At 48.5% G+C, this 144,179-nt stretch overlaps 1 protein-coding gene and 1 long non-coding RNA gene across 2 annotated transcripts; one reads left to right on the forward strand and one right to left on the reverse strand.

Annotated features, from left to right (window-relative positions):
• Positions 1 to 9,380: 9,380 nt before the first annotated feature.
• LOC138663180 (oocyte zinc finger protein XlCOF22-like) lies at positions 9,381 to 94,370 on the reverse strand. Its single transcript, XM_069749331.1, has 7 exons — positions 94,306 to 94,370; positions 15,488 to 15,637; positions 15,179 to 15,358; positions 14,984 to 15,095; positions 14,809 to 14,900; positions 14,520 to 14,610; positions 9,381 to 10,677 (listed from the first exon to the last, which is right to left on the reverse strand). Exons 2-7 carry the CDS (start codon positions 15,563 to 15,565, stop codon positions 9,569 to 9,571), a joined length of 1,662 nt encoding a protein of 553 aa, XP_069605432.1. The 5' UTR covers positions 15,566 to 15,637; positions 94,306 to 94,370; the 3' UTR covers positions 9,381 to 9,568.
• Positions 94,371 to 94,414: 44 nt separating this feature from the next.
• Positions 94,415 to 100,967, forward strand: LOC138663181 (uncharacterized). Its single transcript, XR_011318126.1, has 2 exons — positions 94,415 to 94,505; positions 99,788 to 100,967. It is a non-coding gene; the product is annotated as an uncharacterized lncRNA (long non-coding RNA).
• The last annotated feature ends 43,212 nt before the right edge of the window (positions 100,968 to 144,179 follow it).

The following is a 144,179-nucleotide window of genomic DNA, read 5'->3' on the forward strand; positions in this document are numbered from 1 at the left end:
GTGTGACTGGCGTCCTATGTGAGTTATATCAATGTGCATTTTTTCTGCTAGGCAGCCAACCCCTGCAATGTTTGGTTGGGGTGGTTGTTTTTATCAAGTAGTTTGCACCTGTGCCGCTCCTAGCCTTTATCAGTGGAGGCCTGCTGCATCCTGCTAAGTGTGCATTTGTCATCAGACAGGGTTTTGGGAAGGCCATATCTCGTGGTATGTATTTTTTCGGATATCGGCCGATACCATCCGATACCGATACTTTCAAATATCGGACGGTATCGCTCAACACTATTTAAGACAAATTAAATGAAGATAATACCAAAGAATTTGTGATTGCAATCATTTTCAGGAAGAAAATGAGTATTATCTGACAGAATTGCAGGGGTGTCAATACTTTTGACCATGACTGTATGTGTGCTAACAGAGCAAGAAGAAATGAATGAGCTTGTGGAAATCAAAATACAGCTTTTTGCCCAAGAATGAGGTCCCTGAGAATCTGCTCAGGGGCCTGATAAAAGGTCATTGAGGGCTGTAAATGGCCTGAGGCCTGAGGTTCCCCACCACTGATCTATACCTTTGGCCTTGGACAGCTCATAGAATCGCATTGTTTTCAGTATCATCTCTATGCCGACGACACACAGATCTACACCTCTGGACCAGATATCACCACCCTACTAAGAAGAATCCCACAATGTCTGCTATTTCATCCTTCTTCTCCGCTAGATTTCTTAAACTTAATATGGAAAAAACAGAATTCATCATCTTTCCCCCATCTCCCTTGACTCCCCCAACAGACCTATCCATTAAAGTAAATTGCTGCTCACTCACCCTAGTCCCACAAGCTCGCTGTAATCCTTGACACTGATCTCTCCTTCAAATCACATATCCAAGCCCTTTCCACTTGCTGCCGACTCCATCTCAAAAATATTTCCCGGATCTGTACATTCCTCAACCAAGAATCTGCAAAAACCCTAGTCCATGCCCTCATCATCTCTCGCCTAGTCTACTGCAACCTCCTGCTCTGTGGCCTCCCCTCTAACACTCTCGCACCCCTCAAATCTATTCTAAACTCTGCTGCCCAACTAATCCACCTGTCCCCCGCTATTCCCCAGCCTCTTCCCTCTGTCAATCCCTGTACTGACTCCCCATTACTCAATGACTCCAGTTCAAAATCCTAACCATGACATACAAAGCCATCCACAACCTGTCTCCTCCATACATCTGTAACCTCATCTCCTGGTACTTAAGTGCACGCAACCTCCAATCCTCACAAGATCTCCTTCTCTACTCTCCTCTTCCAACAATTGCATACAAGATTTCTCCCGTGCATTCCCCATACTCTGGAACTCTCTACTCCAACACGAGACGCTCGCCTACCGTAGAAACCATCAAAAAGAACCTGAAGACCTACCTTTTCGGACAAGCCTACAACCTGCAGTAACCACGATAGACCAAACCGCTGCATGACCAGCTCTATCCTCGCCAACTGTATTCTCACCCATCCCTTGTAGATTGTGAGCCCTCGTGGGAAGGGTCCACTTTCCTTATGTATCAGTTGTGACTTGTATTGATTAAGATTATTGTACTTGTCTTTTATTATGTATACCCCTCCTCACACGTAAAGCGCTATGGAGTCGGGTCACCGATGGGTTGGCATGACAACCAGAGGTCTCCAGCAGGCCTCTATGGTTGTGACTGCCAGATTGCTATGAGCACCACCCGGTGGTAGCCACCAGGTCATAACAGTACAGGTGGCACAAAGTACTAATGCATCTCAATAGAGGGATAAGAGAAGTTCTAAGACCATTTTTTTTTCTTTGCAGTGTGTTTTGTCTCTCTTTTCCCCTTTACCTCTGGGTGGTTCAGGACACAGGTGTAAACATGGACATTCAAGGTCTGTCCTCTTGGATGGATAATCTCACTACAAGGGTACAAAACATTCAAGATTTTGTGGTTCAGAATCCGATGTCAGAGCCTAGGATTCCAATTCCTGATTTGTTTTTTGGTGATAGATCTAAGTTCTTGAATTTCAAAAATAATTGTAAATTGTTTCTTGTCTTGAAACCTTGCTCCTCAGGTGACCCTGTTCAACAAGTAAAGATCATTATTTCTTTGTTACGTGGTGACCCTCAAGACTGGGCATTTTCCCTTGCGCCAGGAGATCCGGCATTGCGTGATGTTGATGCGATTTTCCTGGCGCTTGGATTGCTTTATGACGAACCTAATTCAGTGGATCAGGCAGAGAAAATCTTGCTGGCTCTGTGTCAGGGTCAGGATGAAGCGGAGATATATTGTCAGAAGTTTAGAAAGTGGTCTGTGCTCACTCAGTGGAATGAATGTGCCCTGGCAGCAATCTTCAGAAAGGGTCTCTCTGAAGCCCTTAAGGATGTCATGGTGGGATTTCCCATGCCTGCTGGTCTGAATGAGTCTATGTCCTTGGCCATTCAGATCGATCGACGCTTGCGTGAGCGTAAAGCTGTGCACCATTTGGCGGTACTATCTGAGCATGGGCCTGAGCCTATGCAATGTGATAGGACTTTGACCAGAGCTGAACGGCAAGAACACAGACGTCGGAATGGGCTATGTTTTTACTGTGGTGATTCCACTCATGCTATCTCTGATTGTCCTAAGCGCACTAAGCGGTTCGCTAGGTCTGCCACCATTGGAACGGTACAGTCTAAATTTCTATTGTCCGTTACTCTGATTTGCTCTTTGTCATCCTATTCTGTTATGGCATTTGTGGATTCAGGCGCTGCCCTGAATTTGATGGACTTGGAGTATGCTAGGCGCTGTGGTTTTTTCTTGGAGCCCTTGCAGTATCCTATTCCATTGAGAGGAATTGATGCTACGCCTTTGGCCAAGAATAAGCCTCAGTACTGGACCCAATTAAACATGTGCATGGCTCCTGCACATCAGGAGGATATCCGCTTTCTGGTGTTGCATAATCTGCATGATGTGGTCGTTTTGGGGTTGCCATGGCTACAGGTTCATAATCCAGTATTGGACTGGAAATCTATGTCTGTGTCCAGCTGGGGTTGCCAGGGGGTACATGGTGATGTTCCATTTTTGTCTATTTCGTCTTCCACTCCTTCTGAAGTTCCAGAGTTTTTGTCGGATTATCGGGATGTATTTGATGAGCCCAAAGCCAGTGCCCTACCTCTTCATAGGGATTACGATTGTGCAATTAATTTGATTCCTGGTAGTAAGTTTCCTAAGGGCCGATTGTTCAATTTATCTGTGCCAGAACACGCCGCTATGCGGAGTTATATAAAGGAATCCTTGGAGAAAGGCCATATTCGCCCGTCGTCATCACCGTTAGGAGCAGGATTCTTTTTTGTGGCCAAGAAGGATAGTTCTTTGAGACCTTGTATTGATTACCGCCTTCTTAATAAAATTACAGTCAAATTTCAGTATCCTTTGCCGTTGCTGTCTGATTTGTTTGCTCATATTAAAGGGGCTAGTTGGTTCACCAAGATAGATCTTCGAGGGGCGTATAATCTTGTGCGTATTAAACAAGGCGATGAATGGAAAACAGCATTTAATACGCCCGAGGGCCATTTTGAGTACCTGGTTATGCCATTTGGGCTTTCCAATGCTCCATCAGTATTTCAGTCCTTTATGCATGACATCTTCCGAGAGTACCTGGATAAATTCCTGATTGTGTATTTGGATGATATTTTGGTCTTTTCGGATGATTGGGAGTCTCATGTGAAGCAGGTCAGAATGGTGTTCCAGGTCCTTCGTGCGAATTCCTTGTTTGTGAAGGGGTCAAAGTGTCTCTTTGGAGTTCAGAAGGTTTCATTTTTGGGGTTCATTTTTTCCCCTTCTACTATCGAGATCGACCCTGTTAAAGTCCAGGCCATTTACGATTGGATTCAGCCGACATCTGTGAAGAGCCTGCAGAAGTTCCTGGGCTTTGCTAATTTTTATCGGCGCTTCATCGCTAATTTTTCTACTGTTGCTAAACCGTTGACTGATTTGACCAAGAAGGGTGCTGATGTGGTCAATTGGTCTTCTGCAGCTGTAGAGGCTTTTCAGGAGTTGAAGCGTCGTTTTTCTTCTGCCCCTGTGTTGTGCCAGCCAGATGTTTCGCTCCCATTTCAGGTTGATGTTGATGCTTCTGAGATTGGAGCAGGGGCTGTTTTGTCGCAAAGAAGTTCTGATGGCTCGGTGATGAAGCCATGTGCTTTCTTTTCTAGAAAGTTTTCGCCTGCTGAGCTTAATTATGATGTTGGTAATCATGAGTTGTTGGCCATGAAGTGGGCATTCGAGGAGTGGCGTCATTGGCTTGAAGGAGCCAAGCATCGCGTGGTGGTCTTGACAGATCACAAGAATTTGACTTATCTTGAGTCTGCCAAACGGTTGAATCCGAGACAGGCTCGATGGTCGTTATTTTTCTCCCGTTTTGATTTTGTGGTTTCGTACCTTCCGGGCTCTAAGAATGTGAAGGCTGATGCCCTGTCAAGGAGTTTTGTGCCTGACTCTCCGGGTGTTCCTGAGCCGGCGGGTATTCTCAAGGAGGGGGTAATTTTGTCTGCCATCTCCCCTGATTTGCGGCGGGTGCTGCAAAAATTTCAGGCTGATAGACCTGACCGTTGCCCAGCGGAGAAACTGTTTGTCCCTGATAGATGGACTAGTAGAGTTATCTCTGAGATTCATTGTTCAGTGTTGGCTGGGCATCCTGGAATCTTTGGTACCAGAGATTTGGTGGCTAGATCCTTTTGGTGGCCGTCTTTGTCATGGGATGTGCGTTCTTTTGTGCAGACCTGTGGGACTTGTGCTCGGGCTAAGCCCTGCTGTTCTCGTGCCAGTGGGTTGCTTTTGCCCTTGCCGATCCCGAAGAGGCCCTGGACGCATATTTCTATGGATTTTATTTCAGATCTCCCCGTCTCTCAAAGGATGTCGGTCATTTGGGTGGTTTGTGATCGCTTTTCTAAGATGGTCCATTTGGTACCTTTGTCTAAATTGCCTTCCTCCTCTGATTTGGTGCCATTATTTTTCCAGCATGTGGTTCGTTTACATGGTATCCCGGAGAACATCGTTTCTGACAGAGGTTCCCAGTTTGTTTTGAGTCTTTGGCAATCCTTTTGTGCAAGGATGGGCATTGATTTGTCTTTTTCCTCGGCTTTCCATCCTCAGACAAATGGCCAAACCGAACGAACTAATCAGACTTTGGAAACCTATCTGAGATGCTTTGTTTCTGCTGATCAGGATGATTGGGTGTCCTTTTTGCCGTTGGCTGAGTTCGCCCTTAATAATCGGGCCAGCTCGGCTACTTTGGTTTCGCCGTTTTTCTGCAATTCTGGTTTCCATCCTCGTTTCTCTTCAGGGCAGGTTGAGTCTTCGGACTGTCCTGGTGTGGATACTGTGGTGGATAGGTTGCAGCAGATTTGGACTCATGTGGTGGACAATTTGACATTGTCCCAGGAGAAGGCTCAACGTTTCGCTAACCGCCGGCGCCGTGTGGGTCCCCGACTTCGTGTTGGGGATTTGGTTTGGTTGTCGTCTCGTTATGTTCCTATGAAGGTTTCCTCTCCTAAGTTTAAGCCTTGTTTCATTGGTCCATATAAGATTTCTGAGGTTATCACTCCTGTGTCATTTCGTTTGGCCCTTCCTGCTTCTTTTGCCATCCATAATGTGTTCCATAGGTCGTTATTGCAGAGATACGTGGCGCCTGTGGTTCCATCCGTTGATCCTCCTGCCCCGGTGTTGGTTGAGGGGGAGTTGGAGTATGTGGTGAAGATTTTGGATTCTCGTGTTTCGAGACGGAAACTCCAGTACCTGGTCAAGTGGAAGGGTTATGGTCAGGAAGATAATTCCTGGGTTTTTGCCTCTGATGTTCATGCTGCCGATCTGGTTCGTGCCTTTCATTTGGCTCATCCTGGTCGACCTGGGGGCTCTGGTGAGGGTTCGGTGACCCCTCGTCAAGGGGGGGGGCACTGTTGTGAATTCTGTTGTCGGGCTCCCTCCTGTGGTCATGAATGGTACTTCGGCTGGTTCTATCCATGGACTTCCTCTGGTGGGTGTTTCTGAGTTTCCTTCCACAGGTGACAAGGTTAATTCGTTAGCTGGCTGCTCTATTTAACTCCACTTAGATCTTTGCTCCATGCCACCTGTCAATGTTCCAGTATTGGTCTAGTTCACTCCTGGATCGTTCTTGTGACCTGTCTTCCCAGCAGAAGCTAAGTTCCTGCTTGTATTTCTTTGGTTTGCTATTTTTCTGTCCAGCTTGCTATTTTTATTGTTGTCTTGCTTGCTGGAAGCTCTGGGACGCGGAGGGAGCGCCTCCGCACCGTGAGTCGGTGCGGAGGGTCTTTTTGCGCCCTCTGCGTGGTCTTTTTGTAGGTTTTTGTGCTGACCGCAAAGCAACCTTTCCTATCCTCGGTCTGTTCAGTAAGTCGGACCTCACTTTGCTAAATCTATTTCATCTCTGTGTTTGTATTTTCATCTTTACTCACAGTCATTATATGTGGGGGGCTGCCTTTTCCTTTGGGGAATTTCTCTGAGGCAAGGTAGGCTTTATTTTTCTATCTTCAGGGCTAGCTAGTTCCTTAGGCTGTGCCGAGTTGCATAGGGAGCGTTAGGAGCAATCCACGGCTATTTTTAGTGTGTTTGTTAGGATTAGGGATTGCGGTCAGCAGAGTTCCCACGTCCCAGAGCTCGTCCTTTATTATCAGTAACTATCAGGTCATTCCGTGTGCTCTTAACCACCAGGTCCATTATTGTCCTGACCACCAGGTCATAACAGTAACCTATTTTTAGACTTCACAAGTGTCACTCATTCAGTATTTACATAAAGGGTAAGAATGGAGATGAGATCAAGTAGCATTACTTGATTATATAAATATTTGCATAGCTTTTCCCTCTCTGATTTTGAAGTCAACAAACTGGCATGAAAACACAATGCATAATTAAATTAGTATATTAGCAAACATCACTAGTGATCAAGGATAAGCGTTCAATAAAAGTCAATATTAGCAGCTTACACAAACAAAAGTATTTTCTTGACCAACTAGAAATCAACATTTAAATATGAAAGATGTCTTCACAATCCCAAAAGTAAAAAAAGTTTTAAAAAATATTAATAAAAAAATATGTAAAAGTTCAAAGTACCCCCCTTTCGCCCCATTCAAAATAAAACAATTAAAAAAAAAATCAAACATGCACATATTTGGTATCTCCGCATTCAGAATCGCCCGATCAATAAAAATTAACCTGATCTCTAAACGGCGTAATGAGAAAAAAGTCAAAACACCAGAATTATGTTTTTTTTGGTCACCACAACATTGCAATAAAATGTAATAACAGGCAATCAAAAGATCATATCTACACCAAAATGGTATTCATTAAAAATGTCAGCTCGGGATGCAAAAAATAAGCCCTAACCCATCCCGAGATCATGAAAAACGGAGACGCTACTGGTATAGGAAAATGCCACAATTAATTTTTTTTTACTAAAATTTGAAAAAAAAATTCAGCACTTCAATAAAAAAGAATTTATACATGTTTGGTGTCTATGAACTCGTAATCACCTGGAAAATCCTAATTGCCAGTCACTTTTAGCATTTAGTGAACATGGTAAAAAAAAAATAATAACAACTGTGATTGCACCTCGATTAGAAGATTCACTGACAAGAGGATAAAACTAAACTTTATTAATTCCAAATGTAAAACTATACCCATAATTCACCCCTGAAGGTTAGTCAGAAGGTGACTAATAGAAACATATACCCCACATCTCAGTATATAGGATGAGGTGATGTATACACACTCGCTCTCCAATTCTCTCATTTCTATGGGTTTCATCATACTCACCAAGGACGACTTATCAGGAAACTATTTAATATAGACCTATATTCAAGTGAGACTAGACGAAGAAAACCCTAAAATCATGTATCATCTTATGCGAAACAGTCAGAAAACTAGACTCATATTGGTAGATCCCAGACTTCAAACTATATACTTCGTAAGTTTATAAGTCACTCCAGTGTCAGGAATAGATAGTATGTGAAAATACAGTATATACTGCTCAGGGAACACTTAACTCCCAGAGATAATTTCCATATTCATACTAAATAATTGCACAGATCTCCCACACATTATGGTTGCACATATCCCTAGTCTTTATAATGATATTGCACTCATTCCTTGACAGACTGCAGCATGGCCATTAGTTAGAAGCTGCTAATGATCTTTGAAGCAGGTAAACTTTCTCTGAGTGGTATATATTGGGCCGTCTGAAAAATAAGTTTAGTCTAGGGCAATTTGTCTGCACTACTAATTGACAGCTGTTACAATACCAAACTAGGGCAGTCCATATAGGAGGAAAAACACAATAATCATACTGTATTTTCATATACTTTCTATTCCTCACTGACAGCCACTGAAGTGGCTTATAAACTAAAGGTACCGTCACACTAAGCGACGCTGCAGCGATACCGACAACGATCCGGATCGCTGCAGCATCGCTGTTTGGTCGCTGGAGAGCTGTCACACAGACAGCTCTCCAGCGACCAACGATGCCGGTAACCAGGGTAAACATCGGGTTACTAAGCGCAGGGCCGCGCTTAGTAACCCGATGTTTACCCTGGTTACCATCGTTAAAGTAAAAAAAAACAACCACTACATACTTACCTACCGCTGTCTGTCCCCGGCGCTGTGCTTCTCTGCTCTGGCTGTGAGCGCCGGTCAGCCGGAAAGCAGAGCGGTGACGTTACCGCTCTGCTTTCCGGCCGCTGTGCTCACAGCCAGTGCAGGAGGAGTGCAGAGAAGCAGAGCGCCTGGGACAGACAGCGGTAGGTAAGTATGTAGTGGTTGTTTTCTTTACTTTAACGATGGTAACCAGGGTAAACATTGGGTTACTAAGCGTGGCTCTGCGCTTAGTAACCCGATGTTTACCCTGGTTACCAGTGAAGACATCGCTGAATCGGCGTCACACACGCCGATTCAGCAATGTCAGCGGGAGATCCAGCGACGAAACAAAGTTCTGGACTTTCTTCCCCGACCAGCGACATCACAGCAGGGGCCTGATCGCTGCTGTCTGTCACACTGGACGATATCGCTAGCCAGGACGCTGCAACGTCACGGATCGCTAGCAATATCGTCTAGTGTGACGGTACCTTTACTAAGTAGATAGTTTGAGATCTGGGATCTGCCTATATGTGGGTAGCTTTCTTTTGTCTACTCTCTCTTGAATATAGGTCAATATTAAATAAAGTCTCCTGATGAGTCGCCTTTGGTGAGGATGACGAAACCCATAAAATTAGATGCTTGGACAATTAGTGTGTATACGTCACCTCACCCTATATACTGAAACGTGGGGTATATGTTTTTTCCTTTAGTCACCTTCTGACTAACCTTCGGGGGGTGAATTTTGGGTATAGTTTTACATTTGGAATTAATAAATTTTGTTTTATCCTTTTGTCAGCAAACATGATGAATGACTCGACAACCTCTTTAAGAAGATCCAATTTTGGTTAAAACTATTTCAACATTCTGAACAAAAATGAGGCTTCTCCCCTATGTGACATCTCTGATGTTTATTATCAGTTGATTTCCAAGTAAAATATTTCCCACATTAATAAAATGAAGAAGGCTTCTCCCCTGTGTGAGTTCTCTGGTGTATTACAAGATGAGCTTTCTGGTTAAAACATTTCCCACATTCAGTACAGGAAAAAGGCTTCTCCCCTGTGTGAGTTCTCTGGTGGCAATCTAGAACTGATTTCCGGTTAAAACATTTCCCACATTCTGAACAGGAAAAAGGCTTCTCCCCTGTGTGAGTTCTCTGGTGATTAACAAGATGTGATTTCCGGTTAAAACATTTCCCACATTCTGAACAGGAAAACGGCTTCTCCTCTGTGTGAATTCTTTCATGTATAACAAGACTGCATTTCTGGATAAAACATTTCCCACATTCTGAACATGAAAAAGGTTTCTCCCCTGTGTGAGTTCTCTGATGGCGATCAAGATTTATTTTCCATTTAAAACTTTTCCCACATTCTGAACATGAAAAAGGCTTCTCCCCTGTGTGAGTTCTCTGATGGCTATCACAATTTATTTTCCATTTAAAACATTTCCCACATTCTGAACATGAAAACGGCTTCTCCTCTGTGTGAATTCTTTCATGTATAACAAGACTGCATTTCTGGATAAAACATTTCCCACATTCTGAACATGAAAAAGGCTTCTCCCCTGTGTGGGTTCTCCAGTGGCTATCAAGAATCGATTTCCGGTTAAAACATTTCCCACATTCTGAACAGGAAAAAGGCTTCTCCCTTGTGTGAATTCTCCAATGCCTATCAAAAACCGATTTCTGGTTAAAACATTTCCCACATTCTGAACAGGAAAAAGGCTTTTCTCCTGTGTGAGTTCTTATGTGGTCAACAAAATGTGAGTCCCGTGTAAAATGTTTCCCACATTCTGAACATGAAAATGACTTCTTTGCTTTAGGAGTAGTTTGTTTTTTAATGCCTCTTTTGTGACTTTGATTTTCCTTAGTAGTCGGTAATGAGTCAGAAGATGGCACCTGTTCCACAGCATCAGATGACAGATCTTTGCTGTGAAGGGATGACGGTATATCCGTGGTAATAGCATTCACTTCAGTTGTATCTTGTAGGATCTCAAGATCATCAGATTTAAAAATTGAAGATATCAGCTGTCCCTCTAATCTCCTGGTACAGTCATCTGCTAAGATAAAAAAAACAATTATTTTTTTAATAAAATATCCTTGAGTTTTAAATTTGTAAACATTTCTACTTAGCTTGCCATTTTTATGGACAGTTTATGTAAAAAAAATTTAATTAATTTCCCAAGACAATGACAGTTCACAGTCTAATAGAAAACCTTATAGGATGAACCAGTAGTGCGTGTTGTTCAACTGTTTGTTCATTCTGCCTCCCAAATATTGAATAAAGAGAAACCAATCAATGTTAATTAGGAGAAAATAATACCAATTCTCATCTCACAAAAATGTCCTCACTCAGGTCCATCATCTGTCAATGGAAAAACAGAGGCTCCCACACTATTAGTGGCTCAAAAGCTGCTGAACACCAACAAGGTTTCTATAAACCAATCCAGCAAAATCCACTCTCAATTCTGAGTCTTGCAGGGTGCTCAAAGAACATTTAGGATACTTGTATTTAGCAATATTATAGTGAGAAGAACCTACTAAATTTATGGTGTGTCTCCTGGAGCACAATCTGGGCACTAAGTGTTGGGTAATAAAATGGAAAATGTGTAATTTTCACTCACCAACATCCACTGTGTGTTAATTTCCGGAAAGTGTCCGTGGAGTCAAAATATTCACTCCTCATGTAGACTATAACTCTCAGTGAATTAATTTATAAAATGGAATCACTTTATTGGGATTTTGACTATTCTGGTTTTCTCTCAGTTATATTATGGCTTCTGCATATGGGGTGTCCAATCTCATCTGGGATCTGTTCCTGCTGTCCAGCTGGAGTAATCTGCTCCCTACTTCAGCCAATTGCAATCTACCACACCCTACTAATCCTCAAAGCACATTGCCAGAATCTACAGCTTTGTTCTCATCTGGTTCAATCCTCTGTGCTCAGCTCACATGTGGCTTGTGTATTTGTTTCATGTTGCAACCGTGGCCCATTTACTGACTACTCTTGTGTCTTCTCATTCTGTATTCTGTCCTTCTGGTTCTGATCCAGCTACCTGACTATTCTTCTTGCCATCAAACACCACAGAATAGCAGATAACGCCATGGTCCAAGCCTAGGGGTCCCAGTGTAAGTCCAGATCCATGTAAGGGTGCTAAAGAGCGATGAGCAAGGCAATCCTTGGGATATGGAAAGCAGAGAAGATAGTACCAAGCATGTTCATGGTGGATACCTGGATATCTTTTGAGCTGCAAGGTGACCCAATACATTGTGTCTGCAAACTATTCCAGCTAGATCTGCATTCAAATAGCTAAAGCTGGTTTCATATTTGCATTGGGAGAGATGCGGAGGGCTGCGTAGTTCCTCTGTTAAGCCCAACCCACTGCCGCACCTCTTCCATTCAGCTCCGCCTACGTCAGCATACGTCCTGTGCACCTATCTTTAACATTGGGAACGCAGGCCATGCGAATGAATGCAGATGCCTCCGCATGCGTCGTTATGATGCTGCGCCGAACTGCATCGAACGCAACATGTTGCATTTTGTTGTGGTCGGCACAACATCAAAATGACGCATGCGGAGGCATCCGCTTACATTCGCATGGCCTGCGTACCCAATGTTAAAGATAGGTACGCAGGACGCATGCCAAAGTAGGCAGAGCTGAATAGAAGAAGTGCGGTAGTGGACGGGTCTTAACAGAGGAACTACGCAGCCCTCCGCTGCTCTGCCCAATGCAAATGTGAAACCAGCCTAAATGGCGCTCCTTCCCTTCTTTATACTGCTGTTTGCCCAGACAGTAGCCTACAATCGTATGTAGGGTGTTGTACGAAGTTGGAAAATAATTTGTAAGATCCATTTGTTTTCTATTATCCTTTGTGAATAATTCCAAAGTTATCACCACATAAAGTGTCACACGTCAGATTTTAAAAATGGGGCCTGATTACAAACACAAAACTGGCTGCGGCAAGAGGTTAAATCAGAGCATTTTAGACACTACTGTAGTCGAATACTGTGACTATAGACAATTACACATCTACTGAAGTGATCAAACTCAACAGTCTTCATCAGTAATAAATGAGTAACTAGTGGTGATAGTGGTGAAAAGTCTCTGGTGTAATTAGAGTATGGGTCTCGGTGACTTCACAATCTAAACTATCGTAAGGTCCAATATTTTCTGTCAGATGAGTTTCAAGAAGAAATATTACACATTTAAAGAGAACTGTGGATAATAGTGCAGAGCTGAGATGTCTTAAAGGGAACCTGTCAGCAGGATTGTACACAGTAACCTACAGAATGTGACAGATTGGCGCCGTTATACTGATTACTGATTGGTTGATGAAATCTGTCTTGTGGTTATTGTTTAATCTGTATTTATAGTTTTCAGTTATTGAGATTCTCATGCTTCGGGGTGGAACTGTGGGCGGCCTGTGGGCAGGGCTTTATGTGGTGCTCTTATTACATATGGATCTGTATTAGCTTATGACAGGTTCACTTTAAATTTCGATCTTAGACATTTTGAAGAGGAGATTAAGAGCTATCTTTAAGACTATCAGGGAGTTACAGACTCACATAAGTGATGCAGGACAATCCCACCACAATCAAACTAGCATACAGAATGAACAGGTAAAAAAAGACATGTTTTTATTCTATGTTACATCCCCAACAACAATGTATGTACGAGGGGAGAACTCCAACAGTAAACCAGAGATGCACTCATTTACTGTATGGCGGACCATTGGAGCTACTATGAGTCCTGACCAGAAGATTAGAGAAAATAATATTGCTCCACATTTCAGGAGAAATTGTGCAGTAATTTGAATTACTTATGATCGAAAACAATGTAATTTATGATGTGGAGTGATTCCAAGAAACCAGGGCTCGAGCCAACACATCTCCTGCAGGCGTGAATAAATGCATATTACATCCATCAGCCGCGCACAGCTCAGCTTAGAGATATATCATGGCACAGATGTAATGGTTTTCCTGTAGTTGATCACAATCCTCCTTGAAATTAGTTTTAATACAAATTGAAAAGTCAGGATAAAAAGAAACTTTGCTGTGATTGTACAGAAATTCACACTTGGCCCTCACTGCACATTTAATGTTGTCAATCATAAAAGCAAAGTTTGGCCAGAAAGACTGAACCTGGTCTTATAGGGACCATATGAGTACATTCAGCAGCACAGAAGGGGGAGAAGGTAGACTCATCCAATAAGATATCAGGATTCTAGGAAGCCAACTGCTTAATTACCCTCCGCTTTCTCTTACAGGCCCATAATACTTTTCTTCAAGTGATTTTGTAACTTATCAGCACATTCTACGTACGCTGTCATTTGGCTTTGTAGTTTAAAGGTCTGGGCAGGTAATGGTCAGCATCTTCTAATCGCAGGGGGTAAGTGGATCCTCCAGGTGGTAAGTTCTATATATAAAAGGGATTTCAATGCCCAAAGTCATTTGAACAGTTTTGGATGGAGGAGAATGTTGTGGTCTAGAGGCAAAATGGTGATCTTGGTAATATGGCCGGACTACACCACCGATAAAGCAGCCACAGCTAGTGATGAGCGAATATACGCGTAACTCGTGATTTCCCTAGCATGCTCGGGTGACCTCTGAGTATTTTTTAGCGCTCGAAGATTTAGTTTTCATTGCCGCAGCTGAATGATTTACATCTGTTAGCCAGCATAAGTACATGTGAGGGTTGCCACATGTAATCAAGCTGGCTAAGAGATGTAAATCATTCAGCCGAGGGGAGGAAAACCAAATCTCCGAGCACTAAAAAATACTCGGAGGTCACCCGAGCATGCTTGGGAAATCACGAGTAACGAGTATATTCGCTCATCACTAGCCACAGCCGATGACTGAGAAGAATCTGTGACTTCTCTGCATTTAGTGGTTACTACTCACCTGGGTAGTCATATGTGGGAATATCCTCTTTACACCGCTCATCACCTCTCACATATGTCTCTGTAGTATTAATATGGGTCAGATCTTCACCCTGAAACAAATATTGTAAAAGTCACAGACAGATGGAGAAGTCACAGCTATGATCAGCTCTAATCCTGCCATCTCCACCGTTCTCATTACACAAGTATAAAACATATAATACTGGTGGATAAAACAAGACTGAGCACAAGACCTTCACAGCCGTCTACACATCATAGGGGAGATCTCATGACACCTTCTCTCCATCTACCTGATAATCATGAGCATTGGGATCTCCTTGTTTATAGTCCTGTGGAAGAGTACGGGGACATCTCTCTGGTGCTGTCCTCTTACTGGATAGATCTGGAGGAAACACATACAGAGACTGAATTCACTCTTTACATACAGATAATTATAGGCCGTGTGTATTTAGTCCTGTTTATTACCTGGTGATGTGAGGGGCTGGGGAACCTCCATCATGACATCTTTGTGACCTTGTAAATATTCCCACTCCTCCATGGAAAAATAGACGGCGACATCCTGACACCTTATAGGAACCTGACATATACAATGATACCATCATCCCCCCGATCCCTTCATATTGTTATTGTATAATGTCCCAGCATTCCCAGCAGTGTCACCTCTCCAGTCAGCAGCTCAATCATCTTGTAGGTGAGTTCTAGGATCTTCTGGTCATTGATGTTCTCATGTATCAGGGGGTGAGGTGGAGGCCGTGTGATTGGGCTCAGGGGTCTTCTGCATCCTTCAGACACAGGGTCCTGACAGCGCTCACTAGAGGTCTTCTTCACTACTGTGTAATCCTGGTTATGGAGAAACACATTAATAAATCTCACTACAAACATTTCCAGAGTCCTCACCTCTCCAGTTATGTCCATTTGTTATTTCCATAGATAATAATGATGTAATGTGACATCATCATAATCTCTCACCTCTCCAGTAAGACGGAAGAGGATCTCTAGGGTGAGGTGTAATATCCTCTCCGCCATCTTGTCTCTGTCCATATCCATCCTTGATGGGTAAATCAGGAAAATTCTCTTATATAGAAGATCTTCACTGAGAGGATCTGATATTGTAGAGACCTGAATGAGAAGATGAACCGAAGGAACATCATAAAAATCCTGTGTAATAATACAATTACTGGAGATAATAAGGGAAACATATGAGATTTATTATTTTACAGTATTTAGTTTTCTTCTTTATATCTACTAATAAAACCTGTATATTTTAGGCCACAGACAACAAGCAGTTTCTCCCTCGGAGTCGGCAGCTGAATACGTTCCTCATAGACTCATCTTACATAACGCTAATTCTCGTCTCATTTACCGACACAGGAATCGACATTAGCAATACTGCAGGAGATATTCATTCCACGGGACATGAGAAATAACTACTTCATGATGAGGCTTTTATAAAAGCTTTTTTATTTCCACAAACACAACGGACAGATATTATGTGATCTCAAAGTCTCCATGTACAGTGTTTTATGGGGTTTATTTCTGGTCTTACGATTTCCTATATTACAAGAAAAACACCAGAAAAAAAAGATATTAAAGGGAAGATACCGCGTTTGTAGATCATTAACAAATCAATGTAATGTAGCATAACATGCTGTTATAACCAAGTTTTTATTGCATTTGAAACATATTTTGTGTGTTATAGTTTAACCCCTTAATCCCATATGACGTACTATCCCGTCCAGGTGACCTGGGACTTAATTCCCATGGACGGGATAGTACGTCATATGCGATCGGCCGCGCTCACGGGGGGAGCGCGGCCGATCGCGGCCGGGTGTCAGCTGCCTATCGCAGCTGACATCCGGCACTATGTGCCAGGAGCGGTCACGGACCGCTCCCGGCACATTAACCCCCGGCACACCGCGATCAAACATGATCGCGGTGTGCCGGCGGTGCAGGGAAGCATCGCGCAGGGAGGGGGCTCCCTGCGGGCTTCCCTGAGACGATCGGTACACGGTGATGTGCTCACCGTGTACCGAGCGTCTTCTCCCTGCAGTCCCCGGATCCAAAATGGCCGCCGGGCTGCATCCGGGTCCTGCAGGGAGCACTTCCGGGTCAGGATCAGGCTGCAGCTCTAATCCTGCCCGGCTGTATGTCAGATCACCGATCTGATAGAGTGCTGTGCACACTGTCAGATCGGTGATCTGTGATGTCCCCCCCTGGGACAAAGTGAAAAAGTAAAAAAAAAAATTTCCACACTTGTAAAAAAAAAAATAAAAAAAAAATTCCTAAATAAAGCAGAAAAAAAAAAATATTATTCCCATAAATACATTTCTTTACATAAAAAAAAAACAAAAAAACAATAAAAGTACACATATTTAGTATCGCCGCGTCCGTAACGACCCGACCTATAAAACTGGCCCACTAGTTAACCCCTTCAGTGAACACCGTAAGAAAAAAAAAAAAAAAACGAGCCAAAAAACAACGCTTTATTATCATAACGCTGAACAAAGAGTGGAATAACACGCGATCAAAAAGACGGATATAAATAACCATGTTACCTCTGAAAACGTCATCTTGTCCCGCAAAAAACGAGCCGCCATATAGCATCATAACCAAAAAAATAAAAAAGTTATAGTCCTCTGAATAAAGCGATGCCAAAATAATTATTTTTTCTATAAAATAGCTTTTATCGTATAAAAGCGCCAAAACATAAAAAAAATGATATAAATGAGGTGTCGCTGTAATCGTACTGACCCGAAGAATAAAACTGCTTCATCAATTTTACCAAACGCGGAACGGTATAAACGCCTCCCCCAAAAGAAATTCATGAATAGCTGGTTTTTGGTCATTCTGCCTCACAAAAAAATCGGAATAAAAAGCGATCAAAAACTGTCACGTGTCCGAAAATGTAACCGATAAAAACGTCAACTCGTCCCGCAAAAAACAAGACCTCACATGACTCTGTGGACCAAAATATGGAAAAATTATAGGTCTCAAAATGTGGAGACGCAAAAACTTTTTTGCTATAAAAAGCGTCTTTTAGTGTGTGACGGCTGCCAATCATAAAAATCCGCTAAAAAACTCGCTATAAAAGTAAATCAAACCCCCCTTCATCACCTCCTTAGTTAGGCTAGGTTCACATTGCGTTAATGGGTTAACGCTAACGGACAGCGTTGCACGGCGAAAATGTCACAATTAACGCCGTGCAACGGGTCCGTTAGCACAACCATTGACAGCAATGTGATTTTCAGGTGTAGCGCATCGCTAGAGCGTGCCATTTTCGGCTCGCGCTAGCAAGGTGCCATTCTTTTGTGGCGCGCCTCAGACGCTGCTTGCAGCATCCGCGGTGCGCCCGAGGTCCGATCCCCGATCTTCCAGAGCGGGGACGTTAACGCGACCACTAAACACGACACCTAAAAAGACATTGTGTTAGCGCAATCCGCTAGTGCTAAACGGATTTCCCTAACGCAATGTGAACCTAGCCTTAAGGAAAAATAATAAAATTAAAAAAAATGTATTTATTTCCATTTTCCGGTTAGGGTTAGGGTTAGGGTTAGGGCTAGGGTTGGGGCTAGGGTTAGGGTTTGGATTACATTTACGGTTGGGATTAGGGTTGGGATTAGAATTAGGGGTGTGTCTGGGTTAGGTGTGTGGTTAGGGTTACAGTTGGGATTAGGGTTAGTGGTGCGTTTGGATTAGGGTTTCATTTATAATTGGGGGGTTTCCACTGTTTAGACACATCAGGGGCTCTCCAAACGCGACATGGCGTCCGATCTCAATTCCAGCCAATTCTGCATTGAAAAAGTAAAACAGTGCTCCTTCACTTCCGAGCTCTCCCGTGCGCCCAAACAGGGGTTTACCCCAACATATGGGGTATCAGCGTACTCGAGACAAATTGGACAACAACTTTTTGGGTCCAAGTTCTCTTGTTATCCTTGGGAAAATAAAAATTTGGGGGGCTAAAAATCATTTTTGTGGGAAAAAAAAGGATTTTTATTTTCACGGCTCTGCGTTGTAAACTGTAGTGAAACACTTGGGGGTTCAAAGTTTTCACAACACATCTAGATAAGTTCCATGGGAGGTCTAGTTTCCAATATGGGGTCACTTGTGGGTGGTTTCTACTGTTTGGGTACATCAGGGGCTCTGCAAATGCAACGTGACGCCTGCAGACCAATCCATCTAAGTCTGCATTCCAAATGGCGCTCCTTCCCTTCCGAGCTCTGCCATGAGCCCAAACAGTGGTTCCCCCCCACATATGGGGTATCAGCGTACTCAGGACAAATTGAACAACAACTTTTGGGGTCCAATTTATTCTGTTACCCTTGTAAAAATACAAAGCTGGGGGCTAAAAAATCATTTTTGTGAAAAAAAAAAGAATTTTTATTTTCACGGGTCTGCGTTATAAACTGTAGTGAAACACTTAGGGGTTCAAAGTTCTCACAACACATCTAGATAAGTTCCATGGGAGGTCTAGTTTCTAATATGGGGTCACTTGTGGGGGGTTTGTACTGTTTGGGTACATCAGGGGCTCTGCAAATGCAACGTGACTCCTGCAGACCAATCCATCTAAGTCTGCATTCCAAATGGCGCTCCTTCCCTTCCGAGCTCTGCCATGCGCCCAAACAGTGGTTCCCCCCCACATATGGGGTATCAGCGTACTCAGGACAAATTGGACAACATCTTTTGGGGTCCAATTTATTATGTTACCCTTGTGAAAATACAAAACTGGGGGCTAAAAAATTTTTGCGAAAAAAAAATAAATTTATTTTAACGGCTCTGCGTTATAAACTGTAGTGAAACACTTGGGGGTTCAAAGCTCTCAAAACACATCTAGATAAGTTCCTTAGAGGGTCTAGTTTCCAAAATGGTGTCACTTGTGGGGGTTTTTAATGTTTAGGCACATCAGGGGCTCTCCAAACCAACATGGCGTCCCATCTTAATTCCAGTCAATTTTGCATTGAAAAGTCAAATGGCGCTCCTTCCCTTCCGAGCTCTGCTATGCACCCAAAAAGTGGTTTACCCCCACATATGGGGTATCGTCGCACTCAGGACAAATTGCACAACAACTTTTGTGGTCTAATTTCTTCTCTTACCCTTGGGAAAATAAAAAATTGGGGGCGAAAAGATCATCTTTGTGAAAAAATAAGATTTTTTATTTTTACGGCTCTGCATTATAAACTTCTGTGAAGCACTTGTTGGGTCAAAGTGCTCACCACACATCTAGATAAGTTCCTTAAGGGGTCTACTTTTCAAAATGGTGTCACTTGTGAGGGGTTCCAATGTTTAGGCACATCAGGGGCTCTCCAAACGCAACATGGCGTCCCATCTCAATTCCAGTCAATTTTGCATTGAAAAGTCAAATGGCGCTCCTTTCCTTCCGAGCTCTGCCATGCGCCCAAACAGTGGTTTACCCCCACATATGGGGTATCGTCGCACTCAGGACAAATTGCACAACAACTTTTGTGGTCTAATTTCTTCTCTTACCCTTGGGAAAATAAAAAATTGGTGGCGAAAAGATTATTTTTGTGAAAAAATATGATTTTTTATTTTTACGGCTCTGCATTATAAACTTCTGTGAAGCACTTGTTGGGTCAAAGTGCTCACCACACCTCTAGATAAGTTCCTTAAGGGGTCTACTTTCCAAAATGGTGTCACTTGTGGGGATTTCAATGTTTAGGCACATCAGGGGCTCTCCAAACGCAACATGGCATCCCATCTCAATTCCAGTCAATTTTGCATTGAAAAGTAAAATGGCGCTCCTTCCCTTCCGAGCTCTGCCATACGCCCAAACAATGGTTTACACCCATATACGGGGTATCAGCGTACTCAGGACAAATTGGCCAACAATTTTTGAGGTTCAATTTCTTCTCTTACTCTTGGGAAAATAAAAAATTGGGGGCGAAAAGATCATTTTTGTGAAAAAATATGATTTTTTATTTTTACGGCTCTGCATTATAAACTTCTGTGAAGCAATTGGTGGGTCAAAGTGGTCACCACACATCTAGATAAGTTCCTTAGGGTGTCTACTTTCCAAAATGGTGTCACTTGTGGGGGGTTTCAATGTTTAGGCACATCAGTGGCTCTCCAAACGCAACATGGTGTCCCATCTCAATTCCTGTCAATTTTGCATTTAAAAGTCAAATGGCGCTCCTTCCCTTCCGAGCTCTGCCATGCGCCCAAACAGTGGTTTACCCCCACATATGGGGTATCAGCGTACTCAGTACAGATTGTACAACAATGTTTGGCATCCATTTTATCCTGTTACCCTTGGTAAAATAAAACAAATTGGAGCTGAAATAAATTTTGTGTGAAAAAAAGTTAAATATTCATTTTTATTTAAACATTCCAAAAATTCCTGTGAAACCCCTGAAGGGTTAATAAACTTCTTGAATGTGGTTTTGAGCACCTTGAGGGGTGCAGTTTTTAGAATGGTGTCACACTTGGGTATTTTCTATCATATAGACCCCTCAAAATGACATCAAATGAGATGTGGTCCCTAAAAAAAAATGGTGTTGTAAAAATGAGAAATTGCTGGTCAACTTTGAACCCTTATAACTCCCTAACAAAAAAAAATTTTGGTTCCAAAATTGTGCTGATGTAAAGGAGACATGTGGGAAATGTTACTTATTAAGTATTTTGCGTGACATATCTCTGTGATTTAAGGGCATAAAAATTTAAAGTTGGAAAATTGCGAAATTTTCAAAATTTTCGCCAAATTTCCGTTTTTTTCACAAATAAACGCAAGTTATATCGAATAAATGTTACTACTAAAATGAAGTACAATATGTCACGAGAAAACAATGTCAGAATCGCCAAGATCCGTTGAAGCGTTCCAGAGTTATAACCTCATAAAGGGACAGTGGTCAGAATTGTAAAAATTGGCCCGGTCATTAACGTGCAAACCACCCTCGGGGCTTAAGGGGTTAAAGAACACACTTGAGGATGACATCTTGCTTTCACAGTAGCAGCACGACACTTTCAGTGTATAAGTCACCCCATGGTCATAGGAGAGAACAGACTGACGCGGACCCTATCTATTGTAATAAAATTGTCACTGCTGTGAACTGGGCACGCCTCTGTGGGCTTCACAATTCACAGTAGTGGGAGTGTTCTGCTGTAGGGATGAGCGAGTATACTCGTTGCTCGGGTTTTCCCGAACACTGCTCGGGTGATCTCAGAGTATTTATTAGTGTTCGGAGATTTAGTTTTCATCACCTCAGCTGCATGATTTACGGCTGCTAGCCAGGCTGAATACATGTGAGGAAAGCCTGTTTGTTAGGGAATTCCCACATGTATTCAGCCTTGCATTAATACAATTTAATTACTATTTTAAGCTTAATTTCACACAAAAAAAACAAAGTACAAGAAAACTGGTGGCACTTTCCCTTTAAAATGTTTCTAAAGAAAATTGGTTCCAACAGTTCTTGTAAAAAGAAAAAAACATGGAAAAAGCAGAAGACACATTTTACTTTTCACACAATAAACAATTGTTTTAAAAAAAATTAACTCTTTTGGGCCCCAGAACATAGATGTACACAGCAGGGACGGCACAGGTGCGGCTGCAACAAAGACCCTGGCAGTTTAACCACTTGCAGCTGCCAAAAGCAAGAATAGCATTTAAAAACGTGTGACAGAGTTTGCCTGAATGCCCTCCTCCCCCAAGTACTCGATAGTATGAGGCGGCCTAGTTACTACGATACTTACATGCCTAATAATGGTGTCTGGGCCTGCAATGTACGAAGCTCCACTAGGCTAGGCCAGAGGCAGTGTCCAATAAGTTACCTTTTAGCACCCTCATACACATTAGACTAAAGTTACCTGAAAGCACTGATTTCGAGGGGTTTGGTTGACTGTATATTTACTCTGAGAAAGAAAGATTACACGAAGAGTGTTTGTTAAATATTAATTATTTATTGAATTATTCTTATTCTCAATTCTGTACTGAGCACATTGCTTCTTGACATTACAAAAAGCTATTTCTGTATATATAGCTCAGAGTATAAGTTAACACCATATAGATGGAACACGTGGTCTGTGGGACATATAAATAACGTCTCTGAGGAGGGTGTGGGTTTGTCACGTGGGGGCTGTCAGCTCCTGCCATCACCATCATTCTCCATGGACATCAGACAAGTCACACAAGGAAGGATCTGCTGGTAGCCATGATTCTACTCTATGAAAGGAAGATGACTTCTACTCCATCTGAGAAACGATGAGTAACAAGCGCTGATAGGAACAAATGGACAATCTGTTTGTAACTATTTCATCTACTTTTATGTTTTGCTGCAATGTGGTTGTTCTGTGGACAATTCAATAAACCACTACATATTTTATGAAAATATCATGACATTTTTTCTGTAAGAGTAACGCACCTGGTGAATAGTCTTGATTAAATAAATGTGCAAAATAAGCATATTTAACAGTGTTCAAAGAAAAATAATGTACTCATTGGTAAAATAGCCAGGATCCAGTCACAAATCAAGGATTAGAATATTAACTTGAGAGGCTGGTCTAGAAATCAGACCTCCAGGTTGACTCTATAAATTAGGCCTTTACTCATAGAAAGCTGTTCACAGTGAGGGACAGCCAAGCTGGTGTGCTCCGTTCCATATACCCCCCCCCCCCCACCTCAGGGGCAGAATACCAGACTAGAAAGTTCGATATTTCTGTAAGTTTTCTCCCTTTTAATTTATAACTGTTTACATATTTGTATGTCACTTTTTATTTCCATATTTTGATATCTTTCATTGTAAGCACTGTTCCTTTTCTATTAAAGCTTAAATCCTTAATAAGTATTGTATGCTCTAAAGAATCCATAACCTTAGAGTGTGTGACCCTGCTGATTGGAGACAGTAGCAGTAAGATTTCCAGGACTCATTGCCCGTATGTTCAGTGAGTGGTGGCAGCGTGAATGAGCGGGGTGTGTGAACTGTGTCCGGGTGTGAATTATGCTCCCATTGCAGCATAGGACAGAGGTTGAATGCTGGACTGAGGGAGAGGAGATAGATTAACAATTGCAGGCACAACCCCAAGTTATGTGCTGAGAAACGGGTACATGACACAGATGCTAATCCGTCAGATCTTCCTGTAGGTAATCCCCGCTAAAGGAGTCTGGAGCCGAATCTCTCATACAGACCGCAGGAAAGCTGGAATATTTCTGTGTATGGGGGAGTCAGGAGAGAAAGCCATCTGCCAAATGACCATTCAGCCAACACTTATCTCTTATAACAGGGTCTGTACCACAGGACTGGCGTATAGCAGATGTGGTGCCAATATTCAAAAAGGGGACAAAAACTGAACTCAGTAATTATAGGTCAGCAAGCTTAACCTCTACTGTGGGTAAAACCTGGAGGGCATTCTAAGGGATGCTATACTGGAGTATCTGAAGAGGAATAACCTCATGACCCAGTATCAGCACGGGTTTACTATGGACCGTTCATGTCAGACTAATTTGATCAGCTTCTATGAAAAGGGAAAGTTCCGGACTGGACCAAGGGAACCCAGTGGACGTAGTGTATATGGACTTTTCAAAAGCTTTTGATACGGTGCCACACAAAAGGTTGATACATAAAATGAGAATAATGGGGATAGGGGAAAATATGTGTAAGTGTGTTAAGAGCTGGCTCAGGGATAGGAAACAAAGGGTGGTTATTAATGGAGCACACTCGCTGGGTCGCAGTTAGCAGTGGGGGTATCACAGGGGTCAGTATTGGGCCCTCTTCTTTTTAACATATTTATTAATGACCTTGTAGGGGGCATTCAGAGCAGAATTTCATTATTTGCAGATGAAACTAAAACTGCAGGGTAATCAATACAGAGGAGGACAATTTTATATTACAGGATGATTTATGTAAACTAGAAGCTTGGGCTGATAAATGGCAAATGAGCTTTAATGGGGATAAATGTAAGGTCATGCATTTGGGTAGAAGTAATAAAATGTATAACTATGCGCTTAATTCTAAAACTCTGGGCAAAACCGTCAATGAAAAACACCTGGGAGTATGGGTGGATGACAAACTCATGTGGCCAGTGTCAGGCAGCTGCTACAAAGGCAAATAAAATAATGGGATGCATTAAAAGAGGCATAGATGCACATGAGGAGAACATCATTTTACCTCTATACAAGTCACTAGTTATACCACACTTAGAATACTGTGCACAGTTCTGGTCTCCGGTGTATAAGAAAGACTTAGCTGAACTAGAGCGGGTGCAGAGAAGAGCGACCAAGGTTATTAGAGGACTGGGGGGTCTGCAATACCAAGATAGGTTATTACACTTGGGGCTATTTAGTTTGGAAAAATGAAGACTAAGGGGTGATCTTATTTTAATGTATAAATATATGAGGGAACAGTACAAAGACCTTTCTGATGATCTTTTTAATCATAGTCCTAAGACAACAGAGACAAGGGGGCATCCTCTACGTCTGGAGGAAAGAAGGTTTAGGCATAATAACAGACGTGGGTTCTTTACTGTTAGAGCAGTGAGACTATGGAACTCTCTGCCGTATGATGTTGTAATGAGTGATTCATTACTTAAATTTAAGAGGGGATTGGATACTTTTCTTGAAAAGTATAATGTTGCAGGGTATATATACTAGATTCCTTGATAGGGCGTTGATCCAGGGAACTAGTCTGATTGCCATATGTGGAGTTGGGAAGGAATTTTTTTCCCCAAAGTGGAGCTTACTATTTGCCACATGGGTTTTTTTTGCCTTCCTCTGGATCAACATGTTAGGGCATGTTAGGTAAGGCTATGGGTTGAACTAGATGGACTTAAAGTCGTCCTTCAACCTTAATAACTATGTGTATTAGTATTACACTGACAAGCAGTGATGATACATGGCATTACAGTAGAACAGTACATTACCAGAGCCATCAGAGGCTTGTATGTTGTATGATCACAGTAATCAGAGGTGTTTAAAAAAGGTGTAAAGTGAAAAAAATCATAATTTTAGCAACAGAAAAAACATAGTTACTTACCGATGTCGGTATTTCTCTGAGCCCATGACGGCACCACGGAGAGAGGGGATCCGTCCCACAGGGACAGGAAACCTACAGTTAAATAGGCGGTACCTCTCTCCCGCATCAGTTGGTTTACAGAGCATTAACGGAACTTCAGACTGGCAACATGAATGCCTATACAAAATATTTAACATTAATATAAGCTTAATAGAGGCACCACGTGGTTATTTTCCAAACTAACTAACTAATTTCAGTGTGCACACCCACACGTGAAGTGAGGGAATGTATGCGTGCGTCATGGGCTCAGAGAAATACTGTTATCGGTAAGTAACTATGTTTTTCTCTTTCCCAATAACGGCACCACGGAGAGAATTTTATAGATTGTACATTAGGGAGAAACCACTGCCTCCAGAACCCTTCTCCCAAAGGTAAGATCTGAAGAAGAGGCCAGGTCTAGCCGATAATGGTTAAACAACGTAGAGGGAGAAGACTAAAGGTACCGTCACACTGGATGATATCGCTAGCGATCCGTGACGTTGCAGCGTCCTGGCTAGCGATATCGTCCAGTGTGACACGCAGCAGCGATCAGGCCCCTGCTGTGATATCGCTGGTCGGGGCAGAAAGGCCAGGACTTTATTTTGTCGCTGGATCTCCCGCTGACATAGCTGAATCAGCGTGTGTGACGCCGATTCAGCGATGTCTTCGCTGGTAACCAGGGTAAACATCAGGTTACTATGCGCAGGGCCGCGCTTAGTAACCCGATGTTTACCCTGGTTACCATCGTTAAAGTAAAAAAAACAACCACTACGTACTTACCTACCGCTGTCTGTCGGTGACGTTACCGCTCTGCTTTCTGGCCGCTGTGCTCACACAGGGCAGAGAAGCAGAGCGCCGAGGACAGACAGCGGTAGGTAAGTATGTAGTGGTTGTTTTTTTTACTTTAACGATGGTAACCAGGGTAAACATCGGGTTACTAAGCGCGGCCCTGCGCTTAGTAACCCGATGTTAACCCTGGTTACCGGCATCGTTGGTCGCTGGAGAGCGGTCTGTGTGACAGCTCTCCAGCGACCAAACAGCGACGCTGCAGCGATCCGGATCGTTGTCGGTATCGCTGCAGCGTCGTTTAGTGTGACGGTACCTTTAATAGCGTCTCTACAAATCTGTTCTATCGAGGCGCTGGCTCTCTCTGCTCAGTAAGTCGCCACTGCTCTGGTTGAACGGGCTCTTATCTCCTCCGGAATGGCTGCCCCACATGAGGAATATGATAGGGTGATATTTTCTCTTATCCACCTGGCCAGCGTGGCTTTTAATGCTTTTTGTCCTTTCCATGGACCTTGGAAGCATACAAAGAGTCTTATCCTTCCTACACTCCCTCGTAGCTACCAGATACTGAATTAGGCATCTCTTTACATCTAACGTATGTAGGACTTCCTCCCCCTTATTTTTGGGATTGCCACAGGGAAGGCAGGGATATTTCTTGCGATCTGTGAAACCGCGATGCCAGTTTTGGAAGATGGGCAGTGTCATTTTTAAGGACAACTCTATCCTCCAGTATCTGTGAGAATTGTGAGTATGCTGACAAAGCCTGGATATCGCTAACTCTCTGTGCTAACGTTAAAGCTACAAGTGTGGAAAGACCCATCTCCAAACCCTTCTGTAGGAATTCTAAGATTTTGTTTATTGGAACTTCACCACCTAGATTGGCCCCTGAGACCGAAATAATTTTTTTTCAAATCCTCCCATATGTCACGACTCCCGGGTATACTGCTGCGGGGAAAGCTGTGTGCCGCAGCAAGGGAGCTGAGGGCAAAGCGGCAGGGAACTTAACGGGTAGCAAACAGGACCTGAACCACATGACAGGGCAAGAGGTGGTCGAGGGCGGCACTAGACGCCGGGGTGCAGAGGAGACTATATACACTGGAGAGTAGTTAAACGTGCCAAGATCAAAACCAGGACATAGAGAGGTAACCAAGGGGTTAGACGGAGGGTTAGTCAGAAAGGGAGCCAGAGGTCAGAAAGCCAGCACAACAAACAAGCAGAGTAAAGCACAGAGAGCAAATAAAGCAAATGAAAACCGAGTACACACTCAAGGGGTCAGGCACACAGACTAAACGAAAGTATAGCTGACAGGGAATCCCAGTCTGGAGTGTGTATAAATACCCCTCCCAGATCGAAAGAGAGGCCAGCAATATTAACCCTGAGAGAGCAGGATATGAACCATGTCCTATACCATGACATCATACGCCTTGGTAGTTATAGGTTTCCTACTTTATTGTAGAGTGGCGACTAAATTTGGAGAACCTCTTATTCCTCAGATGTGACCTTTCAAGTTCCATGCGGTCATATGCAAGTTTTCTACCTGCGGATGAGCCACTGGCCCTTGGGACAGCAGATCCGGGATGTCTGGGAGAACCAAAGGGTGTGAGATGGACATCGTCCTCAGCCACAAAAACCACGTCCTCCTCTGCCAGAAAGGGGCTATTACGTTCACATTCGCGTTCTCCTCTCTAATTTTCCTCAGCACTAAGGGAATCAGGGCTATTGGTGGGAAGGCGTAAGCTAGATGGTAATTCCAGGGTATCGTAAAGGCGTCTACAGCAACTGGGCTCCCTCAGGGATCGATTGAGATGAAAGCCTCTACTTTCCAGTTCTGGCTGTTTGCAAACAGGTCTATTTCTCGCCAACCCCAATGTTCTGCGATCTGATTGAATACTGTCTGGTTCAGCTACTACTACCCCTGTCTCAGTTGTGTTCGACTTAGGAAATCTGCCGCCCGATTTTCTGTACCCTTTATGTGAAGTGCTGACAAAGAGCCTAAATTGGCCTCTTCTAGATGAAAGATGGCCTTTGTCATGTCCATCAGAGACGGAGATCTGGTGCCCCCCTGGTGGTTCAGATATGCTACTGACACTTGGTTGTCTGAGAACACTCTTACATGGTGGGACTGAAGGGGGCTTACAAAATGAACGAGGGCGAGTTTTACCACTAACAGCTCTTTCATGTTTGATGAAGCTCATTTTTGTTCCTCTGACCAAGGTCCCAGGGCTATCTGATCTCTCAGGTGGGCTCCCCACCCCCAGGGGCTTGCATCCATGGTTAGGATTTGGGATACTGGCCACACCCAGGGAACGCCTCTTGCTAAATTGTTTGTATCAGTCCAGCATTCTAGAGAACGGGACATTCTTGACGAGATGTTTAACCGCCCTTCTAAATTTCCACCTAGAGGTGTTCCTGCTTCTAATATTTTGCATTGTAGTTCACGGATATGGCTTTGAGCCCACTGGACCATCCGAATACAATCTGTCATTGATCCTAGCAGTGACATTGCCCTCCGTAAGGTGGTGACAGGGAAGTCTCTCATACATGACGTCAGCTGTATCATGTTCTGAATTTTTCCCTGTGGGAGATGACGTTCTTGCTTGTTTGAGTCTTGAATTATTCCCAAGTATTCTTGCACCTGACTCGGTATGATTCGGGATTTGAGTACGTTTAATAGTCAGCCTAGACTCGTCAGTGTTCTCATCACTTTGTCTAGCTGTTCTTTGCAGTGATGAGGGGAATTGCCAATTACCAGGAGGTCATCCAGATATGGAACTATCAGAGCATTTTGTTCTCGTATGTGGGCCATAACTTCCGCCATTATTTTGGTAAATACCCTCAGGGCAATGGCCAAGCCGAATGGGAGAGCTCTGAACTGGTAATGCTTTAATTCCCCCTGAATTGTGACTGCCACCCTGAGAAACTTGCGATGGTCCTTGTGGATGGGTACATGGTAGTACGCATCCTTCAAGTCTTACATAGTCATAAATCAAGCTGGAAAAGCATTCTTACAGATGATTTTATTGTTCCCATTTTGAAGGGTTGAGTTTCCAGAAATTTGTTAAACTTTTTTAAGTTTACTATTGCCCTGAATGTCCCATCCAGATTCTTCCTCAAGAAAAGAGGGGAATAAAACCCTTTGCCTCTTTCTTGGGTGGGGACCTCTTGAAGCACATTCTTCTCTACTACACCTAGAATTTCTTTTTGCAGGGCCAACTGTTCATCCTTTGCTGACCTTTGTGGATTTATTATGAAGGAAGGGGGTGAGGGAGAATGAAACTTTAGCTAGTTTTATTGTATCCAAAAAGGGGAGGAGCCTCCCAAAGTTAAAGGGGTGTTACAGATAAATTGTTGCTAGGGACAATAAAAATAATAATCTTTATATAGCGCTAACATATTCAGCAGCGCTTTACAGTTTGCACACATTATCATCACTCTCCCCGATGGGGCTCACAATCTAAAATCCCTATCAGTATGTCTTTGAAATGTGGGAGGAAACCGGAGTACCCGGAGGAAACCCACGCAAACAAGGGGAGAACATACAAACTCCTTGCAGATGTTGTCCTTGATGGGATTTGAAACCAGGACCCCAGCGCTGCAAGGCTGTAGTGCTAACCACTGAGCCACCATGCTGCCTATGCATGTCCAATCTGCCATAAGAGCTACGCTCCTGGCCAGAGGCTACGTGAATGTGTTCTGGAGTTAAACGCAGAGGTAGACCCTGGTAAGGTCTGCGGAAGATCAATTTATAAGGTCCGAAAAGATCGAGGTCACCTGCATCCATGGGGACACTAAGGTTTATTCAGTGGCCCGCGTGCTGGTCATGGGCTATACAAATCTTGAGGCCGCCAAAGTCCCAAACTTAACCTGTCCGGTGATAGTAGGCCGGGACTGTAAGTTATTCTCAGTCTTATGAGAGGAGGGCGTTCCTCTACAGCAGGAGGATGGAAGTCTCTATACTGTTGCGGGGGCATACATTAAGACAGTACTACCTCCCAAAATTGACGGGTCAGACATCGCGTTGACCAGTGGGAAGGATGCGTCTGCCCAACTTACTGACATGACATCACCTGACGTGTACCCCAAGATGACTGTTAGTGATGTGGTAAATACAACCTGTGGAGCCGACACCCGGTTAGAAAGCAACAGGAGGGTTCACCATACTGTGGGGTATAACACAGACTCCCGGGGTGACTGTGACGTGTCACTGCAAGTAGCAACCATTAGGGATGAGTACAATGTTGTGCAGACAGAAGCTCGGACACAAGGGAATGACAGTGCTTTGCAAGATGAAAACGGGGAAGCTCAAGGAGTAGGGTTCAACACTATTAGAAAGAAATGGGGACTGCTTGTTTCAGGTTGATCGATCGGGTGGTGGTGACTCCCATTCAGACGGTGACGACAGTGGAAAAGAGTGCAGTAACACTGAATCAGGTCTAAATGGCAAGTCTTCCTCCCATCGCCGGAGGTGTAAAGGCCAAAAATGGGCTGAACAAACGGCACCCTCGGAGAAGATAAAGAGGAGGTGGGGACAGGTGCCCACAGGGTTACTGTCCTTGAGAAAGCAGTTACCGATAAAACCTAGCACTGAGGTAGTTGAGGATGTGAGAAACATAAAACTGACCCAAGGTGAATGTAGGGTTTCAATAGCTAAAATAGCAGGTGGGGAACAGCTCCCAGACAAAATAGAAGCGCTTCCGGAGAAGCTGTGCAATTCGACCACTGTCACAAGACAACTAGAGGGACAAATCGACAAGCTGACAAAGGAAATGTGCATGTGGAAACAGCGGGCTGACAGTTTCCACCAGGTAGAAGCACATCTCCAAAGCTTGGACAAAGAGCAGGGAGAGGTCTGTTAACAGCTGGCGAAGGAAAGTTTAAAGGTGGCAGCTTTACAGACCGAAGTAAAGGCAATAAGAGAGCATGTCAAACAAGAAAAGGCCCCGAGACAGACGGCTGAGTGGATGAGCTGACGAAGGAAGTCTCGGAGTTCAGAGGTCACCTATCGACATGGCAAAGTGTAAATGAGGCCTTAAGGGAAGATGTAGAAGTACTCAGAGAAGCCTTATGAGGTCTTCTGCAAGAAGGGAAGTTGGTGGTCGAAGACTTACAGCAGCCGTGTCCGAGGGATAACAAGGCGGAGCTACAAATGCCCATCTTAGTGAGGGGGCCTGAAGAGTGTAAAACTAAGGAAGACTGTGTGCTGAAAAGTGACTTTGATGCCGCTCAATGAAACACTTGAGCTGCGGGCAGGTCACTTATCACAGAAGACAAACAGTGAAATGTGATTATGAGACAGAGCAGCATACTTCCATTTAAAGCACCACTCCACTTATGCAAAAAAAATGACGGAGTGGTGCTTTAACCCCTTTCCGAGATTGGATGTACATTTACACCAAAGTCGGACTCCCTCCCTTTGATGTGGGCTCCAGAGGTGAACCCACTTTTTTCCTGGGACATATCAGATGCTTTGAACAGCTGACATGTGCCCGGAATAGCCGGTGGTGGAATCGCGATCCATCCGCCGCTATTAATCCGTTAAATGCCGCTGTCACATGCTGACAGTGGCATTTAACAAGCGCTTCCGGTAATCGCACCGGAAATCCGCCCACATCAGATGATCGCAGGTCACCGGTGTGTTGGCATGACAACTTGAGGTCTCCGGGAGACCTCTATGGTTGTCATTGTCGGCTTGGTGTGAGCGCCACTCAATGGTCGGCGCTCATAGCAATTGAGTAATTCTGCGATCTGATCATCGCCTCTATGTAGCAGAGCCGATCAGGTTGCGGCAGCTTCTAGTCTCCCATGAAGACTAATGAAGCATGCCAAAAGTTAAAAAAAAAAAAGTTTTTAAAAATATAAAAAAATATATATAAAAGTTCAAATCACCCCCCTTTCACCCCATTCAAAATAAAACTCTAAAAAAATCAAACATACAAATATTTGGTATAGCCGCGTTCAGAATTGCCCGATAAATAAAAAAAGAAAATAAGTAATCTGATCGCTAAACAGTGTAGCAAGAAAAAAAAAGTCAAAACGTCAGAATTACGTTTTTTTTGTCACTGCGACATTGCATTAAAATGCAATAACGGTCGATCAATAGATCATATTTGCACCAAAATCATATCAATAAAAACTTCAGCTTGGCACGCAAAAAATAAGCCCTCACCCAACCCGAGATGTAAAAAAAATAAAGGCACTACGGGTATTGCAAAATGGCGCAACTTTTTTTGCAATAAAAACACGGGAAAACCGCGAAAAACACATACATTAAGCATCCTATTATTAGAATGCAATCCGCATTTTTTGTGCACGTTGCGTTTTTTTTCTGCAGCGGAATCGCATTTCGGAAAAAAACACAGCATGTTCATTCTTTGTGCAGAATCGCGGGGATTCCACACACATAGGAATGCATTGATCCGCTTACTTTCTGCATGGGGCTATGCCCACCATGCGGGAAGTAAGTGGGTCATGTGAGGTTGGTACTCAGAGGAGACTCTCCTCCAGGCCCTGGGAAGGGAACCAAATAATTGTTAAAAAAAAAAGAATTAAACGCGTTCCCAGTAATGCCTAGCGGCAATGACCCCAGATGACGTAGCGGTCTCGCAAGACTGCTAAGTCATCACAGGTCATTGCCGCAAAGCATCCTTGGGAACGAGAGCATCGTGAGGAGCGGGAAGACTGCCGGGGATGCCGGAAGGTGAGAATATCACGATTTTTTACTTTTTTTTATTATTTCTAACATTAGATCTTTTTACTATTGATGCTGCATAGGCAGTATCAATAGTAAAAAGTTGGTCACACTTGTCAAACACTATGTTTGACAAGTGTGATCAACCTGTCAGGCCGGTTTCACACGTCAGTGGCTCCAGTACGTGAGGTGACAGTTTCCCCATAGGGGTGGAGCCGCATATTCATTACTGTAAATGAACGGCCCCACGTGACCGCTCATACAGTAGAAGGTGCGGCCAGGACAGGAAGCAGCGCCAGCCAGCGAGGGAGCCGGGTGATAATTTTAAGAACAGCGGGGGGGGCGCACAGGGGGTGGGAGGGGGGTTGGGGACACGATTATTCATATCTTCTCTACAGCAAATGCTGCTGCAGGGAAGATATGAAAGGCGGCTTCAGCACAAGATGCAGGGGACAGCGCTAAACTTTAGCGCTGTCTCCTGCACGGTGCGTGTGGTACCCAGTGGGCACACGGGCGGCACACGTGTGCCGCAAGTGTGCCACACTGATGTGCCACAGAAACGCACGGGCACACGGACACGGATAATTCCGGTACCGATTTTTCCGGTACCGGAATTATCTGGACGTGTGGGACTGCTCTCAATCAGTTTTCCAAGCAATGCTACAGATCGCTTGGAAAACGCTAGCATTCTGCAAGCTAATTACGCTTGTAAAATGCTAGTGTTTAGCGGGAAAACGCATGCCAATTCCACATGCGTTTTTCCCGTGGCAGGGAGTTCTGGAATTGCCGCAGAAATTTCCGCGGCAATTCCGGACGTGTGTACACAGCCTTAAACAGGTTTTCCAAGATTTATTTTTGTTTGGCCATAAGAATATAAAAAACAAACCAATAATGACAATCCACAAGTGCAATGCAGCCTCTCTGACAACAGGACAGGAGAAGTGTATATATACAGAATAAGGCCCTGTTCACACGTTCAGAATTTTACCTCAGCATTTGTAAACCACAACCAGGAGTGGGTGATAAATACAGAAGCGGTGACGTGTTTCTATTAGACTTTTCCTCGCATTGTTCCTCTATAAATACTGAGGTGAAAAACTCACCAAATACTGAAAGTGTGAATGTGACCTTAATACAAATACTGCGAATTACACTCAATATACAGGACAGGACAAGTGGCACTGTGCAGAGGGTGGGTGGTGGCTCCACACTATTTACTACATGTGTGTATTGTACCAGTGCGAGGATTATGTTGTAGTACGTCCTGTGGAGCTGTAATATAGTTATTTAGTGGGCACTGTGTATATATACAGCTCTGGAAAAATGAAGAGACCACCACATCAAAACCCTGTCATGGCTAGCCCACTCTCCAGACCTGAACCCCATTGAAAACCTCTGGAATGTAATCAAGAGGATGATGGATAGTCACAAGTAGTGTTGAGCGATACCGTCCGATACTTGAAAGTATCGGAATCGGATAGTATCGGCCGATACCCGAAAAATATCGGATATCGCCGATACCGATATCCGATACCAATACAAGTCAATGGGACATCAAGTATCGGAAGGTATTCTCATGGTTCCCAGGGTCTGAAGGAGAGGAAACTCTCCTTCAGGCCCTGGGATCCATAGGGATGTGTAAAATAAAGAATTAAAATAAAAAATATTGATATGCTCACCTCTCCGGCGGCCCCTGGACATCACGCTGCTAACCGGGAGGCTTCTTTGTTTAAAATGCGCGCCTTTAGGACCTGCGAATGACGTCCCGGCTTCTGATTGGTCGCGTGCCGCCCATGTGACCGGCACGCGACCAATCAGAAGCCGCGATGTCATTCGCAGGTCCTTAATTCCTAGAATTAGGAGTTTTTGTGAATGAGAATGACGTCGCGGCTTCTGATTGGTCGCGTGCCGGTCACATGGGCGGCACGCGACCAATCAGAAGCCGGGACGTCATTCGCAGGTCCTAAAGGCATGCATTTTAAACAAAGAAGCCTCCCGGTTAGCAGTGTGATGTCCAGGGGCCGCCGGAGAGGTGAGCATATCAATATTTTTTATTTTAATTCTTTATTTTACACATCCCTATTGATCCGATACCGATACCCGATATCACAAAAGTATCGGATCTCGGTATCGGAATTCCGATACCGCAAGTATCGGCCGATACCCGATACTTGCGGTATCGGAATGCTCAACACTAGTCACAAGCCATCAAACAAAGAAGAACTGCTTACATTTTTGCTCCAGGAGCAGTGAGAAAGACTGGTGGAAAGCATGGGAAGACGCAAGAAAGCTGTGATTAAAAATCATGGTTATTCCACAAAATATTGATTTCTGAACTCTTTCTGAGTTAAAACATTATTATTGTTGTTTCTAAATGATTATGAGCTTGCTTTCTTTGCATTAGTTGAGGTCTGAAAGCACTGTTTTGTTTTTTAAATTAACCATTTTTCTTTGTCAGAAAAAAAATACTAAAATGATTGCTTGGACATTCAGAGACATTTTGTCAGAAGTTTATAGAAGAAAAGAACAATTTACATTTAACTCAAAAATATACCTATAAAGAGAAAACTCAGAAAAACTGAACATTTTGCAGCGGTCTCAATTTTTGCCAGAGCTGTAATTTGTAGTTGGGAGTCCACATCATATACAGAGCTTCACACTAGGGTTGAGCGAAACGGGTCGGTCATTTTCAGAAGTCGCCGACTTTTGGCAAAGTCGGGTTTCATGAAACCCGACCTGATCCCTGTGTGGGGTCGGCCATGCGGTACGCGCCAAAGTTGCGTTTCAATGACACGAAAAGCGCCATTTCTCAGCCAATGAACGTGGACGCAGAGTGTGGGCAGCGTGATGACATAGGTCTCAGTCCCCACCATCTTAGAGAAGGGCATTACAGTGATTGGCTTGCTTTCTGCGGCATCACAGGGGCTATAAAGGGGCGTTCCCGCTGACCGCCATCTTACTGCTGCTGATTTGAGCATAGGGAGAGGTTGCTGCCGCTTCGTCAGAAGCAGGGATAGCATTAGGCAGGGTACATTAACCCCCAAACCGCTTGTGCTGTAGCGATTTCCACTGTCCAACACCACCTTTTCTTAGCAGGGACAGTGGAGGCTACATTTTTTTTTCCTCAGCGCTGTAGCTCATTGGGCTGCCCTAGAAGGCTCCCAGATAGCTGCATTGCTGTTTGTACACCGCTGTGCAAACCAACTGCTTTTTTCAAAGTACATATCCTGTTGTTCCTTCCATTCTGCACAGCTTTCTTGTTTGTTTGTCCACACTTTTTACTTTATTTGTGCAGCAGTCTACTCCTTGTTATTGCTGCCTGCCATACATTGCTGAGATTACTGCAGGGAGATAGTAATTGTAGAACAGTCCCTTTTTATTTTTTGTTTCGTTATATCTCTTCAAGCCACTTTCTGCCACAGAAAATATACTCTCATACAGTGGCCCAGATTTATTCACTAGTCTCCCTGAAGAAGAAAAGGGTGCAGATTAAAATTGGCAAATCTGTATCAGTGGCAGTCCTGTGTGTGGCATCTGTGTCTCATTTTCTGGCACAGAAAACATACAGCCTAACAGTGGGCCTGATTTCTTGCCAATTCTCCCATGAATAAAAATAAAAATAGTGGGAGATTAAGATTGGCATTTCTGCTTCAGTGCCACTCCTGTGTGTGCCACCTGTCTCAAATTGTGTGCCACATTAAACCTAGTGTGTAATACTGGGCCAGATTTCTTTTAAATTCTCCCTGAAAAAAAAATAGTGGGAGATTAAGATTGGCATTTCTGCTTCAGTGCCACTCCTGTGTGTGCCACCTGTCTCAAATTGTGTGCCACATTAAACCTAGTGTGTAATACTGGGCCAGATTTCTTTTAAATTCTCCCTGAAAAAAAAAATAGTGGGAGATTAAGATTGGCATTTCTGCTTCAGTGCCACTCCTGTGTGTGCCACCTGTCTCAAATTTTGTGCCACATTAAACCTAGTGTGTAATACTGGGCCAGATTTCTTTTAAATTCTCCCTGGAAAAAAAATAGTGGGAGATTAAGATTGGCATTTCTGTTTCAGTGCCACTCCTGTGTGTGCCATCTGTCTCAAATTTTGTGCCACAGAACATATACTGTATGAGTGGGCCACATTTCTTCAATATTCTCCCAGAAAAAATAAAAAGGGGAGATTTGAATTGTTAGTGTCTGCATCAGCGTCAGTCCTGTTAGTGGCATATCTGTCTGCCACTGAAGCTGTGTACTGTTATACATTGGGCCTGATTTTCCCTGCAGTCTCACCCACCCATAAAGGGATATATAAATCCAACAGAAGTTTGAGTTCACCTTGTAACTGGTTTTACAGTAACAAATACCGTTAGTTTGGTTACGTTTTTCAAACAATGAGGAAGTCTGGTGGAAGAGGTCGTGGCCGTGGGCGGTCATTGCCAGCTGGTAATGATGGTAGTGGTGGTGGAGCATCAGGTGGTCGTGGGAAAAGCAATATAGCACCTAAGTCTCGAGTTGTTGAGCCAGGTTCGTCGTCTGGCTACACAAGGCCTTGAACGCTCCCTTTTCTGGGAGTAGGAAAACCGCTTTTAAAGCCAGAGCAGCAAGAACAAGTTTTGGCTTTCCTTGCTGACTCAGCCTCTAGCTCTTTCGCCTCCTCTTCTGAAACTGCTAAATGTAAAAGCAGCGCGTCGTTAGTGGATGTTCACGGTCAGGGACAAGTCGCTTCCTTGTCTTCTTCACCAAGAACAACAGAGAAGGATGCGTCAGGCGACACAACGGGTTACTCCATGGAGCTCTTTACACATACCGTTCCTGGGTTAGAAAGTGAAACAGTTAACAGGCCATGCCCATTACAAGTTGAATCGGACATGGAGTGCACAGATGCACAGCCACAGCCAGATTACTATGCTGTTCCTTTCACTCAGACCAGAACATTGCCCTCGCAGTGTACTGATACAGAATCTGGCCCTGATGAGACTATGGTGCCCCGTCATGAACGCTATACCACCGGCTTACACGGTGACACAGACGAAGTTGCACACGAGATAGAAGAGGAGGTCATAGATGACCCAGTTGTTGACCCCGATTGGGAGCCATTGGGGGAACAGGGTGCAGGCGGCAGTAGCTCTGAAGCGGAGGAGTAGGAGCCGCAGAAGGCATCAACATCGCAACAGGTTCCATTTGCCAGGCCCGTATCTGGCCAAAAATGCGTGGCAAAACCAAAACCAGTTGTAGGACAGCGTGGACATCCGGTTAAAGAAGCTCAGTCTGCAATCCGATAGTAGAAAGAGTGCAGTCTGGCATTTTTTTTAAACAACATCCAAATGATCAGCGCAAAGTCATCTGTCAAAAATGTTCAACTACCTTAAGCAGAGGTCAGAATCTTAAAAGTCTAAATAGAAGTTGCATACGTAGACATTTAACCACCATGCATTTGCAAGCCTGGACTCACTACCAAACGTCCCTTAAGGTTGTAGCACCCTCGGCCAATGAAGCTAGTCAGCAACGCTACATCCCTTCCCACACTGTAAGCCCACCATTTCCCGCACCACCTGCAGTAAATGTGCAGATTTCGTCGCCAGGCCAAAGCAGTCAGGGAATCACCAGTTTCGTAGTAGGAAACACTGCATGTAGGGCACCAGCAAGAATACCATCTCCAACCCTCTCTCAGTCTGCCATGTCCACCGGCACCCCCACTAGTTCCACGATCTGCAGCTCTCCAGTCCAGCTCACCCTACATGAGACTCTCGTTAGGAAAAGGAAGTACTCATCCTCGCATCCGCGTACACAGGGTTTGAACGCCCACATTGCTAGACTAATCTCATTAGAGATGATGCCCTACCGGTTAGTTGAAAGCAAAGCTTTCAAAGCCCTGATGGACTACGCTGAACCACGCTACGAGCTACCCAGTCGACACTTCTTTTCGAGAAAAGCCATCCCAGCCCTCCACCAGCATGTAAAAGACCGCATCGTCCATGCACTCAGGCAATCTGTGAGTACAAAGGTGCACCTGACAACAGATGCATGGACCAGTAGGCATGGCCAGGGACGTTACGTGTCCATCACAGCTCACTGGGTTAATGTGATGGATGCAGGGTCCAAAGGGGACAGCAATATTGGGACAGTTCTGCCTAGCCCACGGTCTAGGAAACAGTTGGCTGTAGGCGTTCGCCCCCCCTCCTCCTCGTCCTCCTGCAGAAGCGAGAGCTCGTCCACAGACCGCAGTCTCACGAGCACTCCATCCACAGCTGCCACTGTTGCACACGAGGTGTCCCATTATGGGACAGCTAGTGGCAAGCGCCAGCAGGCTGTATTGGCAATGAAGTGTTTGGGCGACAACAGACACACCGCGGAAGTTCTGTCCGAGTTCTTGCAGAAAGAAACTCAGTCATGGCTGGGCATTGTACATCTTGAGGCAGGCAAGGTAGTGAGTGATAACAGAAGGAATTTTATGGCTGCCATAGCCCTTTCACAACTGAAACACATTCCTTGCCTGGCTCACATCTTAAACCTGGTGGTGCAGTGCTTCCTGAAAAGTTATCCGGGGTTACCCGACCTGCTCCTCCAAGTGCGCAGACTTTGCTCGCATATCCGCCGTTCGCCCGTGCACTCCAGCCGTATGCAGAAACATCAGCGGTCTTTGAACCTTCCCCAGCATCGCCTGATTATCGACGTTGCAACAAGGTGGAACTCCACACTGCACATGCTTCAGAGACTGTGCGAACAGAGGCGTGCTGTTATGTATTTGTGGGAGGATACACATACACGGGCAGGCAGTTGGATGGCAGACATGGAGTTGTCAGGTGTAAAGTGGTCGAAGGTACAAGACGTGTGTCAAGTCCTTCAGTGTTTTGATGAATGCACACGGCTGGTTAGTGCAGACAACGCCATAATAAGCATGAGCATCCCCTTAATGCGTCTGCTGATGCAAAGTTTGACGCACATAAAGGAGCAGGCGTCTGCACCAGAGGAAGAGGGAAGCCTTGATGACAGTCAGCCATTGTCTGGTCAGGACAGTCTACAGGACGAGGTAGCGGGCGAAGAGGAGGAGGACGAGGGGGATGATGGGGATGAGTATTTTTTGAATGAGGAAGCTTCTTCGGGGCCAATAGCAACTAGTGGCGTTGCAAGGCCGGGTTCAGGTTTTTTTAGGGAGACAAGTGACGTAGATTTGCCTGAAACTGCCCCTCAACCCAGCACAACCGCAGATTTGACAACTGGAACTTTGGCCCACATGGCGGATTATGCCTTACGTATCCTCAAAAGGGACCCACGCATTATTAAAATGATGACCGATGACGATTACTGGTTGGCCTGCCTCCTTGATCCTCGCTATAAAGGCAAATTGCAAAATATCATGCCACATGAGAACCTCGAACAAATATTAGCAACCAAACAAGCAACTCTTGTAGACCGTTTGATTCAGGCATTCCCAGCACACAGCGCCGGTGATGGTTCTCACACGAGCTGCAGGGGGCAACAGGGCAGAGGTGTTAGAGTTGCACAAATCAGAAGTGGCGTTGGACAGAGGGGTTTTCTGACCAGGTTGTGGAGTGATTTCGCAATGACCGCAGACAGGACAGGTACTGCAGCATCAATTCAAAGTGACAGGAGACAACATTTGTCCAATATGGTTACTAACTAATTTTCATCCCTTATCGATGTTCTCCCTCAACCGTCATTCCCATTTGATTACTGGGCATCCAAAATAGACACCTGGCCTGAATTGGCAGAATATGCATTGCAGGAGCTTGCTTGCCCAGCAGCTAGTGTGCTATCAGAAAGAGTATTCAGTGCTGCTGGTTCAATATTGACCGAAAAAAGGACTCGTCTGGCTACCCAAAATGTTGATGATCTAACCTTCATTAAAATGAACCACTCATGGATTTCTAAATATTTTGCCCCACCTTTCCCAGCTGACACCTAGCTTTCCTATAATAAGGTCTTGCTTGTTGACTGGTCTTACTGACTGTTCCAATCTCTTAATTAGCAGCAGCTGTTTGTCCAGCATACAACATGTTTACACCTCCCTAAATGGGCTAACTCCCCCTACGGGGCCGTGGTCTCGCCACTTGGCGCAAGCACCCGTGAGGGTGCCGTTTGTATGAAGAGGTGGGTGTGCCCGCTTTTGGTCGACGGCACTGCCACTGGGTCCCTCACAGTACAATAAAGTGTCCCTGGCGGTGGTGGCGCGCAACCAACGTCAGACACACCGTTGTAACATGAGGTTCCCTGGGCCTGTACTGCCGGCCACAAGAGAGTTTCCCCCCCCCCAACTCAAACACTATTCTACCACTTGCAAAATTATCTCTCACAGCTCCACCAATGTTTAGTCTATGCGCTGACATCCTTCAATGCCTGGCACTGACAATACCAATTTGTTGACATGTATGATGCTAGTTAAAATAGTCAGGGTCAGTGTCCTATATTGACACCAGTAAATACTTAGCGCCAAATTACTATGTTTGAAACTCAGCAGAGGAGCCCACCCCTGTACCTAAGTATGCAACCCTTTTGTTTTTTGGTTTTGTTGTTTTGCGAGACATAAACATCTATTTATTTTTTGGGAGTACTAACTGTGTCAGACACTCCTTCCAATCGTCCTCCGCTGACCACACCAATGCTGCCTGTGTACCCCTGCAAGATAATTCAAACTGCTTTGAGCCTAATTTTTTTTAATTTTAGGCCTACTAAGCCTGTCTGCAGTCCCTCCTTCCAATTGTCCTCCGCTGACCACATCAATGCTGCCCGTGTACCCCTGCAAGATAATTCAAACTGCTTTTACCCTAATTTTTTTTATTTTAGACCTACTAAGTCTGTCTGCGGTCCCTCCTTCCAATTGTCCTCCGCTGAACACACCAATGCTGCCTGTGTACCCCTGCAAGATAATTGAAACTGCTTTGAGCCTATTTTTTTTTTATTTTAGGCCTACTAAGTCTGTCTGCGGTCCCTCCTTCCATTTGTCCTCCGCTGAGCACAACAATGCCGACCGTGTACCCATGTAACTTTTTGTCATCCTGCAGTGAACCTACTTTGTGGTGTAAGGCCTACTAGCAGTGTCTGTCTGCGCCACTTAATACAGCTGTCCTCCTCTGAAAAAAAAAAAAAAAAGGTGGATATTCAGCTTGTCAGAATTATAAAACTGCATTGGGGCCACAAGTTTCGTTGTGGTCTACAAACTGAGTCTTCCGCTCCAAGGTGTTCTCTCTGTTGCCTCTACCTCGCGTCTATCTTGAAGCTCTTGTTAAGTAGTTGTTGAAACAACACTGCATTAAGCCTACAAGTTGGGTATGGGTTGTAGAGACGGTGTCTGCCGCTCCAAGGTGTTCTCCAGGTTGCCGCTCCCTAGGCTCTCGTTAAATTGTTTTTAATATACCACTGCATTTGGCCTACTTGTTTTGTTGGCCCTACTAACGGTGTCTGCCGCACCTTGATGTTCTCCTCCACTGAACAAACCATTACATAGTAGAGATGTGCCTGTGTATATAATTAGTAGTGGGGAGTCCACATCATATACAGAGCTCCACACTATATACTGTGTTATAAAGCATGGTATGGAGCGGGGCATATATTATATAGTAGAGATGTGCCTGTGTATATAATTAGTAGTGGGGAGTCCACATCATATACAGAGCTCCACAATATATACTGTGTTATAAAGCATGGTATGGAGCGGGGCGTATATTATATAGTGTAGAGATGTGCCTGTGTATATAATCTGTAGTGGGGAGTCCACATCATATACAGAGCTCCACACTATATACTGTGTTATAAAGCATGGTATGGAGCGGGGCGTATATTATATAGTAGAGATGTGCCTGTGTATATAATCTGTAGTGGGGGGTCCACACCATATACAGAGCTCCACACTATATACTGTGTTATAAAGCATGGTATGGAGCGGGGCGTATATTATATAGCGTAGAGATGTGCCTGTGTATATAATTTGTAGTGGGGGGTCCACATCATATACAGAGCTCCACACTATATATTGTGTTATAAAGCATGGTATGGAGTGGGGCGTATATTATATAGTGTAGAGATGTGCCTGTGTATATAATCTGTAGTGGGGAGTCCACACCATATACAGAGCTCCACACTATATACTGTGTTATAAAGCATGGTATGGAGCGGGGCGTATATTATATAGTGTAGAGTTGTGCCTGTGTATATAATCTGTAGTGGGGAGTCCACATCATATACAGAGCTCCACACTATATACTGTATTATAAAGCATGGTATGGAGCGGGGCGTATATTATATAGTAGAGATGTGCCTGTGTATATAATTTGTAGTGGGGAGTCCACATCATATACAGAGCTCAACACTATATATTGTGTTATAAAGCATGGTATGGAGTGGGGCGTATATTATATAGTGTAGGGATGTGCCTGTGTATATAATTAGTAGTGGGGAGTCCACATCATATACAGAGCTCCACACTATATACTGTGTTATAAAGCATGGTATGGAGTGGGGCGTATATTATATTGTGTAAAGATGTGCCTGTGTATATAATTAGTAGTGGGGAGTCCACACCATATACAGAGCTCCACACTATATACTGTGTTATAAAGCATGGTATGGAGCGGGGCGTATATTATATAGTAGAGATGTGCCTGTGTATATAATTAGTAGTGGGGAGTCCACATCATATACAGAGCTCCACACTATATGCTGTGTTATAAAGCATGGTATGGAGTGGGGCGTATATTATATAGTAGAGATGTGCCTGTGTATATAATTTGTAGTGGGGAGTCCACATCATATACAGAGCTCCACACTATATACTGTGTTATAAAGCATGGTATGGAGCGGGGCATATATTATATAGTAGAGATGTGCCTGTGTATATAATCTGTAGTGGGGAGTCAACACCATATACAGAGCTCCACACTATATACTGTGTTATAAAGCATGGTATGGAGCGGGGCGTATATTATATAGTGTAGAGATGTGCCTGTGTATATAATTAGTAGTGGGGAGTCCACACCATATACAGAGCTCCACACTATATACTGTGTTATAAAGCATGGTATGGAGTGGGGCGTATATTATATAGTAGAGATGTGCCTGTGTATATAATTAGTAGTGGGGGGTCCACATCATATACAGAGCTCCACACTATATACTGTGTTATAAAGCATGGTATGGAGAGGGGCGTATATTATATAGTAGAGATGTGCCTGTGTATATAATTTGTAGTGGGGAGTCCACATCATATACAGAGCTCCACACTATATACTGTGTTATAAAGCATGGTATGGAGCGGGGCGTATATTATATAGCGCAGAGATGTGCCTGTGTATATAATTAGTAGTGGGGAGTCCACATCATATACAGAGCTCCACACTATATATGTGTTATAAAGCATGGTATGGAGCGGGGCGTATATTATATAGTAGAGATGTGCCTGTGTATATAATTAGTAGTGAGGAGTCCACATCATATACAGAGCTCCACACTATATACTGTGTTATAAAGCATGGTATGGAGCGGGGCGTATATTATATAGTGTAGAGATGTGCCTGTGTATATAATTAGTAGTGAGGAGTCCACATCATATACAGAGCTCCACACTATATACTGCGTTATAAATCAAGGTATGGAGTGGGGCGTATATTATATAGTAGAGATGTGCCTGTGTATATAATCTGTAGTGGGGAGTCCACATCATATACAGAGCTCCACACTACATACTGTGTTATGAAGCATGGTATGGAGCGGGGCGTATATTATATAGTAGAGATGTGCCTGTGTATATAATCTGTAGTGGGGAGTCCACATCATAAACAGAGCTCCACACTATATACTGTGTTATAAAGCATGGTATGGAGTGGGGCGTATATTATATAGTAGAGATGTGCCTGTGTATATAATTTGTAGTGGGGGGTCTACATCATATACAGAGCTCCACACTATATACTGTGTTATAAAGCATGGTATGGAGCGGGGCGTATATTATATAGCATAGAGATGTGCCTGTGTATATAATCTGTAGTGGGGAATCCACACCATATACAGAGCTCCACACTATATACTGTGTTATAAAGCATGGTATGGAGCGGGGCGTATATTATATAGTGTAGAGATGTGCCTGTGTATATAATTTGTAGTGGGGAGTCCACATCATATACAGAGCTCCACACTATATACTGTGTTATAAAGCATGGTATGGAGCGGGGCGTATATTATATAGCGTAGAGATGTGCCTGTGTATATAATTAGTAGTGGGGAGTCCACATCATATACAGAGCTCCACACTATATACTGTGTTATAAAGCATGGTATGGAGTGGGGCGTATATTATATAGTAGAGATGTGCCTGTGTATATAATATAGAGTCCACGCCATGAAATATACACACAGCACCATATTATATACACATATCTACACTATAAATATACACAGTACCTTACTATATGCTACAGTTGTTCTAAAATGTTTACATACCCCGGTAGAATTTCTGCTTTCTTGGCCTTTTTTTTTCAGAGAATATGAATGATAACACCAAAACCTTTTCTCCACTCACGGTTAGTGGTTGAGTGAAGCCATTTATTGTCAGAGTATTGTGTTTTTTTTCTTTTTAAATCATAATGACAACCCCAAACATCCAAATCACCTTGATCAGAAATTCACATACCCCATTTATTAATACTGTGTATTATAACATCAATGACAGCTTGAAGTCTTTTGTGGTAGTTGTGGATGAGGTTCTTTATTTTCTCAGATGGTAAAGCTGCCCACTCTTCTTGGCAAAAAGCCTCCAGGTCCTGTAAATTCCTGGGCTGTCTAGCATGAACTGCACAGTTGAGTTCTCCCCAGAGTGGCTCAATGATATTGAGGTCAGGAGACTGAGATGGCCACTCCAGAACCTTCACTTTGTTCTGCTGTAGCCGATGACAGGTCAACTCGGCCTTGTGATTTGGGTCATTGTCATGTTGGAACGTCCCATGCGCAGCTTCCAGGCTGATGATTACAAATTTGCCTCCAGTATTTGCCGATAACATGCTACATTCATCTTTCCTTCAACTTTGACCAAGTTTCCCGTGCCCTTGTATCTCACACATCCCCAAAACATTAGCAATCCACATCCATGCTTTACAGTAGGAATGGTGTTCCTTTTATCATGGGGCTTGTTGAACTCTCTCCAAATGTAATGTTTATGGTTGTGCCCAAAAAGTTAAATTCCCGTCTCATCACTCACAAATTACCTTGCTCCAGAAGTTTTGAGGCTTGTTTCTTTGCAGTTTTGCATATTGTAGGCGAGATACTTTGTGGCATTTGCACAGTAATGGCTTTCTTCTGGCGACTCGATTATGCTGCCCATTTTTCTTCAAGTGCATATTGTACATCTTGAAACAGCCATGCCGCTAGTTTTCAGAGAGTCCTGTATTTCAGTTAAAGTTATTTGTGGGCATATCTTTGCACCCTGAATAATTTTCCTGGTAGTTGTGGATGACATTTTTGTTGGTCTACCTGATCATGGTTTTGTTTTTACAGAGTCCCTGATTTTCCATTTGTTAATCACAGTTTGCACGCAGCTGACTGGCATTATCAATTGCTTGGATATCTTTTTGTATCCCTTTCCTGTTTTATACAGTTCAACTACCTTTTCCCGTAGATCCATTAACAATTCTTTTGCTTTCCTCATGACTCACAATCCAGAAACATCAGTGGCTGAAAAATGCATAAGTCTGTCTGGATCCCAGAAACCCACTTCAGTTTTTATGCACACCCACTGATTACAAGCAAACAGGTCACAGGTGAGGATGTTACTTTTAGTAGCCATTCAAACCCATTTGTGTCAACCTCTGTGCATGTTATCAGGCCAAATTCACCAGGGTATGTAAACTTTTGAACAGGGTCATTTGAATGTTTTGGGGTGTCAGTATGATTTAAAAAGAGAAAACACAGTATTTTGACAAATAGCTAGATGCCTGTACAGCTTTATAATGAGGCCCAGGCTTTATAGTGAAGGGACTGGAGCGAGGGCCTGTTCCCAGGAGCTACAGTCTGAGAAATGGCTAAAACGCCTCCACTAGACTCCTGTACAGCTGTATAATGAGGCCCAGGCTTTATAGTGAAGGGACTGGAGTGAGGGCCTGTTCCCAGGCGCTACAGTCTGAGAAATGGTTAAAAACCTCCACTAGGCACCTGTACAGCTGTATAATGAGGCCCAGGCTTTATAGTGAAGGGACTGGAGCGAGGGACTGTTCCCAGGAGCTACAGTCTGAGAAATGGCTAAAAAGCCTCCACTAGGCCCCTGTACAGCTGTATAATGAGGCCCAGGCTTTATAGTGAAGGGACTGGAGCGAGGGCCTGTTCCCAGGAGCTACAGTCTGAGAAATGGCTAAAAAGCCTCCACTAGGCTCCTGTACAGCTGAATAATGAGGCCCAGGCTTTATAGTGAAGGGACTGGAGCGAGGGCCTGTTCCCGGGAGCTACAGTCTGAGAAATGGCTAAAAAGCCTCCACTAGATGCCTGTACAGCTGTATAATGAGGCCCAGGCTTTATAGTGAAGGGACTGGAGTGAGGGCCTGTTCCCAGGCGCTACAGTCTGAGAAATGGTTAAAAACCTCCACTAGGCACCTGTACAGCTGTATAATGAGGCCCAGGCTTTATAGTGAAGGGACTGGAGCGAGGGACTGTTTCCAGGAGCTACAGTCTGAGAAATGGCTAAAAAGCCTCCACTAGGCCCCTGTACAGCTGTATAATGAGGCCCAGGCTTTATAGTGAAGGGACTGGAGCGAGGGCCTGTTCCCAGGAGCTACAGACTGAGAAATGGCTAAAAAGCCTCCACTAGGCCCCTGTACAGCTGTATAATGAGGCCCAGGCTTTTTAGTGAAGGGACTGGAGCGAGGGCCTGTTCCCAGGAGCTAGTCTGAGAAATGGCTAAAAAGCCTCCACTAGATGCCTGTACAGCTGTATAATGAGGCCCAGGCTTTATAGTGAAGGGACTGGAGCGAGGGCCTGTTCCCAGGAGCTACAGTCTGAGAAATGGCTAAAAAGCCTCCACTAGATGCCTGTACAGCTGTATAATGAGGCCCAGGCTTTATAGTGAAGGGACTGGAGCGAGGGCCTGTTCCCAGGCGCTACAGACTGAGAAATGGCTAAAAAGCCTCCACTAGGCACCTGTACAGCTGTATAATGAGGCCCAGGCTTTTTAGTGAAGGGACTGGAGCGAGGGCCTGTTCCCAGGAGCTACAGTCTGAGAAATGGCTAAAAAGCCTCCACTAGATGCCTGTATAGCTGTATAATGAGGCCCAGGCTTTATAGTGAAGGGACTGGAGTGAGGGCCTGTTCCCAGGCGCTAAAGTCTGAGAAATGGTTAAAAGCCTCCACTAGGCACCTGTACAGCTGTATAATGAGGCCCAGGCTTTATAGTGAAGGGACTGGAGCGAGGGACTGTTCCCAGGAGCTACAGTCTGAGAAATGGCTAAAAAGCCTCCACTAGGCCCCTGTACAGCTGTATAATGAGGCCCAGGCTTTATAGTGAAGGGACTGGAGCGAGGGCCTGTTCCCAGGAGCTACAGACTGAGAAATGGCTAAAAAGCCTCCACTAGGCCCCTGTACAGCTGTATAATGAGGCCCAGGCTTTTTAGTGAAGGGACTGGAGCGAGGGCCTGTTCCCAGGAGCTAGTCTGAAAAATGGCTAAAAAGCCTCCACTAGATGCCTGTACAGCTGTATAATGAGGCCCAGGCTTTATAGTGAAGGGACTGGAGCGAGGGCCTGTTCCCAGGAGCTACAGACTGAGAAATGGCTAAAAAGCCTCCACTAGGCACCTGTACAGCTGTATAATGAGGCCCAGGCTTTTTAGTGAAGGGACTGGAGCGAGGGCCTGTTCCCAGGAGCTACAGTCTGAGAAATGGCTAAAAAGCCTCCACTAGATGCCTGTATAGCTGTATAATGAGGCCCAGGCTTTATAGTGAAGGGACTGGAGTGAGGGCCTGTTCCCAGGCGCTAAAGTCTGAGAAATGGTTAAAAGCCTCCACTAGGCACCTGTACAGCTGTATAATGAGGCCCAGGCTTCATAGTGAAGGGACTGGAGTGAGGGTCTGTTCCCAGGAGCTACAGACTGAGAAATGGCTAAAAAGCCTCCACTAGACTCCTGTACAGCTGTATAATGAGGCCCAGGCTTTATAGTGAAGAGACTGGAGCGAGGGCCTGTTCCCAGGAGCTACAGACTGAGAAATGGCTAAAAAGCCTCCACTAGACTCCTGTACAGCTGTATAATGAGGCCCAGGCTTTATAGTGAAGAGACTGGAGCGAGGGCCTGTTCCCAGGAGCTACAGACTGAGAAATGGCTAAAAAGCCTCCACTAGACTCCTGTACAGCTGTATAATGAGGCCCAGGCTTTATAGTGAAGGGACTGGAGCGAGGGCCTGTTCCCGGGAGCTACAGTCTGAGAAATGGCTAAAAGCCTCCACTAGGCCCCTGTACAGCTGTATAATGAGGCTCAGGCTTTATAGTGAAGGGACTGGAGCGAGGGCCTGTTCCCGGGAGCTACAGTCTGAGAAATGGCTAAAAAGCCTCCACTAGGCCCCTGTACAGCTGTATAATGAGGCTCAGGCTTTATAGTGAAGGGACTGGAGCGAGGGCCTGTTCCCAGGAGCTACAGTCTGAGAAATGGCTAAAAAGCCTCCACTAGGCTCCTGTACAGCTGTATAATGAGGCTCAGGCTTTATAGTGAAGGGACTGGAGCGAGGGCCTGTTCCCAGGAGCTACAGTCTGAGAAATGGCTAAAAAGCCTCCACTAGGCCCCTGTACAGCTGTATAATGAGGCCAAGGCTTTATAGTGAAGGGACTGGAGCTAGGGCCTGTTCCCAGGAGCTACAGACTGAGAAATGGCTAAAAAGCCTCCACTAGGCCCCTGTACAGCTGTATAATGAGGCTCAGGCTTTATAGTGAAGGGACTGGAGCGAGGGCCTGTTCCCAGGAGCTACAGTCTGAGAAATGGCTAAAAAGCCTCCACTAGGCCCCTGTACAGCTGTATAATGAGGCTCAGGCTTTATAGTGAAGGGACTGGAGCGAGGGCCTGTTCCCAGGAGCTACAAACTGAGAAATGGCTAAAAAGCCTCCACTAGACTCCTGTACAGCTGTATAATGAGGCCCAGGCTTTATAGTGAAGGGACTGGAGCGAGGGCCTGTTCCCGGGAGCTACAGTCTGAGAAATGGCTAAAAAGCCTCCACTAGACTCCTGTACAGCTGTATAATGAGGCCCAGGCTTTATAGTGAAGGGACTGGAGCGAGGGCCTGTTCCCGGGAGCTACAGTCTGAGAAATGGCTAAAAAGCCTCCACTAGACTCCTGTACAGCTGTATAATGAGGCCCAGGCTTTATAGTGAAGGGACTGGAGTGAGGGCCTGTTCCCAGGAGCTACAGTCTGAGAAATGGCTAAAAAGCCTCCACTAGGCCCCTGTACAGCTGTATAATGAGGCCAAGGCTTTATAGTGAAGGGACTGGAGCGAGGGCCTGTTCCCAGGAGCTACAGTCTGAGAAATAGCTAAAAAGCCTCCACTAGGCCCCTGTACAGCTGTATAATGAGGCCCAGGCTTTATAGTGAAGGGACTGGAGCGAGGGCCTGTTCCCAGGAGCTACAGACTGAGAAATGGCTAAAAAGCCTCCACTAGGCCCCTGTACAGCTGTATAATGAGGCCCAGGCTTTTTAGTGAAGGGACTGGAGCGAGGGCCTGTTCCCAGGAGCTAGTCTGAGAAATGGCTAAAAAGCCTCCACTAGATGCCTGTACAGCTGTATAATGAGGCCCAGGCTTTATAGTGAAGGGACTGGAGCGAGGGCCTGTTCCCAGGAGCTACAGACTGAGAAATGGCTAAAAAGCCTCCACTAGGCACCTGTACAGCTGTATAATGAGGCCCAGGCTTTTTAGTGAAGGGACTGGAGCGAGGGCCTGTTCCCAGGAGCTACAGTCTGAGAAATGGCTAAAAAGCCTCCACTAGATGCCTGTACAGCTGTATAATGAGGCCCAGGCTTTATAGTGAAGGGACTGGAGCGAGGGCCTGTTCCCAGGCGCTACAGACTGAGAAATGGCTAAAAAGCCTCCACTAGGCACCTGTACAGCTGTATAATGAGGCCCAGGCTTTTTAGTGAAGGGACTGGAGCGAGGGCCTGTTCCCAGGAGCTACAGTCTGAGAAATGGCTAAAAAGCCTCCACTAGATGCCTGTACAGCTGTATAATGAGGCCCAGGCTTTATAGTGAAGGGACTGGAGTGAGGGCCTGTTCCCAGGCGCTAAAGTCTGAGAAATGGTTAAAAGCCTCCACTAGGCACCTGTACAGCTGTATAATGAGGCCCAGGCTTCATAGTGAAGGGACTGGAGTGAGGGTCTGTTCCCAGGAGCTACAGACTGAGAAATGGCTAAAAAGCCTCCACTAGACTCCTGTACAGCTGTATAATGAGGCCCAGGCTTTATAGTGAAGAGACTGGAGCGAGGGCCTGTTCCCAGGAGCTACAGACTGAGAAATGGCTAAAAAGCCTCCACTAGACTCCTGTACAGCTGTATAATGAGGCTCAGGCTTTATAGTGAAGGGAATAGAGCGAGGGCCTGTTCCCAGGAGCTACAGTCTGAGAAATGGCTAAAAAGCCTCCACTAGACGCCTTTACAGCTGTATAATGAGGCTCAGGCTTTATAGTGAAGAGACTGGAGCGAGGGCCTGTTCCCAGGAGCTACAGACTGAGAAATGGCTAAAAAGCCTCCACTAGACTCCTGTACAGCTGTATAATGAGGCCCAGGCTTTATAGTGAAGGGACTGGAGCGAGGGCCTGTTCCCGGGAGCTACAGTCTGAGAAATGGCTAAAAGCCTCCACTAGGCCCCTGTACAGCTGTATAATGAGGCTCAGGCTTTATAGTGAAGGGACTGGAGCGAGGGCCTGTTCCCGGGAGCTACAGTCTGAGAAATGGCTAAAAAGCCTCCACTAGGCCCCTGTACAGCTGTATAATGAGGCCCAGGCTTTATAGTGAAGGGACTGGAGCGAGGGCCTGTTCCCAGGAGCTACAGTCTTAGAAATGGCTAAAAAGCCTCCACTAGGCTCCTGTACAGCTGTATAATGAGGCTCAGGCTTTATAGTGAAGGGACTGGAGCGAGGGCCTGTTCCCAGGAGCTACAGTCTGAGAAATGGCTAAAAAGCCTCCACTAGGCCCCTGTACAGCTGTATAATGAGGCCAAGGCTTTATAGTGAAGGGACTGGAGCGAGGGCCTGTTCCCAGGAGCTACAGACTGAGAAATGGCTAAAAAGCCTCCACTAGGCCCCTGTACAGCTGTATAATGAGGCTCAGGCTTTATAGTGAAGGGACTGGAGCGAGGGCCTGTTCCCAGGAGCTACAGTCTGAGAAATGGCTAAAAAGCCTCCACTAGGCCCCTGTACAGCTGTATAATGAGGCTCAGGCTTTATAGTGAAGGGACTGGAGCGAGGGCCTGTTCCCAGGAGCTACAAACTGAGAAATGGCTAAAAAGCCTCCACTAGACTCCTGTACAGCTGTATAATGAGGCCCAGGCATTATAGTGAAGGGACTGGAGCGAGGGCCTGTTCCCGGGAGCTACAGTCTGAGAAATGGCTAAAAAGCCTCCACTAGACTCCTGTACAGCTGTATAATGAGGCCCAGGCTTTATCGTGAAGGGACTGGAGTGAGGGCCTGTTCCCAGGAGCTACAGTCTGAGAAATGGCTAAAAAGCCTCCACTAGACTCCTGTACAGCTGTATAATGAGGCCCAGGCTTTATAGTGAAGGGACTGGAGCGAGGGCCTGTTCCCGGGAGCTACAGTCTGAGAAATGGCTAAAAAGCCTCCACTAGACTCCTGTACAGCTGTATAATGAGGCCCAGGCTTTATAGTGAAGGGACTGGAGCGAGGGCCTGTTCCCGGGAGCTACAGTCTGAGAAATGGCTAAAAAGCCTCCACTAGACTCCTGTACAGCTGTATAATGAGGCCCAGGCTTTATAGTGAAGGGACTGGAGTGAGGGCCTGTTCCCAGGAGCTACAGTCTGAGAAATGGCTAAAAAGCCTCCACTAGGCCCCTGTACAGCTGTATAATGAGGCCAAGGCTTTATAGTGAAGGGACTGGAGCGAGGGCCTGTTCCCAGGAGCTACAGACTGAGAAATGGCTAAAAAGCCTCCACTAGGCCCCTGTACAGCTGTATAATGAGGCCCAGGCTTCATAGTGAAGGGACTGGAGCGAGGGCCTGTTCCCAGGAGCTACAGTCTGAGAAATGGCTAAAAAGCCTCCACTAGGCCCCTGTACAGCTGTATAATGAGGCTCAGGCTTTATAGTGAAGGGACTGGAGCGAGGGCCTGTTCCCGGGAGCTACAGTCTGAGAAATGGCTAAAAAGCCTCCACTAGACTCCTGTACAGCTGTATAATGAGGCCCAGGCTTTATAGTGAAGGGACTGGAGCGAGGGCCTGTTCCCAGGAGCTACAGTCTGAGAAATGGCTAAAAAGCCTCCACTAGGCCCCTGTACAGCTGTATAATGAGGCCCAGGCTTTATAGTGAAGGGACTGGAGCGAGGGCCTGTTCCCAGGAGCTACAGTCTGAGAAATGGCTAAAAAGCCTCCACTAGGCCCCTGTACAGCTGTATAATGAGGCTCAGGCTTTATAGTGAAGGGACTGGAGCGAGGGCCTGTTCCCGGGAGCTACAGTCTGAGAAATGGCTAAAAAGCCTCCACTAGACTCCTGTACAGCTGTATAATGAGGCTCAGGCTTTATAGTGAAGGGACTGGAGCGAGGGCCTGTTCCCAGGAGCTACAGTCTGAGAAATGGCTAAAAAGCCTCCACTAGGCCCCTGTACAGCTGTATAATGAGGCTCAGGCTTTATAGTGAAGGGACTGGAGCGAGGGCCTGTTCCCAGGAGCTACAAACTGAGAAATGGCTAAAAAGCCTCCACTAGACTCCTGTACAGCTGTATAATGAGGCCCAGGCTTTATAGTGAAGGGACTGGAGCGAGGGCCTGTTCCCGGGAGCTACAGTCTGAGAAATGGCTAAAAAGCCTCCACTAGACTCCTGTACAGCTGTATAATGAGGCCCAGGCTTTATAGTGAAGGGACTGGAGTGAGGGTCTGTTCCCAGGAGCTACAGTCTGAGAAATGGCTAAAAAGCCTCCACTAGGCCCCTGTACAGCTGTATAATGAGGCCAAGGCTTTATAGTGAAGGGACTGGAGCGAGGGCCTGTTCCCAGGAGCTACAGTCTGAGAAATGGCTAAAAAGCCTCCACTAGGCCCCTGTACAGCTGTATAATGAGGCCCAGGCTTTATAGTGAAGGGACTGAAGCGGGGGCCTGTTCCCAGGATCTACAGTCTGATAAATGGCTAAAAAGCCTCCACTAGACTCCTGTACAGCTGTATAATGAGGCCCAGGCTTTATAGTGAAGGGACCGGAGTGAGGGCCTGATCCCAGGAGCTAGTCTGAGAAATGGCTAAAAAGCCTCCACTAGGCTCCTGTACAGCTGTATAATGAGGCCCAGGCTTTATAGTGAAGGGACTGGAGCGAGGGACTGTTCCCAGGAGCTACAGTCTGAGAAATGGCTAAAAAGCCTCCACTAGGCCCCTGTACAGCTGTATAATGAGGCCCAGGCTTTATAGTGAAGGGACTGGAGCGAGGGCCTGTTCCCGGGAGCTACAGTCTGAGAAATGGCTAAAAAGCCTCCACTAGACTCCTGTACAGCTGTATAATGAGGCCCAGGCTTTATAGTGAAGGGACTGGAGTGAGGGTCTGTTCCCAGGAGCTACAGTCTGAGAAATGGCTAAAAAGCCTCCACTAGACTCCTGTACAGCTGTATAATGAGGCCCAGGCTTTATAGTGAAGGGACTGAAGCGGGGGCCTGTTCCCAGGATCTACAGTCTGATAAATGGCTAAAAAGCCTCCACTAGACTCCTGTACAGCTGTATAATGAGGCCCAGGCTTTATAGTGAAGGGACTGGAGCGAGGGCCTGTTCCCAGGAGCTACAGTCTGAGAAATGGCTAAAAAGCCTCCACTAGGCCCCTGTACAGCTGTATAATGAGGCCCAGGCTTTATAGTGAAGGGACTGGAGCGAGGGCCTGTTCCCAGGAGCTACAGTCTGAGAAATGGCTAAAAAGCCTCCACTAGGCCCCTGTACAGCTGTATAATGAGGCTCAGGCTTTATAGTGAAGGGAATAGAGCGAGGGCCTGTTCCCAGGAGCTACAGTCTGAGAAATGGCTAAAAAGCCTCCACTAGACGCCTGTACAGCTGTATAATGAGGCCCAGGCTTTATAGTGAAGGGACTGGAGCGAGGGCCTGTTCCCGGGAGCTACAGTCTGAGAAATGGCTAAAAAGCCTCCACTAGACTCCTGTACAGCTGTATAATGAGGCCCAGGCTTTATAGTGAAGGGACTGGAGTGAGGGTCTGTTCCCAGGAGCTACAGTCTGAGAAATGGCTAAAAAGCCTCCACTAGGCCCCTGTACAGCTGTATAATGAGGCCAAGGCTTTATAGTGAAGGGACTGGAGCGAGGGCCTGTTCCCAGGAGCTACAGTCTGAGAAATGGCTAAAAAGCCTCCACTAGGCCCCTGTACAGCTGTATAATGAGACCCAGGCTTTATAGTGAAGGGACTGAAGCGGGGGCCTGTTCCCAGGATCTACAGTCTGATAAATGGCTAAAAAGCCTCCACTAGACTCCTGTACAGCTGTATAATGAGGCCCAGGCTTTATAGTGAAGGGACCGGAGTGAGGGCCTGATCCCAGGAGCTAGTCTGAGAAATGGCTAAAAAGCCTCCACTAGGCTCCTGTACAGCTGTATAATGAGGCCCAGGCTTTATAGTGAAGGGACTGGAGCGAGGGACTGTTCCCAGGAGCTACAGTCTGAGAAATGGCTAAAAAGCCTCCACTAGGCCCCTGTACAGCTGTATAATGAGGCCCAGGCTTTATAGTGAAGGGACTGGAGCGAGGGCCTGTTCCCGGGAGCTACAGTCTGAGAAATGGCTAAAAAGCCTCCACTAGACTCCTGTACAGCTGTATAATGAGGCCCAGGCTTTATAGTGAAGGGACTGGAGTGAGGGTCTGTTCCCAGGAGCTACAGTCTGAGAAATGGCTAAAAAGCCTCCACTAGACTCCTGTACAGCTGTATAATGAGGCCCAGGCTTTATAGTGAAGGGACTGAAGCGGGGGCCTGTTCCCAGGATCTACAGTCTGATAAATGGCTAAAAAGCCTCCACTAGACTCCTGTACAGCTGTATAATGAGGCCCAGGCTTTATAGTGAAGGGACTGGAGCGAGGGCCTGTTCCCAGGAGCTACAGTCTGAGAAATGGCTAAAAAGCCTCCACTAGGCCCCTGTACAGCTGTATAATGAGGCCCAGGCTTTATAGTGAAGGGACTGGAGCGAGGGCCTGTTCCCAGGAGCTACAGTCTGAGAAATGGCTAAAAAGCCTCCACTAGGCCCCTGTACAGCTGTATAATGAGGCTCAGGCTTTATAGTGAAGGGACTGGAGCGAGGGCCTGTTCCCGGGAGCTACAGTCTGAGAAATGGCTAAAAAGCCTCCACTAGACTCCTGTACAGCTGTATAATGAGGCTCAGGCTTTATAGTGAAGGGACTGGAGCGAGGGCCTGTTCCCAGGAGCTACAGTCTGAGAAATGGCTAAAAAGCCTCCACTAGGCCCCTGTACAGCTGTATAATGAGGCTCAGGCTTTATAGTGAAGGGACTGGAGCGAGGGCCTGTTCCCAGGAGCTACAAACTGAGAAATGGCTAAAAAGCCTCCACTAGACTCCTGTACAGCTGTATAATGAGGCCCAGGCTTTATAGTGAAGGGACTGGAGCGAGGGCCTGTTCCCGGGAGCTACAATCTGAGAAATGGCTAAAAAGCCTCCACTAGACTCCTGTACAGCTGTATAATGAGGCCCAGGCTTTATAGTGAAGGGACTGGAGTGAGGGTCTGTTCCCAGGAGCTACAGTCTGAGAAATGGCTAAAAAGCCTCCACTAGGCCCCTGTACAGCTGTATAATGAGGCCAAGGCTTTATAGTGAAGGGACTGGAGCGAGGGCCTGTTCCCAGGAGCTACAGTCTGAGAAATGGCTAAAAAGCCTCCACTAGGCCCCTGTACAGCTGTATAATGAGGCCCAGGCTTTATAGTGAAGGGACTGAAGCGGGGGCCTGTTCCCAGGATCTACAGTCTGATAAATGGCTAAAAAGCCTCCACTAGACTCCTGTACAGCTGTATAATGAGGCCCAGGCTTTATAGTGAAGGGACCGGAGTGAGGGCCTGATCCCAGGAGCTAGTCTGAGAAATGGCTAAAAAGCCTCCACTAGGCTCCTGTACAGCTGTATAATGAGGCCCAGGCTTTATAGTGAAGGGACTGGAGCGAGGGACTGTTCCCAGGAGCTACAGTCTGAGAAATGGCTAAAAAGCCTTCACTAGGCCCCTGTACAGCTGTATAATGAGGCCCAGGCTTTATAGTGAAGGGACTGGAGCGAGGGCCTGTTCCCGGGAGCTACAGTCTGAGAAATGGCTAAAAAGCCTCCACTAGACTCCTGTACAGCTGTATAATGAGGCCCAGGCTTTATAGTGAAGGGACTGGAGTGAGGGTCTGTTCCCAGGAGCTACAGTCTGAGAAATGGCTAAAAAGCCTCCACTAGACTCCTGTACAGCTGTATAATGAGGCCCAGGCTTTATAGTGAAGGGACTGAAGCGGGGGCCTGTTCCCAGGATCTACAGTCTGATAAATGGCTAAAAAGCCTCCACTAGACTCCTGTACAGCTGTATAATGAGGCCCAGGCTTTATAGTGAAGGGACTGGAGCGAGGGCCTGTTCCCAGGAGCTACAGTCTGAGAAATGGCTAAAAAGCCTCCACTAGGCCCCTGTACAGCTGTATAATGAGGCCCAGGCTTTATAGTGAAGGGACTGGAGCGAGGGCCTGTTCCCAGGAGCTACAGTCTGAGAAATGGCTAAAAAGCCTCCACTAGGCCCCTGTACAGCTGTATAATGAGGCTCAGGCTTTATAGTGAAGGGACTGGAGCGAGGGCCTGTTCCCGGGAGCTACAGTCTGAGAAATGGCTAAAAAGCCTCCACTAGACTCCTGTACAGCTGTATAATGAGGCTCAGGCTTTATAGTGAAGGGACTGGAGCGAGGGCCTGTTCCCAGGAGCTACAGTCTGAGAAATGGCTAAAAAGCCTCCACTAGGCCCCTGTACAGCTGTATAATGAGGCTCAGGCTTTATAGTGAAGGGACTGGAGCGAGGGCCTGTTCCCAGGAGCTACAAACTGAGAAATGGCTAAAAAGCCTCCACTAGACTCCTGTACAGCTGTATAATGAGGCCCAGGCTTTATAGTGAAGGGACTGGAGCGAGGGCCTGTTCCCGGGAGCTACAGTCTGAGAAATGGCTAAAAAGCCTCCACTAGACTCCTGTACAGCTGTATAATGAGGCCCAGGCTTTATAGTGAAGGGACTGGAGTGAGGGTCTGTTCCCAGGAGCTACAGTCTGAGAAATGGCTAAAAAGCCTCCACTAGGCCCCTGTACAGCTGTATAATGAGGCCAAGGCTTTATAGTGAAGGGACTGGAGCGAGGGCCTGTTCCCAGGAGCTACAGTCTGAGAAATGGCTAAAAAGCCTCCACTAGGCCCCTGTACAGCTGTATAATGAGGCCCAGGCTTTATAGTGAAGGGACTGAAGCGGGGGCCTGTTCCCAGGATCTACAGTCTGATAAATGGCTAAAAAGCCTCCACTAGACTCCTGTACAGCTGTATAATGAGGCCCAGGCTTTATAGTGAAGGGACCGGAGTGAGGGCCTGATCCCAGGAGCTAGTCTGAGAAATGGCTAAAAAGCCTCCACTAGGCTCCTGTACAGCTGTATAATGAGGCCCAGGCTTTATAGTGAAGGGACTGGAGCGAGGGACTGTTCCCAGGAGCTACAGTCTGAGAAATGGCTAAAAAGCCTCCACTAGGCCCCTGTACAGCTGTATAATGAGGCCCAGGCTTTATAGTGAAGGGACTGGAGCGAGGGCCTGTTCCCGGGAGCTACAGTCTGAGAAATGGCTAAAAAGCCTCCACTAGACTCCTGTACAGCTGTATAATGAGGCCCAGGCTTTATAGTGAAGGGACTGGAGTGAGGGTCTGTTCCCAGGAGCTACAGTCTGAGAAATGGCTAAAAAGCCTCCACTAGACTCCTGTACAGCTGTATAATGAGGCCCAGGCTTTATAGTGAAGGGACTGAAGCGGGGGCCTGTTCCCAGGATCTACAGTCTGATAAATGGCTAAAAAGCCTCCACTAGACTCCTGTACAGCTGTATAATGAGGCCCAGGCTTTATAGTGAAGGGACTGGAGCGAGGGCCTGTTCCCAGGAGCTACAGTCTGAGAAATGGCTAAAAAGCCTCCACTAGGCCCCTGTACAGCTGTATAATGAGGCCCAGGCTTTATAGTGAAGGGACTGGAGCGAGGGCCTGTTCCCAGGAGCTACAGTCTGAGAAATGGCTAAAAAGCCTCCACTAGGCCCCTGTACAGCTGTATAATGAGGCTCAGGCTTTATAGTGAAGGGACTGGAGCGAGGGCCTGTTCCCGGGAGCTACAGTCTGAGAAATGGCTAAAAAGCCTCCACTAGACTCCTGTACAGCTGTATAATGAGGCTCAGGCATTATAGTGAAGGGACTGGAGCGAGGGCCTGTTCCCAGGAGCTACAGTCTGAGAAATGGCTAAAAAGCCTCCACTAGGCCCCTGTACAGCTGTATAATGAGGCTCAGGCTTTATAGTGAAGGGACTGGAGCGAGGGCCTGTTCCCAGGAGCTACAAACTGAGAAATGGCTAAAAAGCCTCCACTAGACTCCTGTACAGCTGTATAATGAGGCCCAGGCTTTATAGTGAAGGGACTGGAGCGAGGGCCTGTTCCCGGGAGATACAGTCTGAGAAATGGCTAAAAAGCCTCCACTAGACTCCTGTACAGCTGTATAATGAGGCCCAGGCTTTATAGTGAAGGGACTGGAGTGAGGGTCTGTTCCCAGGAGCTACAGTCTGAGAAATGGCTAAAAAGCCTCCACTAGGCCCCTGTACAGCTGTATAATGAGGCCAAGGCTTTATAGTGAAGGGACTGGAGCGAGGGCCTGTTCCCAGGAGCTACAGTCTGAGAAATGGCTAAAAAGCCTCCACTAGGCCCCTGTACAGCTGTATAATGAGGCCCAGGCTTTATAGTGAAGGGACTGAAGCGGGGGCCTGTTCCCAGGATCTACAGTCTGAGAAATGGCTAAAAAGCCTCCACTAGGCCCCTGTACAGCTGTATAATGAGGCTCAGGCTTTATAGTGAAGGGACTGGAGCGAGGGCCTGTTCCCAGGAGCTACAGTCTGAGAAATGGCTAAAAAGCCTCCACTAGGCCCCTGTACAGCTGTATAATGAGGCTCAGGCTTTATAGTGAAGGGACTGGAGCGAGGGCCTGTTCCCAGGAGCTACAAACTGAGAAATGGCTAAAAAGCCTCCACTAGACTCCTGTACAGCTGTATAATGAGGCCCAGGCATTATAGTGAAGGGACTGGAGCGAGGGCCTGTTCCCGGGAGCTACAGTCTGAGAAATGGCTAAAAAGCCTCCACTAGACTCCTGTACAGCTGTATAATGAGGCCCAGGCTTTATAGTGAAGGGACTGGAGTGAGGGCCTGTTCCCAGGAGCTACAGTCTGAGAAATGGCTAAAAAGCCTCCACTAGACTCCTGTACAGCTGTATAATGAGGCCCAGGCTTTATAGTGAAGGGACTGGAGCGAGGGCCTGTTCCCGGGAGCTACAGTCTGAGAAATGGCTAAAAAGCCTCCACTAGACTCCTGTACAGCTGTATAATGAGGCCCAGGCTTTATAGTGAAGGGACTGGAGCGAGGGCCTGTTCCCGGGAGCTACAGTCTGAGAAATGGCTAAAAAGCCTCCACTAGACTCCTGTACAGCTGTATAATGAGGCCCAGGCTTTATAGTGAAGGGACTGGAGTGAGGGCCTGTTCCCAGGAGCTACAGTCTGAGAAATGGCTAAAAAGCCTCCACTAGGCCCCTGTACAGCTGTATAATGAGGCCAAGGCTTTATAGTGAAGGGACTGGAGCGAGGGCCTGTTCCCAGGAGCTACAGACTGAGAAATGGCTAAAAAGCCTCCACTAGGCCCCTGTACAGCTGTATAATGAGGCCCAGGCTTCATAGTGAAGGGACTGGAGCGAGGGCCTGTTCCCAGGAGCTACAGTCTGAGAAATGGCTAAAAAGCCTCCACTAGGCCCCTGTACAGCTGTATAATGAGGCTCAGGCTTTATAGTGAAGGGACTGGAGCGAGGGCCTGTTCCCGAGAGCTACAGTCTGAGAAATGGCTAAAAAGCCTCCACTAGACTCCTGTACAGCTGTATAATGAGGCCCAGGCTTTATAGTGAAGGGACTGGAGCGAGGGCCTGTTCCCAGGAGCTACAGTCTGAGAAATGGCTAAAAAGCCTCCACTAGGCCCCTGTACAGCTGTATAATGAGGCCCAGGCTTTATAGTGAAGGGACTGGAGCGAGGGCCTGTTCCCAGGAGCTACAGTCTGAGAAATGGCTAAAAAGCCTCCACTAGGCCCCTGTACAGCTGTATAATGAGGCTCAGGCTTTATAGTGAAGGGACTGGAGCGAGGGCCTGTTCCCGGGAGCTACAGTCTGAGAAATGGCTAAAAAGCCTCCACTAGACTCCTGTACAGCTGTATAATGAGGCTCAGGCTTTATAGTGAAGGGACTGGAGCGAGGGCCTGTTCCCAGGAGCTACAGTCTGAGAAATGGCTAAAAAGCCTCCACTAGGCCCCTGTACAGCTGTATAATGAGGCTCAGGCTTTATAGTGAAGGGACTGGAGCGAGGGCCTGTTCCCAGGAGCTACAAACTGAGAAATGGCTAAAAAGCCTCCACTAGACTCCTGTACAGCTGTATAATGAGGCCCAGGCTTTATAGTGAAGGGACTGGAGCGAGGGCCTGTTCCCGGGAGCTACAGTCTGAGAAATGGCTAAAAAGCCTCCACTAGACTCCTGTACAGCTGTATAATGAGGCCCAGGCTTTATAGTGAAGGGACTGGAGCGAGGGCCTGTTCCCGGGAGCTACAGTCTGAGAAATGGCTAAAAAGCCTCCACTAGACTCCTGTACAGCTGTATAATGAGGCCCAGGCTTTATAGTGAAGGGACTGGAGCGAGGGCCTGTTCCCGGGAGCTACAGTCTGAGAAATGGCTAAAAAGCCTCCACTAGACTCCTGTACAGCTGTATAATGAGGCCCAGGCTTTATAGTGAAGAGACTGGAGCGAGGGCCTGTTCCCGGGAGCTACAGTCTGAGAAATGGCTAAAAAGCCTCCACTAGACTCCTGTACAGCTGTATAATGAGGCCCAGGCTTTATAGTGAAGGGACTGGAGTGAGGGTCTGTTCCCAGGAGCTACAGTCTGAGAAATGGCTAAAAAGCCTCCACTAGACTCCTGTACAGCTGTATAATGAGGCCCAGGCTTTATAGTGAAGGGACTGAAGCGGGGGCCTGTTCCCAGGATCTACAGTCTGATAAATGGCTAAAAAGCCTCCACTAGACTCCTGTACAGCTGTATAATGAGGCCCAGGCTTTATAGTGAAGGGACTGGAGCGAGGGCCTGTTCCCAGGAGCTACAGTCTGAGAAATGGCTAAAAAGCCTCCACTAGGCCCCTGTACAGCTGTATAATGAGGCCCAGGCTTTATAGTGAAGGGACTGGAGCGAGGGCCTGTTCCCAGGAGCTACAGTCTGAGAAATGGCTAAAAAGCCTCCACTAGGCCCCTGTACAGCTGTATAATGAGGCTCAGGCTTTATAGTGAAGGGACTGGAGCGAGGGCCTGTTCCCGGGAGCTACAGTCTGAGAAATGGCTAAAAAGCCTCCACTAGACTCCTGTACAGCTGTATAATGAGGCTCAGGCTTTATAGTGAAGGGACTGGAGCGAGGGCCTGTTCCCAGGAGCTACAGTCTGAGAAATGGCTAAAAAGCCTCCACTAGGCCCCTGTACAGCTGTATAATGAGGCTCAGGCTTTATAGTGAAGGGACTGGAGCGAGGGCCTGTTCCCAGGAGCTACAAACTGAGAAATGGCTAAAAAGCCTCCACTAGACTCCTGTACAGCTGTATAATGAGGCCCAGGCTTTATAGTGAAGGGACTGGAGCGAGGGCCTGTTCCCGGGAGCTACAGTCTGAGAAATGGCTAAAAAGCCTCCACTAGACTCCTGTACAGCTGTATAATGAGGCCCAGGCTTTATAGTGAAGGGACTGGAGTGAGGGTCTGTTCCCAGGAGCTACAGTCTGAGAAATGGCTAAAAAGCCTCCACTAGGCCCCTGTACAGCTGTATAATGAGGCCAAGGCTTTATAGTTAAGGGACTGGAGCGAGGGCCTGTTCCCAGGAGCTACAGTCTGAGAAATGGCTAAAAAGCCTCCACTAGGCCCCTGTACAGCTGTATAATGAGGCCCAGGCTTTATAGTGAAGGGACTGAAGCGGGGGCCTGTTCCCAGGATCTACAGTCTGAGAAATGGCTAAAAAGCCTCCACTAGGCCCCTGTACAGCTGTATAATGAGGCTCAGGCTTTATAGTGAAGGGACTGGAGCGAGGGCCTGTTCCCAGGAGCTACAGTCTGAGAAATGGCTAAAAAGCCTCCACTAGGCCCCTGTACAGCTGTATAATGAGGCTCAGGCTTTATAGTGAAGGGACTGGAGCGAGGGCCTGTTCCCAGGAGCTACAAACTGAGAAATGGCTAAAAAGCCTCCACTAGACTCCTGTACAGCTGTATAATGAGGCCCAGGCATTATAGTGAAGGGACTGGAGCGAGGGCCTGTTCCCGGGAGCTACAGTCTGAGAAATGGCTAAAAAGCCTCCACTAGACTCCTGTACAGCTGTATAATGAGGCCCAGGCTTTATAGTGAAGGGACTGGAGTAAGGGCCTGTTCCCAGGAGCTACAGTCTGAGAAATGGCTAAAAAGCCTCCACTAGACTCCTGTACAGCTGTATAATGAGGCCCAGGCTTTATAGTGAAGGGACTGGAGCGAGGGCCTGTTCCCGGGAGCTACAGTCTGAGAAATGGCTAAAAAGCCTCCACTAGACTCCTGTACAGCTGTATAATGAGGCCCAGGCTTTATAGTGAAGGGACTGGAGCGAGGGCCTGTTCCCGGGAGCTACAGTCTGAGAAATGGCTAAAAAGCCTCCACTAGACTCCTGTACAGCTGTATAATGAGGCCCAGGCTTTATAGTGAAGGGACTGGAGTGAGGGCCTGTTCCCAGGAGCTACAGTCTGAGAAATGGCTAAAAAGCCTCCACTAGGCCCCTGTACAGCTGTATAATGAGGCCAAGGCTTTATAGTGAAGGGACTGGAGCGAGGGCCTGTTCCCAGGAGCTACAGACTGAGAAATGGCTAAAAAGCCTCCACTAGGCCCCTGTACAGCTGTATAATGAGGCCCAGGCTTCATAGTGAAGGGACTGGAGCGAGGGCCTGTTCCCAGGAGCTACAGTCTGAGAAATGGCTAAAAAGCCTCCACTAGGCCCCTGTACAGCTGTATAATGAGGCTCAGGCTTTATAGTGAAGGGACTGGAGCGAGGGCCTGTTCCCGGGAGCTACAGTCTGAGAAATGGCTAAAAAGCCTCCACTAGACTCCTGTACAGCTGTATAATGAGGCCCAGGCTTTATAGTGAAGGGACTGGAGCGAGGGCCTGTTCCCAGGAGCTACAGTCTGAGAAATGGCTAAAAAGCCTCCACTAGGCCCCTGTACAGCTGTATAATGAGGCCCAGGCTTTATAGTGAAGGGACTGGAGCGAGGGCCTGTTCCCAGGAGCTACAGTCTGAGAAATGGCTAAAAAGCCTCCACTAGGCCCCTGTACAGCTGTATAATGAGGCTCAGGCTTTATAGTGAAGGGACTGGAGCGAGGGCCTGTTCCCGGGAGCTACAGTCTGAGATACAGTCTGAGAAATGGCTAAAAAGCCTCCACTAGACTCCTGTACAGCTGTATAATGAGGCTCAGGCTTTATAGTGAAGGGACTGGAGCGAGGGCCTGTTCCCAGGAGCTACAGTCTGAGAAATGGCTAAAAAGCCTCCACTAGGCCCCTGTACAGCTGTATAATGAGGCTCAGGCTTTATAGTGAAGGGACTGGAGCGAGGGCCTGTTCCCAGGAGCTACAAACTGAGAAATGGCTAAAAAGCCTCCACTAGACTCCTGTACAGCTGTATAATGAGGCCCAGGCTTTATAGTGAAGGGACTGGAGCGAGGGCCTGTTCCCGGGAGCTACAGTCTGAGAAATGGCTAAAAAGCCTCCACTAGACTCCTGTACAGCTGTATAATGAGGCCCAGGCTTTATAGTGAAGGGACTGGAGTGAGGGTCTGTTCCCAGGAGCTACAGTCTGAGAAATGGCTAAAAAGCCTCCACTAGGCCCCTGTACAGCTGTATAATGAGGCCAAGGCTTTATAGTGAAGGGACTGGAGCGAGGGCCTGTTCCCAGGAGCTACAGTCTGAGAAATGGCTAAAAAGCCTCCACTAGGCCCCTGTACAGCTGTATAATGAGGCCCAGGCTTTATAGTGAAGGGACTGAAGCGGGGGCCTGTTCCCAGGATCTACAGTCTGATAAATGGCTAAAAAGCCTCCACTAGACTCCTGTACAGCTGTATAATGAGGCCCAGGCTTTATAGTGAAGGGACCGGAGTGAGGGCCTGATCCCAGGAGCTAGTCTGAGAAATGGCTAAAAAGCCTCCACTAGGCTCCTGTACAGCTGTATAATGAGGCCCAGGCTTTATAGTGAAGGGACTGGAGCGAGGGACTGTTCCCAGGAGCTACAGTCTGAGAAATGGCTAAAAAGCCTCCACTAGGCCCCTGTACAGCTGTATAATGAGGCTCAGGCTTTATAGTGAAGGGACTGGAGCGAGGGCCTGTTCCCGGGAGCTACAGTCTGAGAAATGGCTAAAAAGTCTCCACTAGACTCCTGTACAGCTGTATAATGAGGCCCAGGCTTTATAGTGAAGGGACTGGAGTGAGGGTCTGTTCCCAGGAGCTACAGTCTGAGAAATGGCTAAAAAGCCTCCACTAGACTCCTGTACAGCTGTATAATGAGGCCCAGGCTTTATAGTGAAGGGACTGAAGCGGGGGCCTGTTCCCAGGATCTACAGTCTGATAAATGGCTAAAAAGCCTCCACTAGACTCCTGTACAGCTGTATAATGAGGCCCAGGCTTTATAGTGAAGGGACTGGAGCGAGGGCCTGTTCCCAGGAGCTACAGTCTGAGAAATGGCTAAAAAGCCTCCACTAGGCCCCTGTACAGCTGTATAATGAGGCCCAGGCTTTATAGTGAAGGGACTGGAGCGAGGGCCTGTTCCCAGGAGCTACAGTCTGAGAAATGGCTAAAAAGCCTCCACTAGGCCCCTGTACAGCTGTATAATGAGGCTCAGGCTTTATAGTGAAGGGACTGGAGCGAGGGCCTGTTCCCGGGAGCTACAGTCTGAGAAATGGCTAAAAAGCCTCCACTAGACTCCTGTACAGCTGTATAATGAGGCTCAGGCTTTATAGTGAAGGCACTGGAGCGAGGGCCTGTTCCCAGGAGCTACAGTCTGAGAAATGGCTAAAAAGCCTCCACTAGGCCCCTGTACAGCTGTATAATGAGGCTCAGGCTTTATAGTGAAGGGACTGGAGCGAGGGCCTGTTCCCAGGAGCTACAAACTGAGAAATGGCTAAAAAGCCTCCACTAGACTCCTGTACAGCTGTATAATGAGGCCCAGGCTTTATAGTGAAGGGACTGGAGCGAGGGCCTGTTCCCGGGAGCTACAGTCTGAGAAATGGCTAAAAAGCCTCCACTAGACTCCTGTACAGCTGTATAATGAGGCCCAGGCTTTATAGTGAAGGGACTGGAGTGAGGGTCTGTTCCCAGGAGCTACAGTCTGAGAAATGGCTAAAAAGCCTCCACTAGGCCCCTGTACAGCTGTATAATGAGGCCAAGGCTTTATAGTGAAGGGACTGGAGCGAGGGCCTGTTCCCAGGAGCTACAGTCTGAGAAATGGCTAAAAAGCCTCCACTAGGCCCCTGTACAGCTGTATAATGAGGCCCAGGCTTTATAGTGAAGGGACTGAAGCGGGGGCCTGTTCCCAGGATCTACAGTCTGATAAATGGCTAAAAAGCCTCCACTAGACTCCTGTACAGCTGTATAATGAGGCCCAGGCTTTATAGTGAAGGGACCGGAGTGAGGGCCTGATCCCAGGAGCTAGTCTGAGAAATGGCTAAAAAGCCTCCACTAGGCTCCTGTACAGCTGTATAATGAGGCCCAGGCTTTATAGTGAAGGGACTGGAGCGAGGGACTGTTCCCAGGAGCTACAGTCTGAGAAATGGCTAAAAAGCCTCCACTAGGCCCCTGTACAGCTGTATAATGAGGCCCAGGCTTTATAGTGAAGGGACTGGAGCGAGGGCCTGTTCCCGGGAGCTACAGTCTGAGAAATGGCTAAAAAGCCTCCACTAGACTCCTGTACAGCTGTATAATGAGGCCCAGGCTTTATAGTGAAGGGACTGGAGTGAGGGTCTGTTCCCAGGAGCTACAGTCTGAGAAATGGCTAAAAAGCCTCCACTAGACTCCTGTACAGCTGTATAATGAGGCCCAGGCTTTATAGTGAAGGGACTGAAGCGGGGGCCTGTTCCCAGGATCTACAGTCTGATAAATGGCTAAAAAGCCTCCACTAGACTCCTGTACAGCTGTATAATGAGGCCCAGGCTTTATAGTGAAGGGACTGGAGCGAGGGCCTGTTCCCAGGAGCTACAGTCTGAGAAATGGCTAAAAAGCCTCCACTAGGCCCCTGTACAGCTGTATAATGAGGCCCAGGCTTTATAGTGAAGGGACTGGAGCGAGGGCCTGTTCCCAGGAGCTACAGTCTGAGAAATGGCTAAAAAGCCTCCACTAGGCCCCTGTACAGCTGTATAATGAGGCTCAGGCTTTATAGTGAAGGGACTGGAGCGAGGGCCTGTTCCCGGGAGCTACAGTCTGAGAAATGGCTAAAAAGCCTCCACTAGACTCCTGTACAGCTGTATAATGAGGCTCAGGCTTTATAGTGAAGGGACTGGAGCGAGGGCCTGTTCCCAGGAGCTACAGTCTGAGAAATGGCTAAAAAGCCTCCACTAGGCCCCTGTACAGCTGTATAATGAGGCTCAGGCTTTATAGTGAAGGGACTGGAGCGAGGGCCTGTTCCCAGGAGCTACAAACTGAGAAATGGCTAAAAAGCCTCCACTAGACTCCTGTACAGCTGTATAATGAGGCCCAGGCTTTATAGTGAAGGGACTGGAGCGAGGGCCTGTTCCCGGGAGCTACAGTCTGAGAAATGGCTAAAAAGCCTCCACTAGACTCCTGTACAGCTGTATAATGAGGCCCAGGCTTTATAGTGAAGGGACTGGAGTGAGGGTCTGTTCCCAGGAGATACAGTCTGAGAAATGGCTAAAAAGCCTCCACTAGGCCCCTGTACAGCTGTATAATGAGGCCAAGGCTTTATAGTGAAGGGACTGGAGCGAGGGCCTGTTCCCAGGAGCTACAGTCTGAGAAATGGCTAAAAAGCCTCCACTAGGCCCCTGTACAGCTGTATAATGAGGCCCAGGCTTTATAGTGAAGGGACTGAAGCGGGGGCCTGTTCCCAGGATCTACAGTCTGATAAATGGCTAAAAAGCCTCCACTAGACTCCTGTACAGCTGTATAATGAGGCCCAGGCTTTATAGTGAAGGGACCGGAGTGAGGGCCTGATCCCAGGAGCTAGTCTGAGAAATGGCTAAAAAGCCTCCACTAGGCTCCTGTACAGCTGTATAATGAGGCCCAGGCTTTATAGTGAAGGGACTGGAGCGAGGGACTGTTCCCAGGAGCTACAGTCTGAGAAATGGCTAAAAAGCCTCCACTAGGCCCCTGTACAGCTGTATAATGAGGCCCAGGCTTTATAGTGAAGGGACTGGAGCGAGGGCCTGTTCCCGGGAGCTACAGTCTGAGAAATGGCTAAAAAGCCTCCACTAGACTCCTGTACAGCTGTATAATGAGGCCCAGGCTTTATAGTGAAGGGACTGGAGTGAGGGTCTGTTCCCAGGAGCTACAGTCTGAGAAATGGCTAAAAAGCCTCCACTAGACTCCTGTACAGCTGTATAATGAGGCCCAGGCTTTATAGTGAAGGGACTGAAGCGGGGGCCTGTTCCCAGGATCTACAGTCTGATAAATGGCTAAAAAGCCTCCACTAGACTCCTGTACAGCTGTATAATGAGGCCCAGGCTTTATAGTGAAGGGACTGGAGCGAGGGCCTGTTCCCAGGAGCTACAGTCTGAGAAATGGCTAAAAAGCCTCCACTAGGCCCCTGTACAGCTGTATAATGAGGCCCAGGCTTTATAGTGAAGGGACTGGAGCGAGGGCCTGTTCCCAGGAGCTACAGTCTGAGAAACGGGCTAAAAAGCCTCCACTAGGCCCCTGTACAGCTGTATAATGAGGCTCAGGCTTTATAGTGAAGGGACTGGAGCGAGGGCCTGTTCCCGGGAGCTACAGTCTGAGAAATGGCTAAAAAGCCTCCACTAGACTCCTGTACAGCTGTATAATGAGGCCCAGGCTTTATAGTGAAGGGACTGGAGTGAGGGTCTGTTCCCAGGAGCTACAGTCTGAGAAATGGCTAAAAAGCCTCCACTAGGCCCCTGTACAGCTGTATAATGAGGCCAAGGCTTTATAGTGAAGGGACTGGAGCGAGGGCCTGTTCCCAGGAGCTACAGTCTGAGAAATGGCTAAAAAGCCTCCACTAGGCCCCTGTACAGCTGTATAATGAGGCCCAGGCTTTATAGTGAAGGGACTGAAGCGGGGGCCTGTTCCCAGGATCTACAGTCTGAGAAATGGCTAAAAAGCCTCCACTAGGCCCCTGTACAGCTGTATAATGAGGCCCAGGCTTTATAGTGAAGGGACTGGAGCGAGGGACTGTTCCCAGGAGCTACAGTCTGAGAAATGGCTAAAAAGCCTCCACTAGGCCCCTGTACAGCTGTATAATGAGGCCCAGGCTTTATAGTGAAGGGACTGGAGCGAGGGCCTGTTCCCGGGAGCTACAGTCTGAGAAATGGCTAAAAAGCCTCCACTAGACTCCTGTACAGCTGTATAATGAGGCCCAGGCTTTATAGTGAAGGGACTGGAGTGAGGGTCTGTTCCCAGGAGCTACAGTCTGAGAAATGGCTAAAAAGCCTCCACTAGACTCCTGTACAGCTGTATAATGAGGCCCAGGCTTTATAGTGAAGGGACTGGAGCGAGGGCCTGTTCCCGGGAGCTACAGTCTGAGAAATGGCTAAAAAGCCTCCACTAGACTCCTGTACAGCTGTATAATGAGGCCCAGGCTTTATAGTGAAGGGACTGGAGTGAGGGTCTGTTCCCAGGAGCTACAGTCTGAGAAATGGCTAAAAAGCCTCCACTAGGCCCCTGTACAGCTGTATAATGAGGCCAAGGCTTTATAGTGAAGGGACTGGAGCGAGGGCCTGTTCCCAGGAGCTACAGTCTGAGAAATGGCTAAAAAGCCTCCACTAGGCCCCTGTACAGCTGTATAATGAGGCCCAGGCTTTATAGTGAAGGGACTGAAGCGGGGGCCTGTTCCCAGGATCTACAGTCTGATAAATGGCTAAAAAGCCTCCACTAGACTCCTGTACAGCTGTATAATGAGGCCCAGGCTTTATAGTGAAGGGACCGGAGTGAGGGCCTGATCCCAGGAGCTAGTCTGAGAAATGGCTAAAAAGCCTCCACTAGGCTCCTGTACAGCTGTATAATGAGGCCCAGGCTTTATAGTGAAGGGACTGGAGCGAGGGACTGTTCCCAGGAGCTACAGTCTGAGAAATGGCTAAAAAGCCTCCACTAGGCCCCTGTACAGCTGTATAATGAGGCCCAGGCTTTATAGTGAAGGGACTGGAGCGAGGGCCTGTTCCCGGGAGCTACAGTCTGAGAAATGGCTAAAAAGCCTCCACTAGACTCCTGTACAGCTGTATAATGAGGCCCAGGCTTTATAGTGAAGGGACTGGAGTGAGGGTCTGTTCCCAGGAGCTACAGTCTGAGAAATGGCTAAAAAGCCTCCACTAGACTCCTGTACAGCTGTATAATGAGGCCCAGGCTTTATAGTGAAGGGACTGAAGCGGGGGCCTGTTCCCAGGATCTACAGTCTGATAAATGGCTAAAAAGCCTCCACTAGACTCCTGTACAGCTGTATAATGAGGCCCAGGCTTTATAGTGAAGGGACTGGAGCGAGGGCCTGTTCCCAGGAGCTACAGTCTGAGAAATGGCTAAAAAGCCTCCACTAGGCCCCTGTACAGCTGTATAATGAGGCCCAGGCTTTATAGTGAAGGGACTGGAGCGAGGGCCTGTTCCCAGGAGCTACAGTCTGAGAAATGGCTAAAAAGCCTCCACTAGGCCCCTGTACAGCTGTATAATGAGGCTCAGGCTTTATAGTGAAGGGACTGGAGCGAGGGCCTGTTCCCGGGAGCTACAGTCTGAGAAATGGCTAAAAAGCCTCCACTAGACTCCTGTACAGCTGTATAATGAGGCTCAGGCTTTATAGTGAAGGGACTGGAGCGAGGGCCTGTTCCCAGGAGCTACAGTCTGAGAAATGGCTAAAAAGCCTCCACTAGGCCCCTGTACAGCTGTATAATGAGGCTCAGGCTTTATAGTGAAGGGACTGGAGCGAGGGCCTGTTCCCAGGAGCTACAAACTGAGAAATGGCTAAAAAGCCTCCACTAGACTCCTGTACAGCTGTATAATGAGGCCCAGGCTTTATAGTGAAGGGACTGGAGCGAGGGCCTGTTCCCGGGAGCTACAGTCTGAGAAATGGCTAAAAAGCCTCCACTAGACTCCTGTACAGCTGTATAATGAGGCCCAGGCTTTATAGTGAAGGGACTGGAGTGAGGGTCTGTTCCCAGGAGCTACAGTCTGAGAAATGGCTAAAAAGCCTCCACTAGGCCCCTGTACAGCTGTATAATGAGGCCAAGGCTTTATAGTGAAGGGACTGGAGCGAGGGCCTGTTCCCAGGAGCTACAGTCTGAGAAATGGCTAAAAAGCCTCCACTAGGCCCCTGTACAGCTGTATAATGAGGCCCAGGCTTTATAGTGAAGGGACTGAAGCGGGGGCCTGTTCCCAGGATCTACAGTCTGATAAATGGCTAAAAAGCCTCCACTAGACTCCTGTACAGCTGTATAATGAGGCCCAGGCTTTATAGTGAAGGGACCGGAGTGAGGGCCTGATCCCAGGAGCTAGTCTGAGAAATGGCTAAAAAGCCTCCACTAGGCTCCTGTACAGCTGTATAATGAGGCCCAGGCTTTATAGTGAAGGGACTGGAGCGAGGGACTGTTCCCAGGAGCTACAGTCTGAGAAATGGCTAAAAAGCCTCCACTAGGCCCCTGTACAGCTGTATAATGAGGCCCAGGCTTTATAGTGAAGGGACTGGAGCGAGGGCCTGTTCCCGGGAGCTACAGTCTGAGAAATGGCTAAAAAGCCTCCACTAGACTCCTGTACAGCTGTATAATGAGGCCCAGGCTTTATAGTGAAGGGACTGGAGTGAGGGTCTGTTCCCAGGAGCTACAGTCTGAGAAATGGCTAAAAAGCCTCCACTAGACTCCTGTACAGCTGTATAATGAGGCCCAGGCTTTATAGTGAAGGGACTGAAGCGGGGGCCTGTTCCCAGGATCTACAGTCTGATAAATGGCTAAAAAGCCTCCACTAGACTCCTGTACAGCTGTATAATGAGGCCCAGGCTTTATAGTGAAGGGACTGGAGCGAGGGCCTGTTCCCAGGAGCTACAGTCTGAGAAATGGCTAAAAAGCCTCCACTAGGCCCCTGTACAGCTGTATAATGAGGCCCAGGCTTTATAGTGAAGGGACTGGAGCGAGGGCCTGTTCCCAGGAGCTACAGTCTGAGAAATGGCTAAAAAGCCTCCACTAGGCCCCTGTACAGCTGTATAATGAGGCTCAGGCATTATAGTGAAGGGACTGGAGCGAGGGCCTGTTCCCGGGAGCTACAGTCTGAGAAATGGCTAAAAAGCCTCCACTAGACTCCTGTACAGCTGTATAATGAGGCTCAGGCTTTATAGTGAAGGGACTGGAGCGAGGGCCTGTTCCCAGGAGCTACAGTCTGAGAAATGGCTAAAAAGCCTCCACTAGGCCCCTGTACAGCTGTATAATGAGGCTCAGGCTTTATAGTGAAGGGACTGGAGCGAGGGCCTGTTCCCAGGAGCTACAAACTGAGAAATGGCTAAAAAGCCTCCACTAGACTCCTGTACAGCTGTATAATGAGGCCCAGGCTTTATAGTGAAGGGACTGGAGCGAGGGCCTGTTCCCGGGAGCTACAGTCTGAGAAATGGCTAAAAAGCCTCCACTAGACTCCTGTACAGCTGTATAATGAGGCCCAGGCTTTATAGTGAAGGGACTGGAGTGAGGGTCTGTTCCCAGGAGCTACAGTCTGAGAAATGGCTAAAAAGCCTCCACTAGGCCCCTGTACAGCTGTATAATGAGGCCAAGGCTTTATAGTGAAGGGACTGGAGCGAGGGCCTGTTCCCAGGAGCTACAGTCTGAGAAATGGCTAAAAAGCCTCCACTAGGCCCCTGTACAGCTGTATAATGAGGCCCAGGCTTTATAGTGAAGGGACTGAAGCGGGGGCCTGTTCCCAGGATCTACAGTCTGAGAAATGGCTAAAAAGCCTCCACTAGGCCCCTGTACAGCTGTATAATGAGGCCCAGGCTTTATAGTGAAGGGACTGGAGCGAGGGACTGTTCCCAGGAGCTACAGTCTGAGAAATGGCTAAAAAGCCTCCACTAGGCCCCTGTACAGCTGTATAATGAGGCCCAGGCTTTATAGTGAAGGGACTGGAGCGAGGGCCTGTTCCCGGGAGCTACAGTCTGAGAAATGGCTAAAAAGCCTCCACTAGACTCCTGTACAGCTGTATAATGAGGCCCAGGCTTTATAGTGAAGGGACTGGAGTGAGGGTCTGTTCCCAGGAGCTACAGTCTGAGAAATGGCTAAAAAGCCTCCACTAGACTCCTGTACAGCTGTATAATGAGGCCCAGGCTTTATAGTGAAGGGACTGGAGCGAGGGCCTGTTCCCAGGAGCTACAGTCTGAGAAATGGCTAAAAAGCCTCCACTAGGCCCCTGTACAGCTGTATAATGAGGCCCAGGCTTTATAGTGAAGGGACTGAAGCGGGGGCCTGTTCCCAGGATCTACAGTCTGATAAATGGCTAAAAAGCCTCCACTAGACTCCTGTACAGCTGTATAATGAGGCCCAGGCTTTATAGTGAAGGGACCGGAGTGAGGGCCTGATCCCAGGAGCTAGTCTGAGAAATGGCTAAAAAGCCTCCACTAGGCTCCTGTACAGCTGTATAATGAGGCCCAGGCTTTATAGTGAAGGGACTGGAGCGAGGGACTGTTCCCAGGAGCTACAGTCTGAGAAATGGCTAAAAAGCCTCCACTAGGCCCCTGTACAGCTGTATAATGAGGCCCAGGCTTTATAGTGAAGGGACTGGAGCGAGGGCCTGTTCCCGGGAGCTACAGTCTGAGAAATGGCTAAAAAGCCTCCACTAGACTCCTGTACAGCTGTATAATGAGGCCCAGGCTTTATAGTGAAGGGACTGGAGTGAGGGTCTGTTCCCAGGAGCTACAGTCTGAGAAATGGCTAAAAAGCCTCCACTAGACTCCTGTACAGCTGTATAATGAGGCCCAGGCTTTATAGTGAAGGGACTGAAGCGGGGGCCTGTTCCCAGGATCTACAGTCTGATAAATGGCTAAAAAGCCTCCACTAGACTCCTGTACAGCTGTATAATGAGGCCCAGGCTTTATAGTGAAGGGACTGGAGCGAGGGCCTGTTCCCAGGAGCTACAGTCTGAGAAATGGCTAAAAAGCCTCCACTAGGCCCCTGTACAGCTGTATAATGAGGCCCAGGCTTTATAGTGAAGGGACTGGAGCGAGGGCCTGTTCCCAGGAGCTACAGTCTGAGAAATGGCTAAAAAGCCTCCACTAGGCTCCTGTACAGCTGTATAATGAGGCCCAGGCTTTATAGTGAAGGGACTGGAGCGAGGGCCTGTTCCCGGGAGCTACAGTCTGAGAAATGGCTAAAAAGCCTCCACTAGACTCCTGTACAGCTGTATAATGAGGCCCAGGCTTTATAGTGAAGGGACTGGAGCGAGGGCCTGTTCCCAGGAGCTACAGTCTGAGAAATGGCTAAAAAGCCTCCACTAGGCCCCTGTACAGCTGTATAATGAGGCCCAGGCTTTATAGTGAAGGGACTGGAGCGAGGGCCTGTTCCCGGGAGCTACAGTCTGAGAAATGGCTAAAAAGCCTCCACTAGACTCCTGTACAGCTGTATAATGAGGCCCAGGCTTTATAGTGAAGGGACTGGAGCGAGGGCCTGTTCCCGGGAGCTACAGTCTGAGAAATGGCTAAAAAGCCTCCACTAGACTCCTGTACAGCTGTATAATGAGGCCCAGGCTTTATAGTGAAGGGACTGGAGCGAGGGCCTGTTCCCAGGAGCTACAGTCTGAGAAATGGCTAAAAAGCCTCCACTAGGCCCCTGTACAGCTGTATAATGAGGCCCAGGCTTTATAGTGAAGGGACTGGAGCGAGGGCCTGTTCCCAGGAGCTACAGTCTGAGAAATGGCTAAAAAGCCTCCACTAGGCTCCTGTACAGCTGTATAATGAGGCCCAGGCTTTATAGTGAAGGGACTGGAGCGAGGGCCTGTTCCCAGGAGCTACAGTCTGAGAAATAGCTAAAAAGCCTCCACTAGACTCCTGTACAGCTGTATAATGAGGCCCAGGCTTTATAGTGAAGGGACTGGAGCGAGGGCCTGTTCCCAGGAGCTACAGTCTGAGAAATGGCTAAAAAGCCTCCACTAGACTCCTGTACAGCTGTATAATGAGGCCCAGGCTTTATAGTGAAGGGACTGGAGCGAGGGCCTGTTCCCAGGAGCTACAGTCTGAGAAATGGCTAAAAAGCCTCCACTAGGCTCCTGTACAGCTGTATAATGAGGCCCAGGCTTTATAGTGAAGGGACTGGAGCGAGGGCCTGTTCCCAGGAGCTACAGTCTGAGAAATGGCTAAAAAGCCTCCACTAGACTCCTGTACAGCTGTATAATGAGGCCCAGGCTTTATAGTGAAGGGACTGGAGCGAGGGCCTGTTCCCAGGAGCTACAGTCTGAGAAATGGCTAAAAAGCCTCCACTAGGCCCCTGTACAGCTGTATAATGAGGCCCAGGCTTTATAGTGAAGGGACTGGAGCGAGGGCCTGTTCCCGGGAGCTACAGTCTGAGAAATGGCTAAAAAGCCTCCACTAGACTCCTGTACAGCTGTATAATGAGGCCCAGGCTTTATAGTGAAGGGACTGGAGTGAGGGTCTGTTCCCAGGAGCTACAGTCTGAGAAATGGCTAAAAAGCCTCCACTAGACTCCTGTACAGCTGTATAATGAGGCCCAGGCTTTATAGTGAAGGGACTGAAGCGGGGGCCTGTTCCCAGGATCTACAGTCTGATAAATGGCTAAAAAGCCTCCACTAGACTCCTGTACAGCTGTATAATGAGGCCCAGGCTTTATAGTGAAGGGACTGGAGCGAGGGCCTGTTCCCAGGAGCTACAGTCTGAGAAATGGCTAAAAAGCCTCCACTAGGCCCCTGTACAGCTGTATAATGAGGCCCAGGCTTTATAGTGAAGGGACTGGAGCGAGGGCCTGTTCCCAGGAGCTACAGTCTGAGAAATGGCTAAAAAGCCTCCACTAGGCCCCTGTACAGCTGTATAATGAGGCTCAGGCTTTATAGTGAAGGGACTGGAGCGAGGGCCTGTTCCCGGGAGCTACAGTCTGAGAAATGGCTAAAAAGCCTCCACTAGACTCCTGTACAGCTGTATAATGAGGCTCAGGCTTTATAGTGAAGGGACTGGAGCGAGGGCCTGTTCCCAGGAGCTACAGTCTGAGAAATGGCTAAAAAGCCTCCACTAGGCCCCTGTACAGCTGTATAATGAGGCTCAGGCTTTATAGTGAAGGGACTGGAGCGAGGGCCTGTTCCCAGGAGCTACAAACTGAGAAATGGCTAAAAAGCCTCCACTAGACTCCTGTACAGCTGTATAATGAGGCCCAGGCTTTATAGTGAAGGGACTGGAGCGAGGGCCTGTTCCCGGGAGCTACAGTCTGAGAAATGGCTAAAAAGCCTCCACTAGACTCCTGTACAGCTGTATAATGAGGCCCAGGCTTTATAGTGAAGGGACTGGAGTGAGGGTCTGTTCCCAGGAGCTACAGTCTGAGAAATGGCTAAAAAGCCTCCACTAGGCCCCTGTACAGCTGTATAATGAGGCCAAGGCTTTATAGTGAAGGGACTGGAGCGAGGGCCTGTTCCCAGGAGCTACAGTCTGAGAAATGGCTAAAAAGCCTCCACTAGGCCCCTGTACAGCTGTATAATGAGGCCCAGGCTTTATAGTGAAGGGACTGAAGCGGGGGCCTGTTCCCAGGATCTACAGTCTGAGAAATGGCTAAAAAGCCTCCACTAGGCCCCTGTACAGCTGTATAATGAGGCCCAGGCTTTATAGTGAAGGGACTGGAGCGAGGGCCTGTTCCCAGGAGCTACAGTCTGAGAAATGGCTAAAAAGCCTCCACTAGGCTCCTGTACAGCTGTATAATGAGGCCCAGGCTTTATAGTGAAGGGACTGGAGCGAGGGCCTGTTCCCGGGAGCTACAGTCTGAGAAATGGCTAAAAAGCCTCCACTAGACTCCTGTACAGCTGTATAATGAGGCCCAGGCTTTATAGTGAAGGGACTGGAGCGAGGGCCTGTTCCCAGGAGCTACAGTCTGAGAAATGGCTAAAAAGCCTCCACTAGGCCCCTGTACAGCTGTATAATGAGGCCCAGGCTTTATAGTGAAGGGACTGGAGCGAGGGCCTGTTCCCGGGAGCTACAGTCTGAGAAATGGCTAAAAAGCCTCCACTAGACTCCTGTACAGCTGTATAATGAGGCCCAGGCTTTATAGTGAAGGGACTGGAGCGAGGGCCTGTTCCCGGGAGCTACAGTCTGAGAAATGGCTAAAAAGCCTCCACTAGACTCCTGTACAGCTGTATAATGAGGCCCAGGCTTTATAGTGAAGGGACTGGAGCGAGGGCCTGTTCCCAGGAGCTACAGTCTGAGAAATGGCTAAAAAGCCTCCACTAGGCCCCTGTACAGCTGTATAATGAGGCCCAGGCTTTATAGTGAAGGGACTGGAGCGAGGGCCTGTTCCCAGGAGCTACAGTCTGAGAAATGGCTAAAAAGCCTCCACTAGGCTCCTGTACAGCTGTATAATGAGGCCCAGGCTTTATAGTGAAGGGACTGGAGCGAGGGCCTGTTCCCAGGAGCTACAGTCTGAGAAATAGCTAAAAAGCCTCCACTAGACTCCTGTACAGCTGTATAATGAGGCCCAGGCTTTATAGTGAAGGGACTGGAGCGAGGGCCTGTTCCCAGGAGCTACAGTCTGAGAAATGGCTAAAAAGCCTCCACTAGACTCCTGTACAGCTGTATAATGAGGCCCAGGCTTTATAGTGAAGGGACTGGAGCGAGGGCCTGTTCCCAGGAGCTACAGTCTGAGAAATGGCTAAAAAGCCTCCACTAGGCTCCTGTACAGCTGTATAATGAGGCCCAGGCTTTATAGTGAAGGGACTGGAGCGAGGGCCTGTTCCCAGGAGCTACAGTCTGAGAAATGGCTAAAAAGCCTCCACTAGACTCCTGTACAGCTGTATAATGAGGCCCAGGCTTTATAGTGAAGGGACTGGAGCGAGGGCCTGTTCCCAGGAGCTACAGTCTGAGAAATGGCTAAAAAGCCTCCACTAGGCCCCTGTACAGCTGTATAATGAGGCCCAGGCTTTATAGTGAAGGGACTGGAGCGAGGGCCTGTTCCCGGGAGCTACAGTCTGAGAAATGGCTAAAAAGCCTCCACTAGACTCCTGTACAGCTGTATAATGAGGCCCAGGCTTTATAGTGAAGGGACTGGAGTGAGGGTCTGTTCCCAGGAGCTACAGTCTGAGAAATGGCTAAAAAGCCTCCACTAGACTCCTGTACAGCTGTATAATGAGGCCCAGGCTTTATAGTGAAGGGACTGAAGCGGGGGCCTGTTCCCAGGATCTACAGTCTGATAAATGGCTAAAAAGCCTCCACTAGACTCCTGTACAGCTGTATAATGAGGCCCAGGCTTTATAGTGAAGGGACTGGAGCGAGGGCCTGTTCCCAGGAGCTACAGTCTGAGAAATGGCTAAAAAGCCTCCACTAGGCCCCTGTACAGCTGTATAATGAGGCCCAGGCTTTATAGTGAAGGGACTGGAGCGAGGGCCTGTTCCCAGGAGCTACAGTCTGAGAAATGGCTAAAAAGCCTCCACTAGGCCCCTGTACAGCTGTATAATGAGGCTCAGGCTTTATAGTGAAGGGACTGGAGCGAGGGCCTGTTCCCGGGAGCTACAGTCTGAGAAATGGCTAAAAAGCCTCCACTAGACTCCTGTACAGCTGTATAATGAGGCTCAGGCTTTATAGTGAAGGGACTGGAGCGAGGGCCTGTTCCCAGGAGCTACAGTCTGAGAAATGGCTAAAAAGCCTCCACTAGGCCCCTGTACAGCTGTATAATGAGGCTCAGGCTTTATAGTGAAGGGACTGGAGCGAGGGCCTGTTCCCAGGAGCTACAAACTGAGAAATGGCTAAAAAGCCTCCACTAGACTCCTGTACAGCTGTATAATGAGGCCCAGGCTTTATAGTGAAGGGACTGGAGCGAGGGCCTGTTCCCGGGAGCTACAGTCTGAGAAATGGCTAAAAAGCCTCCACTAGACTCCTGTACAGCTGTATAATGAGGCCCAGGCTTTATAGTGAAGGGACTGGAGTGAGGGTCTGTTCCCAGGAGCTACAGTCTGAGAAATGGCTAAAAAGCCTCCACTAGGCCCCTGTACAGCTGTATAATGAGGCCAAGGCTTTATAGTGAAGGGACTGGAGCGAGGGCCTGTTCCCAGGAGCTACAGTCTGAGAAATGGCTAAAAAGCCTCCACTAGGCCCCTGTACAGCTGTATAATGAGGCCCAGGCTTTATAGTGAAGGGACTGAAGCGGGGGCCTGTTCCCAGGATCTACAGTCTGAGAAATGGCTAAAAAGCCTCCACTAGGCCCCTGTACAGCTGTATAATGAGGCCCAGGCTTTATAGTGAAGGGACTGGAGCGAGGGCCTGTTCCCAGGAGCTACAGTCTGAGAAATGGCTAAAAAGCCTCCACTAGGCTCCTGTACAGCTGTATAATGAGGCCCAGGCTTTATAGTGAAGGGACTGGAGCGAGGGCCTGTTCCCGGGAGCTACAGTCTGAGAAATGGCTAAAAAGCCTCCACTAGACTCCTGTACAGCTGTATAATGAGGCCCAGGCTTTATAGTGAAGGGACTGGAGCGAGGGCCTGTTCCCAGGAGCTACAGTCTGAGAAATGGCTAAAAAGCCTCCACTAGGCCCCTGTACAGCTGTATAATGAGGCCCAGGCTTTATAGTGAAGGGACTGGAGCGAGGGCCTGTTCCCAGGAGCTACAGTCTGAGAAATGGCTAAAAAGCCTCCACTAGACTCCTGTACAGCTGTATAATGAGGCCCAGGCTTTATAGTGAAGGGACTGGAGCGAGGGCCTGTTCCCGGGAGCTACAGTCTGAGAAATGGCTAAAAAGCCTCCACTAGACTCCTGTACAGCTGTATAATGAGGCCCAGGCTTTATAGTGAAGGGACTGGAGCGAGGGCCTGTTCCCAGGAGCTACAGTCTGAGAAATGGCTAAAAAGCCTCCACTAGGCCCCTGTACAGCTGTATAATGAGGCCCAGGCTTTATAGTGAAGGGACTGGAGCGAGGGCCTGTTCCCAGGAGCTACAGTCTGAGAAATGGCTAAAAAGCCTCCACTAGGCTCCTGTACAGCTGTATAATGAGGCCCAGGCTTTATAGTGAAGGGACTGGAGCGAGGGCCTGTTCCCAGGAGCTACAGTCTGAGAAATGGCTAAAAAGCCTCCACTAGACTCCTGTACAGCTGTATAATGAGGCCCAGGCTTTATAGTGAAGGGACTGGAGCGAGGGCCTGTTCCCAGGAGCTACAGTCTGAGAAATGGCTAAAAAGCCTCCACTAGACGCCTGTACAGCTGCATAATGAGGCCCAGGCTTTATAGTGAAGGGACTGGAGTGAGGGCCTGTTCCCAGGAGCTACAGTCTGAGAAATGGCTAAAAAGCCTCCACTAGGCCCCTGTACAGCTGTATAATGAGGCTCAGGCTTTATAGTGAAGGGACTGGAGCGAGGGCCTGTTCCCGGGAGCTACAGTCTGAGAAATGGCTAAAAAGCCTCCACTAGACTCCTGTACAGCTGTATAATGAGGCTCAGGCTTTATAGTGAAGGGACTGGAGCGAGGGCCTGTTCCCAGGAGCTACAGTCTGAGAAATGGCTAAAAAGCCTCCACTAGGCCCCTGTACAGCTGTATAATGAGGCTCAGGCTTTATAGTGAAGGGACTGGAGCGAGGGCCTGTTCCCAGGAGCTACAAACTGAGAAATGGCTAAAAAGCCTCCACTAGACTCCTGTACAGCTGTATAATGAGGCCCAGGCTTTATAGTGAAGGGACTGGAGCGAGGGCCTGTTCCCGGGAGCTACAGTCTGAGAAATGGCTAAAAAGCCTCCACTAGACTCCTGTACAGCTGTATAATGAGGCCCAGGCTTTATAGTGAAGGGACTGGAGTGAGGGTCTGTTCCCAGGAGCTACAGTCTGAGAAATGGCTAAAAAGCCTCCACTAGGCCCCTGTACAGCTGTATAATGAGGCCAAGGCTTTATAGTGAAGGGACTGGAGCGAGGGCCTGTTCCCAGGAGCTACAGTCTGAGAAATGGCTAAAAAGCCTCCACTAGGCCCCTGTACAGCTGTATAATGAGGCCCAGGCTTTATAGTGAAGGGACTGAAGCGGGGGCCTGTTCCCAGGATCTACAGTCTGAGAAATGGCTAAAAAGCCTCCACTAGGCCCCTGTACAGCTGTATAATGAGGCCCAGGCTTTATAGTGAAGGGACTGGAGCGAGGGCCTGTTCCCGGGAGCTACAGTCTGAGAAATGGCTAAAAAGCCTCCACTAGGCTCCTGTACAGCTGTATAATGAGGCCCAGGCTTTATAGTGAAGGGACTGGAGCGAGGGCCTGTTCCCGGGAGCTACAGTCTGAGAAATGGCTAAAAAGCCTCCACTAGACTCCTGTACAGCTGTATAATGAGGCCCAGGCTTTATAGTGAAGGGACTGGAGCGAGGGCCTGTTCCCAGGAGCTACAGTCTGAGAAATGGCTAAAAAGCCTCCACTAGGCCCCTGTACAGCTGTATAATGAGGCCCAGGCTTTATAGTGAAGGGACTGGAGCGAGGGCCTGTTCCCGGGAGCTACAGTCTGAGAAATGGCTAAAAAGCCTCCACTAGACTCCTGTACAGCTGTATAATGAGGCCCAGGCTTTATAGTGAAGGGACTGGAGCGAGGGCCTGTTCCCGGGAGCTACAGTCTGAGAAATGGCTAAAAAGCCTCCACTAGACTCCTGTACAGCTGTATAATGAGGCCCAGGCTTTATAGTGAAGGGACTGGAGCGAGGGCCTGTTCCCGGGAGCTACAGTCTGAGAAATGGCTAAAAAGCCTCCACTAGACTCCTGTACAGCTGTATAATGAGGCCCAGGCTTTATAGTGAAGGGACTGGAGCGAGGGCCTGTTCCCAGGAGCTACAGTCTGAGAAATGGCTAAAAAGCCTCCACTAGGCCCCTGTACAGCTGTATAATGAGGCCCAGGCTTTATAGTGAAGGGACTGGAGCGAGGGCCTGTTCCCAGGAGCTACAGTCTGAGAAATGGCTAAAAAGCCTCCACTAGGCTCCTGTACAGCTGTATAATGAGGCCCAGGCTTTATAGTGAAGGGACTGGAGCGAGGGCCTGTTCCCAGGAGCTACAGTCTGAGAAATAGCTAAAAAGCCTCCACTAGACTCCTGTACAGCTGTATAATGAGGCCCAGGCTTTATAGTGAAGGGACTGGAGCGAGGGCCTGTTCCCAGGAGCTACAGTCTGAGAAATGGCTAAAAAGCCTCCACTAGACTCCTGTACAGCTGTATAATGAGGCCCAGGCTTTATAGTGAAGGGACTGGAGCGAGGGCCTGTTCCCAGGAGCTACAGTCTGAGAAATGGCTAAAAAGCCTCCACTAGGCTCCTGTACAGCTGTATAATGAGGCCCAGGCTTTATAGTGAAGGGACTGGAGCGAGGGCCTGTTCCCAGGAGCTACAGTCTGAGAAATGGCTAAAAAGCCTCCACTAGACTCCTGTACAGCTGTATAATGAGGCCCAGGCTTTATAGTGAAGGGACTGGAGCGAGGGCCTGTTCCCAGGAGCTACAGTCTGAGAAATGGCTAAAAAGCCTCCACTAGGCCCCTGTACAGCTGTATAATGAGGCCCAGGCTTTATAGTGAAGGGACTGGAGCGAGGGCCTGTTCCCGGGAGCTACAGTCTGAGAAATGGCTAAAAAGCCTCCACTAGACTCCTGTACAGCTGTATAATGAGGCCCAGGCTTTATAGTGAAGGGACTGGAGTGAGGGTCTGTTCCCAGGAGCTACAGTCTGAGAAATGGCTAAAAAGCCTCCACTAGACTCCTGTACAGCTGTATAATGAGGCCCAGGCTTTATAGTGAAGGGACTGAAGCGGGGGCCTGTTCCCAGGATCTACAGTCTGATAAATGGCTAAAAAGCCTCCACTAGACTCCTGTACAGCTGTATAATGAGGCCCAGGCTTTATAGTGAAGGGACTGGAGCGAGGGCCTGTTCCCAGGAGCTACAGTCTGAGAAATGGCTAAAAAGCCTCCACTAGGCCCCTGTACAGCTGTATAATGAGGCCCAGGCTTTATAGTGAAGGGACTGGAGCGAGGGCCTGTTCCCAGGAGCTACAGTCTGAGAAATGGCTAAAAAGCCTCCACTAGGCCCCTGTACAGCTGTATAATGAGGCTCAGGCTTTATAGTGAAGGGACTGGAGCGAGGGCCTGTTCCCGGGAGCTACAGTCTGAGAAATGGCTAAAAAGCCTCCACTAGACTCCTGTACAGCTGTATAATGAGGCTCAGGCTTTATAGTGAAGGGACTGGAGCGAGGGCCTGTTCCCAGGAGCTACAGTCTGAGAAATGGCTAAAAAGCCTCCACTAGGCCCCTGTACAGCTGTATAATGAGGCTCAGGCTTTATAGTGAAGGGACTGGAGCGAGGGCCTGTTCCCAGGAGCTACAAACTGAGAAATGGCTAAAAAGCCTCCACTAGACTCCTGTACAGCTGTATAATGAGGCCCAGGCTTTATAGTGAAGGGACTGGAGCGAGGGCCTGTTCCCGGGAGCTACAGTCTGAGAAATGGCTAAAAAGCCTCCACTAGACTCCTGTACAGCTGTATAATGAGGCCCAGGCTTTATAGTGAAGGGACTGGAGTGAGGGTCTGTTCCCAGGAGCTACAGTCTGAGAAATGGCTAAAAAGCCTCCACTAGGCCCCTGTACAGCTGTATAATGAGGCCAAGGCTTTATAGTGAAGGGACTGGAGCGAGGGCCTGTTCCCAGGAGCTACAGTCTGAGAAATGGCTAAAAAGCCTCCACTAGGCCCCTGTACAGCTGTATAATGAGGCCCAGGCTTTATAGTGAAGGGACTGAAGCGGGGGCCTGTTCCCAGGATCTACAGTCTGAGAAATGGCTAAAAAGCCTCCACTAGGCCCCTGTACAGCTGTATAATGAGGCCCAGGCTTTATAGTGAAGGGACTGGAGCGAGGGCCTGTTCCCAGGAGCTACAGTCTGAGAAATGGCTAAAAAGCCTCCACTAGGCTCCTGTACAGCTGTATAATGAGGCCCAGGCTTTATAGTGAAGGGACTGGAGCGAGGGCCTGTTCCCGGGAGCTACAGTCTGAGAAATGGCTAAAAAGCCTCCACTAGACTCCTGTACAGCTGTATAATGAGGCCCAGGCTTTATAGTGAAGGGACTGGAGCGAGGGCCTGTTCCCAGGAGCTACAGTCTGAGAAATGGCTAAAAAGCCTCCACTAGGCCCCTGTACAGCTGTATAATGAGGCCCAGGCTTTATAGTGAAGGGACTGGAGCGAGGGCCTGTTCCCGGGAGCTACAGTCTGAGAAATGGCTAAAAAGCCTCCACTAGACTCCTGTACAGCTGTATAATGAGGCCCAGGCTTTATAGTGAAGGGACTGGAGCGAGGGCCTGTTCCCGGGAGCTACAGTCTGAGAAATGGCTAAAAAGCCTCCACTAGACTCCTGTACAGCTGTATAATGAGGCCCAGGCTTTATAGTGAAGGGACTGGAGCGAGGGCCTGTTCCCAGGAGCTACAGTCTGAGAAATGGCTAAAAAGCCTCCACTAGGCCCCTGTACAGCTGTATAATGAGGCCCAGGCTTTATAGTGAAGGGACTGGAGCGAGGGCCTGTTCCCAGGAGCTACAGTCTGAGAAATGGCTAAAAAGCCTCCACTAGGCTCCTGTACAGCTGTATAATGAGGCCCAGGCTTTATAGTGAAGGGACTGGAGCGAGGGCCTGTTCCCAGGAGCTACAGTCTGAGAAATAGCTAAAAAGCCTCCACTAGACTCCTGTACAGCTGTATAATGAGGCCCAGGCTTTATAGTGAAGGGACTGGAGCGAGGGCCTGTTCCCAGGAGCTACAGTCTGAGAAATGGCTAAAAAGCCTCCACTAGACTCCTGTACAGCTGTATAATGAGGCCCAGGCTTTATAGTGAAGGGACTGGAGCGAGGGCCTGTTCCCAGGAGCTACAGTCTGAGAAATGGCTAAAAAGCCTCCACTAGGCTCCTGTACAGCTGTATAATGAGGCCCAGGCTTTATAGTGAAGGGACTGGAGCGAGGGCCTGTTCCCAGGAGCTACAGTCTGAGAAATGGCTAAAAAGCCTCCACTAGACTCCTGTACAGCTGTATAATGAGGCCCAGGCTTTATAGTGAAGGGACTGGAGCGAGGGCCTGTTCCCAGGAGCTACAGTCTGAGAAATGGCTAAAAAGCCTCCACTAGGCCCCTGTACAGCTGTATAATGAGGCCCAGGCTTTATAGTGAAGGGACTGGAGCGAGGGCCTGTTCCCGGGAGCTACAGTCTGAGAAATGGCTAAAAAGCCTCCACTAGACTCCTGTACAGCTGTATAATGAGGCCCAGGCTTTATAGTGAAGGGACTGGAGTGAGGGTCTGTTCCCAGGAGCTACAGTCTGAGAAATGGCTAAAAAGCCTCCACTAGACTCCTGTACAGCTGTATAATGAGGCCCAGGCTTTATAGTGAAGGGACTGAAGCGGGGGCCTGTTCCCAGGATCTACAGTCTGATAAATGGCTAAAAAGCCTCCACTAGACTCCTGTACAGCTGTATAATGAGGCCCAGGCTTTATAGTGAAGGGACTGGAGCGAGGGCCTGTTCCCAGGAGCTACAGTCTGAGAAATGGCTAAAAAGCCTCCACTAGGCCCCTGTACAGCTGTATAATGAGGCCCAGGCTTTATAGTGAAGGGACTGGAGCGAGGGCCTGTTCCCAGGAGCTACAGTCTGAGAAATGGCTAAAAAGCCTCCACTAGGCCCCTGTACAGCTGTATAATGAGGCTCAGGCTTTATAGTGAAGGGACTGGAGCGAGGGCCTGTTCCCGGGAGCTACAGTCTGAGAAATGGCTAAAAAGCCTCCACTAGACTCCTGTACAGCTGTATAATGAGGCTCAGGCTTTATAGTGAAGGGACTGGAGCGAGGGCCTGTTCCCAGGAGCTACAGTCTGAGAAATGGCTAAAAAGCCTCCACTAGGCCCCTGTACAGCTGTATAATGAGGCTCAGGCTTTATAGTGAAGGGACTGGAGCGAGGGCCTGTTCCCAGGAGCTACAAACTGAGAAATGGCTAAAAAGCCTCCACTAGACTCCTGTACAGCTGTATAATGAGGCCCAGGCTTTATAGTGAAGGGACTGGAGCGAGGGCCTGTTCCCGGGAGCTACAGTCTGAGAAATGGCTAAAAAGCCTCCACTAGACTCCTGTACAGCTGTATAATGAGGCCCAGGCTTTATAGTGAAGGGACTGGAGTGAGGGTCTGTTCCCAGGAGCTACAGTCTGAGAAATGGCTAAAAAGCCTCCACTAGGCCCCTGTACAGCTGTATAATGAGGCCAAGGCTTTATAGTGAAGGGACTGGAGCGAGGGCCTGTTCCCAGGAGCTACAGTCTGAGAAATGGCTAAAAAGCCTCCACTAGGCCCCTGTACAGCTGTATAATGAGGCCCAGGCTTTATAGTGAAGGGACTGAAGCGGGGGCCTGTTCCCAGGATCTACAGTCTGAGAAATGGCTAAAAAGCCTCCACTAGGCCCCTGTACAGCTGTATAATGAGGCCCAGGCTTTATAGTGAAGGGACTGGAGCGAGGGCCTGTTCCCAGGAGCTACAGTCTGAGAAATGGCTAAAAAGCCTCCACTAGGCTCCTGTACAGCTGTATAATGAGGCCCAGGCTTTATAGTGAAGGGACTGGAGCGAGGGCCTGTTCCCGGGAGCTACAGTCTGAGAAATGGCTAAAAAGCCTCCACTAGACTCCTGTACAGCTGTATAATGAGGCCCAGGCTTTATAGTGAAGGGACTGGAGCGAGGGCCTGTTCCCAGGAGCTACAGTCTGAGAAATGGCTAAAAAGCCTCCACTAGGCCCCTGTACAGCTGTATAATGAGGCCCAGGCTTTATAGTGAAGGGACTGGAGCGAGGGCCTGTTCCCGGGAGCTACAGTCTGAGAAATGGCTAAAAAGCCTCCACTAGACTCCTGTACAGCTGTATAATGAGGCCCAGGCTTTATAGTGAAGGGACTGGAGCGAGGGCCTGTTCCCGGGAGCTACAGTCTGAGAAATGGCTAAAAAGCCTCCACTAGACTCCTGTACAGCTGTATAATGAGGCCCAGGCTTTATAGTGAAGGGACTGGAGCGAGGGCCTGTTCCCAGGAGCTACAGTCTGAGAAATGGCTAAAAAGCCTCCACTAGGCCCCTGTACAGCTGTATAATGAGGCCCAGGCTTTATAGTGAAGGGACTGGAGCGAGGGCCTGTTCCCAGGAGCTACAGTCTGAGAAATGGCTAAAAAGCCTCCACTAGGCTCCTGTACAGCTGTATAATGAGGCCCAGGCTTTATAGTGAAGGGACTGGAGCGAGGGCCTGTTCCCAGGAGCTACAGTCTGAGAAATGGCTAAAAAGCCTCCACTAGACTCCTGTACAGCTGTATAATGAGGCCCAGGCTTTATAGTGAAGGGACTGGAGCGAGGGCCTGTTCCCAGGAGCTACAGTCTGAGAAATGGCTAAAAAGCCTCCACTAGACGCCTGTACAGCTGCATAATGAGGCCCAGGCTTTATAGTGAAGGGACTGGAGTGAGGGCCTGTTCCCAGGAGCTACAGTCTGAGAAATGGCTAAAAAGCCTCCACTAGGCCCCTGTACAGCTGTATAATGAGGCTCAGGCTTTATAGTGAAGGGACTGGAGCGAGGGCCTGTTCCCGGGAGCTACAGTCTGAGAAATGGCTAAAAAGCCTCCACTAGACTCCTGTACAGCTGTATAATGAGGCTCAGGCTTTATAGTGAAGGGACTGGAGCGAGGGCCTGTTCCCAGGAGCTACAGTCTGAGAAATGGCTAAAAAGCCTCCACTAGGCCCCTGTACAGCTGTATAATGAGGCTCAGGCTTTATAGTGAAGGGACTGGAGCGAGGGCCTGTTCCCAGGAGCTACAAACTGAGAAATGGCTAAAAAGCCTCCACTAGACTCCTGTACAGCTGTATAATGAGGCCCAGGCTTTATAGTGAAGGGACTGGAGCGAGGGCCTGTTCCCGGGAGCTACAGTCTGAGAAATGGCTAAAAAGCCTCCACTAGACTCCTGTACAGCTGTATAATGAGGCCCAGGCTTTATAGTGAAGGGACTGGAGTGAGGGTCTGTTCCCAGGAGCTACAGTCTGAGAAATGGCTAAAAAGCCTCCACTAGGCCCCTGTACAGCTGTATAATGAGGCCAAGGCTTTATAGTGAAGGGACTGGAGCGAGGGCCTGTTCCCAGGAGCTACAGTCTGAGAAATGGCTAAAAAGCCTCCACTAGGCCCCTGTACAGCTGTATAATGAGGCCCAGGCTTTATAGTGAAGGGACTGAAGCGGGGGCCTGTTCCCAGGATCTACAGTCTGAGAAATGGCTAAAAAGCCTCCACTAGGCCCCTGTACAGCTGTATAATGAGGCCCAGGCTTTATAGTGAAGGGACTGGAGCGAGGGCCTGTTCCCGGGAGCTACAGTCTGAGAAATGGCTAAAAAGCCTCCACTAGGCTCCTGTACAGCTGTATAATGAGGCCCAGGCTTTATAGTGAAGGGACTGGAGCGAGGGCCTGTTCCCGGGAGCTACAGTCTGAGAAATGGCTAAAAAGCCTCCACTAGACTCCTGTACAGCTGTATAATGAGGCCCAGGCTTTATAGTGAAGGGACTGGAGCGAGGGCCTGTTCCCAGGAGCTACAGTCTGAGAAATGGCTAAAAAGCCTCCACTAGGCCCCTGTACAGCTGTATAATGAGGCCCAGGCTTTATAGTGAAGGGACTGGAGCGAGGGCCTGTTCCCGGGAGCTACAGTCTGAGAAATGGCTAAAAAGCCTCCACTAGACTCCTGTACAGCTGTATAATGAGGCCCAGGCTTTATAGTGAAGGGACTGGAGCGAGGGCCTGTTCCCGGGAGCTACAGTCTGAGAAATGGCTAAAAAGCCTCCACTAGACTCCTGTACAGCTGTATAATGAGGCCCAGGCTTTATAGTGAAGGGACTGGAGCGAGGGCCTGTTCCCAGGAGCTACAGTCTGAGAAATGGCTAAAAAGCCTCCACTAGGCTCCTGTACAGCTGTATAATGAGGCCCAGGCTTTATAGTGAAGGGACTGGAGCGAGGGCCTGTTCCCAGGAGCTACAGTCTGAGAAATGGCTAAAAAGCCTCCACTAGACTCCTGTACAGCTGTATAATGAGGCCCAGGCTTTATAGTGAAGGGACTGGAGCGAGGGCCTGTTCCCAGGAGCTACAGTCTGAGAAATGGCTAAAAAGCCTCCACTAGGCCCCTGTACAGCTGTATAATGAGGCCCAGGCTTTATAGTGAAGGGACTGGAGCGAGGGCCTGTTCCCGGGAGCTACAGTCTGAGAAATGGCTAAAAAGCCTCCACTAGACTCCTGTACAGCTGTATAATGAGGCCCAGGCTTTATAGTGAAGGGACTGGAGTGAGGGTCTGTTCCCAGGAGCTACAGTCTGAGAAATGGCTAAAAAGCCTCCACTAGACTCCTGTACAGCTGTATAATGAGGCCCAGGCTTTATAGTGAAGGGACTGAAGCGGGGGCCTGTTCCCAGGATCTACAGTCTGATAAATGGCTAAAAAGCCTCCACTAGACTCCTGTACAGCTGTATAATGAGGCCCAGGCTTTATAGTGAAGGGACTGGAGCGAGGGCCTGTTCCCAGGAGCTACAGTCTGAGAAATGGCTAAAAAGCCTCCACTAGGCCCCTGTACAGCTGTATAATGAGGCCCAGGCTTTATAGTGAAGGGACTGGAGCGAGGGCCTGTTCCCAGGAGCTACAGTCTGAGAAATGGCTAAAAAGCCTCCACTAGGCCCCTGTACAGCTGTATAATGAGGCTCAGGCTTTATAGTGAAGGGACTGGAGCGAGGGCCTGTTCCCGGGAGCTACAGTCTGAGAAATGGCTAAAAAGCCTCCACTAGACTCCTGTACAGCTGTATAATGAGGCTCAGGCTTTATAGTGAAGGGACTGGAGCGAGGGCCTGTTCCCAGGAGCTACAGTCTGAGAAATGGCTAAAAAGCCTCCACTAGGCCCCTGTACAGCTGTATAATGAGGCTCAGGCTTTATAGTGAAGGGACTGGAGCGAGGGCCTGTTCCCAGGAGCTACAAACTGAGAAATGGCTAAAAAGCCTCCACTAGACTCCTGTACAGCTGTATAATGAGGCCCAGGCTTTATAGTGAAGGGACTGGAGCGAGGGCCTGTTCCCGGGAGCTACAGTCTGAGAAATGGCTAAAAAGCCTCCACTAGACTCCTGTACAGCTGTATAATGAGGCCCAGGCTTTATAGTGAAGGGACTGGAGTGAGGGTCTGTTCCCAGGAGCTACAGTCTGAGAAATGGCTAAAAAGCCTCCACTAGGCCCCTGTACAGCTGTATAATGAGGCCAAGGCTTTATAGTGAAGGGACTGGAGCGAGGGCCTGTTCCCAGGAGCTACAGTCTGAGAAATGGCTAAAAAGCCTCCACTAGGCCCCTGTACAGCTGTATAATGAGGCCCAGGCTTTATAGTGAAGGGACTGAAGCGGGGGCCTGTTCCCAGGATCTACAGTCTGAGAAATGGCTAAAAAGCCTCCACTAGGCCCCTGTACAGCTGTATAATGAGGCCCAGGCTTTATAGTGAAGGGACTGGAGCGAGGGCCTGTTCCCAGGAGCTACAGTCTGAGAAATGGCTAAAAAGCCTCCACTAGGCTCCTGTACAGCTGTATAATGAGGCCCAGGCTTTATAGTGAAGGGACTGGAGCGAGGGCCTGTTCCCGGGAGCTACAGTCTGAGAAATGGCTAAAAAGCCTCCACTAGACTCCTGTACAGCTGTATAATGAGGCCCAGGCTTTATAGTGAAGGGACTGGAGCGAGGGCCTGTTCCCAGGAGCTACAGTCTGAGAAATGGCTAAAAAGCCTCCACTAGGCCCCTGTACAGCTGTATAATGAGGCCCAGGCTTTATAGTGAAGGGACTGGAGCGAGGGCCTGTTCCCGGGAGCTACAGTCTGAGAAATGGCTAAAAAGCCTCCACTAGACTCCTGTACAGCTGTATAATGAGGCCCAGGCTTTATAGTGAAGGGACTGGAGCGAGGGCCTGTTCCCGGGAGCTACAGTCTGAGAAATGGCTAAAAAGCCTCCACTAGACTCCTGTACAGCTGTATAATGAGGCCCAGGCTTTATAGTGAAGGGACTGGAGCGAGGGCCTGTTCCCAGGAGCTACAGTCTGAGAAATGGCTAAAAAGCCTCCACTAGGCCCCTGTACAGCTGTATAATGAGGCCCAGGCTTTATAGTGAAGGGACTGGAGCGAGGGCCTGTTCCCAGGAGCTACAGTCTGAGAAATGGCTAAAAAGCCTCCACTAGGCTCCTGTACAGCTGTATAATGAGGCCCAGGCTTTATAGTGAAGGGACTGGAGCGAGGGCCTGTTCCCAGGAGCTACAGTCTGAGAAATGGCTAAAAAGCCTCCACTAGACTCCTGTACAGCTGTATAATGAGGCCCAGGCTTTATAGTGAAGGGACTGGAGCGAGGGCCTGTTCCCAGGAGCTACAGTCTGAGAAATGGCTAAAAAGCCTCCACTAGACGCCTGTACAGCTGCATAATGAGGCCCAGGCTTTATAGTGAAGGGACTGGAGTGAGGGCCTGTTCCCAGGAGCTACAGTCTGAGAAATGGCTAAAAAGCCTCCACTAGGCCCCTGTACAGCTGTATAATGAGGCTCAGGCTTTATAGTGAAGGGACTGGAGCGAGGGCCTGTTCCCGGGAGCTACAGTCTGAGAAATGGCTAAAAAGCCTCCACTAGACTCCTGTACAGCTGTATAATGAGGCTCAGGCTTTATAGTGAAGGGACTGGAGCGAGGGCCTGTTCCCAGGAGCTACAGTCTGAGAAATGGCTAAAAAGCCTCCACTAGGCCCCTGTACAGCTGTATAATGAGGCTCAGGCTTTATAGTGAAGGGACTGGAGCGAGGGCCTGTTCCCAGGAGCTACAAACTGAGAAATGGCTAAAAAGCCTCCACTAGACTCCTGTACAGCTGTATAATGAGGCCCAGGCTTTATAGTGAAGGGACTGGAGCGAGGGCCTGTTCCCGGGAGCTACAGTCTGAGAAATGGCTAAAAAGCCTCCACTAGACTCCTGTACAGCTGTATAATGAGGCCCAGGCTTTATAGTGAAGGGACTGGAGTGAGGGTCTGTTCCCAGGAGCTACAGTCTGAGAAATGGCTAAAAAGCCTCCACTAGGCCCCTGTACAGCTGTATAATGAGGCCAAGGCTTTATAGTGAAGGGACTGGAGCGAGGGCCTGTTCCCAGGAGCTACAGTCTGAGAAATGGCTAAAAAGCCTCCACTAGGCCCCTGTACAGCTGTATAATGAGGCCCAGGCTTTATAGTGAAGGGACTGAAGCGGGGGCCTGTTCCCAGGATCTACAGTCTGAGAAATGGCTAAAAAGCCTCCACTAGGCCCCTGTACAGCTGTATAATGAGGCCCAGGCTTTATAGTGAAGGGACTGGAGCGAGGGCCTGTTCCCGGGAGCTACAGTCTGAGAAATGGCTAAAAAGCCTCCACTAGGCTCCTGTACAGCTGTATAATGAGGCCCAGGCTTTATAGTGAAGGGACTGGAGCGAGGGCCTGTTCCCGGGAGCTACAGTCTGAGAAATGGCTAAAAAGCCTCCACTAGACTCCTGTACAGCTGTATAATGAGGCCCAGGCTTTATAGTGAAGGGACTGGAGCGAGGGCCTGTTCCCAGGAGCTACAGTCTGAGAAATGGCTAAAAAGCCTCCACTAGGCCCCTGTACAGCTGTATAATGAGGCCCAGGCTTTATAGTGAAGGGACTGGAGCGAGGGCCTGTTCCCGGGAGCTACAGTCTGAGAAATGGCTAAAAAGCCTCCACTAGACTCCTGTACAGCTGTATAATGAGGCCCAGGCTTTATAGTGAAGGGACTGGAGCGAGGGCCTGTTCCCGGGAGCTACAGTCTGAGAAATGGCTAAAAAGCCTCCACTAGACTCCTGTACAGCTGTATAATGAGGCCCAGGCTTTATAGTGAAGGGACTGGAGCGAGGGCCTGTTCCCAGGAGCTACAGTCTGAGAAATGGCTAAAAAGCCTCCACTAGGCCCCTGTACAGCTGTATAATGAGGCCCAGGCTTTATAGTGAAGGGACTGGAGCGAGGGCCTGTTCCCAGGAGCTACAGTCTGAGAAATGGCTAAAAAGCCTCCACTAGGCTCCTGTACAGCTGTATAATGAGGCCCAGGCTTTATAGTGAAGGGACTGGAGCGAGGGCCTGTTCCCAGGAGCTACAGTCTGAGAAATGGCTAAAAAGCCTCCACTAGACTCCTGTACAGCTGTATAATGAGGCCCAGGCTTTATAGTGAAGGGACTGGAGCGAGGGCCTGTTCCCAGGAGCTACAGTCTGAGAAATGGCTAAAAAGCCTCCACTAGACGCCTGTACAGCTGCATAATGAGGCCCAGGCTTTATAGTGAAGGGACTGGAGTGAGGGCCTGTTCCCAGGAGCTACAGTCTGAGAAATGGCTAAAAAGCCTCCACTAGACGCCTGTACAGCTGCATAATGAGGCCCGGGCTTTATAGTGAAGCGACTGGAGCTAGAAAAGTGGGAAAAGTAGCACAATGTCCAAGAGCCGGACTGCCCATCACTGACCTGCAGAGCTGCCACCACATATATGGCTGCTATGTGCCCAGACGGTAGGGTAAATGCTAGAGTGTATGGGCTCCTTCCAGGTGTGACGTCATTTCCGGGGGGGCGTGTCCTATTTGGAAGGGGCGTGTTTTCAGTCACATCATGAAGGCGGCAAAGCAAAGCAGCATGATTCTAGCTTGTGGACGCCATGGCACATGGAGGTTAGTGGTTTCAGGGTGAAAAAATGCTACTTGCTGCTCGCTATTGGGGGGAGGCTCTGTTGTGGGCGACCTGCTTGTCTGTGTGGGGGGCACCGCTGCTGCTGTGGGGGACCCCTGTGGTAGGCTTTGTGGGGGGGCACCGCTGCTGCTGTGGGGGACCACCGTGGGGGACCCCCGTTGTGGACTTTGTGGGGGGGCACCGCTGCTCTGGGGCACCGCCGTGGTGGGGGGGGCACCGCTGCTGCTGTGGGGGACCCCTGTGGTGGGGGGGCACCGCTGCTGCTGTGGGGGACCCCCGTGGTGGGCTTTGTAGGGGGGGGCACCGCTGCTGCTGTGGGGGACCCCTGTGGTGGGCTTTGTGGGGGGGGGGGGCATCGCTGCTGCCGGCCGGCTGTTGTTGGGGGGGCACCGCTGCTGCTGTGGGGGACCCCCGTGGTGGGCTTTGTGGGGGGGGCACCGCTGTTGCTGTGGGGGACCCTCGTGGTGGGCTTTGTGGGGGGGGCACCGCTGCTGCTGTGGGGGACCCCCGTGGTGGGCTTTGTGGGGGGGCACCGCTGCTGCTGTGGGGGAACCCCGTGGTGGGCTTTGTGGGGGGGCACCGCTGCTGCTGTGGGGGACCCCCGTGGTGGGCTTTGTGGGGGGGCACCGCTGCTGCTGTGGGGGACCCCCGTGGTGGGCTTTGTGGGGAGGGGGCACCGCTGCTGCTGTGGGGGACCCCTGTGGTGGCCTTTGTGGGGGGGGGGCACCGCTGCTGCCGGCCGGCTGTTGTGGGGGGGCCACCTCTGCTGCTGTGGTGGGCTTTGTGGGGGGGGCACCGCTGCTGCTGTGGTGGGCTTTGTGGGGGGGGGCACCGCTGCTGCTGTGGGGGACCCCCGTGGTGGGCTTTGTGGGGGGGCACCGCTGCTGCTGTGGGGGACCCCCGTGGTGGGCATTGTGGGGGGGGCACCGCTGCTGCTGTGGGGGACCCCCGTGGTGGGCTTTGTGGGGGGCACCGCTGCTGCTGTGGGGGACCCCCGTGGTGGGCTTTGTGGGGGGGGGCACCGCTGCTGCTGTGGGGGACCCCCGTGGTGGGCTTTGTGGGGGGGCACCGCTGCTGCTGTCGGGGACCCCTGTGGTGGGGGGGCACCGCTGCTGCTGTGGGGGACCCCCATGGTGGGCTTTGTGGGGGGGGCACCGCTGCTGCTTTGGGGGACCCCTGTGGTGGGCTTTGTGGGGGGGGGGGCACCGCTGCTGCCGGCCGGCTGTTGTGGGGGGGCCACCTCTGCTGCTGTGGGGGACCCCCGTGGTGGGCTTTGTGGGGGGGGCACCGCTGCTGCTGTGGGGGACCCCCATGGTGGGCTTTGTGGGGGGGGCACCGCTGCTGCTTTGGGGGACCCCTGTGGTGGGCTTTGTGGGGGGGGGGGCACCGCTGCTGCCGGCCGGCTGTTGTGGGGGGGCCACCTCTGCTGCTGTGGGGGACCCCCGTGGTGGGCTTTGTGGGGGGGGCACCGCTGCTGCTGTGGGGGACCCCCGTGGTGGGCTTTGTGGGGGGGGGCACCGCTGCTGCTGTGGGGGACCCCCGTGGTGGGCTTTGTGGGGGGGGGCACCGCTGCTGCTGTGGGGGACCCCCGTGGTGGGCTTTGTGGGGGGGCACCGCTGCTGCTGTGGGGAACCCCCGTGGTGGGCTTTGTGGGGGGGCACCGCTGCTGCTGTGGGGGACCCCCGTGGTGGGCTTTGTGGGGGGGCACCGCTGCTGCTTTGGGGGACCCCTGTGGTGGGCTTTGTGGGGGGGGGCACCGCTGCTGCCGGCCGGCTGTTGTGGGGGGGCCACCTCTGCTGCTGTGGGGGACCCCCGTGGTGGGCTTTGTGGGGGGGGGACCGCTGCTGCTGTGGTGGGCTTTGTGGGGGGGCACCGCTGCTGCTGTGGGGGACCTCTGTGGTAGGCTTTGTGGGGGGGCACCGCTGCTGCTGTGGGGGACCCCCGTGGTGGGCTTTGTGGGGGGGGGGCACCGCTGCTGCTGTGGGGGACCCCTGTGGTGGGCTTTGTGGGGGGGGGCACCGCTGCTGCTGTGGGGGACCCCTGTGGTGGGGGGGCACTGCTGCTGCTGTGGGGAACCCCCGTGGTGGGCTTTGTGGGGGGGCACCGCTGCTGCTGTGGGGGACCCCCGTGGTGGGCTTTGTGGGGGCGGAACCGCTGCTGCTGTGGGGGACCCCTGTGGTGGGCTTTGTGGGGGGGCACCGCTGCTGCTGTGGGGGACCCCCGTGGTGGGGGGGGGGCACCGCTGCTGCTGTGGGGGACCCCTGTGGTGGGCTTTGTGGGGGGGGCACCGCTGCTGCTGTGGGGGACCCCCGTGGTGGGCTTTGTGGGGGGGGCACCGCTGCTGCTGTGGGGAACCCCCGTGGTGGGCTTTGTGGGGGGGCACCGCTGCTGCTGTGGGGGACCCCCGTGGTGGGCTTTGTGGGGGGGCACCGCTGCTGCTTTGGGGGACCCCTGTGGTGGGCTTTGTGGGGGGGGGGGGCACCGCTGCTGCCGGCCGGCTGTTGTGGGGGGGCCACCTCTGCTGCTGTGGGGGACCCCCGTGGTGGGCTTTGTGGGGGGGGGCACCGCTGCTGCTGTGGGGGACCCCTGTGGTGGGCTTTGTGGGGGGGCACCGCTGCTGCTGTGGGGGACCTCTGTGGTAGGCTTTGTGGGGGGGCACAGCTGCTGCTGTGGGGGACCCCCGTGGTGGGCTTTGTGGGGGGGGGGGGGCACCGCTGCTGCTGTGGGGGACCCCTGTGGTGGGCTTTGTGGGGGGGGGGCACCGCTGCTGCTGTGGGGGACCCCTGTGGTGGGGGGGCACTGCTGCTGCTGTGGGGAACCCCCGTGGTGGGCTTTGTGGGGGGGCACCGCTGCTGCTGTGGGGGACCCCCGTGGTGGGCTTTGTGGGGGCGGCACCGCTGCTGCTGTGGGGGACCCCTGTGGTGGGCTTTGTGGGGGGGCACCGCTGCTGCTGTGGGGGACCCCCGTGGTGGGGGGGGGGGCACCGCTGCTGCTGTGGGGGACCCCTGTGGTGGGCTTTGTGGGGGGGGCACCGCTGCTGCTGTGGGGGACCCCCGTGGTGGGGGGGCACCGCTGCTGCTGTGGGGGACCCCCGTGGTGGGGGGGCACCGCTGCTGCTGTGGGGGGACCCCTGTGGTGGGCTTTGTGGGGGGGCACCGCTGCTGCTGTGGGGGACCCCCGTGGTGGTGGTGGGGGGGCACCGCTGCTGCTGTGGGGGACCCCCGTGGTGGGCTTTGTGGGGGGGGCACCGCTGCTGCTGTGGTGGACCCCCGTGGTGGGCTTTGTGGGGGGGCTCCGCTGCTGCTTTGGGGGACCCCTGTGGTGGGCTTTGTGGGGGGAGGGCACCGCTGCTGCCGGCCGGCTGTTGTGGGGGGGCCACCTCTGCTGCTGTCTGTTGTGGGGGGCACCTGCTGCTGCTGGCTGTTGTGGGGGGACCCCTGTGGTGAGATTTGGGGGGGCACCTACTGCTGCTGGCTGTTGTGGGGGGCACCTGCTGCTGCTGGATGTTGTGGGGGACCCCTGTGGTGGGATGTTGTGGGGGGACCCCTGTGGTGAGATTTGGGGGGGCACCTACTGCTGCTGGCTGTTGTGGGGGTCACCTGCTGCTGCTGGCTATTGTGGTGGGACCCCTGTGGTGGGATTTTGGGGGGCACCTGCTGCTGCTGACTATTGTGGGGGACCCCTGTGGTTGGATTTTGGGGGGCACCTGCTGGCTGTTGGGGGGGACCCCTGTGGTGGGGTTTGGAGGTGACCTGCTTACGGGGTGGACCCCTTTTAGTGGGGGACCCCTGTTGTGGGATTTGAGGGCTATCTGCTTGTGGGATGTGGGGGGAGACCTGCTGCAGGCTATTGGGGGACCCCTGTGGTGGGACGTGGGGAGGCGACCTGCCTGTGGTGGGACGTGGGGAGGCGACCTGCCTGTGGTGGGACGTGGGGAGGCGACCTGCCTGTGGTGGGACGTGGGGAGGCGACCTGCCTGTGGTGGGACGTGGGGAGGCGACCTGCCTGTGGTGGGACGTGGGGAGGCGACCTGCCTGTGGTGGGACGTGGGGAGGCGACCTGCCTGTGGTGGGACGTGGGGAGGCGACCTGCCTGTGGTGGGACGTGGGGAGGCGACCTGCCTGTGGTGGGACGTGGGGAGGCGACCTGCCTGTGGTGGGACGTGGGGAGGCGACCTGCCTGTGGTGGGACGTGGGGAGGCGACCTGCCTGTGGTGGGACGTGGGGAGGCGACCTGCCTGTGGTGGGACGTGGGGAGGCGACCTGCCTGTGGTGGGACGTGGGGAGGCGACCTGCCTGTGGTGGGACGTGGGGAGGCGACCTGCCTGTGGTGGGACGTGGGGAGGCGACCTGCCTGTGGTGGGACGTGGGGAGGCGACCTGCCTGTGGTGGGACGTGGGGAGGCGACCTGCCTGTGGTGGGACGTGGGGAGGCGACCTGCCTGTGGTGGGACGTGGGGAGGCGACCTGCCTGTGGTGGGACGTGGGGAGGCGACCTGCCGCTTACGGACGGATCCCCTTTATTGGGGGGCGACCTGCTTATGGGTTGGGTTTGGGGGGCTGATGAGGGCTTAGGCTGGGTGGAGTGGACGTCCGATAAGAGTTTAGGCTGGGTCGGGGGTGGACGTCCGATGGGGGGTTTGTGCTGGGTGGGGTGTCTGCGTCTGATGGGGGTGTGTGCTGGATGGGGGGGTCCACATCCTGTGGGGGTTTGGCCGTCCGGTGGGGGTTTATTATTGGGTGGGCGTGGTGTGCGATGGGAGTAATGCTTGGAGGAGGGGTGGACGTCCGATGGGGGTTTATGCTGGGGGGTTAAGCTGGGGTGGCATCCGATTGGGGGTGTGTCTGATGGGATTTATGGTTGGGGGCAGGGGGCGTCATATGGGGATTTACGCTTGTGGGAGGGAATGTCTGGTGGGCTTTGGGTTTATCCTGTGGGGTCTGCTGGTTAATGTGAGGTGGAGGTTTCTGACTGGAGGAGTGAGGTTATGCTGTGTGGCCTTCTGGTTGATGTGGGGGAGCTAATGCTTCATTGGGGTACACAAAAAAAAAATGGGTGTATGCTGCTTATGCTATGCAAAAAAAAAATTTAGGTATTTCCTGTAGAGGAGGGTACACCACCAACTAGCACGAAGCTAATCTGTTTTAACTTAATGTCAGTAGGAGGAAGACATGGGTCTGGACCGCCCAGCCCAGTTTAGGCCTTAGGTTTTGGGAGGTTTTTTTATTAACGATTTTTCTTTTTAATTTTTTTTTTCTTCCCAGATATGGCTTTTGAGGGCGACAGTGGAATTGTCACTCTAATCTCCCACCTAGAATTGTCACTACCATATCATCTGTGGTCTACGAGGCAAGCCCCTAACACATCAAGAGTGTTTGGGGTTCCCCGGAGGACCGTTCATGCCACGAATCGCCCTACCCTCTCGCCTCTCTGCGTCCAGGTTATTCCATGCCCGTCTTCATCATCGCTCTGCGAAAAAGGATTTGTGATCTTAAGGACTGGTATATCCTACGAGGCAGTAAGGGGGCTACTTTAAAAAAAAAAAAAAAAAACACAGGACAAATATGTCCTAGTTTTCCCCTGAGCAATGTGGACGTCTCCTGAGGAAACCTTCCTATTCATGCAGCCTCCACGTTTTCCAGAGGCTCCAGTGACCTTGCTCTTAAAATATCCAGGCTTTGGTCTAGGCCTTCTCTGGTGGCCGGTCCACACCGCCAGCGCCCTGAACAATCATGCACGCCAACTTTCTAGTGCGTCCTACTCTGCGCCTATCAGTTTAAGAGTACTTCGCTTCTGCAACAGAGGACTAAAGTCTGCCTCCCAAGAGATCTGTTCAAATTTGGTTGTTTTGGAAATGTTCTGTCCAAAAAAAAAAAAACGACGGGACAACTTCCTGACCCGCCAGGAAAAGACGAGACCTTCCTTTAGGCCAGCTCCCTCCTGGCATCCATGAACCCACCAGTACTGGTCTGCTAGGCCTGGATCTAGCAGACTCTCTTCGACATGATGGGGCATTCCCACCTTGGATGTTTCTCAGGATCGGCTGCCGTGTCCTTCACAATTCAAGGCCGGTATTATGATCTCAGGTCCGGGACACCGAAATCTCAGACACCGGAGGCAGGCCTGAGGGGGGGCTTCAGAGCCGCATACCCTACCGACAGTCCTGCCCGCATGCACCAACAGCATATTACATTTTTACAATACTTTAGAAATGCATAAAATGAAACAAGCAAAGGCATAAAATGAAACAAGGAAAGGCATAAAGTTTTTCTATGCAAAAAAAGGCAGTTTTATAAAATTAGAAATATTTCTATATCTATTGTTAAAATGATATTTATCCAGTATTTCTATAAGTAAAAGTCTGAGATTTCTGTGAGAAATGGTAATTGTTTACCTCTTAAACCAGTTCTGAATGTAAATAAAACATTGCTCTGATTAAGTCTCCACATTGTATTTGTCTTTCATTTCATGCGTAGGGCAGGACAAGCCCATGATGTATCTGTGTAAAGCTAGGTTCACATTGCGTTAATGGGTTAACGCTAACGGACTGCGTTGCACGGCGAAAATGTCGAAATTAACGCCGTGCAACGGGTCCGTTAGCGCACCCATGGACAGCAATGTTACTTTTAGCTGAAGCGCATCACTAGCGCATGCCATTTTCGGCACGCGCTAGCTATGTGCCGTTCTTTTGAGGCCCGTTCCTCGCTACCGCAGATCAGGGATCTGCGCTAGCGGGGAGGGTGAACGCCGACCCTCTAGAAACATTGCGTTAGCGCAATCCGCTAGCGCTATGCGCTTAACGGATTGCACTAACGCAATGTGAACCTAGCGTAAGACGTATAATAGCCTTGGGCTGGTTTAACACCAGCATTCGGCAGGGCTGCGAATGGCAGCCTTCTTCCTCTGTTAAGCCCCGCCCAATGCCGCACCTCTTCCTTCAGTTCCGCCTACGTCTGCATGCGTCCTGCATACCCTATCTTTAACATTGGGTACGCAGGCCAAGCGGATGCCTCTGCATGCGTTGTTTTAATGCTGCGCCGACCGCAACAAAATGCAACATGTTGCGTTCGACGCAGTTCAGTGCATCGTCAAAACGACACGTGCCTGTGTACCCAATGTTAAAGATAGGGGATGCATGCAGACGTAGGCGGAGCTGAAAGAGGTGTAGCAGTGGGTGGGGCTTAACGGAGGAAGAAGGCTGCCGAACGCTGGTGTGAAACCAGTCTTAGACAGGTAAACCACTTTTGAAACAATGTTCACTTGTACAAGCATTTAACCCCTCAGTGACGGGGCCAATTTTTTAAAATCTGACCAGTGTCACTTTATGTAGTAATAACTCTGGAATGCTTCAACATATTCCATTGATTTTGAGGTTGTTTTTTTTCCTGACATATTAGACTTTATGATAATGGTAAACTTGGGCTAATGATAAACTTGGGTTAATGTTTTGCTTTATTTTGTAAAAATATCAGAAATTTTAAAAAGTTGAAATGTTCAAATTTTGAATGATTTTCCCTTTAAGGCCGGAGTCACACTAGAGAGGAATACGGACGAGTGCTATGCGAGAAAAAAAAATTGCATAGCACTCGGACCAATGTTAATCTGTTGGGCAGCTCCCATCACTTTTTTTTTTTTTCACGGCCGTATTATATGTGCGAGTGAAATTGCACTATGCTGCGATTTGCACCGTATATCAGCCGAGAATCCCCAATGAAAGTCTGTTTATGCAAGAAAAACTCATACCACACGGGCCATCAGTTTGACTTGCGAGAAATACGCAATGGTGTCCTTTTAAAGGCTTGCAATTCAGGTGCAGTGTACAGTAAAATCACACTGACAGCTTATAATATTTACAAATAGTTAATTTGTCGGCTTCTGTCAAATCATTGCAGGATAGGAGACATGGTTTACATACAGTAAACCATTGCAGAACGGTTAGATTTATATAGGTCAGTGACTAATACGGTTAGTAGTATGTGTGTGTGTAAAATTTGGGACCTGTATGTATTTAATAAAAATGTTTTCACTGAAAAAACTGGCGTGGGCTCCCACACAATTTTCTGTGCCACAGAGGGAAAGTCAGTGACTGAGGACAGATATTATAGCCTAGAGAGGGACCATGGTTATTGCCACCCCAGAAAAGGTGCATCTGTAAGATGCGCCAATTCTGGCACTCAGCCTCTGTTCTCACTGCACTGTAGCGGTGGCATATGGGGTAATAAGGGGTTAATGTCACCTTTTGTATTGTAAGGTGACAGTAGGCCAGCTTACTTATGGAGAGGTGTCTGATAGATGCCTCTCCATTACTTACCTGTGGGCTTGATGTTACTTGACAATAAAATGGTGACATCAACCCCACAAATCTGAGCCCCACTGCTACAGGGCAAGTGGGAAGAGCGAGGCTAAGTACCAGAATTGGCAGATCTATAAGATGCGCCATTTCTGGGATGGCTGAGAGCTGATGGTTTTTAGCCTCTGGGGCTGCCAATATCCATGGCCTCTTCACAGACTATTAATATCAGCCTACAGCTTTTATAGGGGGACCCCATGTCAATATTTTGTGTCCCACTGTAAAATAGCCAGTAAAGGCTAAGCAAACAGCTGTGAGCTGATATTAATAGCCTGGGAACCTTTATGGTTATTGGCTCCTTTCCAGAATATTAACATCAGCTGTCAGCTTTCCCTCTGCTGGTTATGAAAATTATGCCGTGCTAGATATAGACACTGACATTCACAGCAGCGCGTCCGCCCCGATGCTCTTTTCTGACTCCTTTCTCAGGCCCCCAAAAAAGTGTTAACTAAGTACCCTTTATTTTCTTGCACTGTAGCCGTTCACTTACTACAGGGTATTCAAACATTGTTTCTGCGCCCCCCCCCCCCACATAAAGTACGACCACTATCTATATGCCTTTATATACAGCATTCTAGAATGCTGTGTATATATAGTAGGCCCACTGCCTGTATACCCTTATATACAGCATTTTATAAAGCACAACCACTATTTGTATGCCCTTAAGACTTGCCTAGCCCCATACAATGGGCTTTGCTAGTCTTAATCCGGGGCCTTCTCCTCTTCTATCACCGTCCTTCTTTCTTTGAGTCTATGACGCGTCCTATGTCATCCACACGGTGTCTTCCATCGTGCTCCTGTGCATCGCACTTCTTTCTGCCCGTTGCAGTACTTTGCTTTGTGCTCGGCAGAGAAGTGTTCCTGCACAGAAGCGTGATGAGGGAGGTTGTGTGGATGATGTAGAACACATCATCCACGGGAAGGACTGTGCCGGATGAAGACCAGCGCCAAACATAACACCGGACCGCCCTGTAGGTGAGTATAAGAAGTTATTTACATTATGCACGTTGGCTTAGGGACATACCGTATATACTCGAGTAGAAGCTGAACACCCCCCCCCCCCTAATTTTGCCACAAAAAACTGGGAAAACTTAATGACTCGAGTATAAGCCTTAGGGTGGAAAATGCAGCAGCTACTGGTAAATGTCAAAAATAAAAATAGATACCAATAAAAGTAAAATTAATTGAGACATCAGTAGGTTAAGTGTTTTTGAATATCCATATTGAATGAGGAGCCCCATATAATGCTCCATAAAGTTTATGATGGCCCCATAAGATGCCTCATATTAAAATATGCCCCATATAATGCTGCACAAATGTTAATAATGGCCCCATAAGATGCTTCATAGAAACTTTTGCCCCATACAATGCTGCATAAAGGTTGATGGCCCCATAAGATGCTCCATAGATTTTACTCCATAGATTATGCCCCATGAGATGCTCCACACATTATGCCCCATGAGATGCTCCACACATTATGCCCCATTTGCTGTTGCTGCGAATAAAATAAAAAAAAAAAAACACATACTCGCCTCTCTTCGCTCAGGCCCCCGGCACTTTCCACTGCTGCGCGCTGCTCTGTCTTCCATCCTCTGCACTGACTGTTCAGGCAGAGGGCAGCGCGCACACTAACTACGTCATCGTGCCCTCTGACCTAAACAGTCACAGCCAGAGGACAGAGCGGCCCGCAGTGGTGGAAAGGGGAGAGGTGAATATCGCGCAATGCTCACCTCCCCCGTCATACTCACCTGCCCCCGACGCGGTCCCTGGCAGCTTCTCACTGTCAGATGGTCTCCGGGAGTCGGCAGCGTCTTCCTATGTTCAGCTGTCACGGACAGCTCATTAAAGTAATGAATATGCATCCATATTCATTAATGAGCGGTTCCACGTGACCGTTGAACAAAGGAAGAGCTGCCCGGAGACCATCGGACATGCAGGGACCGCGCCGGGAGCAGGTGAGTATGTGACAGCCGCCGCTCCCCCTCCCCCGCCGACAATGACTTGAGTATAAGCCGAGAGGGTCACTTTCAGCCCAAAAAAGTGGGCTGAAAATCTCGGCTTATGCTCGAGTATATACGGTATGTACGGTACAGCACTGTAGAAGGGTGTGTATAAGGGCATATAGGTTCTGGTGGTACAATATATGGGGAAAACCTGGTGACAGGTTCCCTTTAAGAAACCTATGGAACTAGGTAAAAAATAGCATTTTTTGGATGGTGAAAAACTTGTAATTTAAATATTGATGAAGGCTGAGCTGCAGGTGGTCTGTGTCTCTTCATAAGTTTAAGGCCGGGGTCACACTAGCGTAGAATACGGACGAGCGCTATGTGAGAAAACATCGCATGGCACTCGAACCAGTGTTAATCTATGGGGCAGATCACATCTGTGATTATTTTTTCATGCCGAATCGGCATACGAGAACAATCGCAGCATATATACCTGACAGGGGCCCATACATTCTGATATCATCAGTAATATATACCTGACAGGGGCCCATACATTCTGATATCATCAGTAATATATACCTGACAGGGGCCCATACATTCTGATATCATCACTAATATATACCTGACAGGGGCCCATACATTCTGATATCATCACTAATATATACCTGACAGGGGCCCGTACATTCTGATATCATCAGTAATATATACTTGACAGGGGCCCGTACATTCTGATACCATCAATAATATATATACCTGACAGGAGCCCATACATTCTGATATCAATAATATATACCTGACAGGGGCCCATACATTCTGATACCATCATTAATATATACCTGACAGGAGCCCATACATTCTGACATCAATAATATATACCTGACAGGAGCCCATACATTCTGACATCAATAATATATACCTGACAGGAGCCCATACATTCTGATACCATCACTAATATATACCTGACAGGGGCACATACATTCTGATATCATCACTAATATATACCTGACAGGAGCCCATACATTCTGATATCAATAATATATACCTGATAGGGGCCCATACATTCTGATATCATCAATAACATATACCTGACAGGGGCCCGTACATTCTGATATCAATAATAATATATACCTGACAGGGGCCCATACATTCTGATACCATCATTAATATATACCTGACAGGAGCCCATACATTCTGATACCATCACTAATATATACCTGACAGGAGCCCATACATTCTGATACCATCACTAATATATACCTGACAGGGGCCCATACATTCTGATATCATCACTAATATATACCTGACAGGAGCCCATACATTCTGATATCAATAATATATACCTGATAGGGGTGCTGATAGGGGTTACCTGATGCAGGTAACTGGTTCATGCAGCTTTACATGAACACCTGAGCCTTACACTATAGCTGGCCCGAATAACTAAAGCAATTGTTACCATCCACCTCTCGTGTCTCCCCTTTTCCCCATAGTTTGTAAGCTTGCGAGCAGGGCCCTCACTCCTCCTGGTATCTGTTTTGAACTGTATTTCTGTTATGCTGTAATGTCTATTGTCTGTACAAGTCCCCTCTATAATTTGTAAAGCGCTGCGGAATATGTTGGCGCTATATAAATAAAATTATTATTATTATTATATCATCAATAACATATACCTGACAGGGGCCCGTACATTCTGATATCAATAATAATATATACCTGACAGGGGCCCATACATTCTGATACCATCAATAATATATATACCTGACAGGGGCCCATACATTCTGATATCAATAATATATACCTGACAGGAGCCCATACATTCTGATACCATCACTAATATATACCTGACAGGAGCCCATACATTCTGACATCAATAATATATACCTGACAGGAGCCCATACATTCTGATACCATCATTAATATATACCTGACAGGAGCCCATACATTCTGACATCAATAATATATACCTGACAGGAGCCCATACATTCTGATACCATCACTAATATATACCTGACAGGAGCCCATACATTCTGACATCAATAATATATACCTGACAGGAGCCCATACATTCTGATACCATCATTAATATATACCTGACGGGGCCATACATTCTGACATCAATAATATACACGTGACAGGAGCCCGTACAGTCTATATCTACAATAATATATACCTGACAGGAGCCCGTACAGTCTGTATCTACAATAATATATACCTGACAGGAGCCCGTACAGTCTATATCTACAATAATATATACCTGACAGGAGCCCGTACAGTCTGTATCTACAATAATATATACCTGACAGGAGCCCATACAGTCTGTATCTACCATACTATATACCTGACAGGAGCCCGTACAGTCTGTATCTACCATACTATATACCTGACAGGAGCCCGTACAGTCTGTATCTACAATAATATATACCTGACAGGAGCCCGAACAGTCTGTATCTACCATACTATATACCTGACAGGAGCCCATACAGTCTGTATCTACAATAATATATACCTGACAGGAGCCCGTACAGTCTGTATCTACAATAATATATACCTGACAGGAGCCCGTACAGTCTGTATCTACAATACTATATACCTGACAGGAGCCCGTACAGTCTGTATCTACCATACTATATACCTGACAGGAGTCCGTACAGTCTGTATCTACAATAATATATACCTGACAGGAGCCCGTACAGTCTGTATCTACAATACTATATACCTGACAGGAGCCCGTACAGTCTGTATCTACCATACTATATACCTGACAGGAGCCCGTACAGTCTGTATCTACCATACTATATACCTGACAGGAGCCCGTACAGTCTGTATCTACCATACTATATACCTGACAGGAGCCCGTACAGTCTGTATCTACAATAATATATACCTGACAGGAGCCCGTACAGTCTGTATCTACCATACTATATACCTGACAGGAGCCCGTACAGTCTGTATCTACCATACTATATACCTGACAGGAGTCCGTACAGTCTGTATCTACCATACTATATACCTGACAGGAGTCCGTACAGTCTGTATCTACAATAATATATACCTGACAGGAGCCCGTACAGTCTGTATCTACAATAATATACACCTGACAGGAGCCCGTACAGTCTATATCTACAATAATATATACCTGACAGGAGCCCGTACAGTCTATATCTACAATAATATATACCTGACAGGAGTCTGTACAGTCTGTGTCTACCATACTATATACCTGACAGGGGCCCATACAGTCTAGTGTCTTCACCAGTGAGCTGACTAAACTGTATGGGCTGCAGTCAGGACCTGGCAGGAGCCCATATATTCTGCTGGTTTTAATAATTTATACCTTGAAGGAGCACATACAGTCTAGTGTCATGTATTTACTGCAGTCAGGGCCAGGCAGCAGCCCATAAAGTCTGCTATCTTCAATAATATATACCTGACAGGAGCCCATACATTCTGATACCATCACTAATATATACCTGACAGGAGCCCATACATTCTGACATCAATAATATATACCTGACAGGAGCCCATACATTCTGATACCATCATTAATATATACCTGACGGGGCCATACATTCTGACATCAATAATATACACGTGACAGGAGCCCGTACAGTCTATATCTACAATAATATATACCTGACAGGAGCCCGTACAGTCTGTATCTACAATAATATATACCTGACAGGAGCCCGTACAGTCTATATCTACAATAATATATACCTGACAGGAGCCCGTACAGTCTGTATCTACAATAATATATACCTGACAGGAGCCCATACAGTCTGTATCTACAATAATATATACCTGACAGGAGCCCGAACAGTCTGTATCTACCATACTATATACCTGACAGGAGCCCATACAGTCTGTATCTACAATAATATATACCTGACAGGAGCCCATACAGTCTGTATCTACAATAATATATACCTGACAGGAGCCCGTACAGTCTGTATCTACAATAATATATACCTGACAGGAGCCCGTACAGTCTGTATCTACAATACTATATACCTGACAGGAGCCCGTACAGTCTGTATCTACCATACTATATACCTGACAGGAGTCCGTACAGTCTGTATCTACAATAATATATACCTGACAGGAGCCCGTACAGTCTGTATCTACAATAATATATACCTGACAGGAGCCCGTACAGTCTGTATCTACCATACTATATACCTGACAGGAGCCCGTACAGTCTGTATCTACCATACTATATACCTGACAGGAGTCCGTACAGTCTGTATCTACCATACTATATACCTGACAGGAGTCCGTACAGTCTGTATCTACAATAATATATACCTGACAGGAGCCCGTACAGTCTGTATCTACAATAATATACACCTGACAGGAGCCCGTACAGTCTATATCTACAATAATATATACCTGACAGGAGCCCGTACAGTCTATATCTACAATAATATATACCTGACAGGAGTCTGTACAGTCTGTGTCTACCATACTATATACCTGACAGGGGCCCATACAGTCTAGTGTCTTCACCAGTGAGCTGACTAAACTGTATGGGCTGCAGTCAGGACCTGGCAGGAGCCCATATATTCTGCTGGTTTTAATAATTTATACCTTGAAGGAGCACATACAGTCTAGTGTCATGTATTTACTGCAGTCAGGGCCAGGCAGCAGCCCATAAAGTCTGCTATCTTCAATAATATATACCTGACAGGAGCCCATACATTCTGATACCATCACTAATATATACCTGACAGGAGCCCATACATTCTGACATCAATAATATATACCTGACAGGAGCCCATACATTCTGATACCATCATTAATATATACCTGACGGGGCCATACATTCTGACATCAATAATATACACGTGACAGGAGCCCGTACAGTCTATATCTACAATAATATATACCTGACAGGAGCCCGTACAGTCTGTATCTACAATAATATATACCTGACAGGAGCCCGTACAGTCTATATCTACAATAATATATACCTGACAGGAGCCCGTACAGTCTGTATCTACAATAATATATACCTGACAGGAGCCCATACAGTCTGTATCTACAATAATATATACCTGACAGGAGCCCGAACAGTCTGTATCTACAATAATATATACCTGACAGGAGCCCGTACAGTCTGTATCTACAATACTATATACCTGACAGGAGCCCGTACAGTCTGTATCTACCATACTATATACCTGACAGGAGTCCGTACAGTCTGTATCTACAATAATATATACCTGACAGGAGCCCGTACAGTCTGTATCTACAATACTATATACCTGACAGGAGCCCGTACAGTCTGTATCTACCATACTATATACCTGACAGGAGCCCGTACAGTCTGTATCTACCATACTATATACCTGACAGGAGCCCGTACAGTCTGTATCTACCATACTATATACCTGACAGGAGCCCGTACAGTCTGTATCTACAATAATATATACCTGACAGGAGCCCATACAGTCTGTATCTACCATACTATATACCTGACAGGAGCCCGTACAGTCTATATCTACAATAATATATACGTGACAGGAGCCCGTACAGTCTATATCTACAATAATATATACCTGACAGGAGCCCATACAGTCTGTATCTACAATAATATATACCTGACAGGAGCCCATACAGTCTGTATCTACAATAATATATACCTGACAGGAGCCCGTACAGTCTGTATCTACAATAATATATACCTGACAGGAGCCCGTACAGTCTGTATCTACAATACTATATACCTGACAGGAGCCCGTACAGTCTGTATCTACCATACTATATACCTGACAGGAGCCTGTACAGTCTGTATCTACCATACTATATACCTGACAGGAGTCCGTACAGTCTGTATCTACAATAATATATACCTGACAGAAGCCCGTACAGTCTGTATCTACAATAATATACACCTGACAGGAGCCCGTACAGTCTATATCTACAATAATATATACCTGACAGGAGCCCGTACAGTCTATATCTACAATAATATATACCTGACAGGAGCCCGTACAGTCTGTATCTACAATAATATACACCTGACAGGAGCCCGTACAGTCTATATCTACAATAATATACACCTGACAGGAGCCCGTACAGTCTATATCTACAATAATATATACCTGACAGGAGCCCGTACAGTCTGTATCTACAATAATATATACCTGACAGGAGTCTGTACAGTCTGTGTCTACCATACTATATACCTGACAGGGGCCCATACAGTCTGTATCTACAATAATATATACCTGACAGGAGCCCGTACAGTCTAGTGTCTTCACCAGTGAGCTGACTAGACTGTATGGGCTGCAGTCAGGACCTGGCAGGAGCCCATATATTCTGCTGGTTTTAATAATGTATACCTTGAAGGAGCACATACAGTCTAGTGTCATGTATTTACTGCAGTCAGGGCCAGGCAGCAGCCCATAAAGTCTGCTATCTTCAATAATATATACCTGACTGCAGCCCATACAGTCTAGCATCTTCAGTAGTGAGCCGGCTACACTGTATGGGCTGCAGTCAGGACCTGGAAGGAGCCCATACACTCTAGCATCTTCACAGTGAGCCGGCTAGAGTGTATGGGCTGAAGTCAGGTGACCTGGAAGGAGCCCATACACTCTAGGCTCAACCCAGACGGTAGAGGCTAAATCCAAGTCGGCTAAGGGACCTCTGCTGACGTCGTGCCCATGTGACCGGAAGGGGCGGTGCTTCTTCCTCCATAGAGCAGACAGAGCAGACAGGAGGGAGCTGTGGATCTCATGGCGGGATTTCGAGGATTTTGTACAAGATTTGGAGTGGTTTGGGTCGTTCTCCATAGTCACAGATCAGGTAAGTGGGAGTCTGCCTGGGGAGAAAGGGGTGATGTTGCATGGGGCTGCATGTGCATGCTGGACGGGGGTCTGCCTGGAGAGAAGGGGTTGATGCTTGCATGGGGGTGCATGTGCATGCAGGACGGGGGGTCTGCCTGGGGAGAAAGGGGTGATGCTTGCGTGGGGCTGCATGTGCATGGGGCTGCATGTGCATGCTGGATGGGGGTCTGCCTGGAGAGAAGGGGGTGATGCTTGCATGGGGCTGCATGTGCATGCTTGAGGGGACTTGCATGGGGCTGCATGTGCATGCTGGAGGGGGTCTGCCTGGGGAGAAGGGGGTGATGTTTGCATGGGGCTGCATGTGAATGCAGGACGGGGGGTCTGCCTGGGGAGAAAGGGGTGATGCTTGCGTGGGGCTGCATGTGCATGGGACTGCATGTGCATGCTGGAGGGGGGTCTGCCTGGGGAGAAGGGGTGGTGATGTTTGCATGGGGCTGCATGTGAATGCAGGACGGGGGGGGTCTGCCTGGGGAGAAAGGGGTGATGCTTGCGTGGGGCTGCATGTGCATGGGGCTGCATGTGCATGCTGGATGGGGGTCTGCCTGGAGAGAAGGGGGTGATGCTTGCATGGGGCTGCATGTGCATGCTTGAGGGGACTTGCATGGGGCTGCATGTGCATGCTGGAGGGGGTTTGCCTGGGGAGAAGGGGGTGATGTTTGCATGGGGCTGCATGTGAATGCAGGACGGGGGGTCTGCCTGGGGAGAAAGGGGTGATGCTTGCGTGGGGCTGCATGTGCATGGGGCTGCATGTGCATGCTGGATGGGGGTCTGCCTGGAGAGAAGGGGGTGATGCTTGCATGGGGCTGCATGTGCATGCTTGAGGGGGCTTGCATGGGGCTGCATGTGCATGCTGGAGGGGGTCTGCCTGGGGAGAAGGGGGTGATGTTTGCATGGGGCTGCATGTGAATGCAGGACGGGGGGTCTGCCTGGGGAGAAAGGGGTGATGCTTGCGTGGGGCTGCATGTGCATGGGGCTGCATGTGCATGCTGGATGGGGGTCTGCCTGGAGAGAAGGGGGTGATGCTTGCATGGGGCTGCATGTGCATGCTTGAGGGGACTTGCATGGGGCTGCATGTGCATGCTGGAGGGGGTCTGCCTGGGGAGAAGGGGGTGATGTTTGCATGGGGCTGCATGTGAATGCAGGACGGGGGGTCTGCCTGGGGAGAAAGGGGTGATGCTTGCGTGGGGCTGCATGTGCATGGGACTGCATGTGCATGCTGGAGGGGGGTCTGCCTGGGGAGAAGGGGTGGTGATGTTTGCATGGGGCTGCATGTGAATGCAGGACGGGGGGGGTCTGCCTGGGGAGAAAGGGGTGATGCTTGCGTGGGGCTGCATGTGCATGGGGCTGCATGTGCATGCTGGATGGGGGTCTGCCTGGAGAGAAGGGGGTGATGCTTGCATGGGGCTGCATGTGCATGCTTGAGGGGACTTGCATGGGGCTGCATGTGCATGCTGGAGGGGGTTTGCCTGGGGAGAAGGGGGTGATGTTTGCATGGGGCTGCATGTGAATGCAGGACGGGGGGTCTGCCTGGGGAGAAAGGGGTGATGCTTGCGTGGGGCTGCATGTGCATGGGGCTGCATGTGCATGCTGGATGGGGGTCTGCCTGGAGAGAAGGGGGTGATGCTTGCATGGGGCTGCATGTGCATGCTTGAGGGGGCTTGCATGGGGCTGCATGTGCATGCTGGAGGGGGTCTGCCTGGGGAGAAGGGGGTGATGTTTGCATGGGGCTGCATGTGAATGCAGGACGGGGGGTCTGCCTGGGGAGAAAGGGGTGATGCTTGCGTGGGGCTGCATGTGCATGGGACTGCATGTGCATGGGACTGCATGTGCATGCTGGACGGGGGTCTGCCTGGGGAGAAGGGGGTAATGTTGCTTTCATGGGGCTGCATGTGCATGCTGGAGGGGGGTCTGCCTGGGGAGAAGGGGTGGTGATGTTTGCATGGGGCTGCATGTGCATGCTGGAGGGGGTCTGCCTTGGGGGAAGTGAGTGATGTTGCTTGCATGGGGCTGCATGTGCATGCTGGAGGGGGGCTTGCATGGGGCTGCATGTGCATGCTGGAGGGGGTCTGCCTGGGGAGAAGGGGGTGATGTTTGCATGGGGCTGCACGTGCATGCAGGACGGGGGGGTCTGCCTGGGGAGAAGGGGGTAATGTTGCTTGCATGGGGCTACATGTGTATAGTGGAGGGGGGTCTGCCTGGAGAGAAGGGGGTGATGCTTTCATGGGGCTGCATGTGCATGCTGGAGGGGGGTCTGCCTGGGGAGAAGGGGGTGATGTTTGCATAGGACTGCACACTGGAGGGGCCTGCCAGGGGACAGGGGTGATGCTTGCATAGGACTGCACGCTGGAGAGGCCTGCCTGGGGACAGGGGTGATGCTTGCATGGGACTGCACGCTGGAGGGGCCTGCCTGGGGATGGGGGTGACATTGCTTGCCTGGGACTGTGTGCTGGAGGGGCCTGCCTGGGGAAGGGGGTGATGTTGCTTGCCTGGGACTGCGTGCTGGAGGGGCCTGCCTGGGGAAGGGAGACTGCATGCTGGAGGTCTCTGTTGGAAGGGGGTCATGTTCCTTGCGAGCGGGGCTGGGTGTCTGTTGGGAAGGGGGGCAGCGTGCTGGGGGTCTCTGGGGAAGAGAGGCTGTGTGCTGGAGTCTCTGTTGGGAAGGGGGTCATGTTGCATGCGTGGGGGATCTGTGTGCAGGGGGGTCTACCTGCTGAGTGGGGCTGATGTTATTTGCATGGGTCTGCATGGTGTGGGGGGCTGTTGTCACATACTGTGCAGGTCAGTGTGTGATGTCACTTGCGGTGGGGGGGGTGTAGGGAAGTATAGTGCTACCTGTGAGGGGGCGAACAGGGGAGGGGATGAATGATGATGGAGATCTGAGGGATTGATATTACTTAACATGAGAATCTCTGCCTGATGGTGAGTCGGTCCTGTTGTGTTTTTTTTTTTAAATAAAACTTTCTCATTAATATTATTGGGCGCACATGACGTCAGGATGATGACTGACCTATGACCTCTGGGAGCAAAACTGCGTGATAATGTCTCCAGATCCCGGGCTTTATTCTCTCGCACGCTATTCTGTTCAGTATTAGCCTGGTGGCCACTGGTGTCAGCCACTACTTGAGTTTTCTACATGATTTTTTCTGTTTTATTCTAGGTATTGTGGCTTTTCCCCATCCTGTGTCCTCCAGAGCAGTGACCTCCCTACAGATGTCATTTCATCACTGGACTTCTCTTCACCAAGTGGAATGCTTGTGCCCCCACAATCCATGCGAGGATCCAAAGTGATGGCACTGTGGGTGTCTGATAATGTCAGATAGATGAGTATATTTCCTACAAAAAACCCCCAAGAAAGCAAAGGGTCCCTCCGCCTCCCCGGCCCCGTCGGGTCCCTCCGCCTCCCCGGCCCCGTCGGGTCCCTCCGCCTCCCCGGCCCCGTCGGGTCCCTCCGCCTCCCCGGCCCCGTCGGGTCCCTCCGCCTCCCCGGCCCCGGCGGGTCCCTCCCCGGCCCCGGCGGGTCCCTCCCCGGCCCCGGCGGGTCCCTCCCCGGCCCCGGCGGGTCCCTCCCCGGCCCCGGCGGGTCCCTCCCCGGCCCCGGCGGGTCCCTCCCCGGCCCCGGCGGGTCCCTCCCCGGCCCCGGCGGGTCCCTCCCCGGCCCCGGCGGGTCCCTCCCCGGCCCCGGCGGGTCCCTCCCCGGCCCCGGCGGGTCCCTCCCCGGCCCCGGCGGGTCCCTCCCCGGCCCCGGCGGGTCCCTCCCCGGCCCCGGCGGGTCCCTCCCCGGCCCCGGCGGGTCCCTCCCCGGCCCCGGCGGGTCCCTCCCCGGCCCCGGCGGGTCCCTCCCCGGCCCCGGCGGGTCCCTCCCCGGCCCCGGCGGGTCCCTCCCCGGCCCCGGCGGGTCCCTCCCCGGCCCCGGCGGGTCCCTCCCCGGCCCCGGCGGGTCCCTCCCCGGCCCCGGCGGGTCCCTCCCCGGCCCCGGCGGGTCCCTCCCCGGCCCCGGCGGGTCCCTCCCCGGCCCCGGCGGGTCCCTCCCCGGCCCCGGCGGGTCCCTCCCCGGCCCCGGCGGGTCCCTCCCCGGCCCCGGCGGGTCCCTCCCCGGCCCCGGCGGGTCCCTCCCCGGCCCCGGCGGGTCCCTCCCCGGCCCCGGCGGGTCCCTCCCCGGCCCCGGCGGGTCCCTCCCCGGCCCCGGCGGGTCCCTCCCCGGCCCCGGCGGGTCCCTCCCCGGCCCCGGCGGGTCCCTCCCCGGCCCCGGCGGGTCCCTCCCCGGCCCCGGCGGGTCCCTCCCCGGCCCCGGCGGGTCCCTCCCCGGCCCCGGCGGGTCCCTCCCCGGCCCCGGCGGGTCCCTCCCCGGCCCCGGCGGGTCCCTCCCCGGCCCCGGCGGGTCCCTCCCCGGCCCCGGCGGGTCCCTCCCCGGCCCCGGCGGGTCCCTCCCCGGCCCCGGCGGGTCCCTCCCCGGCCCCGGCGGGTCCCTCCCCGGCCCCGGCGGGTCCCTCCCCGGCCCCGGCGGGTCCCTCCCCGGCCCCGGCGGGTCCCTCCCCGGCCCCGGCGGGTCCCTCCCCGGCCCCGGCGGGTCCCTCCCCGGCCCCGGCGGGTCCCTCCCCGGCCCCGGCGGGTCCCTCCCCGGCCCCGGCGGGTCCCTCCCCGGCCCCGGCGGGTCCCTCCCCGGCCCCGGCGGGTCCCTCCCCGGCCCCGGCGGGTCCCTCCCCGGCCCCGGCGGGTCCCTCCCCGGCCCCGGCGGGTCCCTCCCCGGCCCCGGCGGGTCCCTCCCCGGCCCCGGCGGGTCCCTCCCCGGCCCCGGCGGGTCCCTCCCCGGCCCCGGCGGGTCCCTCCCCGGCCCCGGCGGGTCCCTCCCCGGCCCCGGCGGGTCCCTCCCCGGCCCCGGCGGGTCCCTCCCCGGCCCCGGCGGGTCCCTCCCCGGCCCCGGCGGGTCCCTCCCCGGCCCCGGCGGGTCCCTCCCCGGCCCCGGCGGGTCCCTCCCCGGCCCCGGCGGGTCCCTCCCCGGCCCCGGCGGGTCCCTCCCCGGCCCCGGCGGGTCCCTCCCCGGCCCCGGCGGGTCCCTCCCCGGCCCCGGCGGGTCCCTCCCCGGCCCCGGCGGGTCCCTCCCCGGCCCCGGCGGGTCCCTCCCCGGCCCCGGCGGGTCCCTCCCCGGCCCCGGCGGGTCCCTCCCCGGCCCCGGCGGGTCCCTCCCCGGCCCCGGCGGGTCCCTCCCCGGCCCCGGCGGGTCCCTCCCCGGCCCCGGCGGGTCCCTCCCCGGCCCCGGCGGGTCCCTCCCCGGCCCCGGCGGGTCCCTCCCCGGCCCCGGCGGGTCCCTCCCCGGCCCCGGCGGGTCCCTCCCCGGCCCCGGCGGGTCCCTCCCCGGCCCCGGCGGGTCCCTCCGCCTCCCCCCAAAATTCAAGTTGAGCTAAGCCAACCAGCATCAGGGGCTTATCTACAGCATTCTGTAATGCTGTTGCTGTATATAAGCCCCCGATGTATCCTAAAAGATGAGAAAAAGAGGTTATAATATACTCACGCAGGCAGTCCGATCCTTGGGCGTCGCGGTCCGGGGCCTCACATCTTGTTAGGATGACGTTCTCTTCTTGTCTTCACGCTGCGGTGCGCAGGCGCCAGGAAAGGTCAGAGAAGCCTGGGGCCTGCGCACTGCAGTACTTTGTGCTGGAGCCGCAGTGAGAAGACAAGCAGAGGACGTCATCTGATGAAGATAGGAGGTGCTGGACCGGATCGCGATGCCCATTGGACAGGACCGGGACTGTCCCTGGGTGAGTATAATCTAACCTCTTTTTCTCATTTGTTTAGGATACATCGGGGGCTTATCTACAGCATTACAGAATGCTGTAGATAAGCCCCTGATGCTGGTGGGCTTAGCTCACCCTTAATTTTGGGGGTGACGAGTTCCCTTTAAGCACCACAATACAATTTTTGCAGCTAAAGCACAGGGGACCTCGGTACAAAATGTGTTTTGCTTTTTTATCATTAATCTGTCTTTAATGTTTAATTTATTGTTTTGATTTCTAAAACACAACTTATTCATTTGTATTTATTCATATATTTATATATCTCTTTTATTTCTAACTATTTGACTTGTAATAAAATTGTTTGACAGCTATGAGTTGAATTTTCATTTTTATATTTCTTAAGCGCGGGGTGACATTAGTGGAGAGTAAGGAGTTGGATCTGTATCAGGCTGAGTTTACACATTGCAGGTTATTGGGGAAACTATCTGTAGAGATGTCCTCACCAGTAGACCGGACCCGCACTTGGGTGTTTTTTTTAAATCCATAATTGTTTTTTCTGTAAAAGACATGGCTTCCTCTGAGGGTGCTGCTGCCACCACTGATGGGACAGGCTGTGGCATATTTTCCAGAGGAATAATGTATCTCTGGAATATTAGGCAATATTTACATACTTTTTTATTTTTTTTGTACTAATGGTTTACAAAATTCTGACAACCTGTGACACAGCTGGAATGAATGTGTCGCATGTATTTGTCTTGCTCCATCAATTAAGGAATGTTTCCCTCAGACCTCCTGGAGACTTCACAACCCTGGATCAGACCTAAATCACAGGACAATAAAACCTCACCCTCCTCATCTATGATGGCTGAGAGCGCCTCTAGTTCCTTCCACTGGGTGCACTGCTGAAAGCGCAGTTTTCACCTGAGGACCGTGGGCATTTTTCTACCACCTCACCCCCTTGCAAATCGGCCAAGCAGTATCAGCCCAAAGTCATGAAGCTGTCTCTTCTGATTTTTTTTTTTTTTTTTTTTTTTACATTTTCTTAACCTGAGCACCACCTGCATCTTGAGATCTAAGTACCAGCAGCAGTAGAGTAGACACGTTAAAAAACATGACAGATGTGAGCTTTCCTCCTGCTCCCTCTTCTGCTGCGGTCTTGACCTCTTCATCCAGCTCACGAACAACAGCCTACCCGCAAAGACAGGATGTGACAGCACCAGCAGTGTCACCAAGCATCTCCACCCTGTCCCATTGAAGTGTTCATCTCTCCATCACCCAAACCCCATAAAGAGGAAATACCCCACTACCCGCCCACAGGCCCTGGTCCTGAATAACAGCATTTACCAATTCCTGGCCTTTGAAACACTGCCATTCCAGCTGATGGAGAAAAAACATTTTAAATAAATGATGGTGGTGGCTGTTGCTAAGTACGTGGTTCCCATCCACCACTAATGTTTCAAGTTGGCCATCCCTGCCCAGCACACACATGTTGCAACCAAAATCAGGTGTGCACTGTGCAACGCCATCAGTGGCAAGGTCCAGATAACTACCGATACGTGGACCAGTAAGTATTGGCAGGGACGTTACATCTCCCTATCTGCACACTGGGTAAATGTGGCAGCTGGGACAGAGGAGGAAGGCGTTCTAGCGCATGTCCTACATCTATTGTTGGACATTGCTCTGCCCATGTGGCCTACTCCGCTTACTCCATCACCTAGCAGTAAGACTTGCACCAGCAACTTCAACACAGCCAGGGGGAAAAGACAGTAAGCTGCTCTCAAACTCATCATTTTGGGAGACAAGTTCCATACTTCTCAAGAGCTGTGGACAAGGAATAAACGAGACTGATGAGTGGTTGGTGCTGCTGGACCTAAATCCAGGCCTGGTGGTGTGCAATAACGGGCGAAATCTGGTAGCACCTCTAGACCTAGCTGGTTTGACCACATCCCTTGCCTGGCACATGTGTCAAGTTTAGTGGTGCAAATCTTTCTTAAAAATTACCCATATGTGAGAGGTCGTCTGCACGATTATGGCGTTCACACCCTGCAGCTGCTCGACGGTCTGCACTGCAGCGTCACTTCTGCCTTCTCGCTCAGTGCCTCATATGCGACATATCAACAAGGTGGAACTCAAAAGTTGAATACGCTGTAGAGGCTGTGCGAGCAGAAGCAATACTGGAGTTTCAGCTGCAGCACGCACAGGTGAGTAGTTCTGTGGAACAACACTTCACCATGTCGTGAACACAACAGGGTGGCACTCAAAGTAGCTCACGGGCATCACTGGAGCATGGCAGGGAGGACATAGACCATACACCTCCCACAGAGGACAGTTTGTCTTTGCCTCTGGGCAGCCTGGCATAAATTATTATTTATATAGCATCATTAATTCCATGGTGCTGTACATGAGAAAGGGGTTACATACAGGGTTATAGATATCATTTACAGTGAATAAATTTACGATGACAGACGGGTACAGAGGGGAGAGGACCCTGTCCTTGCGGATTTATGTTCTATGGGATAATGGGGAAGAGACAGAAGGTCGGGGGTGCAGCAGCTCTGGTGGTGGGGAGGCGGCAGAATGGTTATTGCAGGCTGTAGGCTTCCCTGAAGAGATGGGTTTTCAGGTTCTGTCTGAAGGATCCGAAGGTGGTGGCACTAGTGGCTAATCAGACGTGTTGAGGTGTTGAATTCCAGAGGATGGGGGATATTGGGGAGAAATCTTGGAGGCGGTTGTGTGAGGAATGAATAAGTGTGGAGGAGAGTAGGAGGTCTTGGGAGGATCGAAGATTACGTGAGGGAAGATATTGGGAGAATAGTTCAGAGATATAGGGAGGGGACAGGTTGTGGATGGCTTTGTAGGTCAGTGTTAGTAGTTTGAACTGGATTCGTTGGGGAATTGGGAGCCAGTGGAGGGATTTGCAGAGGGGAGGAGAGAGGTGGATTAGCCGGGCAGCAGAGTTGAGGACAGACTGGAGTGGTGCAAGAGAGTTAGCAGGGAGGCCACAGATGAGGGTGTTGCAGTAGTCGAGGCGAGAGATGATGAGGGCATGCACAAGCGTTTTAGTAGATTGAGGGCAGAGGAAGGGACGGATTCTGGCAATATGTTTGAGTTGGAGGCGACAGGAGGTGGCAAGAGTTTGGACGTGCGGTTTGATGGACAGGGCAGAGTCGAGAGTTAGGCCGGCGTCACACTAGCGAGTTTTACGGATGTATGAGAGGTGTAGAAAATACGGATTGCACACGGTACAATGATTCTCTATGGCCCAGCTCCTATCTGCCGTATTTTATAGATCCATATTATACGGTCTTTTACGGCCGTAGAAAATCGCAGCATGCTGCGTTTGTCAGCGTATTGCACAAAAAAAAAAATTGCCAATGAAAGTCTATGGGGGTGAGAAAAATACGGATTACACACGGACCAACAGTGTGTCTTGCGAGAAAGACGCAGCGGTGTTCTATAGAAAAGCCGGCAATTCAGTGCGGTGTACAGTTAAATCACACTGACAGGTTAGAATAGAATAGCTAAAATAAATGTCTATACATAGTATAGGGATATATATATATGTCAGTGAGACACACATATTAATATATATATATATATATATATATATATATTTCATGCAGCGTGAGATAGCAGAAAAGCCGGTAATTCAATTGCCGGCTTTTCCTATCTCCTTCCCCAACCCGACATGATATGAGACATGGTTACATACAGTAAACCATCTCATATCTCTTCTTTTATTACATATTCCTCTTTAGTAATGTAAGAAGTGTCTTGGTGTAAAATTTGGGGGCTCTATCTATTAAATTAAAGGGTAAAATCGCGGAAAAAATTGTCGTGGGCCCCCACGCAATTTTCTCCGCCAGAGTGGGAAAGCCAGTGACTGAGGGCAGATATTAATAGCCTGGAGAGGGACCATGGTTATTGCCCCCCCCCCCCCCCGGCTAAAAACATCTGCCCCCAGCCACCCCAGAAAAGGCACATCTGGAAGATGCGCCTATTCTGGCACTTGGCCACTCTCTTCCCATTCCCGTGTAGCGGTGGGATATGGGGTAATGAAAGGTTAATGTCACCTTGCTATTGTAAGGTGACATTAAGCCAAATTAATAATGGAGATGCGTCAATTATGACACCTATCCATTATTAATCCAATACTAGTAAAGGGTTAAAAAAACACATTATTAAAAATTATTTTATTGAAATAAAAACAAAGGTTGTTGTAATAATTTATTCTACGCTCAATCCATCTGAAGACCCTCGCTCTGTAACAAAGTAAAAATAATAAACCAACAATATACATACCTTCCGAAGATCTGTAACGTCCCACAATGTAAATCCATCTGAAGGGGTTAAAACATTTTGCAGCCAGGAGCTCTGCTAATGCAGCGCTGCTCCTGCCTGCAAAACCCCGGGGAATGAAGGTAAAGTAGGTCAATGACCTATATTTACCTTCATTCGCGGTGAGGCGCCCTCTGCTGGCTGTTCCTGGAGCGTGGGAACTTTCCTAGAAAGCTCCCAGGCTCGAGTTCATATGAGGACAACCAGCAGAGGGCGCCCTCATATGAACTCGAGCCAGGGAAGGTAAATATAGGTCATTGACCTACTTTACCTTCATTCCCCGGGGTTTTGCAGGCAGGAGCAGCGCTGCATTAGCAGAGCTCCTGGCCGCAAAATGTTTTAACCCCTTCAGATGGATTTACATCGTGGGACCTTACAGATCTTCGGAAGGTATATATATTGTTGGTTTATTATTTTTACTTTGTTACAGAGCGAGGGTCTTCAGAAGGATTGAGCGTGGAATAAATTATTACAACAACCTTTGTTTTTATTTCAATAAAATAATTTTTAATAATGTGTGTGTTTTTTTTAACCCTTTACTAGTATTGGATTAATAATGGATAGGTGTCATAATTGATGCCTCTCCATTATTAATTTTGCTTAATGTCACCTTACAATAGCAAGGTGGCATTAACCCTTCATTACCCCATATCCCACCGCTGAACGGAAATGGGAAGAGAGTGGCCAAGTGCCAGAATAGGCGCATCTTCCAGATGTGCCTTTTCTGGGGGCAGATGTTTTTAGCCAGGGAGGGGGCCAATAACCATGGACTATCTGCCCTCAGTCACTGGCTTTACTACTCTGGCGGAGATATGAAATAGGAAATATCTATCCGATGATTTCTAGGTAACTATAAAATACACTTAAGATTATATACCTGTGATGTTCGCTGTTCACCTTGGTGTAGTATTTCATCTGATTGTGAGGCACTGTTTTAATATTTATATGTTGTTTTATGTATGTTAAATAAAGATTTTGTCTTAAAGAATACACTTCGTGACTAGGGTTTATTACCTTATGGTCAATATGTTTATATTGAGCTTGGAATGTGGCCCATTGGTAACCTGAGGAAATGGGTTGGTGCGTTTTGTTCATTCATTGTATGTAAACCATGTCTCATATCATGTCGGGCTTAGGAAGGAGATAGCTTTAAAGCCGATAATTCAATTGCCGGCTTTTGCTATCTCGCGCTGGATGAAATATTAATATATATACATATATGTGTCTACTGACATATATATATATATGTATATATATATATAGACAGTATATATGTTGTTACGATTTTTTGAGCACATGGATCCATTGTATGTCCATAGGTCGGTTTTGCAAGCCTGCGAGAAAATCTCGCAGTACGGATGCCATACGGATTACATACGGAGGATGCCATGCGCAAAATACGCTGACACACCCTGCCTACGGAGGAGATACGGACCACTATTTTGGGGACTTTTCTGCGTATTACGGCCGTAAATTACGGACCGTATTGTCTTACGCCAAGTGTGACCCCGGCCTAAGGGTGACATGGAAGCCACCACCTGTGAGGTCACTGGAGATTACAGTTTGCGGTTATCACAGAACCCTCTGAGCTGTCAACTGTCACTTGAGGTGAACTCAAGGAGCACAGTGACCGGCAATATGCATAACCTGGCGGAAACATTGTAGTAGGTTTGATTGCCGGACTGCCCCCTGCGTGACACAGGGGCACCACAGTATGGAAGTCCGACAGTGAACCAGTGGAATCATTACAGTGCATCAGATGGTGAATCACTGTTGGACTGCGTTGCCCACTAGAATTTGTTACATACAGCAAGCTAAATCTAAGTGGGCAGAAGGACCTGGTGTTTTAGCTTACTAAGGCTAGGGTCACATTGCCTTAGGGCAGTCCGTTTAGCGCATAGCGCTATGGACTGCACTAACGCAATGTCCCAAAAGGGATTGCATTAGCCGATCCCGCTAGCGCAGATCCACGATCTGTGCTAGCGAGGAACGGACCGCGAACGCTGCAAGCAGTGTTCGCGGTCCGTCACTCAAATGACGGCACATCGCTAGCGCACGCCCAATGTGGGCGTGCGCTAGTGATGCGTTCGCCATTACAGGCTATACCGGCGTTAACGGACTGCGTTACACCGCGTTATGCCGCGGTGTAACATAGTCCGTTAATCGCGGTCCAATAACGCAATGTGACCCTAGCCTAAGTCTGGTATTAAACCACTTCAAGGGACCTGGTCCTTTATCCCACTTGGATTTAGCTTTCTCACAGTGAGCAGGCTAAATTCAAGTTGGCAGAAGGACCTGGTCTTTTAGCCTGCTAGATCTAGTAGATCATCTTTCGTCGCAATGCGTCGGGCCGACGTACCGACAGACGTTGTGAAAGTTTTGCACGACGTGGGCAGCGGATGCAGTTTTTCGACGCATCCGCTGCCCATTCTGCAGTCTGGGGAGGAGGGGGCGGAGTTTCGGCCGCGCATGCGCGGTCGAAAATGGCGGACGCGATGTACAAAAACACGTTACATTGAACATTTTTTTGTGACGGTCCGCCAAAACATGACGGATCCGTAGCACGACGGACGCGACGTGTGGCAATCCATCGCGATCCGTCGCTAATACAAGTTTATGGTAAAAAAAACGCATCCTGCGAGAACATTTGCAGGATCCGTTTTTGCCCAAAATGACGGATTGCGATGGATTGCAAGAAAAGGAAGTGAGAAAGAGGCCTTAGCCGAATGGGATTTAGCTTTCTCACAGAGAGCAGGCTAAATTCAAGCTGGCAGAAGGACCTGGTCCTTTAGCCTCCTATAGTATTAAAACACTCACAGGCACCTGGTCCTTTAGCCAACTGGGATTTAGTTTTCTCACAGAGAGCAGGATAAATCCAAGTTGACAGAAGGACCTGGTCCTTTAGCCTGCTAGGTCTAGTATTAAAACACTCACACACTCACAGGGACCTGGTCCTTTAGCCGACCGTGATTTAGCTTTCTCACAGAGAGCAGGCTAAATTCAAGCTGGCAGAAGGACCTGGTCCTTTAACCTACTAGATCTAGTATTAAAACACTCACAGGGACCTGGTCCTTTAGCCGACCGGGATTTAGCTTTCTCACAGAGAGCAGGCTAAATCCAAGTCGGCAGAAGGACCTGGTCCATTTGGCCAATAGTTATAGAATTGACCCCTTCACAACACATGATGTAGTTGCATCATATATCATAAAAATATTTTAAAAAAATATCACTTTTGCTCCATTTAAAAAAAATAAATAAAATTGGAAATTGACGTGTTCAGAAAGGTCTGACCAATCAAAATGTAAAATAATCTGATCAGTAAACGGCACAAAGAGAAAAAAACTCGAAACGCCATAATGACTTTTTTTTGGTCGCCGCAACATTGCAATAAAATAAGAGGTGATCAAAACATGGTATCTGCGCCAAAATGGTATCAATAAGAACGTCCCGCCAAAATAAAAAAAAATCCCAAAGGCGATGTGGATGGAAAAATAAGTTATGGGCAGGAAAAAAAATATTAAAAAAATTAAAATCGCCGGAGAGTTAAATCACTCCTAGGTGCATGCATGGAAAAAAATCTGTGGTTGTGTGATCTACAAGTTACTTCATATATCATAAAAATATAAGAAAAAAAAAATATCGCTTTTGCTCCATTAAAAAAAAATAAATAAATTGGGAATTGACGTGTTCAGAAAGGTCTGACCAATGAAAATATAAAATAATCTGATTGGTAAACGGCATAACGAGAAGTAAACTTGAAACGCCATAATTACGCTTTTTTTTGTCGCCGCAACATTGCAATAAAATGAAATAAGAGGTGATCAAAACATGGTATCCGCGCCAAAATGGTATCAATAATAACGTCCCGCCAAAATAAAAATAAAAATCCCAACGGCGATGTGGATGGAAAAATAAGTTATGGGAAGGAAAAAAAATGTTAAAAAACGGAAAATCGCCCGAGGGTTAAAACACTCCTAGGTGCATGCATGGAAAAAAATCTGTGGTTGTGTAATCTACAAAAATGATCACCAGTAAATAAAACGGGACGCAGATGAGATTGGCGCAGAATATTGTACACACTGGGATTAAGGGGAAAATTCTTGCATATAATTGTCACATATAAATAAATGTGTAATCAGATGTCATATCTATTATGCGGCTCAAAAAAATCACATGACAGGATCCATATCTATCTATATACAATAAGGGGCCTTCTATCTACTGGGATTTAGCATTCTTATATAGAGCAGGATAAATCCAAGTCACTAAAGGACCTGGTCCCTCTGCCAACTAGGAAATAGCCGACTCTGTGTGAGAAAGCAAAATCCCAGTGCACAGAAGGACCTGGTCCCTTAGCCGACTGGGATTTAGCTTTCTCTATACTGAGCCGGCTAAATCCAAGTCGGCAGAGGGACCAGGTCCTTTAGCCCAGGGGTCCCCAACTCCAGTCCTCAAGGCCCACCAACATGTCATGTTTTCAGGATTTCCTTAGTCTTGCCCAGGTAATAATTGCAGCACCTGTGCAATGCAAAGGAAATCCTGAAAACAAGACCTGTTGGTGGGCCTTGAGGACTGGAGTTGGGGACCTCTGCTTTAGCCGACTTGGATTTAGCCACAACCGTGCCCAGACTCGGGACCTGTGATGAGGTCACAGGAGGGGAGGAGTCAGGGGTCACATGATCAGGGGCCTCAGTGTATGCAGGACTCTGCTGTGCTGGTTGTCATGGTGCTGGATGAGGGGAAGTTTCTGTGTGGGGTCAGGAGGGGTTTACAGTGTGGCTGTAGCAGAGCCGCGTGTGTACGAGGTGTACGGTGCGGAGTCGGTGTGTAGGAGGTGTACAGAGCGGAGCCGGTGTGTAGGATGTGTACAGAGCGGAGCCGGTGTGTAGGAGGTGTACGGAGCAGAGCCGGTGTGTATGAAGTGTACGGAGCGGAGCCAGTGTGTACGGAGCAGAGCCGTGTGTGTACGAGGTGTACTGAGTGGAGCCGCGTGTACAGGGTGTATGTAGCGGAACCGTGTGGTTACGAGTTGTGTGTAGCAGAGCCATATGTTTATTATGTGTATGGAGCGGAGCAGTGTGTGTATGAGGTGTACGGAGCCTAGCTGGTGTGTATGAGGTGTACGGAGCGGAGCCAGTGTGTACAGAGCGGAGTTGTGTGTGTACGAGGTGTATGGAGCAGAGCCGTCTGTGTACGAGGTGTATGGAGCGGAGCCGTGTGTATGAGGTGCACGGAGCAGAGCCATGTGTGTACGAGGTGTATGGAGCAGAGCCGTCTGTGTACGAGGTGTATGGAGCGGAGCCGTGTGTATGAGGTGTACGGAGCAGAGCCGGTGTGTACGGAGCAGAGCCATATGTTTATTATGTGTACGGAGCCAAGCTGTGTTCCATGTTTTGGTTTATTTAATAAGTAGATTTTATTTAAAACAATGATTGGATCCATATGAATATTCCAAGTTTTGTTCTCCAATATTTCCTCTCTATTAGGCCGGCATCACACTAGGCGTAAGTAAATACGGTCCGTTTTTTACAGCCGTAATACGCAGTAATTGTCCCAAAACACTGTTCCGAATAACCTCATGACCCAGTATCAGCACGGGTTTACTAGGGACCGTTCATGTCAGACTAATTTGATCAGTTTCTATGAAGAGGTAAGTTTCGGACTGGACCAAGGGAACCCAGTGGACGTAGTGTATATGGACTTTTCAAACGCTTTTGATACGGTGCCACACAAAATGTTGATACATAAAATGAGAATAATGGGGATAGGGGAAAATATGTGTAAGTGGGTTGAGAGCTGGCTCAGGGATAGGAAACAAAGGGTGGTTATTAATGGAGCACACTCGGACTGGGTCGCGGTTAGCAGTGGGGTACCACAGGGGTCAGTATTGGGCCCTCTTCTTTTTAACATTTATTAATGACCTTGTAGGGGGCATTCAGAGCAGAATTTCAATATTTGCAGATGACACTAAACTCTGCAGGGTAATCAATACAGAGGAGGACAATTTTACATTACAGGATGATTTATGTAAACTAGAAGCTTGGGCTGATAAATGGCAAATGAGCTTTAATGGGGATAAATGTAAGGTCATGCACTTGGGTAGAAGTAATAAGATGTATAATTACTGTATGTGCTTAATTCTAAAACTCTGGGCAAAACCGTCAATGAGAAAGACCTGGGAGTATGGGTAGATGACAAACTCATGTTCAGTGGCCAGTGTCAGGCAGCTGCTACAAAGGCAAATAAAATAATGGGATGCATTAAAAGAGGCATAGATGCTCATGAGGAGAACATAATTTTACCTCTATACAAGTCACTAGTTATACCACACTTAGAATACTGTGCACAGTTCTGGTCTCCGGTGTATAAGAAAGACAAAGCTGAACTAGAGCGGGTGCAGAGAAGAGCGACCAAGGTTATTAGAGGACTGGGGGGTCTGCAATACCAAGATAGGTTATTACACTTGGGGCTATTTAGTTTGGAAAAATGAAGACTAAGGGGTGATCTTATTTTAATGTATAAATATATGAGGGAACAGTACAAAGACCTTTTTGATGATCTTTTTAATCATAGACCTAAGACAGAGACAAAGGGGCATCCTCTGCGTTTGGAGGAAAGAAGGTTTAACCCTCCGTCACATACAACTGATCTGACAGGCGCTTCTCTTTTACTTTCATTTCTCCTTCCTCACCAGATTGTGAGGAAACCCCCTCCCTCCAGGTAGTCTCCTGTCTCTTGAAGGTCTGTGAAACCTGATATCACAGTTGGATTTCAGAGCTTCAGGGGAGAGGATATAGCTGCACAGATCTCTCAGGCTCATTGTATGTGAATACGTCACATTCAGTAAGGTTGGTATTTTATGTTTTTATTCATCACAATAGTTTATTTAGCTTGTTTTATGAATGTATAGCACAAAATGTGAGGATATTTCATAGAAATAAGGGAGATTTTATAAAAGAAAGTGTGCTGCTCAGGCATATACAATAGTTCCCTAACATATTCCTTCTCTTGCTTCAGATTATCTGCTGAAATGAAGAGGAAAATGTACAATTAATCCAAACAACTTGATGTTGAGGAAGTAACAAACATGCTGTTAGATGATACAGACCTCACACTGAATGAGGATTTAGGAGAGGAAAGTGAGATTGATTCTCATGATGAGGTGGAAGAATGTGTCCTGGATTCTGAAACAGAGCAAGATGGTGACAGTGGTGAGGATGAAGAAGTTGGATCATATTATATTGGAAAAGATAAAAATACTAAATGGAACAAGAAGCCATTCCAGAAAAAACGTAGGGAACCTTTAAACATTATTACTCACCTTCCTGCAGTAATAGGAACTGCACGTAATGCAAAAACTGCAGTTGAATGCTGGAACAGTATATTTACAGATGACATTCTGGACTCTATTGTCACATATACCAACCAATATATAGACATTATAAAGGACAAGTACATCTGCAACAGAACCATCAAGCCCACAGATGAAATAGAACTGTGTGCTTTTTTTGGATTACTGTACCTTGCAGGAGCTTATAGGGCAAATAGACAAAGTTTGGAGGAACTTTGGGGTAAAGATGGGGATGGAGTTGAAAAATTTAGCCTTGTTATGTCCATAAACAGATTCAAGATTCTAATTCGTTGCCTTCGGTTTGACGACAGAACTACCCGAACCGAACGCAAAACACATGACCGACTTGCTCCAATTCGTGATATATTTCAAAGATTTGTTGTAAACTGTAAACAAAGTTATTACCCTGGAGAGAATCTCACTATTGACGAAATGCTCCCTGGTTTTCGTGGTAGATGTGCCTTTCGTCAATATATTCCATCAAAGCCAAACAAATATGGAATAAAAATTTATGCCCTTGTTGATGCCAGTAAGACCTACACTTACAACCTGGAAGTTTATGCAGGAAAACAACCAGAAGGTCCTTACTGTGTGAGCAACAAACCCATTGATGTTGTAAAAAGACTGGCTGAACCCTTATTTGGATCGGGTCGCAATATTACAGCTGACAATTGGTTTACAAGTTGTGATCTGATTGATTATCTGAAAATTCAGAAGCTGTCATATGTGGGAACTGTAAGAAAAAACAAAAGGGAATTGCCTCCACAGTTTGTAAGTGTGAAAGAGAGACAACAGTACAGCAGTATGTTTGCATTCCATAATGGAAAGGCTTTAGTTTCCTATGTACCACATGCCAAAAAAATCGTACTTCTTCTATCAACACTTCATGATGATGCTGCCATCGATCCTGGGACTGGGGCAGAAAAAAAACCGGAGATAATTACATTTTACAATGCCACCAAAGGGGGTGTGGATACAGCAGATCAGATGTGCTCCACTTTCAACGTCAGCAGAAACATCAAACGCTGGCCAATGGTCATATTTTTTGCTATGTTGAATTTGGGTGGTATAAATTTACAAGTAATTTATCTTGAAAACAAGCTTGAACCACTCCGTAGACGATTGTATCTGAAAAAATTGGCCCATGAACTAGTACTTGGAGAGCTGCGCAGGAGAAGCGTGAAAACAATCGGTATCCCCTCTCGCCTTCAAGTTCAGCTCAAAAGGTTCCGCCCAGAAGATGATGGTGAAAAGTCACCATCTGCACCACCTCACAAAAGAAGGAGATGCACCACCTGCCAAACGGAAAGCGGAACCAGAAGGCTTTCAAATTATGAATGTCTCAAATGTCATAAAGCAATTTGCCTGACACATGCAAAAATGGTGTGTAATTCTTGCTATTTGCTCTGCAAGTGTGACTTTTCTGGGGAAACCTCAGCATCTACTTCTGATTGAATATGTTTTTAATAGTACTTAAGGTACCTTAAAATTAAGTTTGTGTTCAAAAATTTTCTTTGTACATTTTTTTGAGAGAGTCGAACTGGGGACTATTTGGCGGGAGTTTTGAAAAGTTTGTATTTCATAGTTATTAGTTTTATGTTGAGTAAATGTTTTTTTTTGCAACTGATTATGTGTAGTCTCTTTTATTACATCCCTATGAAGGTCACTGATCACGTTTAGAGCACTGAAATTGCAAACATTAGATATTATAGGTATTTTTCCAGCAGGCGCCTGACAGGCACATTGTATGTGAACTCGTTAGTCCGAATATTGTATGTGACGGAGGGTTAAGCATAATAACAGACTCGGATTCTTTACTGTAAGAGCAGTGAGACTATGGAACTCTCTGCCGTATGATGTTGTAATGAGTGATTCATTACTTAAATTTAAGAGGGGACTGGCTACCTTTCTTGAAAAGTATAATGTTACAGGGTATATACACTAGATTCCTTGATAGGGCGTTGATCCAGGGAACTAGTCTGATTGCCGTATGTGGAGTCGGGAAGGAATTTTTTTCCCCAATGTGGAGCTTACTCTTTGCCACATGGTTTTTTTTTTGCCTTCCTATGGATCAACATGTTAGGGCATGTTAGGTTAGGCTATGGGTTGAACTAGATGGACTTAAAGTCTTCCTTCAACCTTAATAACTATGTAACTATGTATTCAATGCGAGGATGCGATTTTTACGCACAAATTTATCCATGTGGCTTCCGTACGGCGATTTTTTTTCTCGCAGGCTTGCAAAATGGACATATCATGGATCATTATGGGAAAATATTCTGAAAAGTTCCCAGGCTCGAGTTCATATGAGTTCATCCAGCAGAGGGCGCATCACCGCGACTCGAGGTAACTACAGTACATTCCCCTGCATTCCATTCATTCACCAAGTTTTACAGTCAGGAGCACAGCTGCATTAGCAGAGCTCCTGGGTGTAAAATGATTTAACCCCTTCAGATGGATTTACAGCGTGGAGAAAGCATTACTGTACAAAAATGCACACCATCCAATAAGTAAATGTAAAAATAAACATAAGCTGATTTTATTGACAGATCAAAAACACACAACATGGACAATAAAAACATAATTAAAAACATGAAATCAACATCAAGAACACACAGGGAACATATATAATGACTCAGTATAGTAAGGTAACCAAAGAAAAACCAATGGCTCATGGGGTGTTGCGCAGTGGTATAATAACAGTAGGGGCTTAACTTTTTCCCCTGTCCATGGGCTGGATAAGTTTACGGTAGTAAAGGACCTATACTTATTTTGCAGACGTCTTCTATTACAGGTTTTGCACAGTAGACCACACATGACAGAGGGACTTGAACATACTGACCAACAAGTCTTCCGTGACCTTTTACAACTCTTGCAAGAAAACAGCTCTGATGATGGTAAGGATTCTGTTGTGAATTCTGTGGCTGAATTCACTCCTGTGGTCACAAGTGGTACTGCAGCTTCTGAGCTTCCTCCCTCAGGTGTTCTGGTGAGCTCGTTGGCTGCTTTGTTATTTAACTCCACCTGATTCTGTCTTCCTTGCTCCTTGTCAATGTTCCAGTGTTGGATCTGAGCTTCTGGATCTTTCCTGTGGCCTGCTGCTCTGCTTAGATAAGTGCTTCTTTGTTTTTGTTGCTGCTTTTTCTGTCCAGCTTGTCTGTTCGTTTTGCTGGAAGCTCTGAGACGCAAAAGGTGTACCGCCGTGCCGTTAGTTCGGCACGGTGGGTCTTTTTGCCCCCTTTGCGTGGTTTTTTGCTTTAGGGTTTTTTGTAGACTGCAAAGTTCTCTTTGCTATCCTCGCTCTATCTAGAATATCGGGCCTCACTTTGCAGAATCTATTTCATCCCTACGTTTGTCTTTTCATCTTGCTAACAGTCATTATATGTGGGGGGCTGCCTTTTCCTTTGGGGTATTTCTCTGAGGCAAGTCAGGCTTGTTTTTCTATCTTCAGGCTAGTCAGCTCCTCAGGCTGTACCGAGTTGCATAGGTAGTGTCAGGCGCAATCCACAGCTGCCTTTAGTTGTGTTTAGGATAGGTTCAGGTATTGCGGTCTACAGAGATTCCACGTCTCAGAGCTCGTTCTGTTGTTTTTGGGTTATTGTCAGATCACTGTATGTGCTCTGATTGCTGGCACACTGTGTCTCTGGATAGCCTACATAACAGGATTCTCGCCTGTTTAAAAATAAGTCTAAGGTAGCTCCACCGTTCTCTCTAGTCCCTGCTATTCGAGTGTTTTTTGAACTCGCCAAACGCGATATTGTAGCCCTACGGCCTGGCAGACCTTTTTTGGGCAACCTCAGTGGTGACGAGAGGCGAGCCCTTAGAGATCTTAGGTCCAATACTAACTTCCTTATCAAAGAAGCAGATAAGGGGGGTAATGTGGTCCTTTGGCCACATTCCCTTTACTTAGAAGAAGCACATCGTCAGCTTGAGAATGGTCGGTTCTACAGGAAACTGCCATCAGACCCTACGGCTGTATTTGCAGGAAAGTTTAGACATCTTCTGGAGAGGGCGAGGGATCTTGGTATTATTAGCCATCACGAGTTCGAGTTCATGTGGGTAGAGGTCCCTGTTACAGCAACATTTTACATGCTACCCAAGATTCATAAAGATCCACAGAGACCCCCTGGCCGCCCCATTGTGGCTAGCATTGGTGGTCTCTGTGAAAAAGCTTGCATGTATGTGGACCACTTCTTGCAGCCCCTTACCAGAAATCTACCCTCATTTGTCCAGGATACATCACACTTTATCCGGATTTGTCGGGCAGTGTCTTTACCTTCTAATTTTCTATTGGTTACGTGTGACGTTGAGTCGCTCTATTCCAATATTAGTCATGATGACGGAATCACTGCCACTCTGCATTTCCTCGACCAACTGGGGCATTTGGATCGAATGCATGATTCCCTAGTGGTCGATTTGTTAGAGTTTATCATGAGGCACAATTTCTTCCTGTTTGATAGGACTTACTATCTTCAAGTCTCAGGGGTGGCCATGGGGGCGCGTTGTGCCTCGGCCGTCGCCAATCTTTTTTTAGGTTGGTGGGAGGCCACCATGGTGTACCCCTTGGAGGAGTTTAAGCGGCACGTCTGCCATTGGAGTCGATATATCGACGATATTTTTTTCATTTGGACGGGCAGTATTGATGAGTGTCGCAACTTTATTACCTCTCTCAACAGGAATTTCCATAACATTGTGTTGACGTATTCCTTTTCCTCTACCGTAGTGACCTTTTTGGACCTGCAGGTGATGGTCAGAGATGGCTCTCTTTACACCAAACTATTCCGGAAACCAACTGCTACCAACAGCCTCCTGGACTATAGGAGTTTTCATCCTACGCACACCAGGAATGGGGTTCCTGTTGGACAGTTCCTGAGAACTAGAAGAAATTGTACCTCGGACGAGGATTTTCACCAAGAAGCTCTCAGCTTGACTAATCGGTTTCGTCAAAGACATTACCCACGGAGAAGTATATCTGCAGCCTTCCAGCGGGCCAATTTACATACTCAGGAGTCGCTGCTTGTGCCTCAGAACAAGGTACGGGACAGTAGGCCCAAATTTGTTACCAGTTATAATAATAATTGGTCACAGATTAGAACCATCCTTCAAAGGCATTGGGGCATTCTTACCACTGACCTGTCTACTTCTAGGGTGGTGGGTGACCAACCACAACTTACAGCCCGAAGAGCTCCTAATTTCAGAGACCTCTTGACGAACAGCCACTATAAAAGGCAAACTATCAGGCTCAATCGGGGGATTGATCTTCGTGGGTCGTTTGCATGTGGGAATTGTAACATTTGCCCGTATATGTGTCCCACTAGAGATCACTTTGTTAATCCTACCAACCAGAGTAGACATAGGTTATGTGCTTATATCAACTGTAAAACGACCTTTGTTGTCTATGCCCTTATCTGTCCCTGCCAACGTGTTTACGTTGGCCAGACTTCTCAGGAGTTACGGCGCAGAATACAGAAACACTTCTCTACCATCAATCTGGCACGTAGTGACTCCTTGAAGGGCAAAGTACTCACTCCGGTAGCTGTTGTGAATTCTGTGGCTGAATTCACTCCTGTGGTCACAAGTGGTACTGCAGCTTCTGAGCTTCCTTCCTCAGGTGTTCTGGTGAGCTCATTAGCTGCTTCGTTACTTAACTCCACCTGATGCTGCTATCCTTGCTCCTAGTCAATGTTCCAGTGTTGGATCTGGGCTTCTCCTGATTGTTCCTGTGACCTGCTGCTCTGTATAGCTAAGTGCTTTTTTGCTATTTTGTTGCCTTTTTTCTGTCCAGCTTGTCTTTTGTTTTGCTGGAAGCTCTGAGACGCAAAGGGTGTACCGCCGTGCCGTTAGTCCGGCACGGTGGGTCTTTTTTGCCCCCTTTGCGTGGTTTTTGCTTTAGGGTTTTTTGTAGACTGCAAAGTTCGCTTTACTGTCCTCGCTCTGTCTAAGATTATCGGGCCCCACTTTGCTGAATCTATTTCATCCCTACGTTTTGTCTTTTCATCTTACTCACAGTCATTATATGTGGGGGGCTGCCTTTTCCTTTGGGGTATTTCTCTGGGGGCAAGTCAGGCCTATTTTTCTATCTTCAGGCTAGCTAGTTTCTTAGGCTGTGCCGAGTTGCATAGGTAGTGGTTAGGCGCAATCCACAGCCACTGTTAGTTGTGTTTAGGATAGGATCAGGTGTGCAGTCTACAGAGTTTCCATGTCTCAGAGCTCGTTCTTTGTTTTTTGGGTATTTGTCAGATCACTGTGTGCGCTCTGATCGCTAGGCACACTGTGTCTCTGGATTGCCTTCATTACACCTTTCATTAGCAGACATAACAGTACTAGGAGCCAACTAATGATTCTCAATAGAGGGAAAGAAAAAGTTCTGACATCATTTTTTTTTTTTTTCTCTGCTCTGTGTTCACTTTTTTTTTTTCCCCTAGACATTTGGGTGTTTCTGGACACAGGTGTGGACATGGATTTTCAGGGTCTGTGCTCTTCAATGGATAATCTCGTTATAAATGTACAAAAGATTCAAGATACTATTGATCAGAAATCTATGTTAGAACCAAGAATTCCTATTCCTGATTTGTTTTTTGGAGATAGAACTAAGTTTCTAAGTTTCAAAAATAATTGTAAGCTATTTCTGGCCTTGAAACCTCATTCTTCGGGTAATCCTATTCAACAGGTTTTGATTATTATTTCTTTTTTGCGCGGCGACCCTCAAGACTGGGCATTTTCTCTTGCGCCAGGAGACCCTGCATTGAGTAGTGTCGATGCGTTTTTCCTGGCACTCGGATTACTGTACGATGAGCCTAATTCAGTGGATCAGGCTGAGAAAAATTTGCTGGCTTTGTGCCAGGGTCAGGATGATATAGAAGTATATTGTCAGAAATTTAGGAAATGGTCAGTACTCACTCAGTGGAATGAATCTGCGCTGGCAGCTTTGTTCAGAAAGGGTCTCTCTGAGGCTCTTAAGGATGTCATGGTGGGATTTCCTATGCCTGCTGGTTTGAATGAGTCTTTGTCTTTAGCCATTCAGATCGGTAGACGCTTGCGCGAGCGTAAATCTGTGCACCATTTGGCGGTATTGCCTGAGGTTAAACCTGAGCCTATGCAGTGCGATAGGACTATGACCAGAGTGGAACGGCAGGAATACAGACGTCTGAATGGGCTATGTTTCTACTGTGGTGATTCCACTCATACTATTTCTGATTGTCCTAAGCGCACTAAGCGGTCCGCTAGGTCTGCCGTCATTGGTACTGTACAGTCCAAATTCCTTCTGTCCATTACCTTGATATGCTCTTTGTCGTCGTTTTCTGTCATGGCGTTTGTGGATTCAGGCGCTGCCCTGAATCTGATGGATTTGGATTATGCTAAACGTTGTGGGTTTTTCTTGCAGCCTTTGCGGTGTCCTATTCCATTGAGAGGAATTGATGCTACACCTTTGGCCAAGAATAAACCTCAGTACTGGGCCCAGCTGACCATGTGCATGGCTCCTGCACATCAGGAAGTTATTCGCTTTCTGGTGTTGCATAATCTGCATGATGTGGTCGTGTTGGGGTTGCCATGGCTACAAACCCATAATCCAGTATTGGATTGGAATTCCATGTCGGTATCCAGCTGGGGTTGTCAGGGGGTACATGGTGATGTTCCATTTTTGTCGATTTCGTCATCCACCCCTTCTGAGGTCCCAGAGTTCTTGTCTGATTATCAGGATGTATTTGAAGAGCCCAAGTCCGATGCCCTACCTCCGCATAGGGATTGTGATTGTGCTATCAATTTGATTCCTGGTAGTAAATTCCCTAAAGGTCGATTATTTAATTTATCCGTGCCCGAACACGCCGCTATGCGCAGTTATGTGAAGGAATCCCTAGAGAAGGGACATATTCGCCCATCGTCATCACCACTGGGAGCAGGGTTCTTCTTTGTAGCTAAGAAGGATGGTTCGCTGAGACCGTGTATTGATTACCGCCTTCTTAATAAGATCACTGTTAAATTTCAGTATCCCTTGCCATTGTTATCTGACTTGTTTGCTCGGATTAAGGGGGCTAGTTGGTTCACTAAGATAGATCTTCGTGGTGCGTATAATCTGGTGAGAATCAGGCAAGGAGATGAATGGAAAACTGCATTCAATACGCCCGAGGGTCATTTTGAGTATCTAGTGATGCCGTTCGGACTTGCCAATGCTCCATCAGTGTTTCAATCCTTTATGCATGACATCTTCCGTGAGTACCTGGATAAATTCCTGATTGTTTACTTGGATGACATTTTGATCTTCTCAGATGATTGGGAGTCTCATGTGAAGCAGGTCAGAATGGTTTTTCAGGTCCTGCGTGCTAACTCTTTGTTTGTGAAGGGATCAAAGTGTCTCTTCGGTGTGCAGAAAGTTTCATTTTTGGGATTCATCTTTTCCCCTTCTACTATCGAGATGGATCCAGTTAAGGTCCAAGCCATCCAGGATTGGATTCAGCCGACATCTCTGAAAAGTCTGCAAAAGTTCCTGGGCTTTGCTAATTTTTATCGTCGCTTCATCTGTAATTTTTCTAGCATTGCCAAACCATTGACCGATTTGACCAAGAAGGGTGCTGATTTGGTTAATTGGTCTTCTGCTGCTGTGGAAGCTTTTCAGGAGTTGAAGCGTCGTTTTTGTTCTGCCCCTGTGTTGTGTCAGCCAGATGTTTCTCTTCCGTTCCAGGTCGAGGTTGATGCTTCTGAGATTGGAGCAGGGGCGGTTTTGTCACAGAGAGGTTCTGATTGCTCAGTGATGAAACCATGTGCTTTCTTTTCCAGGAAGTTTTCGCCCGCTGAGCGTAATTATGATGTGGGCAACCGAGAGTTGCTGGCCATGAAGTGGGCATTCGAGGAGTGGCGTCATTGGCTTGAAGGAGCTAAGCATCGCGTGGTGGTATTGACTGATCATAAGAACTTGACTTATCTCGAGTCTGCCAAGCGCTTGAATCCTAGACAGGCCCGTTGGTCGTTATTTTTTGCCCGCTTCGACTTTGTGATTTCGTACCTTCCGGGCTCTAAAAATGTGAAGGCGGATGCTCTGTCTAGGAGTTTTGTGCCCGACTCTCCGGGTTTATCTGAGCCAGCGGGTATCCTCAAGGAAGGAGTCATTGTGTCTGCCATCTCCCCTGATTTGCGGCGGGTGCTGCAAAAATTTCAGGCGAATAAACCTGATCGTTGTCCAGCGGAGAAACTGTTCGTCCCTGATAGGTGGACTAATAAACTTATCTCTGAACTTCATTGTTCGGTGTTGGCTGGTCATCCTGGAATCTTTGGTACCAGAGAGTTAGTGGCTAGATCCTTCTGGTGGCCATCTCTGTCACGGGATGTACGTACTTTTGTGCAGTCCTGTGGGATTTGTGCTAGGGCTAAGCCCTCCTGTTCTCGTGCCAGTGGGTTGCTTTTGCCCTTGCCGGTCCCAAAGAGGCCTTGGACACATATTTCGATGGATTTCATTTCTGACCTTTCAGTTTCTCAAAAGATGTCAGTCATTTGGGTGGTCTGTGATCGCTTTTCTAAAATGGTCCATCTGGTGCCCTTGGCTAAATTGCCTTCCTCCTCTGATTTGGTACCTTTGTTCTTTCAGCATGTGGTTCGGTTGCATGGCATTCCTGAGAATATTGTTTCTGACAGAGGTTCCCAGTTTGTTTCAAGGTTCTGGCGAGCCTTTTGTGGTAGGATGGGCATTGACCTATCCTTTTCCTCGGCTTTCCATCCTCAGACTAATGGCCAGACCGAACGAACCAATCAGACCTTGGAAACATATCTGAGATGTTTTGTTTCTGCAGACCAGGATGATTGGGTGTCCTTTTTGCCGTTGGCTGAGTTCGCCCTTAATAATCGGGCCAGCTCGGCTACATTGGTTTCTCCATTTTTCTGCAATTCTGGGTTCCATCCTCGTTTCTCTTCAGGACAGGTTGAGTCTTCGGACTGTCCTGGTGTGGATTCTGTGGTGGACAGGTTGCAGCAGATCTGGACTCAGGTAGTGGACAATTTGACCTTGTCCCAGGAGAAGGCTCAACTTTTCGCTAATCGCAGACGCCGTGTGGGTCCCCGACTTCGTGTTGGGGATCTGGTTTGGTTATCTTCTCGTCATATTCCTATGAAGGTTTCCTCTCCTAAATTTAAACCTCGTTTTATTGGTCCGTATAGGATTTCTGAGGTTCTCAATCCTGTGTCTTTTCGTCTGACCCTCCCAGACTCCTTTTCCATACATAATGTATTCCATAGGTCGTTGTTGCGGAGATACGTGGCACCTATGGTTCCATCTGTTGAGCCTCCTGCCCCGGTTTTGGTGGAGGGGGAATTGGAGTATATTGTGGAGAAGATTTTGGATTCTCGTGTTTCTAGACGGAAACTCCAGTATCTGGTTAAATGGAAGGGTTATGCTCAGGAAGATAATTCCTGGGTTTTTGCCTCTGATGTTCATGCTCCCGATCTTGTTCGTGCCTTTCATGCGGCTCATCCTGGTAGGCCTGGGGGCTCTGGTGAGGGTTCGGTGACCCCTCCTCAAGGGGGGGGTACTGTTGTGAATTCTGTGGCTGAATTCACTCCTGTGGTCACAAGTGGTACTGCAGCTTCTGAGCTTCCTTCCTCAGGTGTTCTGGTGAGCTCATTAGCTGCTTCGTTACTTAACTCCACCTGATGCTGCTATCCTTGCTCCTAGTCAATGTTCCAGTGTTGGATCTGGGCTTCTCCTGATTGTTCCTGTGACCTGCTGCTCTGTATAGCTAAGTGCTTTTTTGCTATTTTGTTGCCTTTTTTCTGTCCAGCTTGTCTTTTGTTTTGCTGGAAGCTCTGAGACGCAAAGGGTGTACCGCCGTGCCGTTAGTCCGGCACGGTGGGTCTTTTTTGCCCCCTTTGCGTGGTTTTTGCTTTAGGGTTTTTTGTAGACTGCAAAGTTCGCTTTACTGTCCTCGCTCTGTCTAAGATTATCGGGCCCCACTTTGCTGAATCTATTTCATCCCTACGTTTTGTCTTTTCATCTTACTCACAGTCATTATATGTGGGGGGCTGCCTTTTCCTTTGGGGTATTTCTCTGGGGGCAAGTCAGGCCTATTTTTCTATCTTCAGGCTAGCTAGTTTCTTAGGCTGTGCCGAGTTGCATAGGTAGTGGTTAGGCGCAATCCACAGCCACTGTTAGTTGTGTTTAGGATAGGATCAGGTGTGCAGTCTACAGAGTTTCCATGTCTCAGAGCTCGTTCTTTGTTTTTTGGGTATTTGTCAGATCACTGTGTGCGCTCTGATCGCTAGGCACACTGTGTCTCTGGATTGCCTTCATTACACCTTTCATTAGCAGACATAACAGGTAGCATCTCACTTCTTGGCCCATTATGATGGCCGGATCTTGGGCACTAAAATCATTGGGCTGGATAGAGTACGAACAACCAATAGGGGCGGTGCATACAGACAATTACTTCTACGTATGGAGGCCAGATGGATTTTTAATCTTGGTTCCATTACTCCCACAGGTTTGAACGAAGAGCTGCTTTTTACGGGATTTCTCGGATGAAGATCCCCTCATGTGTTGGTCTACTGTTTATAGGCCTGGAAGTGGATGTCATAGCTTACCTTGGAAACTGCTTCTTTTCATTCTTCATTATAAACTTAGTGTACTTACCATCGTTTTCCTTCTTGGACCATGGACTTTGTGGGTTCTAATGTGTCTCTTCAGTTTGGTTTGTTTCTTATGCCTAATTGTCTCAATGGACGCTTTTGAATTTCTACTTCTTGTACCTTGGGCTTTTTTAGGTCCACATTCGTCCTTAGTGTATAGGGACGTTTTTTCTACTAGCACATTAAACTGGCTCAAGGGGTATAATTGTCAAACATAACAACATCAGTTATGGGTTTTGGCTCATGGGAGGGTGTTGGTTTTCAGCACTGCGCACACTTGGCCATTATGGCCTTTTTTTCTCCCCTATTATTTCCTAATGATCAGGATATGACAGGCTATATGAATCATCGTATACTGTTGCATCAGTGTATGACTTTATAAAGTATTATCTTTGTGTACATTACGTTGTTCAATTATTTATCATATTTATTACTCTGTCTAATAAAGTTATGTCTTGGCATCATGGGGATCGCCTCAATATTTTCATCCAACTCTCATATGTGAGGCCTCTAGCTGATGTGTGTGCGTGAAAGCCCCCGGGGGACGTCTGGCTGTATATAACTGGTTTATGAATGTGTGTGACTTGGGTTGGATATCATCAAACACACCTATATTTGAGATCTCAGGTGGGTCCTTAGAAGCTTGATCTATTCTGCTACTTTGCTACCGTGTTGTGTTTATTCCAGCACCAAGTGTCATGTTCTCTTGGCTGCCCCCTGCTTTCAGGTACTAACAGCGGTAAAAGCACTTGCCTTTAAATACTTATACCCATAGCTGCCATCTTTATGGCTTGAAATACCCTGTATAGCCCCTAGGCATCAGCAGTTAGGTACATGTTTCATTTTTTCTTGTCTATATTCATTTGTGTTATGTTCCCTTTATAGTTCCCTAGGCATCAGCAGTTAGATACATGTTTGATTTTTCCTTGCTTATATTTATTTGTGTCATATTCTTCTTATAGCTCTCTCTGCCCCTTGGGACCTTCACACTGGTCCCTATACAATTAGCCCTGTATGCAGCGCTACTGTGTCTCTCAGTAGCTGTATTTATTTTCTGCTGTCGGGTGTCCGGTCACTGCGCATGCGCCTGGATCCTTTCTCTATTCGTCCTTATCGGCGCCTGCGCAGTACGCCGATCTGTGTTCATCTCTTCTGCGCATGATTGCGCTGCACGATCAGGACTCCTCGGACCCTTTGCTTACAGGTACCTAGTCCGTTTGCGCTTCCTGTCCGCTGTTCCCTCTGCGCATGTCTGCGCTGGTCTTTACAGGTGTATGGACTCATTAGCGCTCAGCACTTCCGGTTTTCCGGTGTTTGTGTTTGCACACCGGAACCTCATTAGCGACCTGGCATATACTATTTAAGGCTGGTGTACGGGTCAGCACACATCTCCCCTGACGAAGCCTGGTCCGCCGGGTGATACGCGTGGGGCATCACGTCACCAGGTGGTATCTATTTGGGAGGTTTCTCCCGTTTATATGGTGTGTCTCAGTTATACTATTTAGTATAGGTGACCTTTCCTTTTTGCCATTTTGGCTCGTTGCTGTCTGGCTATCCTTTTGGACAGTGTTTTGTGCCTGCTATTGCTGGCTTGCTTTATATTGTGGTTGCGGCCACATGAGCTATTTTTTGCACCGTCCTACTGTTATTATACCTCTGCGCAACACCCCATGAGCCATTGGTTTTTCTTTGGTTACCTTACTATACTGAGTCATTATATATGTTCCCTGTGTGTTCTTGATGTTGATTTCATGTTTTTAATTATGTTTTTATTGTCCATGTTGTGTGTTTTTGATCTGTCAATAAAATCAGCTTATGTTTATTTTTACATTTACTTATTGGATGGTGTGCATTTTTGTACAGTAATGCTTTCTCTTTTGGTTTATTAGTTTAGTCTTTTATTACTGTTTTTGCACCCTCAGGATTTTCTCTATATGAGATATAGCAGTGCGCCCTAAAACTCGCTTTTGTCGGATTTACAGCGTGGGACAAGACTGTAAGGACAAAAGGTATGGAATTGTTTCAGGTGACAATGGTCTTCAGGTGGATTATGAGTATAATAAAATATTAAAACACCGTGTGTCTTTATTTCATTAAAATACTTTTTAATAATGTGTGTGTGTTTTATTAACCATTTCGTACTATTGGATTAATAATGGATAGGTGTCATAATTGACGCCTCTCCATTATTAACCTGGCTTAATGTCACCTTACAATAGCAAGGTGACATTAACCCTTCATTACCCCATATCCCACCGCTACACGGGAGTGGGAAGAGAGTGGCCAAGTGCCAGAATAGGCGCATCTTCCAGATGTGCCTTTTCTGGGGTGGCTGGGGGCAGATGTATTTAGCCAGGGGGCCAATAACCATGGTCCCTCTCCAGGCTATTAATATCTGCCCTCAATCACTGACTTTCCCACTCTGGCGGAGAAAATTGCGCGGGGGCCCGCACCAAATTTTTCCAGGATTTAACCCTTTAATTTAATAGCTAGAGACCCCAAATTTGACACAAAGACACTTCTTACATTACTAAAGAGGAATATGTAATAAAAAAGGGATATGAGATGGTTTACTGTATGTAAACCATGTCTCATATCCTGTCGGGTTTGTGAAAGAGATGGCAAAAGCTGTCAATTGAATTACCGGTTTTCTGCTATCTAGCGCTGTATGAATTATATATATATATATATATATATATATATATATATGTGTGTCTCACTGACATATATATATATATATATACCTATTCTATGTGTACACATTTATTCCACGTATTCTATTCTAACCTGTCAGTGTGATTTTACTGTACACCGCACTGAATTGCCGGCTTTTCTATAGAACACCGCTGCGTATTTCTCGCAAGTCACACGCATGGTCTGTGTGTAATCCGTCATTTTCTCGCCCCCATAGACTTTCAAATACGCTGACAGATGCAGCATGCTGCGATTTTCTACGGATGCGTAATATTACGGATGCGTAATATACGACAGATAGGAGCTGCCCCATAGAGAATCATTGGGCCGTGTGCAATGCGTATTTTATGGACATATTTTCTGCGCTCATACGTCCATAAAACTCGCTAGTGTGACGCCGGCCTTATTCCCATCTGTGTATTATCGTCTTGTGTCTTTTTCCTTCTCCCTAATATTATACTCTGCTCTGGACAGGGCGTCCTGCTAAAGATTATGGACTACAAAGCCCAGGAACGGTCTTGACTCATTCACATAAATCCGGTTTTCAGTAACGAAGCACCAACAACTGGTGGCTCTAGGGCTCAGAGTATGAAGAATTTTAACATTTTGATAAAGCAATCCACTCTTTAAAGGGAACCTGTCACCCCCCTCAGGCGTTTGTAACTAAAAGAGCCACCTTGAGCAGCACTAATGCTGCATTCTGACAAGGTGGCTCTTTACAGTAAACGAACCAAAACCTGGGGGAACAAAGCTTTCCTGGAAATGATCTTCCCAAACAATGAATCCT

Source organism: Ranitomeya imitator, chromosome 2 (genome assembly GCF_032444005.1).
Source record: "Ranitomeya imitator isolate aRanImi1 chromosome 2, aRanImi1.pri, whole genome shotgun sequence".
In the NCBI taxonomy this organism is placed as follows: Eukaryota; Metazoa; Chordata; class Amphibia; order Anura; family Dendrobatidae; genus Ranitomeya; species Ranitomeya imitator.

Bases quoted from the DNA above. Each gene is read 5' to 3' on its own strand.
- LOC138663180 (XM_069749331.1), bottom strand. From the start codon at position 15,565: ATGGATATGGACAGAGACAAGATGGCGGAGAGGATATTACACCTCACC. The intron at 14,901-14,983 runs GTAATAAACAGG...TGTTTCCTCCAG, and splicing joins CCAGCCCCTCACATCACCAG to ATCTATCCAGTAAGAGGACA. The intron at 10,678-14,519 runs GTGAGTAGTAAC...TTTTTATCTTAG, and splicing joins TCCCACATATGACTACCCAG to CAGATGACTGTACCAGGAGA.